Source organism: Oncorhynchus keta, chromosome 9 (assembly GCF_023373465.1).
Source record: "Oncorhynchus keta strain PuntledgeMale-10-30-2019 chromosome 9, Oket_V2, whole genome shotgun sequence".
Classification (NCBI taxonomy): Eukaryota; Metazoa; Chordata; class Actinopteri; order Salmoniformes; family Salmonidae; genus Oncorhynchus; species Oncorhynchus keta.
Genome location: NC_068429.1, coordinates 36,543,695 through 36,686,684, shown reverse-complemented (window position 1 = coordinate 36,686,684; position 142,990 = coordinate 36,543,695). Strand labels below are relative to the sequence as shown.

Below are 142,990 nucleotides of genomic sequence, written 5' to 3'. Positions count from 1 at the left end.
GGTCTCTCCTATCATTGCTATGCAGACGACACACAATTAATCTTCTCCTTTCCCCTTCTGATGACCAGGTGGCTAATCGCATCTCTGCATGTCTGGCAGACATATCAGTGTGGATGACGGATCACCACCTCAAGCTGAACCTCGGCAAGACGGAGCTGCTCTTCCTCCCGGGGAAGGACTGCCCGTTCCATGATCTCGCCATCACGGTTGACAACTCCATTGTGTCCTCCACCCAGAGCGCTAAGAACCTTGGCGTGATCCTGGACAACACCCTGTCGTTCTCAACTAACATCAAGGCGGTGGCCCGTTCCTGTAGGTTCATGCTCTACAACATCCGCAGAGTACGACCCTGCCTCACACAGGAAGCGGCGCAGGTCCTAATCCAGGCACTTGTCATCTCCCGTCTGGATTACTGCAACTCGCTGTTGGCTGGGCTCCCTGCCTGTGCCATTAAACCCCTACAACTCATCCAGAACGCCGCAGCCCGTCTGGTGTTCAACCTTCCCAAGTTCTCTCACGTCACCCCGCTCCTCCGCTCTCTCCACTGGCTTCCAGTTGAAGCTCGCATCCGCTACAAGACCATGGTGCTTGCCTACGGAGCTGTGAGGGGAACGGCACCTCAGTACCTCCAGGCTCTGATCAGGCCCTACACCCAAACAAGGGCACTGCGTTCATCCACCTCTGGCCTGCTCGCCTCCCTACCACTGAGGAAGTACAGTTCCCGCTCAGCCCAGTCAAAACTGTTCGCTGCTCTGGCCCCCAATGGTGGAACAAACTCCTCACGACGCCAGGACAGCGGAGTCAATCACCACCTTCCGGAGACACCTGAAACCCCACCTCTTTAAGGAATACCTAGGATAGGATAAAGTAATCCTTCTCACCCCCCCCCCCCTTAAAAGATTTAGATGCACTATTGTAAAGTGGCTGTTCCACTGGATGTCATAAGGTGAATGCACCAATTTGTAAGTCGCTCTGGATAAGAGCGTCTGCTAAATGACTTAAATGTAATGTAATGTAAATGTAATTACATGCTTTCTCAAAACTTGACACAACTGTGGCATTGTATTGTGTGACAAAACTGCACATTTTAGAGTGACCTTGTATTGTCCCCAGCACAAGGTGCACCTGTTTAACGATCATGCTGTTTAATCAGCTTCTTCATATACTACACCTGTCACGTTCTGACCATCGTTCGTGTGTGTGTTTTCCTTGTTTTAGTGTTGGTCAGGGCGTGAGCTGGGTGGGCATTCCATGTTGTGTGTCTGGTTTGTCTATTTCTATGTTTGGCCTGATATGGTTCTCAATCAGAGGCAGGTGTTAGTCATTGTCTCTGATTGGGAACCATATTTAGGTAGCCTGTTTTGTGTTGGGTTTTGTGGGTGATTGTTCCTGTCTTTGTGTTTGTGGCAGTAAATAGGACTGTTTTGGTTTTTTCACGGTTCTTGTTTTGTAGATTGTTGTATTTTCATCTTTATTAAAGATGCACAAAACTAACCACGCTGCATTTTGGTCCGCCTCTCTTTCCCCAGAAGAAAACCATTACAGAATCACCCACCAACCAAGGACCAAGCGGTGTGGTGAACAGAGGCAACAGCAGCAGCAGGAGAAGCGACAGGTGCAGCAGGAGCAACAGCAGCAGCAGCAAAGACAGCAGCAGGAGAAGCAACAGAGGCAGCAGCAGCAGCAGCAGCAGTGGGAGAGGCTGCACTATTTGGAGAAATGGACTTGGGAGGAGATCCTTGACGGGAAAGGACCCTGGGCAGAGCCAGGGGAATATTGCTGCCCCAAAGCCGAGCTGGAGGCAGCGAAAGCAGAGAGGCGGCATTATGAGGAGCTAGCACAGCAGAGCGGCTGGAAGCCCGAGAGGCACCCCCAAAATTGTCTTGGGGGGGGCACAGGGAGAGTGTGGCAGAGTCAGGAGCCAGACCTGAGCCAACTCCCCCTGTTTACCGTAAGGAGCCATGGATGTTATCGGAGCTATCGGCGAAGCTGAGGGCTGAGTCTGAGAGGGTCGAGGAGTTATTGGACAGAATGGAGGAGAGTGAACGGATGGGAGATGAGGAGACACTCGAGGAGGTGTTAATAGAATTGGGGGAGTGTGAAGAGCGAGAGCAGTTGATTTGGCGTAGTATGCAAGGCATTCGCCCTGAGGTTTGTGTCCCCAGCCCGGTACCACCAGTGCCGGCACCCCGCACCAGGCTGTCACTCCGTCCCATCAACAAAGGTGCTCCCGCCTGTCCGGCGCTACCAGAGTTTCCGCCCCTCAGTCCAGAGACACCAGAGCTTCTTTGTCCAGCGCAGCCGGAGTCTCCCGCCTGTCCGGCGCTGCCAGAGCTCCCGCCCCTCATTCCAGAGGTGTCAGAGCCCCTCATTCCAGAAGCGCCAGAGCTCCTCAGTCCAGCACTGCCAGAGCCTTCCTCTCCAGCGCCGCCTGAGCTACCCGTCTGCCCAGCGCCGCCTGAGCTACCCGTCTGCCCAGCGCCACCTGAGCTACCCGTCTGCCCAGCGCCGCATGAGCGCATCAGCCAGGAGCCGCCAGTCAGCCAGGAGCCGCCAGTCAGCCAGGAGCCGCCAGGTGCCGCCAGTCAGCCAGGAGCCGCCAGTGCCGCCAGTCAGCCAGGATCAGTTAGATCCGCCAGTCAGCCAAGATCTGCCAGTCAGCCAGGATCCGCCAGAACTGCCAGGATCTGCCAGAGCCGTCAGTCTGCCAGGATCCGCCAGAACTGCCAGTCAGCCAGGATCCGCCAGTCTGCCAGGATCTTCCAGATACGCCAGTCAGCCATGACCCGCCATTCAACCAGGTTCCGCCAGTCAGCCAGGATCTGCCAGAACCGCCAGTCAGCCAGGATCTGCCGGAACCGCCAGCCAGACAGGATCTGCTAGATTCATCAACCGTCCCGAGCTTCCCCTCAGTCCCGAGCTGCCCCTCAGTCCAGTGGGGCCTGTTGTTAGGGTTCCTAGGCCAAGGTTAGCGGCGAGGGTCGCCACTCAAGGGACGCTAAGGAGGTGGACTAAGACAATTATGGAGTGGGGTCCACGTCCAGCGCCAGAGCCGCCACCGCGGACAGATGCCCACCCAGACCCTCCCCTATAGGTTTAGGTTGTGCGTTCGGAGTCCGCACCTTGGGGGGCTGTCACGTTCTGACCATCGTTCGTGTGTGTTTTCCTTGTTTTAGTGTTGGTCAGGACGTGAGCTGGGTGGTCATTCCATGTTATGTGTCTGGTTTGTCTATTTCTATGTTTGGCCTGATATGGTTCTCAATCAGAGGCAGGTGTTAGTCATTGTCTCTGATTGGGAACCATATTTAGGTAGCCTGTTTTGTGTTGGGTTTTGTGGGTGATTGTTCCTGTCTTTGTGTTTGTGGCACCAGATAGGACTGTTTTTGTTTTTTTCATGTTTCTTGTTTTGTAGATTGTTGTACTTTCATCTTTATTAAAGATGCACAAAACTAACCACGCTGCATTTTGGTCCGCCTCTCTTTCCCCAGAAAACCATAACAACACCTGTCAGTTGGATGGATTATCTTGGCAAAGGAGAAAAGCTCACTTACATGAATATAAACATTTGGGTGTGTGTAAAGAAAGGGTGAGAGTCACCAAAGTGGGCCAGGAAACAACCGCACCACACCCTGTAGTGTCTGTCTTGTCCCAACACCAAACCAAGACACACCTCAAAGCTCTTGAAACCCACAAGTTGATTTTCTCAGGAAACTCCTGTTTGGTACATCTGTGTTTCAGAGAAGCCCACTTTCAGCATATGATGACGGTCCAACTATGATGTTGTTTATAACTAATAAACCGGCGACTCCATTTTTGATTGAACCAACCATGACCAAAACAATGATGAATGATCAGTGATGACATGTGTGAAATTAATTACCAAGGTGGAGCCAAATCAAATCAAATGGTATTTGTCACATGCTTTGTAAACAACAAGTACAGACTAAAAGTGAAATACTTACTTACGGGCCATTCCCAACAATGCAGAATAAAATGAAATAATGTAAAAACAGTAAAAAGAAAAATGAATAGAAAAATAAAATAAATAATAAGGAATAAATACTCAATGAGTAACGATAACTTAGCTATATACACAGGGTACCAGTACCGAGTCTATGTGCAGGTATATGAGGTAATTGAGGTAGATATGTACAGTTGAAGTCAGTTTACATACACCTAAGCCAAATAACTTTAAACTCAGTTTTCAGTTTTCTCATTTTTTTTCATCCTAGTAAAAATGACCTGTTTCAGCTCAGTTAGGATCACCACTTTATTTTAAGAACGTGAAATGTCAATAATAGTAGAGAGTGATTTATTTCAGCTTTTATTTCTTTCATCACATTCCCAGTGGGTCAGAAGTTTACATACACTCACTTAGTATTTGGTAGCATTGCCTTTAAACTGTTTGACTTGGCTCAAACGTTTCGGGTAGCATTCCACAAGCTTCGCACAATAAGTTGGGTGAATTTTGGCCCATTCCTCCTGACAGAGCTGGTGTGAGTAAGGTTTGTAAAGCCTCCTTGCTCACACATGCTTTTTCAGTTCGGCCTACAAATTTTCAAATTGAGGCCAGGGCTTTGTGATGCCCACTCCAATACCTTGACTTTGTTGTCCTTAAGCCGTTTTGCCACAACTTTGGAATTTGCGACCAAGCTTTAACTTCCTGTCTGATGTCTTGAGATGTTGCTTCAATATATCCACATCATTTTCCTCCTCATGATGCCATCTATTTTGTGAAGTGCACCAGTCCCTCTTGCAGCAAAGCACCCCCACAACATGATGCTGCCACCCCCGTGCTTCACGGTTGGGATGGTGTTCTTCGGCTTGCAAGTGTCCCACTTTTTCCTCCAAACATAATGATGGTCATTATGGCCAAGCAGTTCTATTTGTGTTTCATCAGATCATAGGACATTTCTCCAAAAAGTTCGATCTTTGTCCCCATGTGCAGTCGCAAACTGTAGTCTGGCTTTTTTTATGGCGGTTATGAGGCAGTGGCTTCTTCCTTGCTGTGCGGCCTTTCAGGTTATGTCGATATAGGACTATTTTTACTGTGGATATAGGTACTTTTGTACCCGTTTCCTCCAGCATCCTCACAAGGTCCTTTGCTGTTGTTCTGTGATTGATTTGCACTTTTCGCACCAAGGTACGTTCATCTCTAGGAGACAGAACTTGTCTCCTTCCTGATCGGTATGACAGCTGCGTGGTGCCATGGTGTTTATACTTGCGTATTATTGTTTGTACAAATGAACGTGGTACCTTCAGGCATTTGGAAATTGCTCCCAAGGATGAACCAGACTTGTGGAGTTCTACAATTTTTTTCTGAGCTCTTGGCTGATTTCTTTTGATTTTCCCATGATGTCAAGCAAAGAGGCATTGAGTTTGAAGGTAGGCCTTGACATACATCCACAGGTACACCTCCAATTGACTCAAATTATGTCAATTAGCCTATCAGAAGCTTCTAAAGCCATGACATAATTTTCTGGAATTTTCCAAGCTGTTTAAAGGCACAGTCAACTTAGAATATGTATAGAACATGTATAGAATATGTATAGAACAGGGCTCCGGGCAGCCGAGCGGAAATGGAGGAAAACTCGCCTCCCTGCGGACCTGGCATCCTTTCACTCCCTCCTCTCTACATTTTCCTCCTCTGTCTCTGCTGCTAAAGCCACTTTCTACCACTCTAAATTCCAAGCATCTGCCTCTAACCCTAGGAAGCTCTTTGCCACCTTCTCCTCCCTCCTGAATCCCCCCCCCCCTCCTCCCTCTCTGCAGATGACTTCGTCAACCATTTTGAAAAGAAGGTCGACGACATCCGATCCTCGTTTGCTAAGTCAAACGACACCGCTGGTTCTGCTCACACTGCCCTACCCTGTGCTCTGACCTCTTTCTCCCATCTCTCTCCAGATGAAATCTCGCGTCTTGTGATGGCCGGCCGCCCAACAACCTGCCCGCTTGACCCTATCCCCTCCTCTCTTCTCCAGACCATTTCCGGAGACCTTCTCCCTTACCTCACCTCGCTCATCAACTCATCCCTGACCGCTGGCTACGTCCCTTCCATCCTCAAGAGAGCGAGAGTTGCACCCCTTCTGAAAAAACCTACACTCGATCCCTCCGATGTCAACAACTACAGACCAGTATCCCTTCTTTCTTTTTCTCCAAAACTCTTGAACGTGCCGTCCTTGGCCAGCTCTACCGCTATCTCTCTCAGAATGACCTTCTTGATCCAAATCAGTCAGGTTTCAAGACTAGTCATTCAACTGAGACTGCTCTTCTCTGCATCACGGAGGCGCTCCGCACTGCTAAAGCTAACTCTCTCTCCTCTGCTCTCATCCTTCTAGACCTATCGGCTGCCTTCGATACTGTGAACCATCAGATCCTCCTCTCCACCCTCTCCGAGTTGGGCATCTCCGGCGCGGCCCACGCTTGGATTGCGTCCTACCTGACAGGTCGCTCCTACCAGGTGGCGTGGCGAGAATCTGTCTCCTCACCACGCGCTCTCACCACTGGTGTCCCCCAGGGCTCTGTTCTAGGCCCTCTCCTATTCTCGCTATACACCAAGTCACTTGGCTCTGTCATAACCTCACATGGTCTCTCCTATCATTGCTATGCAGACGACACACAATTAATCTTCTCCTTTCCCCCTTCTGATGACCAGGTGGCGAATCGCATCTCTGCATGTCTGGCAGACATATCAGTGTGGATGACGGATCACCACCTCAAGCTGAACCTCGGCAAGACGGAGCTGCTCTTCCTCCCGGGGAAGGACTGCCCGTTCCATGATCTCGCCATCACGGTTGACAACTCCATTGTGTCCTCCTCCCAGAGCGCTAAGAACCTTGGCGTGATCCTGGACAACACCCTGTCGTTCTCAACTAACATCAAGGCGGTGGCCCGTTCCTGTAGGTTCATGCTCTACAACATCCGCAGAGTACGACCCTGCCTCACACAGGAAGCGGCGCAGGTCCTAATCCAGGCACTTGTCATCTCCCGTCTGGATTACTGCAACTCGCTGTTGGCTGGGCTCCCTGCCTGTGCCATTAAACCCCTACAACTCATCCAGAACGCCGCAGCCCGTCTGGTGTTCAACCTTCCCAAGTTCTCTCACGTCACCCCGCTCCTCCGCTCTCTCCACTGGCTTCCAGTTGAAGCTCGCATCCGCTACAAGACCATGGTGCTTGCCTACGGAGCTGTGAGGGGAACGGCACCTCAGTACCTCCAGGCTCTGATCAGGCCCTACACCCAAACAAGGGCACTGCGTTCATCCACCTCTGGCCTGCTCGCCTCCCTACCACTGAGGAAGTACAGTTCCCGCTCAGCCCAGTCAAAACTGTTCGCTGCTCTGGCCCCCAATGGTGGAACAAACTCCTCACGACGCCAGGACAGCGGAGTCAATCACCACCTTCCGGAGACACCTGAAACCCCACCTCTTTAAGGAATACCTAGGATAGGATAAGTAATCCTTCTCACCCCCCCTAGAAGATTTAGATGCACTATTGTAAAGTGGCTGTTCCACTGGATGTCATAAGGTGAATGCACCAATTTGTAAGTCGCTCTGGATAAGAGCGTCTGCTAAATGACTTAAATGTAAATGTAAATGTAAACGTCTGATCCACTGGAATTGTGATACAATTCATTAGAAGTGAAATAATCTGTCTGTTAACAATTGTTGGAAAAATCACTTGTGACATATACAAAGTAGATGTCCTAACTGACTTGCCAAAAATATAGTTTGTTAACAAGAAATTTGTGGAGTGGTTGAAAAACGAGTTTTAATGACTCCAACCTACGTGTATGTAAACTTCTGACTTCAACTGTACATATACAGTGGGTAGAGATAAAGTGACTAGGCAAAAGGATAGATAAACAGTAGCAGCAGCGTATGTGATGAGTGTGTAAGTGTGTGTGTGTTGGAGTGTCAGGGTAAGTATGTGTGAGTGTGTGGGTAGAGTCTAGTGTGTGTGCATGGAGTCAAAAAGAGTTAGTGCAAAAAAGGTCATTGCAGATAGTCCATGGAGCTATTTGGTTAACTATTTAGCAGTCTTATGGCTTGGGGGTAGAAGCTGTTCAGAGTCCTGCTGGTGCCAGACGTCGATGCCGCTTGTTAGCAGAGAGAACAATCAATGACTTGGGTGGCTGGAGTCTTTGACAATTTTTAGGGCCTGCCTCTGACACCGCCTGGTATAGAGGTCCTGGATGGCAGAGAGCTCAGTCCCAGTGATGTACTGGGCAGTACGGACTGGGGACCCTCGTAGCGGGCCCCTTGACTGAAGGACGTCTCTGGAGGCTCCGGACTGAAGGACGTCTCTGGAGGCTCCGGACTGGAGACCGTCTCTGGAGGCTCCGGACTGGGGACCGTCTCTGGAGGTTCCGGACTGAAGGACATCTCTGGAGGCTCCGGACTGGAGACCGTCTCTGGAGGCTCCGGACTGGAGACCGTCTCTGGAGGCTCCGGACTGAAGGACGTCTCTGGAGGCTCCGGACTGGAGACCGTCTCTGGAGGCTCCGGACTGAAGGACGTCTCTGGAGGCTCCGGACTGGAGACCGTCTCTGGAGGCTCCGGACTGAAGGACGTCTCTGGAGGCTCCGGACTGGAGACCGTCTCTGGAGGCTCCGGACTGAAGGACGTCTCTGGAGGCTCCGGACTGGAGACCATCTCTGAAGGCTCCGGGCTGAAGGACGTCTCTGGAGGCTCCGGGCTGAAGGACATCTCTGAAGGCTCCAGGCTGAAGGATGTCTCTGGAGGCTCCGGGCTGGGGACTGTCGCTGGAGGCTTCGTGCCATGGATCACCACTGGAGGCTTCGTGCCATGGATCATCACTGGAGGCTTCTTGCCATGGATCATCACTGGAGGAAGGAGACATATGGGCAGTCTGGTACGTTGAGCTGCCACAGGGCTCACCAGGCTGGGGAGACATACAGGAGGCCCTGTCCTTCTGGGGACAGGCACAGGATACACTGGGCCGTGGAGGCGCACTGGAGGTCTTGAGTGTCCTGCACAACCCGTCCTGGCTGGATGGTTATTTTCGCCCTGCAGATGCGGGGCGGGGGCACAGAAGGCACAGCTGGCGCAGGATATCCCGGGCTGTAGAGCCGTACTGGCGTCCAGATGCGCTGAGCCGGCATTCTCCGACCTGGCTGGATGCCCACTCTAGCCCGGCCGATTCGGGGAGCTGGAAGGTAGCACACCGGGCTGTGCACGCGCACTGGAGACGCCTTGCGCTCCACCGCATAACACGGTGCCTGACCAGTACGACGCTCACCACGGTAAGCACGGGGAGTTGGCTCAGGACTCCAACCTGACTCAGCCACACTTCCCGTGACCCCCAAAAAAAAAAAAAAAAATTGGGAGCTGCCTCTCGAGCTTCCTTGCTAGCCGAGTCCCTTCGTTGCGCTGCCGCTCTGCTCTTGCTGCCTCCAGTTACTCCCGTGGACGGCGATACTCCCTAGCCTGCCTCCAGGGTCTCTTACCGTCCAGGATCTCCTCCCAAGTCCATGAATCCTGGACACGCTGCTCCTCCTTACCAAGGACCAAGGTGCAGCTTGGTGAGCATACTTATTCTTTATTTAAGATGACGGCGAGCAAAACAATAAACACTACAAACTGTGAAGCTAAAGGCTATGTGCCCTAAACAAAGTCAACTTCCCACACAGGTGGGAGAAAGGGCAGCCTAAGTATAGTTCTCAATCAGAGACAACGATAGACAGCTGTCCCTGATTGAGAACCCTACCCGGCCAAAACATAGAACTACACAACATAGAACATAGAATACCCACCCCAACTCACGCCCTGACCAAACCAAAATAGAGACATAAAAAGGATCTCTAAGGTCAGGGTATGACAGCAAGAGCTTTTCTGTCTTAAAGAGACAGTGTTGTATTTTGAGACAGGCTTGAATAAGCTAAATTGACAATCGGCGGAGGGTAGCATAATTTGTTTAATTCTCTGTAATAATGGTATGGGAATAATAATGCATTTTATTTTGTGAAGTGGTTTCTTCCATCAAACAACACTAAAACATTTTCAGTCACCTCTTTGTCTGAAGGACATGTGGTTAATGTCAAGCCCTGCATGTTTTTTTCAAAAGTCTCATGGAATGTAGGCCAACATTGAACACCACACATTGGCTGCTACTGGCTGAATGATAAAACAGCTATTTCCATGTTAAAGTGTTATGGGATGCATTTTCCCCACTGTTTTTAATATTTGGCCACTCTGGTAGGCCTAAATTATGATCAAATAGCCACAGTAGGCTAATTGACCACTGTCTGAAACTGTAACTTCAAGCGGGTACAGCCTCAGGGTTCACAGTAAACGCAAGCTGGAAGTTGAACAGGCTTTTCACATTGTTGAAATTTGCGCTCAGCAGACCCAAAAATGTCTTAGTGCTGAATTTTTTGGGGGGAAACTTTGGCGGTATGAGAATTGGAGTGGGTCCAGAATGTCTGGGATAATGGTGTTGATGTGAGCCATGATGAGCCATGATGAGCCATGATGAGCAATGATGAGCCTTTCAAAGCATTTCACTGCTACGGGGCGATAATCATTTAGACAGGTTACCTTGGCGTTCTTCGGTACAGGGACTATGGTGGTCTGCTTGAAACATGTAGGTATTACAGACTGGGTCAGGGAGAGGTTAAAAATTTCAGTCAAGACACTTGCCAGCTGGTTAGAGCATTCTCTGATTACGTGTCCTGGTAATCTGTCTGGCACCGTGGCCTTGTGAATGTTAACCACATGAGGTTGGTGCCACCTTAATTGTGGAGAACGGGCTCGTGGTAATTACTGGAGCGGAATCAGTGGAATGGTATCAAATACATCAAACACATGGTTTCCTGGTGTTTGATGCCATTCCATTTGCGCCGTTCCAGCCATTATTATGAGCCGTTCTCCCCTCACCAGCCTCCACTGATGTTAACCGGTTTTAAGGTCTTACATCACCCACGGAGAGTGAGATCACACAGTCATCCGGAACAGCCAATACTGAAAAAAGTTATTTTTAACAGAAACATTTTGCCAACCTAAGACGTGATGTATAATTATGTATGATGGTCCATTTCTGCTTGTCTCGGACTTTGATGTGTGGACTTACTCCCTTGACCTCCCTGTAGGTGTCATAATCACCTACACATCATTGCTTTACTCAATATGAATAACATGAATCCTGGTTAGGTTCCTGTCTAGTCATTGTGCTCTGTGATAATACATGCACGTATATATAAAGAGTACACTCATTTCACTGTACATGATTATGACCCACATTTCCTCCTTTCAACTCAGAAGTGTTTCATGTCAGGGGGAACTCACTCGACCACATCCCTGTCAGCACAACTCAGGTGAGGGTAGACCACTCTTGCCACAACCCCTCTACCATATGAGAATGTCCTTACCCAACAGCCAGATCAAACAGATACACAGTCTGCATTGTAAGATGGTAGACCACAGGGCATCGAGGAAACAGGAAGCACTGCAGGGGTAACTTCCCTCACCACCGGTTCACACACACAGCACTGTGGGGAATATGGACTGTCACTTCTAGTGAATCTAATATGCTGTAACTATTTGTGTATTTCTTACATAATTGTCAGGGTGTATACTTTACGTAAGGCATGTACGGTAATAATACAGGAAATAAGAAAATAATTGCACATTCATTCATGGGAGCACTGACATTGGATGCAGGATGTTGATGCAGACCTCTTGTTTCGAGAGAATCTCTTTTATTTCATCTCTGTACCACACAGGAAACGCTGTGTGGCTTAGTTTAGGGAAGTCCCCTTTCTTGATAACATAAGTCCACATAAACAAGTTTGGTTCATAACAGGTTTGAACCAGTCTCAAGTTAAACCAACCCAAAGAAAATAGCATATGGATCTACACCATTTGTCAAGAAAACGTACATTCTCCAAAACCTTCCAACCTCAAAATATGCCCCATTCCATGGAGTCATTTACACCAAATAATTCCCAAACTGAAGCCTACTGTATAACTTTGGCACTTGAAGTCATGAGTCTAGAGGTATCAATAATGCCATTACATTGAAAGTATTAGTTGTTTATTAATGTATTTTGAAGTTCATAGTTTTGTTGCATTTATGTGTCAGATATTTTAACATTCTTAATGTCACTTGCCCAGCCCACCAACTAGGAAGGGCTTGATTTCCATCACTTAAATGATATCAATGTGTGAGGAACAGGACTAGGGAGTGTGTTTGGAGGCAACTGTCAAAATATCAGTGTTGCATTAAAGATCTCAACTTAAAACAATCTTTCAAAACTGTTAAACCTGGACATGTTGAAATAGTTGTAACATCCATAGACAGGCATTCAATCCGGTATTCTGTCTGTGTCAAAGGCTGATGGTGATATTAGAAATCAAGCACCAAACAATTTCCTTCCCAGTCACTGTAATGGACACATTTTGCAAACGTATGTGCAATAACAACAATGAACATTGCAAAACATTGTACATCTGGTTACTAAACAGCTACGACTTGAATGCAACCCAGAACAAAGCAACCACCCGCCTGGTTAACTATTACCAGACAGCTTCTTTTTTTTAATCGATGCATTTACAGTAATTCTGTGATACCATTTAACTGTGTTTTTTTTAAATACAATCTGATAAACGTCTTCAGTGATTCGAGTTTTCAGTATGTTTGACCTACCGCATTACCAAGGAAAAAAAACATATTTCTAAGTATAATGTGAAGTTCCGTCATTAGTAATCGACCAATGCTTCTGTATCTCCTACTTATGTCCTCAAATACAAATATTTATATCAAAAGTTATACAGCACAATTCTCACCATTGTCCTTGACAAGACCTTTGATTGGTGAACGTTAAATGATTCCCAAATTTGGATGGAACAATCAATGGTATTGGCCGTGCTAAACAAACATGAAAGGACAACAACGACAAATCAAAACCGCTTCATAGGCACAACTTAAATAAAGGCATTTGTGACATTTTCACATCAAATATGGCGCTTGTCAATAGGGATTCAAACAAAAAATGCAATGACCACTTTTATTTACAAACGGCTAAAATCTCTGGACAGAGTCATGCATCACTTCACAACCTGAATGTGTCTTTAAAGTGCATGCAATAATAACCAGTTTGACGGAGTTGAATCATTCTGATAAAATACACAGCTTGATCAAACTGATGCCAATAAATCCGAAATACTGAACAACAAAAAATAAAGTACCGGGATTGTTTTAAAAAGTGAAGGACCATATGCTTTAGCACATTATGGAATGAAGTAAAATCTCTCTTTAAAACTGTTTTACATATAAGATCTGACACTGTCCCAATACCTTCTTTTAGCTTACAGTATTCACATACAGTATTATTCACATTCTGTGAGAAAAAAAGAGAGAAGAAGCAGCTAAACACCACGGTGTAGTCCGCAGCTCACATTCCACAATCGCAATGCCCCTCCATGTGACATACGCATTAAGCATCATATGAACATGATGGGTTAATACCTAAACATATCAAAGTGCTAATTTTTACTAAAATTTCCTGAATTTCCTGAATTCATACCAAAAGGAGGATGATGGCATGGAGGAAAGAGTCAGTTCTTTTTTATATTTTTATAAGTATTCTATTCTTGTAATCTCCAACGCAAGACTTTTGAGTTACACACACTTGGTTGAACTTGTGATGTGAATTCATCTTGTTTAATTTTCCTCTTTTTCTAAAGTTTAACAAAAGTAGTTCCCATGGCAAATGACCGCTCTATGCTGTGATGTGGTATCTAAAAGACTCTAGAGAGGAAGAGAGAAAGAGGGTTATCCAGCGTTATCACTGTAGAGATGGCCATGGTGAAGTTGACCGTGAGAATGCAGGCACATGCCTACACCATACACCAGAAGGAAAGAGTCTAGTCCTCCACAACCACATCCATTTTCATCTGTCGTCCTCCTTGGGGAAGTCCAGCGATCCTAAGCTCCCAAACCCCAGCCTAGCGCTCTCTGCATCGAAAGCGTCCATCTCCCTCTCCTGCCGTTCAAAAAGCTGCTTGATCCTTTCAGTGCGTTCCTTCTGAAGTGAGGCCAGCTCCTCTTCAATCTGAAAACACAATAGTGATAATCAAATAAGGGACGTGGTCAGTTTAAAGAGGTGAGACTGTGTTACCACATACCCAAAACATACCTTCTGTTCTAGGTGGGCCCTGCGTAAGGAGACCTTCTGCCCCAGCATCTGCAGCTCCCTCTCATGTTGGGCTTCTGTCTGGGCCTTGGTCTTGCTCTGGTAGGCATCCAGGAGCTCCATCTCCTGCTGCAGCTGCTGCTTCAACGCCTGGCACTCCCTTTCCTGCTCCTCCTCCAGACGCATCTGGGGGACCACAGAGACAAGGGAAAGAGAGGGTTAAAAAATACATGTAGCAGTAAGCATTGTGTGCCTGTTTGGAGGTTAAGGGTGAGTAGTGCCCTTACCGCTTGTGAGGCCATCATCTCGTTGATGCTCTGCTCGTACTGCTCGGCCAGCACAGCGAGCTTGCGTGTCTGCTCCTCCTTCAGTGACTTTAGGATGGCCTTGTGCTCGCTCTTAGGAGAGACCTCAAGCTGATGGTTCCTCAGGGCTTTGTACTGCTTGTTCTGCACCTTACACGTGTCCTGGAACTGTTTCTTGATCTGCATCTCCAACATCTCCAAATAGAAAGAAAGAAACAATCGTAAGAAACAAACAGTAAGAAACTATCATTATGCCGGTTATTACTACCGGCTGAGCTTCAGTCTGATCTGGGGTGCGACTTTAATTCAAGGATCTTTGCCTTGATGTGCAGACACACAATGATTTATCATTGGCTCTTACTAAACCAAATGTACAGTGCAACAGCTGTAGTATAGATTCTATGCACCTTGAGGTTCCGGGGCTGCTGCCGCTGCTCCAGGGCGTGCTTCCTGTGCAGCTCTCTCTGCCGCCGGCCGTTGTACTCCTCCTGGTTCTCCAACTCGGTCTGGTGCTGCAGGAAGATCAGCTCAACACGGAGCCTCTGCAGTGTCTGCAGCTGCCTGCGCTCCAGCTCCTGAGTGGACTCGTCCTGTCGAATCATCAGGGCCTGCTCCATCTCCTTCTGGGTCTTCTTCTTATTCAGCTCCTGGGGTGGGACATATTCCTCATCTCCTCATTTCATTTTGAATATACAGTACTTCAGATTTCTACAATGCAAATTAGGCCATTTAACAAAAGAGGTTGGGGTGACAATTCTAGAGGCAATTCTATCAGCATCATTGGCAAGCTAAATATCAGAGAGGAACTGTACCTCTCTCATTTGCTCCTGTTCGAACTCGTGCCTCTTGACCAGTGTCCTGCGTTTCAGAGCACGGCAGCTCCTGTCATAGACCAGCCTCTGCTGGTCCAGAAGGTGGGCCTCATCCTCAGCCTGTGAGCGCTGCACCGTCTCCTTGTGCCTGGAAAGACGCTCCTGCTTCTCCTCCTTGGGCGTACTGGGCTCCTCATTCATCTCCTGCAACATCCAGATAAGAACCAGGGCATAATGGGTATTGCATGGAATCCATGGAAAAATCAAACAGTATAATCACAGACCAAGGGGGAAAAAATTGTAAATGATTTATGCATTTACCTCTTTGATCTTGTCTTTATAGAGCCTGTACTCTTTTTTCTGGTTGTCTACGAAGGTGGTCAGCTCCTTCTTTTGCTGGGCAATGATCTGTTGCTGGATCCTCTTCTCCTCTGCTGTAGCTGCCTTTATCTGTACGGGAACATTCAAAATGTCCAAGATTTATTTTGTTGATTTCCTCCCTTCGATGTGCTTTTTAAAATTCTTACATTATGCTGAAAGGACAAAATGCTATGGATGCAATCTAATCAAGGGGCGGGAACATCTTCAGTTTACATATTCATTCACAGCAACCAAGACCTACTGTCCTACCATGCAACAACCTCATTCACCTCTTTGTCTGTGTGAACGGTGTGCCGTTTAGCCAGTCTCTCCAGTTCAATGTAAGTGTTGTTGGCATGGGTCTCTACTTCCTTCTGCAACCGGAGCCTATGCTCGTCCATCTCCGCCTTCAGCCTGTTCTCCAGGGCGATCAGCTGCTTCTGGTGCTGCCGCCGCATGCGCTTATAACCAGACATCTGCTCCCGCAGCTCAGAGTCCTGCTCATGCTCCTGGATCTACCTGGTGACCTGGACACAGGGTTCAGGGGGTCAGAGGGCGCAGAGAGAACAGTCAGGTGTGAAAAGCAAGAGGCCTGAGATACCTACTGTACAATTAAAATGTACTGAACTATATTGTTAAATATGGACTTACAAAGGAGAAACACGAGTACCCTAGTCGCACTGAGTAATAGACTGTAGAATACAGTAGAACAATATCCTTTGTGAATATGACACATAACTTGACATATTTTATTATCTTTGCAAGAATACCTTCAGTGAAATAGAGAAGAGAGACCTCACAAAGACTATATACAGTACACCTAAGGGTAACTGCAGTATTCATTTGGTTCTATGTAGTTGCGCATACTCTAGATCACTGTCTCTGAATATCACCCTTGATGTAGTATAACTACAGTAAATTCATTCCAGAATTTACTAAATATATTCTCATTAGCCTTTTAGTCCAACGTGTAAAGTCCAATCAATTATAACTAAGGATGGCCTCTATGGCCACCTGTCACAAATTCTTTCATAACTTTCACACATATAAACATGCACACATACACACACACACAAACACACAAACACGCACAGTTGTTAATTGGTGTACATTCTTGAGGATTATTAAGTACAGTATCTGTGGATAGTATTAGCCAGGGCAGGAAATAATGCACACTGCTCCTCTTCACTAAATGATCATGGCTGCTCAGCTCAGATTTCATGCTAGTAGCATAGCACATGCATCATCAATTATAAGAGCTACATACATGAACATAAGAAGGGTGTCTTGAATGTCAATGTGGTGTTCTTCATGCTAATACATCTGTCACGTCCATAGTGTATGTAGCCACAAATGGAGAGCTCAATAGGTGTGAGCCTGTTTTGCAGGCCTACTATTCTGGGATGAAAATGCTAAAGGTACGTCCACACATAGCCTGTAAATCAATAACCAAAAACACATCACGATAAACAGATATAGAAAGAGATGTGATATCAATCCAAACGATTACACACACATGAAAGCAGAGGGGGGAACCTGAGGATGGAAAAAAACAACACTTATTAACGGGATCCGGTTGCCATGGCTACAGATGTACTGCTGAGAGGATGGAGAGAGAGACCCTCCCAGCGGGAGAGGGAGCCTGCCTACCAAAGATGCTGATTTGATGGTGGCAAAGCGTTCACAGATCTTGCAGTCGAGAGCCCGGCTCTTGTGAGAAGAAGTAGGCCGCAGCTCTGGCCTGGCGTCCCTGTGCACAGCTTCATCCCTCACGCAAGCATGGTCCTGCAGGGGGGGAGGAAAAGGAGGAGAGAGAGGGGGTGGGCGCTTCCCAGGCCCTCCGTGCTTGCTGCTGCTGCTGCTATCGCTGCCGTGTCTCCCAGCATCCAGCACACATCCTGCTTTAAATGCATCCTTCCCCTGCGTGGTCTCTCGCTACTGCCTGCAGCTCCTCGCTAGAAATGAACAGGGCATCGCAGAGCGATCGCAGGCACCGTCAGAAAGGCAGAAGCTGAAGGCAGTCCTTGTCTCTGGCGTCTCCACTTCCTGAGGAGGAGGAACCAAATGGATCCGGTGGGAAGGGTGAATTATGCCATGCCTATCACAGACAATCAAGACAAGAAGAAGAGGAGGAAAATGTCAAAGATAGATGGTTGCACTCCTTCTCTCCTACCTCCAAATAAAATAAAATGATTAGAAGCGGTGTTCATTTTCCTGTATTCCCATGAGGACATTACGAAAATATGCAAATCAAACACTGATCCATCCAAGGCATTGTTCTCCTATGACAATACTAATCAGCTCGATAATTTGTGTATATTTCAATTAATTGTTTCTGGTGTCTTCCATTCATCTCTCACACATTACAACGTTTCAAATACTGGATGGATGCTATACAATGATACCAATCCTGAACATTACATTCATTATCTGGTGTGGCCTCCTTAAATTAATCAATTTGCTCGATTCTTGTTGATTCTAGATACAGATTTGTAAAAATGTTACCAATTACTCTACATACTGCAATTTCATATTGTGTTTCTTACGGACTCAGTTTGTCTTATAAATGGGCAATTAAATTACTACCGGTGTCACGACTTCTGCCGAAGTCGTTGCCTCTCCTTGTTCGGGCGGTGCTCGGCGTTCGACGTCGCCGGTCTTCTAGCCATCATTGATCCTTTTTTCATTTTCCATTGGTTTTGTCTTGTCTTCCCACACACCTGTTTTCAATCCCATTCATTACCTGTTGTGTATTTAACCCTCTGTTTCCCCTCATGTCTTTGTCAGAGATTGATTTGTTGTCAGTGTAGTGTTATTGTTTGTATAGGTGCGCGTCGGGTCTTCGTACCCATGTTTTGTTTGTTTGTACATTTATTGTTATGGAGCATACTTGTGGAACTTTATTAAAAGACTCCATATTTACACTCCATTTGACTCTCCTGCGCCTTACTTCCCTGCCACCTATTACACCTATGCTTGACAACCGGAAGCATGTAAAGGCCCCAAGTAACAAAGCTTGTCTCAACAAACCACTGGATGGGTCAAAAGTGTAGGATAACAGTTTCTAAAAGGGCGTTTCAGTGACCCACAATCATAGCACTGATCAAAGAGAATACATTTCAAGTCAACATCCTCAGCCAACTGCAGTAGAGCTAAGAACCAAGCAAACAGTCCTCTAATTCTCTATCTAAATGGGTAACCTATTACTATGTCAGAATAAGGTATGCTCCTGAAAAAGCCCATGATAGGAACTGCAAGGAGAACAGTATGTGGTCACCTAGCTATCTTAAGGTGAATGCACTAGTTAAATGTAAGTCACTCTGGAAAGGAGCGTCTGCTAAATGATAGAAATGTAAAATGTAATCCTTACCTCAAACACTATTTATTTTTACTGTCATGTTCATGTTTGTGTTCCCTTACCAGATCTTTAGATCTTCTTTAAGTCAGTCCTTTCCTCTTCCATGGCAATAACTTGTTACCTGACATCAGGCTTGAGCTTATTCAACCACCCCTGAAGAACCTGCCACACTGCTGGTATTACTTTCTATGACCTATATGTTTAACAGAGTCCAATACTTTAATATTGTGAAACATTCTGTATATAACATGTGCATGAATAGGCTGAGCAAGCTTAGTCAAAAATGTAGTTTTTCTTAATTTTTTACTATTTTCTACATTGTGGAATAGTAGTGAAGACATCAACTATGAAATAACACATAATGGAATCATGTAGTAACCAAAAAAGTGTAAAACAAATCAAAATATATTTAATAGTTGAGATTCTTCATAGTAGCCACCATTTGCCTTGATGACAGCTTTGCACACTCTTTAGTGTTGTTTACATTGTTCCAAATGGTCAGAAAAATTATATTGTAATCTGATAGCACCTGTTTGGCACACATAATATGCACGCAGTGCTTGCTCCATAACTTATTTTTCTTGACCTCCAGTATTTTCCACAACTAGTCAAATGTATTCCACATATCTGACTTCCCCTTTACCTCCTGAGGAACCAGTAAACATTCCCCATTTTGTTTATTTGTCACGTCCTCTGCATCCATTTTGCTGTCACATGTGTTGTGGTGTTCACAGTTTGTTATAACCAATTTGTTGATGTGATAATGATAGGCTATAGGTCAGGCCCTATTGGTCACGTGCATGTGATGCATACATGTTTCACCTAAAGAGAGCAGGGGTTGAGGGAATTGGGAATGTTTTTCCTAAACAAATCAGGGATTTTGGTAACAGAACTTTTCAGTCATAAATGGCTTTAATTAAATACTGTTGATGTTCTGTGGTGGTCGCTGCAGCAAAGAGAGGTGCTAGGCACACCGTCACTCGCTGTCAATTTTTTCAGCAAGTCGAACTCACTCTAGTCATTTGTGTGTCTTAATTATTTAATCAAACAGTGGGCTCAGTGCATATAGTTTATTTGATTAAAACACATAGGATGTGTCTATATATGGAAAAAACACGTTTTCAAATTTCGACCAATCGATTGGTCTACGCATTAATCCGAAGCATAACTTCTTCATTTTTTTTATATGATTGGCCCACCTAACATGTATTTCACTTTATGGATGCATCCACATCGCCAATTCTCTTCATTTGGGGTGCATTTGTTTCGCTAATCTCATGCTATTTTACACCTTTTGCCATGAGGCTGAGAGAATTGTTGCTGTTTTCGAGTGTTGCTGTTTTAGAGTGAAATATTTGTAATTTTTATTTGTGTTTACTATTTCTTTTTTAATTTGGAAATAGATTAGACCTGAGACATTTAAAATAATTTTAACTAGCATAAATGGGTATTAGCATCAGTGCATAATTTAGTCTAATCATATAGCTATCAACATAAAATTATAGCCTAAAATCTAATCAAATCAAAGTTTATTTGTCACATGCGCCGAATAAAACAGGTGTAGACCTTACAGTGCAATACTTACTTACAGGCTCTAACCAATAGTGCAAAAAAATGTGTTAGGTTAACAATAGGTAAGTAAAGAAATAAAACAACAGCAAACAGAAAGGCTATATACAGTAGCCAGGCTTTAAAAGTAGCGAGGCTACATACTGACACCGGTTAGTCAGGCTGATTGAGGTAGTATGTACATGTAGATATGGTTAAAGTGACTATGAATATATGATGAACAGAGAGTAGCATTAACGTAAAAGAGGGGTTGGCGGGTGGTGGGTGGCGGGTGGTGGGTGGCGGGTGGCGGGTGGCGGGTGGCGGGTGGCGGGTGGCGGGACACAATGCAGATTGCCCGGTTAGCCAATGTGCCGGAGCACTGGTTGGTCGGCCCAATTGAGGTAGAATGTACATGAATGTATAGTTAAATTGACTATGCATATATGATAAACAGAGAGTAGCAGCAGCGTAAAAAGAGGGTTTGGGGGAGGCACACAATGCAAACAGTCATTTGATTACCTGTTCAGGAGTTTTATGACTTGGGGGTAAAAACTGTTGAGAAGCCCTTTTGTTAACGTTAGGGTTATGTTTATGAGTTAGGTTAAATGGTTAAGGTTAGGGGAAGGGTTAGCTAAAAGGGTTAAGGTTAGGGTTAGGAGAAGGGTTAGCTAACATGCTAAGTAGTTGCAAAGTAGATCAAAAGTACTAAGTAGTTGAAATCTTTGGGTTGCTAAACGTTCACTACACTCATCCACCGTGACCAACCACCCTACTTCAGTTTTTGCCTAAGGTAACCATCTGTCTCATGTAACCATATGTTTACTATGTTACATCTAGTGTATGAGACCAGCCTGTATTTGCAGGTGACAATGTTGGATCTCTGTTGCCGTGTTCTTTCCCTTAAAAAAAAGCCATATAATAAGATATAAATGCCTTTCAAATATAACTTTACTAAATAATTAATGGTTGTAGTAGTTCTCAGGTCTACGTAAGCTATGTAAAATATTGTAACCTGTAATATTGTCAATTTAACTAGAACTAATTCCGTAAGAAAAACAACAGTTTATTCTGCCTGGTCAAAGTGTGCTGTTAATTTAGTTGTCAACCCTTCCTTACTTGCTGAGCTTTATCCTTATTATATACCCAACATCACTCATCTGCCACATCAGTCCTTTGTTTTTGGCAGCCCTCATTGTCCATGATGAAAATCCCTGTCAGGAACACTGGCCTGGGTATTTAAATTGTATAACTTCTCATTAAACAGTAATCAGCAAGCTTCTCTCATTTCAAATCCCAAACCAAGGAACACTATAACTCCCAGACCAGGAAAATAGGTCACGGTCCATCTAATTTAAATCACTTATACACACATGATACTGTATATCAAGCCTTGTGGCATTACATAAGTCATGTTAAAAACAATCAAGGAGTGACTGGAAATCTTACAAATTGTGGCTCGTACAGATGTATCCATTCAATTGAGGAAAGCATGCCTCACTGTCAACCATATTTGGCCTTTCCCATTTGAATATCATGCCACCACTTTTTGTCACATAGTATGGTATGACGGGTGGGGTAAATGACTAGCTTATTTAGTTCTATAACTGATAAGATCTTGACATTTCTACTGCAAGGGATCAGTTATATATCTGTGAGACATGAGGGTTAGAATTTAGAGAGGGTAACACAAGGCAACCCATGCCTCTGATATTTACTCCTACTACCAGTAGTGCCGCACCAAATGTCAACACCATTAGCCCCACTTAAAACATCTCTCACACCACAACTCCAAAAGGATGCATGGACATTTAAACATTTGATATTAGTTTTATTGACTGGGATCACAGTAAGTAAAGTCATTGAAAGTTGGGTTACCCTGGCTTTAGTCCATCAAAAGAGGCCTGCATTTGTCTACTTACAGTAACTTGACACTGGGGAAATCACCTGGAAAATCAGCTGCCGAACATGTCCAAAAGGAAATGTATTTTTGTTTAATAAAACATGTGCTTGCATACATATGTTTATAACAAATGTAGTAAGCCTAGTCTTGTCGAGCAGAGAGAATGTACATATTTATTTTTCATTCATAAAATAGGCCTAATGCAAGTTAATATCAAATCAAATCAAGCTTTATTTATACAGCACATTTCACACAGGAACACAATGTAATTCATTGCAACAAAATAATAAAAACAATGAAAATAAAAACTGAAATATTTACTACACAACACACATAAGAGGATAAAAAAACAAAAGAAAAACAATAAGAAACTGAACGACTAAAAAGCACCCTAAGGAAAAGCAAGCTAAAAAGGTGTGTTTTAAGATCTCTTTTAAAAATGTCAACAGTTTTGCTTTGGGATAGTTAAAGGCCAGTGCCAGAATACCTGAGGGACCTACTGGGCACATAACTTTAAAAGCATGTCTGGCATCTATTGGGGTGCACAATCATGGATTGATTTACAACCAATAGAATAATCTGAAAATGAATTCTAAAACTCACAGGCAGAGATCTTAAAACTGGTGTAATGTGTGCTCTCTGTCTGGTCTTGGTCAGTACCCGTGCTGCACCATTCTCTATGTTTTGCAGTTGACCAATGGCTTTCTTAGGTAGACCAGACAGGAGAGCCTTACATTAGTCAAACTTGCTTGTAATAAAAGCATGGATGAGTCTCTCAGCCTGAGAGAGAAACGGCCACACCGTGGCAATGTTCCAAAGGTCTTATGGATTCTTACACTGACAGAAATAGTCAATCATATTTGGAAAGGATAACTAATGCAAACATGATATTTGGCTGACACAGACTGCACTCCTGGTGCTTCCAGTGGTTTATGGGTGTTAATCCCTATTTGTTGATTTCACTGCACATTCTATCAGTAGCAGAACACCTATGGAGCTGAAGGCACTATGAAGAGTTTCCTTTGATACAAACATAGGATCGTCTGGGTCAAGCCCCACTCCTCTTCTGCTCTTCTGGACACAAGTCTTGTAGCCATACATCATTTTCTTTCTTCCAGTAACTGAGGTAAATCGTCACATTTACATTAGGCCTAATGTATAGAACCACAATTAACATGTGACTTAACAGTGGGCCAGTGTCTATGATAACTGACATCAAAAGGCAGAAAAAGTATCTGTGTCACCTTGCTTTGAGTGAAGTCGTCACATTCCCTCAGTGTAAGTACTAAACCATTCATCTGCACTTCAGGTTCTTCTGAATTGCAGTGATATCAGACAACAGAACATTACCTGACAGGCCAATGACAGGTTGTGGCACCTAGTACAAGTACAGGACAGATTACATTTAAATATTTTGGTTTGCAGACCACTGTAAAACTGTCATGTCAAAGTTCTAAGAGTAGATTACTTGCATTGTCTTTAACATTAATATATTAATACAATAGAAAAAATAAAATGGTGTCATAATCAACACATTTCACGGCCTCAGCTGAAATCGGAGGTTTTACAGTACCATTAGATGTTTTCAGGCTGGAGGTATCCATCGATGTTGCTCACTGTCTCTTCTGACCAAATGCTTTCTACGTGATTTGTCACAGTGTACCAGCTGAGAGGGTTTCAACTCCTGTTCATGGACGACTGGACGTTGTAGCCTCTGACATGGGTCAACACGCCCACACCAAGGAATATAAGATTTTGGAGCACACATCAAGTATATCTCTAATGTATTTAAACAGGGTTCTTAGCATATGCCTGTCAAACTTCAAGGCTTAAGGCAAATGCAGGGCAACAGTGCCACCATCAGGATCATTTGTGATGTCCTTTGGGGTCAATTTGGGTCAAGTAGGCAAGAGTTTGAGGGAAATGAGAGAAGAGAATGGGGGGGAGGACCCACACCCTAGCGTTGTACTTACCTTTCTTGCACTAACACTTGTCTGCTTTATTGAGGAAGTTTGCTTACTTTGACTTATGTGGTTGTTGTACCTAGTGCATTCAGTTAGCGAATGCAATAACAGTAAGTTACTCTGGATAAGAGTGTCTGATAAATAACTAAACTGGAAATTACTTCACTTTATACTGTATTTACACAGTAGTTATTTTGGTTTGGACTCATTTAAAACGTTCTACTACTTCCAGGTCTAATTTAGAGTAAGTAATGTGTTCAAGGCAGCAGTTCAAGTACAAAGACAGACACCGCATACATAAGAGCCCCCAGCCCTCCTCAATATGTGTCATTTTGCCATGGATTGTTTATTGCTTTGATTCAAAGGAGATTCAATTCATAGAAAAAGATCACGTTGAAATGTATGCCTTGGAAAACTGTTTTATTAACAGTTATGCACATCTTTATTAAGAACAGCTTTATTAAGCATGGTCATGTTGACTCCCAGATGATCTATCATTTGACAAATGAGAAAGTACATTTCAACAGTCTTGATTTTTCACTTTATCTTGGTTTTGCTAGTCTTTGCGGGAAATGATTTAACATAATACATAGAAAAACATGCCACACGTGTAGTTTGAGTGAGAGTAAGTAAAGTGATGGTGTTTCAATAGCAATAGAAGCCACTATGTTTGTCATCATAAATGACCAAGGCTTAATTCAAAAGAATGTTGTCAAAAGTTGTCAACGCCGACATCAGCTTTAAAGCTCTACCCCAAGCTTTACATCTAGTTGTAATGGATCACTGGATTCACTCTTTCCCCTCACACTCGTGCTTGATCTGAATGGGGATGACCATGTCACTGGGGAGGATGGTGGTGGTTAAGCCTGGGAGGGGTGCTTCTACCAAGAGAATCCCTTCACCAGACAGAGATGAGCTGACGTGCTGCAAGTCCACACCAGGGGGCAGCCTTCAACAAACCCACAACAACAATCCGCTTACAACACAGACAGGCAAGGACTTGTTTACTGTGATTCAATAGACTGCTTGTCATCTGTTTTTACAAATGTAATTAATCCGAGGGAAACCATTTAGAATGCCTTCCTATAGCAATCAACAGCACAGACGTTGAATTCTTTTGAATTCTTACTTTCATTACCGGTATGTCTTTGTCACAGCATTGTGAGGGACTTTATTTTCTATTAGAACTTACTTGTATTTTCTTGTAAAGCACCTTGAGACTGATCCATGTTCGTCCTCCCTTTCTTCGTGTTGACCTGAAAATATAAGTTGAGAGAATAATTGAAGGAGCATGTGGACGTGTGGACATGAGACCTCTATAACAATTTTCATCAGTTAATTGTCCAACATTTTTAGTAACAATGAATGTTCAAACTGCCACCATATTCTGGTTTCTCCGATCAGAGAAATAATGTTAGTACCTGTAATCTCCAGGAAGCCCCCCTTGGTTTTGATTGATATCTCCTCTGGTGAAAAGTGATTGACATCCAGTGTGATCCTCCAGCTGTCCTGTCCTGTCCTGATCTCTGACACTCCTCCAGACAGTTGTCTCTGAAGTCTGGCTGCAGTCTGGGGTGCCACTGCAGCAGGGGGAGCAGTGCTGGGGGTGAAGAGGGGATGGCGTGTGTACCCTGGCCAGGAGGATGATGCCAGTCTCCTCCTAGCCCAGTCTATCCAGCTCACATCGCCTGGATCCAGGAAAGGAGGGAGGCCAAAGTCCTGCTCCATGATCATGCAGCTAGGCTGTGTCCACTCACGGAAAGGATCCCAGTTTACATCTCGGCGGAAAAGAGGACGCGGTAATACCTTGTTGTGGTCAGCCATGACTTCGGAACGGCCTGAGAGTGGTACTAGGAGGAAAAAAATGTTTCCTCTCTTGGTTTTCCCCTGGCTAGCTAATGTAATTTAATCTTTGACTAATTGCAATGACTAAGTCAGGTTTAATGACTTACTTAACACACAAAAGGGCAGCAATATTTCCCCCCCGACAGTTCAGGAAGGCTGGCTCATAGTGGGAAGGACTGCCCTGGACAATCAGACTTTGTTCAGCTGTGGAGCATCACTCACACCCTTTATATACCCAGTTGATCCATTCTAGAACATATCAAAGAGTAAGTCTTATCCATGGCATGACAATGAGTTGATTGGCATGGTTGGGGCAGTGGTGTTGCTCCTCTGTTGCCCTGGGACCTGGAGAGAATAAATCTTAAGTATGTGTATTTATAGCTCCAAGGCGTAAATGGCAAGTAGTTGGTGGATGACTCAGGGTGCAGCAACGATGGGGTTTCTTCAGCACTTGGCCTCTGCAGTCTTGTCACATACTGGTGCTCTTTGTCTTCTCCATAGTAATCACACCATTCAGCTATGTCCAGGAACAGCATGTCCATTCAGCGCAGAAGCTGCTAAGCAACTCGTCAGCTACTGTAGGAACGAGGGGAAAACTTTTAGTTCCAGCCCCAAACTCCTAAACATGACTTCTCTGGTTAACCCACTGTCGGAGCCATGGTTTACTGACACCTAATAGGTTATTTTGCAGTGACTTCAACATCTATGGGCATGTAACATTCACTTACATGTTGACACTGTTGCTCCTGCATCTGAGGGGAGTGATGGAGTTCTAATGGAAAGACTGACGCAATAGAGAGGTAGTGAGGAATTTTGATATGAAGAGCCTGTAGGCCTTTCCTCTGGTTTGCCCTGCTTTACCCCTGGGTGCGACTCTCTGTCCCCTCACTTACTGTCAGAGGGGAATGGACCTAATAAGCCTGCGCCAGTGTGTTTTAGGAGGGTCATGAAAGGGATTATCTACATAATGTCAACAACTCAGGCTCTCTCCATTCAACAACTCCCTGGGGTGAAGTCCCACTTTAGTGTTCTCTCTCTCTCCCATACATAATTGATAACTCTCCTTGGTTAGCTTTAGAGTCCACAAACCAAGTTTTCAAGGCCCCAATATGTCTATCAGGCAAGGATGGAAACTAGAATTGGTGTACCCTCTATTGCAACCTCTGGGCCAATTGCTGTTTGTAAGGGGTGCGTAACTGGTGGCAGGGAAGTCAAACGCAGGAGAGCAGAACTTGGTGAATAGCGGGAGCAGTTTAATATATAAAACTAACGACATATAAAACAACAAACACAACGGGGTACAAAACCCGTAGTGCACCAGTAACACATGGCACGAGTACTTACAATAAACATTTCTTGACAAGGACATGGGGGAAACAGAGGGAAAATATACAACATGTAATTATGGAATTGAAACCAGGTGAGTGTGAAAACAAGACGAGACAAATGGAACATGAAAAATGGATCGGCGATGGCTAGAAGACAGTTGACGTCGACCGCCGAACACCACCCGAACAAGGAGAGGAACCGACTTCGGTAGAAGTCGTGACACTGTTGGATAATTATTTTGTTGCTGTAGTTTCGTAGTGTTCGTATATTTGTGTATTGTCTTTCAGATATTAGTAATACAACGTAACAACAATTGTATTCTACAGGTGGGGGATGAGAGGGGGTGGTGGTGTGACATAAATTCTCAAATAAATGTGCTTTCAAACTGCAATCTGCTATACACACGTTGGCCCTTTTCCAAAAATCTGTTTTGCCAACTACTTACTAAAACTACATACTGTGTACTAATCTTACTACATGCTATTTTGAATGTACTGTTCCGTAAAAACGAATGCAGTAAGCAACAGGTCAACATACTAGACTCACCCATCCTGAAAATGAATCATCTAATGCGCAATTGCATTGATTCCCGCAATTCGTTCATTATCAGCGGTTGTGAAAAACACGGTGAGCCTGGAATTCTTCAAAAGTGTGCAGTAAATTCTACTAAATGAAAATGCGAAATTAGTATGACGTCCTGGCATTTAAAGCATACATGATTTTCGAAATTTCACATACTGTATAACGTTCTATTTTCGCAAACCTAAAATGCCTACTATTTAGAATGCAGGTATGAGTATTTGGACATTGATTGTACATTGGTTTTCAAAAACGAAATAATAGGAAATACAATAAATTAAGCACAAATAAATGATGTATGTGTGGTCAAATACAAAGACGTCCACACATATTCATCTCATACGTCAACATTGATCGCACTGGGCTCTCAAGAGACCAGTGAGAGACACACTCCCACGGGCGCGCCCCCACCACCGCTCCCAACCCAGATAGTGAAGACGTCAATAAATATATTTTTGTTGTTAGTTGCACTAGGTGAAGGCTGGAAAGAGAGCCGCATTATGATACTTATTTTCCACCATAATTTGCAAATAAATTCATTAAAAATCCTACAATGTGATTTTCTGATTTTTTTTCTTCTAATTTTGTCCTTCATAGTTGAAGTGTACCTATGATGAAAATTACAGGCCTCTCTCATCTTTTTAAGTGGGAGAACTTGCACAATTGGTGGCTGACTAAATACCTTTTTGCCCCACTGTACATCCACAGGTACACCTCCAATTGACTCAAATTATGTTAATTAGCCTATCAGAATCTTCTAAAGCTATGATGACATTTTGTGGAACTTTCCAAGCTGTTTAAAGGCACAGTCAACTTAGTGCATGTAAACTTCTGACCCACTGGAATTGTGAGACAGTGAATTATAAGTGAAATAATCTGTCTGTAAACAATTGTTTGAAAAATCACTTGTGTCATGCACAAAGTAGATGTCCTAACCGACTTGCCAAAACTATAGTTTGTTTAACAAGTAATTTGTGGAGTGGTTGAAAAACGAGTTTTAATGACTCCAACCTAAGTGTATGTATACTACCGACTTCAACTGTAGTATAAAACGTGTATTTTTCAGAGGCAGTGTGAAAAGGAGAAGGAACTGCATGACGATCACTTTACCGTACCTTTCAATTTTCCTGCTGTTGACTGAGTGTTACTATCATTAAGTTTAATAATATTGCTCCAATAACTGAACACATTACAATTCCCACGAGATTATCTGAAAAACAAAGAGCATGTACTGTAACGTCAGTGTGGTTTAAGAGGGAAAGATAAATCATTTTGTTCAAGGGAGTTGTGAATGCTTTGAAATCCTTCCCTTTTTGATTTAAGGGACCCATTTGGCACACACTGGCTGAATGGTTGAATTGATGTCTGTGCCCAGTGGGATGAAACCGTGGTGTAGTAACGCACTTTAAAGATTTGGGAAAATTAAGAGAAGACATGACAGCCAGTACATAGTAAAGCAACTAATTTCAGGAGGATAAGCAGGATAAAGTAGAAGTGACCCCACTGGCAATATGCCCATGATATCAATCCTCAGCATTACTGAGTTCATTTTGCAGTAACAACTGTCTGTCTCAAGGCTTTCACCTGAATTCACCTGTAAAGTCTATGTCATGAAAAGAGCGGTGTATACTCTGTATATACAGTACCAGTCAAAAGTTTGGACACACCTACTCATTCCATGATTTTTTTAAAAAAGTGTACTATTTTCTACATTGTAGAATGATATTGAAGACATCAAAACTACGAAATAACAAATATGGAATCATGTAGTAACCAAAATGAGTTAAACAAATCAAAATATATATTTTTATGATTACAGCTTTGCACACTCTTGGCATTCTCTCAACCAGATTCATGAGGTAGTCACCTGGAATGCATTTTAATGAACAGGTGTGCCTTGTTAAAAGTTAATTTGTGGAATTTCTTTCCTTCTTAATGCGTTTGAGCCAATCAGTTGTGTTGTGACAAGGTAGGGTATACAGAAGATAGCCCTATTTGGTAAAAGACCAAGCCATATTATGGCAAGAATAGCTCAAATAAGCAAAGAGAAACAACAGTCCATCATTACATTAAGAGATGAAGGTCAGTCAATACAGAGCATTTCAAGAACTTTGAAAGTTTCTTCAAGTGCAGTCGCAACAACCATCAAGCGTTATAACGAATCACCACAGGAAAGGAAGACCCAGGTACCTCTGCTGCAGAGGATAAGTTCATTAGAGTTACCAGCCTCAGAAATCGCAACCCAAATGCTTCACAGAGTTCAAGTAACAGCCACATCTCAACATCACAACTGTTCAGAGGAGACTTCATGGTCGAATTGCTTCAAATAAACCACTACTAAAGGACACCAATAAGAAGAAGAGACTTGCTTGGGCCAAGAAACATGAGCAATGGACATGAGACCGGTGGAAATCTGTCCTTTGGTTTGATGAGTCCAAATTTGAGATTTTTAGATCCAACTGCCGTGTCATTATGAGACGCAGAGTAGTTGAACGGATGATCTCCCCATGTGTGGTTCTCACCGTGAAGCATGGAGGAGGAGGTGTGATGGGGTGGGGGTACTTTGCTGGTGACACTGTCTGTGATTTATTTTGAATTCAAAGCACACTTAACCAGCATGGCAACCACAGCATTTAAGGAAAAGCAGGCAACAAGTGCTCAGCATATGTGGGAACTCCTTCAAGACTGTTGGAAAAGCATTCCAGGTGAAACTCGTTGAGAGAATGCCAAGAGTGTACAAAGCTGTCAGCAAGGTAAAGGGTGGCTACTTTGAAGAATCTCAAATATAAAATATATTTTGATTTGTTTAACACTTTTTTGGTTACTACATGATTACATATGTGTCACTTCATAGTTTTGATGTCTTCACTATTATTCTACAATGTAGAAAATTGTCAAAATAAAGGAAAAACCCTGAAATTAGTAGATGTGTGCTAACTTTTGACAGGTACTATAAATATAAGGGCAAATGTAATGTTTCATCAAATCTTTTTTTTTGTGCTCAACAGTCCAATGTCCCATAACCTTTCATTCACTAACATTCCAGGCATCTCTGTTGAGTAATGGCAGCAAAAGTCATTGCGTTAACACATTTCTTTAAGCTTGTCCTCTGCTGACTAATTCACTCATCAGTGCCTGTTTATTTATTTGGACCCTATTTTTACCATTGAGGAATAAGACTGTAGTGTGAAAGCTTTGCCTGCAGATGGCTCTAACTGCCATACATATGAAATACCTCACAAAACATTAGACCCTTCATCAACACCCTGAACTGTGAGTGAGCTGATAAGGAACATCATTACATTACGAGCCGTGTGTGATGCATTAACGACACACAACAGTGAGAATATAATACATTATTCTGTTGGCCTGTGCTACAACCCGTAAAATGTAACTCACGTTATTCAAATGTTCTCATTTTAAATCCCTATATGGTTGATTCCTAACTGCTGTGATGTTAAGCCATCTGTCTCCTTTGTGATTGAAGGTTCCCTCGATGAACCCCACCTCCTCTGGGGTTCTTGGAAGATCCTTTTGGGGGCCATTTGTAGTGCCATGAACCCTAAGGTTCTTCAAAGAACCCCATAGAAGGTGGGGTTCATCGAGGGAACCTCCTTAGTTGGTGGGGGTTCTAGCAGGAACATAACTGCCCAACTGAAATATTTGAATTTGAAAGGGCAGCATTCACCTCAAATACCAAGGTATGAATTCTGTCGTTTGCATTTGTTTAATTACTATTTTTGGGATTCACAGATTTCAACCCTCCCTACAGCTCTGATGAATATAACAGGAAACCTGTTAGATCACCATGCACTGCAAAATCATTCTAGCTATGGATACGGAGAACATCAACATTAACATCAACACGACCCATTATACTTGGGTCTCTGTTTTGAGTTGACATCATATTTGGATTTTTCTTTTCTGCTTTGACACTAAAATCATGATAAGCACTGAGAACTAAAATATTGTGTTACTGTTATGCCTATTATTATTCATAATAATAATAATGGTAGGGCAGGAGGGGTAGTTCAAAAACGTACCCCAAAAGGTTCTTCAAAAGGTTCATTGAGGATGCATTAAAAGGGGTTCTTTGAAGAACCATTCTAAAGGGTTCTTCGAAGAACTTATAGGGGTTCCCCCACACTTTCAATTTGAACAACCCCTAAAGGATACTCCAGGAACCTTTTATTTTTAGAGTGTAGGTTACACACAAAATTGAATTATGCAGTGGTCTGTCTGATACGCGATCATGCCTCACATAAAACAAATCCTCCAACTCAAATATTTTGTAAACAGAAATAAGGAAAGCCTCATATTATGCACCATCAAACTATAGGGATGCCATTATATAAATACATATATAGACCACAAATCCATTATTTTAGATACAACAGAAAATGCGCTCGTGAAACTTCACTGCCAGACTACATATTTCGGGCTTGCGCTGCAATGAAGCTGCATTTAAAATGTTGCGGATCCATTTGGGTCCAAGACAAACCCGACCCAACTTGGATCCATCCGGGTCTCTCTCATTTTGGACATGTTCCGGGCGGATCTGTTCCACCTAGGATCCAATTTGGGTCAGGTATTGTTTTCAAAAATGACCAGGTCGGTTCAGTTGTGCATTTCGCAGGTACAGTTCGGTTCGGGTCTCATTTCCGGACCCGAGAAGACCTTTAGTCCATAGCTGAGTTAGCAAAGATGATCTATTCTGACCAGGGAAGGCCTCATTCTGTTATAGACAGAAGCCTGTGACATGACTGACCAATCAGGACTCATCTCTTGGCACATCCAGTCCCTTCATTATCTCAGCCAATCGTGGCAAACCAGAAAGGATCCTGTCTTTCTCCTTATATAGCGCAGTGCTTTCTCCTTGGCTAAACTAGGCTCATAATTAAATATTTGTATTCATATTTAGGCCTACAGATAACACACCCATTTGTTGTTTAAAACAAAAATTCAAACCACCCTACTAAGTAGGAACTAGCATCAATTGCCCACCTTCCTGAATCCAGTCACATTTTGTCTCCCAGACCCTAGATTTATGTACAATATCCATTCTGATCATAACAATGTCAACTGGGAGTCAGTTAGTTGCCTTGGTAACCTCCGGAGGCAGAGAGCCCCCTTGAGACAGACCTGGTGCGAAGTATTGTTCTCAGACTCAAAAACCGGACTCTGAATTAAGACACAATGATGATGAACTCCCACTTAGAAAATCTGAGAGACTTGAAGATATGTTTGCGTGATAATTATTGCTTGTATTAATCACTTTGAAAGTCTGATTTGAAAGAGGCATGGCTGAAGATGCACTACAGCCAACTCCGTAAGTACGACCCTCCACTGCTCTAGTAAAGAGGGATACAGAGTACAAAACACTTATGCCAAATTGCTCTGCTCACTTACACAAATGAAATAATATGCAGTTACACTACACTGGCAAATCACATTGAGTCATTGTCCAAATGAGTCCAAATGTAGCTGAAAATATGATGATATATTCAATCAGGTTTTGACGATTTAGACAAGATTTGCATGTGAATATGTCATTTATTCAATATCTTATCTAAGGAAATACAGAAAGATCATTGAGCACAGCTAATGCAATCAAATCCGCTACATTCCATTTTTTCCCACAGACTTTATTATCAGATACCTCCACATTCGTAGAAACATGGCAATATTGCAGTGACACTAACAGTGACAGCCCATCCTTCAGATTATGAATTCCATCTATTCAAGGGGAACTGTTGCCTTCAGCAAGGAAATCTCATTAATACTGATCATGTGGAAATAAACATGATTTTGATATTGTAATGGAATAAGCACATTCACCAAGTGCAAGCTGTTCTGACAAGCTTGTCATTCAAATGAGTCCATACTCTTCATAGCCTCCAGCAGTAATATAGAGCAGAGGCCATTCAATTTGATGAACAGCCCGAACCATAATACTGTGATTTACCGAAGATGTAGGTACTCACTAACAGGGCGAAATAGGAGAAGATTTTCTCTCGAGCATATGATGTGCTGAAACGTTTCAGAAATTGAACAGGTAACACACCATCATAAAGATGGGAGCATCATTCCATCATAAAGATGGGAGCATCATTCCATCATAAAGATGGGAGCATCATTCCATCATAAAGATGGGAGCATCACTTCATCAGGGTAATGTGTGACATAGCTCCAGCCTAGTGTCTAAACCCATATATCTGTTGATTCAAGAGGGATGGGATGATGCTATCCTAACATCAATCCAGCCCAGTAAATGGCTGGCTGTCTTCTGTTGACTCATGCAGGAGCTGTGATGCTACTGGGTGACTGGCTGGAGGCTGATAAATGCCATGTTGAATCACACATACTGTAGTAGCCATGAAGTGTAATGCACAGCTCACTGCTCTGGAGAATGGGGATACATTTTTACATTTGAGTAATTTAGCAGATGCTTTTATCCAGAGCAACTGAGTTTGTGCATTCATCTTAAGGTAACAAAGTAAGACAACCACATGACAGGTTTAGGCAGTAGTTGTCATCTCCCGTCTGGACTACTGCAACTCTCTGTTGGCTGTGGAGCGAAACAATAAATGTTAAAAAAAAATCTCATCCAGGACGCTGCAACCCGCTTAGTGTTCAACCTTCTCAAGTTCTCCTATGTCACCGCACACTCCACTGCCTTACTGGCTTCAAAGCATCCACTTCAACATCCTGGTGCTTGCCTATGAAGCAGCAAGGGGAACTGCCCGTCCCGACCTTCAGGCTTAAATCCTACACCCCAAACCACCGCTGGTCGCTTGGCCCTCCCACCTCTATGGTGGGTCAGCTCCTGCTCAGCTCAGTCAAATCTCTTCTCTGTCCTACCACCCTAAACGGTGGAACGAGCTTTCCCCTGATGTTAGGACAGCAGGGTCCCTGCCCATCTCCCGAAAACTTCTGAAACCCTACCTCTTCAAAGAGTATCTTAAATAATCCCACCCTTGCCTTTTGTGAACTAACACTCGCACTTGACTTTTTCCCACTAGCACTGACTTTGCTGATAGCTGCTTTGAGGAAAAATGTACTTACTATGAGATATGTGTTGTCTCACCTGCGTATCTCAAGATGAACTCACTACTGTCAGTCACTCTGGATAATAGAGTCTGCTAAATTACTAAAATGCATGTGTTGTTTTTGGTAGCTCTACAGCTCACATGAATCTCTAAGGATGGCATGGCATTCTCCCTAAAAGACCTGGGAGAGACACCCTCCTTAGCCTTCAGCATTTCTATGCTAGAGGCATTGTACATGTAAAAAGTGTTCCATGTCCCATGTTATTTGCTGTGTTATTTTACTAGAGTCAGCTTTCCTGCAAGAGGATGATATTAAAGCCGATATCTCCGCATATAGGGTACTAAACTTTCACCCTCTGGTATTGCACATACTGTGGCATCCTACTTAACAACGTAATTGCATTTGCATTGATGTAAATGTAAAATCCTTTGACACTGCCCGTGTTTTATTGATGATGGGTGAGGTACACATGAAACAGGGATTGCATTGTATCTCAGGGAAGGTGTGCCATATTCAACTGAAATGGATGGATGAGTGCTTTGATGGTCGCTCCCTCCCTCTGCTCATGCCTTCAACCAATATAATTATCAGACACTACAAAGAAAAAAGGAACAAACCAAACATCAAAAGAAGCTGAGCATGACAGCTGTATTATTGTGAGACATAATTTCAAAGCATTTACAGTTTGATAAAGAGGCATTGATGTTTTAGGTAAGGTACATTCTTCAGCCTTCAGATATGTGGTAGTAGATATTATGTGGTTGTAGAATAGGGGCTTGAGGGCACACACTTAATATGCTGTGGAATCTGTTGTGAAAGATTTGTAATGTTTTTAAAATTGTATAACTGCCTTAATTTTGCTGGATCCCAGGAAGAGTAGCTGCTGTTTTGGATAATGGGGATCCATAATAAATACAAATAGAAATACTGTACTTAATGGGATTATTTTCAAGGAGACACTTATTTTGATTTATTCCCTGCATTGTTGATTGCTTTTTTCATCCGATAGAGAACAAACAAGCATCAATCTTAGAGGATGGGAAATGCAATTTTAGGCAACGAGCATTTCTACCAAATATCTTTTGACAAAAACAATACTCTTGTGCTTTGTGAGTTTTGTTGCACTCTTGATTTACACTGAACAAAAATATAAACTCAACATGTAAAGTGTTGGTCTTATGTTTCATGAGCTGAAATAAAAGATCCCAGAAATGTTCCATAAGCACGAAAAGATTATTCTCTCAGATTTTGAGCACAAATTTGTTTACATCCCTGTTTATGAGCATTTCTCCTTTGCCAAGATAATCCATCACATGTGGCATATCAAGAAGCTGATTAAACAGCATGATCCTTACACAGGTGCACCTTGTGCTGGGAGGGCAATAAAAGGCCACTAAATTGCACAGTTTTGTCACACAACATGCAATTGGCATGTTGACTGCAGGAATGTCCACCAGAGCTGTTGCCAGATAATTTCATGTTAATTTATCTTCCATAAGCCGCCTCCAATGTTGTTTTAGAGAATTTGTACATCCAACCAGCCTCACAACCGCAGACCACGTATATGGCGTCATGTGGGCGAGAGGTTTGCTGATGTCAACGTTGTGAACAGAGTGCCCTATGGTGGTGGTGGGGCTATGGTATGGGCAGGCATAAATTAAGGACAGCGAACGCAATTTAATTTTATCAATGGCAATTTTAATGCACAAAATTACCGTAACAGGATCCTGAGGCTCTTTGTGAGGCCCATTGTCTTTAAGGTATCTGTGACCAACAGATCTGTATTCCCAGTCGTGTGAAATCAATAGATTATGGCCTAATGAATTAATTGACTAATTTCATCATATGAGCTGTAACTCAGTAAAATCAATGAAATTGTTGCATGTTGCATTTATATTTTTGTTCAGTATAGATATGCTGTTGTATTAGATTTCCAGTAAATTCATACACTGTCACAGAAACATACTGTATGTAATTGTTTTAAAAATTATGAAATTATTCAAACGGTTTCAGCAGTCATTTATGGAGATGCCAATTCTCTCTCACACACACACACACACACACACACACACACACACACACACACACACACACACACACACACACACACACACATTGGGCTCAGATGGCTGGAGTTTTTTTTGGATGTGGCTCCAGGCTGTGCTGGCAGGCTGTAGCCAAGTGGAAGTGTGTCACAGTACTCTGAGTACTGTAACACTGTCTGCTGGGCTCTGATTAGTCTTCTCCAGCCTCCTAGCTGTTTCACCCAAGCTATGTCCCATGGAGAATGATTCCAGGATTTGGACATCAATAACTCTGATCAGTGTGGGACTTACTTCAGAGGTGAAGAACTTTCCCAGGGTTATCTCCAACTGCTCCAACCAAACCACTTGTATCATGTATCACTTTTAACATTTCAGATAACATTTATCTCTTGTAGACTTTGGAGATCTAGAATTATTTCAAGTTCAAATCATATCTGGCATTTATGATGGGCACCATAAGAAATGGAATCCTTTTTCCAAAGCTTTTAATACACATATTATATGCATGGGTCTACAACTTGACTATGAACATATCCATTATGTTTCTGAATGAAATATATAGTTTCTGGGAAAAACCTGTCACAGCAGCAAAGCTTTAATAACAGGTATTGTCACATTTAAAGCCTAGCAGGGAACTGTGCTGGCTTTCATCATAGTGTAAAGATATCCACCACCAATTTAATTAGACATTTTATATTCCAGCAGTCTCCTCCTGGAAGGGATATTGAGGTCCCTTCTGCATTCTGCCACCTACTTATCCTCTCTCCCCCTGAGCTAAACCTACTATTTTATTACAGAGGGGAAGTGGAGTTAGGCCCGTATCTTCTGGTGTAGCATGATGAGGGAACAAGCGATTCAGTCTGAGGTAGTCTCTACGCAAGATTAAAACAAGCACAGCTATCACCCTCTGCATCTCATGATACTCATGCATTTGTCATCAACATGTCATCTTCGCTCTACTTGTCTTGACCTTGAATTGAAATTGTTTTGCACAGGTTGCACATGCTCTATTTCAGTATCTCAAATATTGCAATGGTAGTGGATACCAAACAGCAAAAACTTGTCATAACTAAGTTCTACACAGGGATGTACCGATACAGGAGACGCAGGTCCTGGGTGCCTTGTTAGAATTCGTAGGCGAGTGAGTAACCCACCTCTACCATCCGTCCTATTGGCCAATGTGCAATCATTGGAGAATAAACTGGATGAGCTCCGTTCAAGACTATCCTTCCAACGGGACATTAAAAACTGTAATATCTTATGTTTCACCGAGTTGTGACTGACCGACGGCATGGATAATATACAGTTGGCTGGTTTTTCCGTGCATCAGCAAGACAGAACAGCAGCCTCAGACAAGACAAGGGGTGGCGGTCTGTGTCTATTTGTCAATAACAGCTGGTGAGCAAAATCAAAATTAAGTCTCAAGGTTATGCTCTCCTGAGGTGGAGTATCTCATGATAAACTGTAGACCACACTATTTACCGAGAGAGTTTTCATCGATATTTTTCGGAGCTGTCTATTTACCACCAAAAACCGATGCTGGCACTAAGACCATACTCAATGAGACGTATAAAGCTATAAGCAAACAATAAAATGCTCATCCGTAGTCGGCGCTCCTAGTGACCGAGGACTTTAATGCAGGGAAACTTAAATCCGTTTTAACTCATTTCTACCAGCATTTTACATGTGCAACCAGAGCCAAAAAAAACTCAAGACCACCTTTACTCCACACACAGAGACGCGTGAAAAGCTCTATTTCACCCTCCATTTGGTAAATCTGACGATAATTCTATCCCCCTGATTCCTGCTTACAAGCAAAAACTAAAGCAGGAAGTACCAGTGACTCGCTCAATACGGAAGTGGTCAGATGACGCAGATGCTAAGCTACAGGACTGTTTTGCTAGCACAGACTGGAATATGTTCCGGGACTCATCCGATGGCATTGAGGAGTGTACCATATCCGTCCACGGCTTCATCAATAAGTGCATCGATGACGTTATCCCCACAGTGACCATACTCACATACTCCAACCAGAAGCCATGGATTACATCCGCATCCGCGCTGCTTTCAATGAGCAGGACTCTAACCGGGACGCAAGCAACACTGAAGCATGCATGAATGCACCAGCTGTACCGGACGACTGTGTGATCACGCTCGCCTTAGCCGATGTGAGTAAGACATTTAAACAGGTCAACATTCACAGACAAACTGGCAAGTTTCTTCAATGACATTTTCAACCTGTCCCTGGCCGAGTCTGCAATACATACATGTTTCAAGCAGACCACCATAGTCTAATCTGTCACCCTGATCCTCAACACTGATCCTCAAGCCTCAAGGGTTCGTGCTTAGTCCTCTCCTGTACTCCCTGTTCACCCATGACTGTGTGGCCAAGCACGACTCCAACACCATCATTAAGTTCGCCGACGACACAACGGTGGTAGGCCTGATCACCGACAACAATGAGACAGCCTATAGGGAGGAGGTCAGAGACCTGGCAGTGTGGTGTAAGGACAACAATCTCTCCCTCAACGTGATCAAGACAAAGGAGATGATCGTGGACTACAGGAAATGGAGGGCTGAAAACACCCCCATTCTAATCGATGGGGCTGTAGTGGAGCAAGTTGAGAGCTTCAAGTTCCTTTGTGTCCACATCACCAACAAACTATCATGGTCCAAACACACCAGGACAGTCGTGATGAGGGCACAACAATGCCTATTCCCCCTCAGGAGACTGAAAAGTTTTGGCATGGGTCCTCATATCCTCAAAAAGTTATACAGTTGCACCATCGAGAGCATCCTGACAGGTTCCATCACCGCCTGGTATGGCAACAGCTTGGCCTCCGATTGCAAGGTGCTACAGAGGGTAGTGCGTATGGCCCAGTACATCACTGGGGCCAAGCTTCCTGCCATCCAGGACCTCTGTACCAGGCAGTGTCAGAGGAAGGCCTTAAAAATTGCCAAAGACTCCAGGCACCCTAGTCACAGACTGTTCTCTCTGCTACCCCACAGCAAGCGGTACCAGAGGGTCAAGTCTAGGTCCAAAAGGCTTATTAACAGCTTCTACCCCCTAAGCCATAAGACAAATGGCTACCTGGATGCCTCCCCTGTGCTTGATCACAGAGATTACAGTTCACATGTTGTCTGAGTGAAACACTTACATATAATTAGAGAGCCTTGATACTCAAGGTCAGGGCTTTGCATAAATGTATATGGAACCAGCTGTAGAGGTGAGAAAACAATACTTTTCATGATTAAGAATAGTAAAAAGAAATCAGCTCTCATACAAAATCACTCGTCAAGAAGGAACACATATGTCATAATGTTTCATGTCATATTATCATTCGATTCAAGTTGTTGTGTGCAATTTGTGTTGTTCTGTCCTTTTGTCCATGAACGTGAGATAATGTAGCCCTCCAGATGACAGACATGATTGAATGATTGAAGGAACATAATTGTGTTCAGGGATTATGGCGTGAAATCTGAAATCAGAAACAAAACACACTCAAAATGAACTGGTTCGTCAACATGTGCCAATTCGCTTGTATTACCTCCTTAAGTATCGCAGACTGCAACTATCATTGTCATAGACAACCTCTGTATGGTACATCCTCTGGTTCTTCGCAGGGATATGTATCCTCCATCCTTTGTGATGACTTGTTGTTAAGATGCTTGAGTTGTGGAAGGTTGGTGTTGAGATGCTTTGAAATCCCTTGACTTTTCCTTGAGCAGACAAAGGAGTCTATAGCCTCAATCCAAAGGTACACAATATTTGTAAAGAGGAAGTCCAAGTGCTACATGGTAGGAGTCCCATGTTTTTTTTGTAGACATCAGCTGGCCTGTATATTGTGCCCTCAGTGTCGTGGTGGTTTGATCCAGTTCCTAATAGTCCACCTCTGACCAGAGCACCTCTGGACCACCAGGCGCAGGCCGAAGCTGGCCTCTCTAGACATCTCCACCTCCAAACAACGACCAGTGTCTCTGCTGATTATTGGGCCATTCTACAGAGGGAAGAGGAACAATCGGTGGTTATAATTGCAGTATTAAAAAGCAATACAGTTTTGGCAGGAGTCCTTTTTCCCCCACAAGTCATGACATTTTGAAGTTTTACCTGACTGAAGTCCCAAAGCCTTTGTGATGAGTGTGACGCTCCATCAAATTTTTTGAGACTTGGCGTCCGCCCTCGTCCCTCGTCCACCAGACACTTGGTGTTGGGCAAGAACGTAGTGGAACCCAGAGGACCAAGCTGCAAAAGCCCTTCTGAGGTGTAACGGGCCAGCTAAAAAAAAACATGTCAATGCCAAGTAAACGTCAACTTCTGAAAAAATATATGAACGGTTATACACAAATACTATCTTTACAGACACCTACATAAAGTAGTCTTAGGACAATACAAAACGTTTTAAATACTCCGCATGCATAGGAATGGTACATGTTATTGTGTAATCCTTGAGCTGTCTCATGAGAAAGATGGTTCTTGATACCTTGAGTACAAAAGGTCATAGTGCCTCTTGAGCTGAACAAGAGCTGTCAAACCAGTGCCTGCTCTTTCAACAGCTGAACCACAACTACCCAGTGGAAAGGCCATCTTGAAACGAAAGATCAATGAAATCCAATGCAAGGCCTGTCCTTAGTTAGTGTTGAGATGTCCAACGAACATTTGCTGTGTAATTGACTTAAATACTAATGACAATGTAGACTTGATAGATACCACAGGGATACGTGCATTTATGTATGTTCCATGCCGATGAAAGCCAAATTGTTTATGAGCGTAATGGACCATACAGATGTGAGTACATGTTGTTATAAATGAGACCCAGTGATCCTCTCTGAAGAGTTCATTGTCATTTGACATTATGAGCTTGATCTCTATTCCATTTCACACGCCAAACGCAGCTTCAAACCAGTGAATGTCACAAGTAAGGGCACAGACGATGACAAAATCCAGGGTTGAATTATTCACGGTGAACAACACTCAGAGAGGATGTTGGAGCCCATCACAGGTGCTGCTGCACCGTTCTGAGTCGAGGTAACCTTGTCAAATTGCCCTGTGCCAAGCCAATTCATTTGGAATTCACTGAATTACCATGCTAAAGCAAGCTAAATGAAAGCACAAACAACCACTGTAAAGATGAACAATGGAAGGGGTTCAACGCAAATGGGTGGGGATGCATAAGATATTGTTGACGTCTGCAGGGGCCAGAGTGTATGGGATATTATACATCGTTTCCTGAACTAACATAAGAGCCTGTGTAAGAGGATTACATTTCTATGCATTCAAGCATATAAGGTTTTAAGAACTTTTCCTGACCTGTGATGTCATGCCATGACACGGGTAGAGAGTCGCGCTGTTGTCCTCATTAGGTCCTTGGTCTAAGCAATAGCCACTGGCCTTGCTGTTTCGTACCTCACCATAGGTGATGGTGTCATTGTACACTCGCATCTCTGGATACACATTCTGCAAATACCACTGGAAACTATGACATTGCAATTTTTTCCTCAAGGCGATTCTCTCAGAAACATCTCCAAAATCAACTCCGGGGTTCTGTTGAGTTAGAAAACAATTCACAGCACCAAAATCAATGACCAGTTAACACGCAATTGAGCTGTAGAATATTGGGGAACTACACTCGACTCACGTTGATGGGGATATTCCAGGCCATGTAGACGTGCGATTTGTAGTCATCCATCCACACCTCGGCTGCCCTCAAGGCATTGCGCTTTGCATAGTAATCAATGTCGTCGTTGTAGGGTTTCTTGGTGCGTTCAATGTGTGCCACCCGAGCACACGGTAACACCTCCATACTCCCCCCGCACTGCCATACCTGAGACATAACATAGACAGTTCAAGAAAGAGAAAGACAGAAAGAAGCCTTACCACAATAGTAATAGTAACATTGTACTCTAAAAATAAATCTTGTTGAGAGAGGTGCCGCCGAGGCAATTGCCCACAGGCATATGGAAAGCTGTTAACACCTTTCAATTGCCCAGTTGCTAGGACATTTTTCAGGCAAAGGGCCACTTCATTGTGTGTATGATTATACTGTACTGGTGGTGTTGCCAGATTTTTTTTTTAGAGTACCTCTTCATACTCCCGTGCATTGAGCACAGCACAGAGAGGTGTGGTAGGGTTAACAAAAATATCATTTGGCTTAGATCTCTTTTGATACAATCAGCTGTCTCTTATTGGGTTTCTGTTGTTGTGCTGTCTCCCTTTCCCATTGTCTCCATTACCTGAACCAAATGTTTTGTACTTTATTCCCCTCTCAGCGTAATAGGTGCAAACCTGACCTCTTCTTCTCTTCCTGTCCCCACCCCTCTCTCTCTCTCCCCCCTTCCGTCTCTGTCCTGCTGTCCCCTGTCGCTTCCTGCACACTGCTGCTCACGTCATAACGATCATGTCGGCAGTGTGAAATAAGTCTGTGTGTCAGTGGGACGCTAGTAGGTGACTGCAGAGTTCTGGAACACATTCAGTTCTCACACTGGGACACAACTTCCGCACCAACGTCACTACAGACTTTTTTACAGTCAACTACAGTGGGGCAAAAAAAGTATTTAGTCAGCCACCATTTGTGCAAGTTCTCCCACTTAAAAAGATGAGAGGCCTGTAATTTTCATCATAGGTACACTTCAACTATGACAGACAAAATGAGGGAGAAAAATCCAGAAAATCACATTGTAGGATTTTTAATGAATTTATTTGCAAATTATGGTGGAAAATAAGTATTTGGTCAATAACAAAAGTTTCTCAACACTTTGTTATATACCCTTTGTTGGCAATGACAGAGGTCAAATGTTTTCTGTAAGTCTTCACAAGGTTTTCACATACTTGTTGCTGGTATTTTGGCCCATTCCTCCATGCAGATCTCCTCTAGAGCAGTGATGTTTTGGGGCTGTTGCTGGGCAACACGGACTTTCAACTCCCTCCAAAGATTTTCTATGGGGTTGAGATCTGGAGACTGGCTAGGCCACTCCAGGACCTTGAAATGCTTCTTACGAAGCCACTCCTTCCTTGCCCGGGCGGTGTGTTTGGGATCATTGTCATGCTGAAAGACCCAGCCACGTTTCATCTTCAATGCTCTTGCTGATGGAAGGAGGTTTTCACTCAAAATCTCACGATGCATGGCCCCATTCATTCTTTCCTTTACACGGATCAGTCGTCCTGGTCCCTTTGCAGAAAAACAGCCCCAAAGCATGATGTTTCCAACCCCATGCTTCACAGTAGGTATGGTGTTCTTTGGATGCAACTCAGCATTCTTTGTCCTCCAAACACGACGAGTTGAGTTTTTACCAAAAAGTTATATTTTGGTTTCATCTGACCATATGACATTCTCCCAATCTTCTTCTGGATCATCCAAATGCTCTCTAGCAAACTTCAGATGGGCCTGGACATGTACTGGCTTAAACTGGCGGACATGTCTGGCACTGCAGGATTTGAGTCCCTGGTGGCGTAGTGTGTTACTGATGGTAGGCTTTGTTACTTTGGTCCCCGCTCTCTGCAGGTCATTCACTAGGTCCACCCGTGAGGTTCTGGGATTTTTGCTCACCGTTCTTGTAATCATTTTGACCCCACGGGGTGAGACTTTGCGTGGAGCCCCAGATCGAGGGAGATTATCAGTGGTCTTGTATGTCTTCTATTTCCTAATAATTGCTCCCACAGTTGATTTCTTCAAACCAAGCTGCTTACCTATTGCAGATTCAGTCTTCCCAGCCTGGTGCAGGTCTACAATTTTGTTTCTGGTGTCCATAATTTATAAAAAATCCTACAATGTGAATTTCGGGATTTTTTTTATCATTTTGTCTGTCATCGTTGAAGTGTACCTATGATGAAAATTACAGACCTCTCTCATATTTTTAAGTGGGAGAACTTGCACAATTGGTGGCTGACTAAATACTTTTTTGCACCTCTGTATCTCAGTTATAGTATTAGAAAGAAAGGGAATTCAAATGGGTCCAGGCTTTTGGGAAATAACTGATGGACAAATCACCTGACACAGACCATTTTTTGGTGCACTATAAAGGCATGGGTTTGTTATTCAGCAGTATACCAGGTGGTGTGGTGCAGGATAACTTCCATCCATATTCATGCAAACTGGTCTCCCTGTATGCTTAGAGCCTAATGATTCCTTAATGATCTCAGCAGAGCCAAACAAAACATGTAGGGAGAGAATTTAGTCAGAACAGACCCATAAGTTTTAATAACAAGCCATTGATGCCAAGTCACACATTTTTTTAGGACCTAAGTTAAATGATCGGATTGAATATTCCATTCTGTTTGATAGTAAAACTGACCCTGTATATGGTGTGCTTACTTTGTTGTGTTCTTCTTATTTATTATTTTTATTACTAGTGTGTTTTTGTTCTGCCTTTTGTTATGTTTAGTACTACATTGATATAGATTACTTAATTGTTGGGTTTAGAGCTGGCAAGAAAGGCATTTCACTGTACTTGTGCACGAGACTTAAAACTTTAAACTAAACTTGTTTTGAATCATACTTCAGATAATGGCAGCCTATCCCTTTTTAAAAGATATTGAAATCTATTTGGATCAGGGCCAAAATATATAGAAACATTTGCTGCCATTACATTCATATTAAATCCCACCCACATTCGTTTTACTGTGACAGAGCTTAATTGAACTTCATGCTCCTCTTACAGCACACAAACACTTGAACTCTCCAGTCACAATTACATAATGATTTTCTTGCTTTATAATCACATTGTCACGCCCTGACCTTAGAGAGCTTTTTATGTCTCTATTTTGGTTTGGTCAGGGTGTGATCTGAGTGGGCATTCTATGTTAATTTTTCTATGTTTTGGTATTTCTTTGTTTTGGCCAGGTATGGTTCTCAATAAGGGACAGCTGTCTATCGTTGTCTCTGATTGGGAACTATAATTAGGTAGCATTTTCCCACCTGTGTTTTGTGGGTAGTTGTTTTCTGTTTAGTGTTCTGCACATGATAGGACTGTTTCGGTTTCCTTTCTCACCTTGTTATTTTGTTCAGTGTTAATCAAAATCATGAACACTTGCTGCGCTTTGGTCCGATCCTTCATGCACCGACGACCGTTACACACATTGTAATGGCTAACACATAATGGACCACAGAACATACTGTATTGATTTGTTCTTAGTTTAAGCATGTACCACTTAGAAACTTACCCTCATGCCCAATTCAATGTTCTCTCCTCCATACACCTCCATGCCTGGGTCTAGAAGGCCAATCTCTTCAAAGTATTCTCTGTTCACCACAAAGGAGCAGCCAATCATGGCAGGGGTTCTGAACGGAGAAAGAACAGATTAAGGCCTAACGGCCTACCCTGTAGAAGCGAGTTGGAACATCTTGTATATTTTAAGAACATGTTTTTCAAGCCCACGTTTTCTGTTTACAGAAAGCCTAAACACCCATGGATTTCTTCACTGTTTATTCTGTTGCAAAGTGGGATTCAAATGGATTTCATTGTAATTTCTTTGTCAACGATCAACACAAAATACTCTAATGTCAAAGTTGAAGATAAATTCGAACACTTTTTTTGAGTAATGAAAAATAAAACACTAATATACACTATTATATAAAACACTAACATGTTGGAAACACCTTTGGTAGTGATTACAGCTGAGTCTTCTTGGGTAAATCTCATAAGAGCTTTGCACACCTGGATTGTGCAATATTTACACATTATTTTTTTCAAAATACTTCAAGCTCTGTCAAGGTGTTGGGGATCATTGCTAGACAGAAATTTAAGAGGGTCAGTTCCTCAGTGATGTGTTGTGTTGGATTTCCCCCAAACATTTAGGCCAAAAGGTGTATTCCTCTGCTATATTGTTTTAAGTATTACTTCAGTGCCTCGTTGGATACATTGCATGTGTGATGGAAATGTTCTCTGTGTGTATCAAATCAAATCAAATTGTATTTATCACATGCGCCGAATACAACAGTGAAATGCTGACTTACAAGCCCTAACCAACAATGCAGTTTTAAGAAAATACAAAAAAAAAAGTAACAAATAAAAGTAACAAATAATTGTAAAAAGCGAGGCTATATACAGGGGGTACGAGCACAGAGTCAATGTGCGGGGGCACCGGTTAGTCAAGGTAATTGAGGTAACATGTACAGTTCATGTAGGTACAGTTATTAAAGTGACTATGCATAGATAGTAACAGAGTAGCAGCAGTGTAAAAGTGGGGGGCAGGCAATGGAAATAGTCTGGGGAGCCATTTGATTAGATGTTCAGGAGTCTTATGGCTTTGGGGTAGAAGCTGTTTAGAAGCCTCTTCTAGACTTGGACCTAGACTTGGCGCTCCTGTACCACTTGCCATGCGGTAACAGAGAGAACAGTCTATGACTAGGGTGGCTGGAGTCTTTGACAATTTTTAGGGCCTTCTTCTGACACCGCCTGGTATAAAGGTCCTAGATGGCAGGAATCTTGGCCCCAGTGATGTACTGGGCCATACGCACTACCATCTGTAGTGCCCTGCGGTCGAAGGCCGAGCAGTTGCCATACCAGGCAGGGATGCAACCCGGATGTTGAACCTTCTGAGGACCCATGCCAAATCTTTTCAGTCTCCTGAGGGGGAATAGGTCTTGGTGTGCTTGGACCATGTTAGTTTGTTGGTAATGTGGACATCAAGGAACTTGACGCTCTCAACCTGCTCCACTGCAGCTCGTCGATGAGAATGGGGGTGTGCTCTGTCATCCTTTTCCTGTAGTCCACAATCATCTCCTTTGTCTTGATCACGTTGAGGGAGAGGATGTTCTTGCACCACAAGGCCACCACATGACCTCCTCCCTATAGGCTGTCTCATCGTTGTCGGTGATCAGGTCTACCACTGTTGTGTCATCAGCAAACTTAATGATGGTCGGATGTGACGGATTGACTACACACAGGAGTAAACCATAATATCACTGATAAGCAATTTGGCAGTAAGCCCAGAACATTGCTCTGGTAACCAAAAGGAGTATCTCAGTTTCAAGGTCCCAGCTATGAAAGAAAAAGCCTTGTGAGGTATCAGTCAGTCACATGCAGGAACCAACGATATAAATGAATAATGAAACATGTAAATCATGCTTATATGATTTGCTTGTGTAGCATCAAGATGGATTGAGTTGGTGAACCTCTCCGGCCGTGACAGTAAAGAGGGATTCATTTAATTCTGACTTCAGGTGTCCCTGGTGTTGAATTTCCACCACACATGTTTTGGAATATTCTGTATATTTGTATTATTCTTTTCACTCTGTTATTTAGGTCATTATTGTGGAGTCACTACAATGTTGTTGATCCATCCTCAGTTCTCTCCCATCACAGTCATAGAACCTTGTAGCTGTTTTAAAATCACTAATGGCCTCATGGTGGCAGCCCTAATAGTGATAGGGGAAAAAACTATACAGTTACATATCGGGATATTATGTCTGATCAGGATATATCGGGATATTAAGTGGTATGTTGACACCTGCTCGTCGAACATCTCTTTCCAAAATCCCCCCTTTGCTGCTATAACAGCCACCACTCATCTGGGAAGGTTTTCCACTAGATGTTGGAACATTGCTGCAGGGATTTGGTTCCATTCATTTGGTTCCATTCAGCCACAAAAGCCTTAGTGGGGTCGGTCACTGATGTTGGGTGATTAGGCCTGGCTCTTATTCATCCCAAAGGAGGTTGATAGGGTTGAGGTCAGGGCTCTGTGCAGGCCAGTCAAGTTATTCCACACCGATCTCAACAAACCAGTTCTGTATGGACCTCACTCTGTGCACGCATTGTAATGCTGAAACTATCATGACACAAGGCGAGACCCAGATGCAGACACAGGAGCCAGATGGTTGGAGTCTTACAGTATTTATTAATCCAATAGGTTAAGTCAAGAGAATGGTCGTGGACAGGCAAAAGGGTCAAAACCAGTTCAGAGTCCAAAAGGTACCGAAGGGCAGGCAGATTCAAGGTCATGGCAGGCAGGATGATCAGGCAGGCAGGAAAGTAGTCCAGAGACATGCAGGGCTCAAAACCGGGCAGACTATCAAAAAGAGAATAGCAAAAGGAGTACGGGAAAAATCATGCTGGTTGACTTGAGCTTCAAGTTCCTTGGTGTCCACATCAACAACAAACTAGAATGGTCCAAACACACCAAGACAGTCGTGAAGAGGGAACGGTCAAGTCTAGTCCCCCTCAGGAAACTAAAAAGATTTGGCATGGGCCCTGAGATCCTCAAAAGGTTCTACAGCTGCAACATCGAGAGCATCCTGACGGGTTGTATCACTGCCTGGTACAGCAATTGCTCGGTCAGTCAATAACACAATAGAAAAATCTATGTTCAGTGTGTGCAAATGTAGAAGATTAGGGAGGTAAGGCAATAAATAAAATATATAATATTTAGTAAAATAATTACAATTTAGCATTAACACTGTAGTGATAGATGTGCAGATGATGATGTGCAAGTACATATACTGGGGTGCAAAAGAACAGGAAGATAAATAACAATATGGGGATGAGGTAGTTGGCTGTGCTATTTACAGATTGGCTGTGTACAGGTAGAGTGATCGGATGTTGTAGTTGGGGATGGAAATTTCAGGATTTTTGATGGCCTTCCTAAGCCAGGATTCAGACATGGCTAGGACATCAGGGTTGGTGGAGTGTGCTAAAGCAGTGAATAAAACAAACTTAGTTAGGAGGCTTCTGATGTTAACATGCATGAAACCAAGGCTTTTACGGTTACATAAGTCAACAAATGAGAGTGCCCGGGGACTAGGAGTGGTGCTGGGGGCTGCATGGCCTGGGTTAACCTCTACATCGCCAGAGGAACAGAGGAGGAGTAGGATAAGGATAAGGATAAGGGTACGGCTAAAGGCTATAAGAACTTGTCGTCTAGTGCATTCAGAAAGGAACATATTTCTGGGTGTGGAAGAATAGATTCAAGGCATAATGTACAGACAAGGGTATGGTAGGATGTGAGTACAGTGGAGGTAAACCTAGGCATTGAGGGACGATGAGAGAGGTTTTGTCTCTAGAGGCACCAGTTCAGCCAGGTGAGGTCACCGCATGTGTGAGGGGTGGGACAAAAGGGCTATCTAAGGCATATTGGGCAGAGCTGGGGGCTCTACAGTGAAATAAGGCAATAATCACTAATCAAAACAGCAATAGACAAAGGCATATTGACATTAGGGAGAGGCATGTGTAGCCAAGTGATCATACCGTCCAATGAGTAACATTAGGTGAATCAGGGAGCCGATTCAGTGGTCGCTACTATGTTAGGCGAGCTGGAGACTATTCAGACAGGTAGCGGGCCGGGCCGGGGCTTGCAGATGGGCCTTTGGCGATGTCGGAACGGAAGGCCCTGTTGAAACCACCTCGGACGATTACGTCAGCAGACCAGTCATGATGGATTGGCGGGGCTCTGTGTCGGCAGTAAAGGGTCCAGTCCAATTGGCAAAAGAGGCAAAAGAGGCCTTGTAGCCCAAGAATTAGCTGGTGGACCTCTTCTGCAATCCGCGTAATGGGCCTAGCTCGAGTCTAGCTCAAGGCTAACTGGTGCTTGCTTCGGGACAGAGACGTTTGCCAGGGGTAGCCACTCAGATTGAAGCTAGCTAGCTGTGATGATCTGGTGTAAAGGTTCAGAGCTTGCGGTAGGAATCCTGGTAGAGAAAAAGCAGTCCAATATGCTCTGGGTTGATATCGCACTGTACAGACTGGCAGGTATTGACCGAGCTGAGGCTGGCTGGTGTCCGAGTTAACGGTGAAGACCGCTAGCAGTGGCTAACTGACTACTAGCTAGTAGCTAGTTAGCTGGCTAGCTTCTGATGGGGGTTCCGGTTCTAAAGTATAAAAATAGCAGATCCGTACCACATTGGGTGAGGCGGGTTGCAGGAGAGTATATTCAGTCCGTAGATGGAAAGTGAGATTAAAATGTAAACGAAAAAAAACAAGGAAAACGATATATAAAACGATATTTACACGGGACACAAGACAAAACACACGTCCGACTGCTACGCCATCTTGGAACTAGTACAATGGCGGCGAGCTTTACACCACTCCAGCCGACATTGTATATCATATCATATAATTTTGACAATATCGCAATATAATTTTGCACCATTTGGCTGTACCTGCACCAAAACTCCAGTATTTGTCCTTCATAGCTTGATCATCTTCTTTTTAAATGGGGAGCCAATTTGTTTTCAGCACTTTTATTTCAGCAAACTCATTTTCTCATGGCTCTCTCTTGTGCTATACCTTTACAGCAGGCATATGGTGAGCAGTATGTTTGAAACATCGAATCGCAATAAAATCACAGTATGAAATCGCAATACATAGAACCGTGAGAATCTCAACATATCATATCAGCACATAAGTTTTGTAGTATTATTGTGAGGTCCCTGGCTATTCCCAGCCTTAATCCCTAAGTATACCTTCCTGTGATAGAGCTCAATTCAGAAGGACGACTACATCTTTGTGTCTGGGTGCTTTAATACGTCATCCAGAGCATAATTATTAACTTGGCCATGCTTAAAGAGATATTCAGTGTCTGATTTGTTATTGTTACCCATCTACTAATCATTGCCCTTCTTTATGTAGCTTTCGAAAAGCTTGTTGGTCTTTGTAGTTGAATCTGTGCTTGAAATTCAATACTTGACTGAGGGACGGACCTTACAGTTGTTGATGTATGGGGGACAGAGGAAGGGGTAGACATTCAAAAATCACATCAGCCCCTATTATTTCACACAGAGTGAGTCCATATTACATATTATGTGATTTGTTGAGCCAGATTTTACTTCTGAATTCATTTAGGCTTGCCTAAAAGGGGGGCAAATACTTATTTAATCTGTATTAATTTCAAAGAATGTGTAGAATTTTCTTTTCACTTTGACATTATGGAATATTTTGTGTAGATCAATGACAAAAAATACAATTAAATCTATTTCAATCCATTTTTGTAATGCAAGAAAATGTGAATAGAAGGGGTGTAGATTATCGATAGGCAATGTATTGCAGAATATTGCATCAGACAACCGGCCCAATAATGTCCTAGAAACATACTGTACTTTTCCCATACCTGATGGGGGCCGTCTCATCTCCTCTGTCCTGCCAGGCCTGGGGGGGGGTGATGTACATACACCAAAGGCCCCAGTTGTAGCCATGGGCCACGTTGTCATACCGCTGCACCTCAAACGTGTTGTACTTGATGTTGTCGATCGACGGTAGAATAATACGCGTTCGATCCTCCCTGATTCTGGTTAGGATTGGCTCTGCCCTGTCAAAGGAGGAAAGGAAACGCATTTTAGTCAAATATTTTATCTCTATAAATATTCTAAAGGTGCTTGAGATGTTTACTGGTAACTTCATGCTGTTCGTGCTGGCATGTTAGGAAAAGCATGACAGTAAATCATGTTTCTGTCATATCATCTGTTCCCAGGGGGAAAATGGGGCCACCACAGTCTCTTCAAGCGTTTAATCATCTTCATCAAAACATCCTGAATCCTCACTGCTAGCAGAGGAAGGTACTGTACAGTTCTCATCTTCCCTTACAGTTGACAGTTTATTTTCCATTTCACATCCGTTCCAGAGAACAAAACCAAATAAATAGTCATTTATGTACTGTAGCTAGCAGTTCTATGTGTTACAACTGTAGTGAAACACTGATGGCCTCACATGTGGGTCGTTCCACCTCAAAAAGCACAAGAAAGAGGATTTCGAGACCCACCGTCTCAAAATGCTCTGAAATTGTTTCTGTTTTTAGAAACAGATAAGATTAGCATTTCTGAAACATTATTTTGTTGAAATATAATTTGATCTCTGAGAAATTAAGCTAATTGATTGCATCCAAATTGTCCATTTTATACTTGTTTTGGGATTAGGATTGGCATGGGGTGCGTGGGGGGCTTTTGTTCATGTCTTTGGATTCTTCATGTCTTACTCATTGTTTGAAAAATGTTTGGACCAAATTGGATGTTAAGTACTATACTTAGTTAATATTATATGAATCCTATAAATTAAAATAGACCAGGAATGCTAATCTTATCTGTTTCTAACTACAGAAACAATTTCAGATGGTGGGTGTCATGGCTCACTGAAATGACATGGAACGACCCATGGGTGTGTTCAATAGTTTTTCTGTGTAAAACTTGACTGATGCAATCAGATATCATTTCCATTGTGGATATAGCTTTTGCAATATGAGTGCAGTTAAGGAGTCAACCTTTCACCGCTGCAATATCATCTTTAGAACAAATAGGGTTCACTTCTGAGAGAGTGTCACCTTGCCTGAATGAATTCCTATTAAAGTGGTGTGGTGAAGATGGATTGTGGTGACTATTGTACCTCCTTGTCTTTCCATTACTGAGAGAAAGGAATAACTCTGATTTGCAAATAAAAATGCTCTTCTTGTCAGATGCACAAACACTGTGAGCAGATCTCGGTGTAATGCATTCCAGGTTTAAAATAGTACAATATATAGCTAGATATGTCAGGAAAAATGGCACCTCAGTGTTGGGAGGAATCTGCATCTGATTGATGATAATGCATGAGACTATTTTAAACTCCTTTTCAAGTGTCAATCTGAGGGGAAATAAGAAGCTGTTCCTCACCATGCTGTGTTGAACTCAACATGTGCGTCAAAGAAGCCAACAACTGGTGCAGTGGCAGCTTTCCAGCCAAGGATTCTGGCCCGTATAAGTCCCTCCCGTCTGCTATTTCTCACCATCTTCACTAGGCCTGGGTACTGCTTATTCACATACTGATCCAGATTCAGCTTTAGCTCCACTACAACAACAAGAATAATAAAGTGTTGGAGCTCAAACTAGAAAACCATAATTTCAAGTCTCTCTCTCTCTCACACACACACACACACACACTGTAAAAGCCCTCGTCTTACCACTGTCACTGTTGTCATCCACCAGGATGATCTCCTTGAGGATGTGTGCAGGTGTGTGATTGACCAGGCTGTGGACTGACCGTAGGATCACTGACAAAGCCTCGTTTACAAAGATGAACACCACCGTCATCTGAGGGAGGTCATCTGGGTAAGTCATCAGCTTGCACCTGTCAACACAACTTAGTGAGAAGCTATCACATCAGTACCCTAAACTCATAATGCTTTCTGGTTTTCAAGCTGTGAGGGCAGGGTTTAGGACCTACTTTTTCGGCCTGTAGTCAGGAATGGATCTATCTAGTGGGATTTGATTGCTCAGCTGTGCGTTGTAGCCATACTCTTCGTACTTTCCCCCATCTGGGTCGCGGACAGGGTTTCTCAGAGTTGCAGGGGTCCTGGCCTGCCCCTGTCCCTGGCCCACTCGTCTCTCCAGTACCCCAACCGTCTTTCCCAGACCTGTGGAAAGTCAGAGGAAAATGACAGACTCATTTTGCAAACTGTCTGAGGTGCCTCTGGATCACAAAAGCAAGCAAGCTGTTACACTTTTCATCTCAATGTGTCAGTCATTTGAGCTGTCTCTTTTCCCTCAAGAACGTAAACAATAGTGAGCATCTAGATTCATTACAGAGTTGGCAATTGAAGTTTAGACAAGATACATAATTGACACGTCTACTGTCTGCAGCACCTTGTCTGTGAAATTAAAATAGTTCACCTTAATAAACTCCCAGTCTGACTGACAAACAGGAGAGCCAGGGATAAAGGAAACTGAAGGCTATTATTATTCACCTAGACTTTACTGGTGGGAAGTAATAGACAGGGGGACAGAATGATTGACTTGTAATGTGAGAAGAATGTCTTATACTGTCAGTATTACAGCAGGACCTGGCATCTTGCTAATCCAACTTCTGAACTGATTATGCATTTAAACACTGAATTATGAGTGTCATAGTCCAAACATTGGGAATGGAGGGGGGGGGGGTTATAAAGCAAATGCATCAGACAACACCACATTGGATAAGGAAGAGGAATTAGTAAATGTGATATAACCGTCAAACCTGCTGCAGATATGTCCCCAACTGGCTTTTATTATATCACTGACCTCCTGATATATAACCTCAGGATCATGGGGTATAGAGATTTCTTCTTGGGACTACTTGTTTTGTGCAGAAAAAAAAGGTGATATTTCAGGATAACTAGTTTGTGGTGGAGTCCAATTAAGCTCCTCAATGAGAATGTTGTTAACTATTTTAGGTGCTAAAAAGATGGGCCATGGACCCTTCTCTTTAACCCTTCTCATGGAGAGCTACTGGATGTGCAGGATTTTGCTCCAGACAGTCCTCTAAAACAAATCTGATTCAACACCTTATTAGTGTCTCTCCAGTAAGAGTGTTGGCCACCTCTACGTGAGAATGATGTTCATTGACTACAGCTTAGCATTCAACACCATAGTGCCCTCCAAGCTCATCACTAAGCTAAGGACCCTGGGACTGAACACCTCCATCTGCAACTAGATCCTGGACTTCCTGATGGGCTGCCCCCAGGTGATGAGGGTAGGCAACAACATATCCACCACGCTGACCCTCAACATGGGGGCCCTTCAGGGGTGCATGCTTAGTCCCCTCCTGTACTCCCTGTTCACCCATGACAGTGTGGCCACACACGACTCCAACACCATCATGATGTGTGCCGATGACACGTCGGTGGTAGGCCTGATCGCCGACGACGATGAGACAGCCTATAGGGAGGAGGTCAGATGCCTGGCAGTGTGGAGCCGGAACAACAACCTCTCCCTCAACGTGAGCAAGACAAAGTGGCTGATCGTGGACTACAAAAAGGATGGGGCTATAGTGGAGCAGGTTGAGAGCTTCAAGTTCATTGGTGTCCACATCACTAAGGACCTATCATGGTCCAAACACACCAAGACAGTCGTAAAGAGGGCACGACAATGCCTATTCCCCCTGAGGATGCTGAAAAATTTGGCATGGGACCTCAGATCCTCAAGAAGTTCTACAGCTGCACAATCGAGAGCATCCTGACTGGTTGCATCAATGTTTGGTATGGCAACTGCTCCATATCCGATTGCAAGGCGCTACAGAGGGTAGTGTGTATGGCCCAGTACATCACTGGGGCCCGAGCTTCCTGCCATCTAGGACCTCTATTTTTTATTTATTTTTATTTTACCTTTATTTAACCAGGCAAGTCAGTTAAGAACAAATTCTTATTTTCAATGACGGCCTAGGAACAGTGGGTTAACTGCCTGTTCAGGGGCAGAACGACAGATTTGTACCTTGTCAGCTCGGGGGTTTGAACTTGCAACCTTCCGGTTACTAGTCCAACGCTCTAACCACTAGGCTACCCTGCCGCCCTGCCGCCCTATACCAGGCGGTGTCAGAGGGAGGCCTTAAAAATGTTCAAAGACTCCAGCCACCCGAGTCATAGAATGTTCTCTCTGGTACCGCAAGGCAAGCGGTACGGGACCGCCAAGTCTGGGACCAAAAGGCTCCTTAACAGCTTTAACCCCCAAGCCATGAGACTTCTGAACAGTTAATCAAATGACTAACCTGACTATTTGAATTGACCCCCTTATTTTATTTGTCTTTTTTTTCTGCACTGACTCCCTTGCACTGGCTCTATGTCACACACACACATACGTTTACATTCCTTCAGACTCTTCACATACTCTGCTGCTACTCTCTGTTTATTATCTATTCATTGTCACTTTATCCCTACGTACATGCATATATTACCTAAATTACTTTGACTAACCCGTACCCCTGCACATTGACTTGGTACCGGTACCCCTTGTATATAGCCCCATTATTGTTATTTTATTGTGTTACTATTTTATCCTTTAGTTTATTTAGCAAATTTGCATTGTTGGTTAAGGGCTGGCAAATAAGTCTTTCACCGTAAGGTCAACTACACATGTTGTATTCGAATCATGTGACAAATAATATTTTATTTGATTTGTTCTAGTAACAAACAAACAAATGTCTGGCCAATCACATATTGATTATACAATAATAAGTGTTAATTATCTGGAATGTAATTTTATATAAAACATAAAGTATAACTCTCCATATGGATTCAACTAGGGATCATCAACTCAATTTTTTTTTTGAGTGAATGGTCTGGGGGCCAGAAAATAATTACAAATCATTTATAGACTGCACATTGACCGCAGGAAGCCCAAACAGATATCATATTTGACTAAAACAGAATCATTTCAGACCTTGCTTACGATCACATATCTCTCTCTGTATTATGCGTGGGAATTAGGGTTGCAATGGGTCGGAAAAGTTCCGGTATATTTCCATCATTTTTCTGGACATTTTCTAAGGGAAGTTAAGCCCGGAAATTTGGGGAATTTTGCTTAAATTCATCAAAAAAAGTTAGCTTATAACAGTGAACCTTTTTGTGGGATATACATAAGGCAATTCTAGGTCTTGTGGCATATTTTGGTAAAACTATCCCCAACTCAATTGAATAGCAACCCTCTGCATGCACAGTACATACTTCCGTCACATGTACAGCTGATTCTCAAGATCTTGCACACTAATGAGATGTTATTGAGCCCACATTACTACACTGTCTGAGCCAAGGACTACATGCTTTCTGGTATGTTTTGATTACAATAGTGGGTGGGGTGAATATATTTGATATGACATACATTAGTTTTTTGTTAACTAGTAAATAGTAGCCTAAAACAAAGTGTGTTTTTAAATCATTTCTAACTTGTTAACAATTTCTACTAATTAGTTTTTGCTACCATGTGAGTTTTAGCTTGCTTGAGCCTGCTAACTGAGCCTGCTAACTGAGCCTGCTAACTGTGTAAATCACCCTGTTTCCATACATGTTTCATTTTAAAACATTTATCTTACAAATTAGTTGTTTAATCTAACTGCTTAACTCTTATTTTATCTGTACATGGTATTGTACTTGGATTTTTTTTACTCATCTTTTTCCACTGCTGATTGGTCTAAAGTGGAGGAGTCCTACCCTCACATCACACCCATTGGCTGTGCTGCTCATGCATTGAATCTGCTCCTCAAGGACATCATGGCACTGAAAACAATGGATACATTCTACAAGAGAGCCAAGGAAATGATTAGGTATGTGAAGGGTCATCAAGTTATAGCAGCAATCTACCTCACCAAGCAAAGTGAGAAGAATAAGAGCACCACATTGAAGCTGCCCAGCAACACCAGTCTTGGGTGGTGTTGTCATCATGTTTGACAGTCTCCTGGAGGTGAAGGAGTCTCTCCAAGAAATGGCCATATCACAGTCTGCTGATATGGACAGCCCCATCAAGAGGATACTCCTGGATGATGTATTTTGGGAGAGAGTGGTAAGCAGCCTGAAACTCCTGAAACCTATAGTAGTAGCCATTGCACGGATTGAGGGAGACAATGCCATCCTGTCTGATGTTCAGACTCTGCTTGCAGATGTAAGAGAAGAAATCTGTACTGCCCTGCCCACATCACGGTTTCTCCAAGCAGAGGAAACTGCAGTTCTGAAGTACATCAAAAAGCGTGAAGACTTCTGCCTGAAGCCCATACACGTCGCAACGTACATGTTGGATCCCAAAAATGCTGGCAAGAGCATCCTGTCTGGTGTAGAGATCAACAAGGCCTATGGTGCCATCACTTCCGTGTCTCAAAACCTTGGCCTGGATGAGGCCACGGTTCTTGGCAGACTGGCGAAGTATACTTCCAAGCAAGGGCTTTGGGATGGAGATGCAATATAGCAGTTGTGCCAACATATCTCATCAGCCACCTGGTGGAAGGGACTAAGGGATCTAAGGCTGTTTCCCCTGTTGCCTCCATCATCCTCCAAATCCCACCAACATCAGCCATCTCAGAGCGCAACTGGTCCTTGTTTGGGAACACACACACCAAAGCACACAACAGGCTGACCAATACAAGGGTGGAAAAATTGGTGGCCATCTGGGCAAATTTGAGGCTTTTTGAGCCTGACAACGAGCCATCCTCAACAAGGTTGGAAAGTGACAGTGAAGATGAGGCCTTGGAGTCTGATGTTCAAGAGGTGGACATTGAGAAGGTCCAGGAAGAAGATATTGAGGCCTCAGAGGAAGATATCCAAAGCTTTAGTTTCTAGACTATCATTTTACAGATGTATGTTAAAAACGTTTTTGGGAGATGTGATGGATCATTGGGGATCATTCAATATTTCCTTTCTTTTGTTGTTCAGTGAAATCATCCCATGTGAAGTCAACTTATTTAATTCATGTTCAATTTATAACTAAATTGTTTTTTAAAATTTCTATTGGAAGGATTTAATTATTTTAACTACTTATGCAAAGGTAAAATGTTTATGTTTCTGTCTCCATATTATATGGTAAATATATCCAATGCAAAAAACATCTACTGTTAAATGGTATTAATATAAATGTGCATATATTTCCGTTAATTCCAATATATTCCCGTTAATTCCCATATATTCCCGTTAAATCCCACGGAAAGTTTCCATCTCTGAATATTCCCCAAAATGTGCAACCCTAGTGGGAATACTTGGGAACATATTTCCAAAATGAAAATCACTTGGAGCTGATTTGCTGGTGTTTTTACAGTCGTTTATGTCAAACAATAAAACATTTGACAAATAAAATCACCTGAGGGCTGCCAGTTGGGGCACCCTGAATTAGACTTTTATAATGCTGTTCTTTTGGAGAAAAACAGAGCCCTTTGTCTGGGTTATTTTTGAATTATGTAAAAGCAGATTAGACATTTCGGCTGAAAGCGATGCTAGGAGTGGATCTATAATGGATGAGGTGGATGTGGGCCAGGTTGATCGGTTATTCCAATTTAAGAGAATGACAATACCCATGGGTTGTACAACAGCTGAGATGTGGCAAATCAAAGAAACACTGTCAAATGCATGATTTACGCACTATAAAAGTCATTCATAAAGCACTGATGTGGAGTGAAATAAAGTTGCACCAAGCTGACTTGATGTTCATGATCAGATGGATCAATCATTTACCGTTCAATTGATGGTAGACCATGTCCTCAAGATGCTCAAGCCTCTGTAGAATAGCTTGCTTCTCCACAAAGTTATTAACTTTCCCATTTCTGCGATTAGATATTTGCATAGTGGTCCTACCGTTCTTCAGGAGTTCCTCTGGGCGATCCTGAATTCTGCAGTAAACCGAGAACAGTATAATACCCACAAACATGCAGATGTTTAAAGTTAACAAAGTTTTTATCTGCCGTGCGCCAGCCATGAAACCGAAGGGAAACCGACAACACCTACTACCCGTGATAGAAAAACATGCCCAATCCAAGTTTGGTGACCGATCTTTGCTTATGTGTATAAGGCACGTATCGTCATCATAGCCACCTCAGTGCTCCCGCGCAGAAAATTAGATATCCTGTCATCAGCACCAGTTTCGCCGCAGAGATTATAATAGGCAAGAAGACTGTATATAAAGACAATCAACCCAAAATGAATATCATTGCCATTCCATTGCACAGGTTATCCTCTCCAAAGTGGTCCCCCCCCTCCAACCAACTGCTTACACTTACACCCCCAACCAACTGCCACATCGTTAGAACGACAGAATCTCTCTCTCAATTGAGCGAAGGTGGGACTTGTTTTCCACTTGCCAGTAGTAGGCTAAAATTGATGACAAAAGAAGCGAGAGTAGGTATTATCCCTTCAGGTTTCACTCAGTCACCCTTCTTGACGATTTTTAAAAAAAATCACGAAACAAAAAAAATACCAAGGAGTTACTGATGAGACATGAATGTAATCCTTACTCGCAGTTTCTCATGGTCGCTTGATGAAGACTGTTTAGAAGCTATAGATAAAAGGGCCAAGGTATGTCAGATATCGCGCGGATGCTCTCTGCGTCTGTACAGAGAGATAAAAGCATTCCTGTTACTGGTCTCTCTCTCAAATCAAATTGTATTAGTCACATGCACCGAATACAACAGTTGTAGGTAGACTTTAGCGTGAAATGCTTACTTACAAGCCCCTAACCAACAATGTAGTTTCAAAAATACGAATAAGAATATCCCTCTCTCTCTCTCTCTCTCTCTCTCTTTCTCTCTCTCATGGAGAGCCCTGTTACAGTCAGTGTTGAAAGCTGATCAATAGTTGTTTTAATCGTTTTAATCAGTTGAGGTAACAATTGGTTTAATAGTTTTAACCAGTTGAGGTAACAATTGGTTTAATAGTTTTAACCAGTTGAGGTAAAAAATAATAATAATCTGGTGCAATTTGTCACCAAATACTTTCAGCAGCTCTGACTTTATATAAAATTCCAATTGTATTTAAATGTTTATTAGTTTGTCATCTATTGTGAACCCTTGTGATCTAAACCTATTTCCTTTATTGATTAAGCAAGGTAACATTACTTGGCCTACTTCCATCATCAAGAAACTAAGGCACCAAGGTCAGTCAAGGATGTTTGGTGTGCTTTCTAGGAAACACCATGAATAATGCCAGGAAGGTACACAATGTCATTCTGTGGAGTTTTGCTGATGTGGTTTTTCCCTGCACAGTTATTTCCCAGGGCACCCCACATAAAGCAGGCGGGTGCTGAATGTGCGTTGCTATAATTACACAATCCACCCCGGAGTCCCAAACTGTTCCTCAGGGCAACGGTCAACAGTCTAGACCAGGTGGGAGGGTTTGTGGGGCCTCAAATCATATAGAATAAATAAAGCTTGTCCCAGAACATCCAACGATAATAAACACCTATGGAGAGAGAATAAATATCCCCACCCACACATAATCATTATCACATGATGTGTACAATTGCATAATTCCTTGAATAATAAAATACATATCATCAAGACCTAAATTATATTGCCGTAATAAAGGACTGAAGCCAGCTGTTAAATAATGCTACAGTAGCATTATGCATTGAAGAAGCTGCAAAAGAAAATCAAGAATGAAGACATGCATGTTTTCCAGGGCCCAATACTTGCAACACTTCTATTTACTTGGTCAAAGTGATCCATGAACTGTCATGGTCTGAGCACATTCATTTAATCTTTTCAATCTGATATGTGGATCTGCCAAATCCCTTATTTGCATCTAACAACATGAGCAAAACTGTTATTTGCTTGGTGAAATTGATTATGCAGACAAACCAAATCATCCATAGAGAATTATTAATGTACAGCTTTACATCCATCAGCATAAACCTGACTTCGTAAGATGTTTTATATTCTGGGTAAAAAGTGCTGAGGGCAGGTTAAAATGTTTCTAACAAATGTTGATTTGTGACCAAAACACTATTTCTTTTCAGCAAAGTGACAGGAATGAAAATGTCTGCACAGAACAGAAATGCCAACTGATAATATTTTCTTACTTGATCATGCGTTAAAGGGCACAGGACAATAGGTCAAATCAGGTATCATCAACTAGATTCAGCCATAATTATAAATGATTTGTAGACTGCAAATGAAACACAAGAAGCCCCAACAGATTGTTTTCCTGCCAGTTGGAGTACCCTTGGCGAAGGCCACTAATATTCCATTAAACTTGTTATGTCAGGAAAATAACCTCACACTCAACGTCAACAAAACTAAGGAGATGATTGTGGACTTCAGGAAACAGCATAGGGAACACCCCCCTATCCACATCGATGGAACAGTAGTGGTGAGGGTAGTAAGTTTTAAGTTCCTCGGCATACACATCACAGACAAACTGAATTGGTCCACTCACACAGACAGCATCGTGAAGAAGGCGCACCAGCACCTCTTCAACCTCAGGAGGCTGAAGAAATTCGGCTTGTCACCAAAAGCACTTACAAATTTCTACAGATGCACAATCGAGAGCATCCTGGCGGGCTGTATCACCGCCTGGTACGGCAACTGCTCCGCCCACAACCGTAAGGCTCTTCAGAGGGTAGTGAGGTCTGCACAACGCATCACCGGGGGCAAACTACCTGCCCTCCAGGACACCTACACCACCCGATGTTACAGGAAAGCCATAAAGATCATCAAGGACAACAACCACCCGAGCCACTGCCTGTTCACCCCGCTATCATCCAGAAGGCGAGGTCAGTACAGGTGCATCAAAGCTGGGACCGAGAGACTGAAAAACAGCTTCTATCTCAAGGCCATCAGACTGTTAAACAGCCACCACTAACATTGAGTGGCTGCTGCCAACACACTGACACTGACTCAACTCCAGCCACTTTAATAATGGGAATTGATGGGAAATTATGTAAAATATATCACTAGCCACTTTAAACAATGCTACCTAATATAATGTTTACATACCCTACATTATTCATCTCATATGCATACGTATATACTGTACTCTATATCATCTACTGCATCCTTATGTAATACATGTATCACTAGCCACTTTAACTATGCCACTTTGTTTACATACTCATCTCATATGTATATACTGTACTCGATACCATCTACTGTATCTTGCCTATGCTGCTCTGTACCATCACTCATTCATATATCTTTATGTACATATTCTTTATCCCCTTACACTGTGTATAAGACAGTCGTTTTGGAATTGTTAGTTAGATTACTTGTTGGTTATTACTGCATTGTCGGAACTAGAAGCACAAGCATTTCGCTACACTCGCATTAACATCTGCTAACCATGTGTATGTGACAAATAAAATTTGATTGATGTGATTTGATTTATTGATTGAAAAACCCACTGACCTTTAGCCACATAAAGTGTTTGTTAAGATATATTTGACACTAGCAAAAGCCAGCCTGTCTGCACATTTTAAAGTTGGTTTTCCATTTCTACCTTAAACCATTCGAGAGCAATAGCCCAGCCCTTCCATCTAGTAGCTATTCTGTGAACCAACACTACACATCATTGCTGAAGAATAACCCCATTAAAAATCCACAACACCCAGAATATATTGCTTAAAAAGATACAGCAGAGGTGGCAACGGGGATGACTGCCTGATTCTCTCTCTATCTAATTGGCCTACCCAGTGAATCAATCCAAACACATTTCCCAGGCAATCCTGCGTCTGTATTAGCAACTGTCTAAAGCCATCTCATCCAACTGAGAGCCTGGGGCTGCCTCGGTGTCAGACACCCTCTCTTAGCCAGATTAACCTCACAACTTCATGAGCGCCATCAGGCTCCAGCTGCTGTGGTCACTGCTTCAGTAAATGGATTATACAGCACATCACAAGCAGAAGAAAGATGGTGAGAATAACAATAATAAAGATTCTTGCCTCATTGCAATATGTAGTCTACCTAACATGTTTCAATGGCATTTGTTTCTTTGAAATCTGAGATGGAGGGGAGAGACAAGACACCATAGAGATCCTACTAAATTACTGTTCTAATTTCTAATTCTATGCAAGCTGCAGTTCTATCTTGTTGTCCTTGATCAGAGTTTTGTAATTTTGTATTGTACGTTTGCTTAGCTATTATGTCTACCATACTATGACATTGAAAAGATTCAATATCAACATTAGCTAAAGATGACAAAATGATTTTACTGAGAATGTTTCTGTTAGGTATTTCTGTTAGATGATGTGTAATGTGCACACAGAGATTTTTTTTTACAGGTGAATGTGGAAGCTGTGGATAAACCATTCATCCCATAGTAGAAGGTACAATATAAATGTTGGAGAACTGGATCCAACAGCACAGTGAGTGACCTGGGATCCTAGAGATAGATAGAGGACTCATCTTTATATGTGTGCCATTATAGGATATGTGACAGCATGGGTAGAGCCATTGAGGCTACAACCTATAGGAATACCCACCCAGTTGACAACTTTGACAACTTTAAAATGAGGGAAGCATGGTGGAGGCCCTCAATGGCGCTGCCCGTGCTAAAATAGCATTTTGTCAACTAGAGGCCTCTATCATTCTCTGTGCTTGAATAGACCTGTGCTGCCCTCTACTTGACAGGCATGTTTCTGATTTCTCAAGCGGTTTTCAAAGAGCCAGGCATTACACCAGCAGAGGGCAGTGTAACACAAAAGTAAATGGCTATGGTGAATGCCTGGGCCTATCTAGTATTGAATAACATTGAACAATTGCATTACACAATACTGATTAGTCTTGCAAATTTGCCCTGTGATCTCTCAGATCTTTGCGTGACTGAAATAACAGTGTATATTTAGTATTTTTGGTATTTTATTCAGATCCCCATTAGCTGTTGCTGAAGCAGCAGCTACTTTTCCTGGGGTCCACACAAAACATGAAACATGACATAATACAGAAGAACATCAATACACTAGAAGTGCTCAAGGACTAAACAACACAAATCTAAAATAAGAACAATAGAACACATTGCTGACAGTTACCCACATGACTGACAGTTACCCACATGACCGACAGTTACCCACGACTGAGTTACCGACATGAGTGACAGTTACCCACGACTGAGTTACCGACATGAGTGACAGTTACCCACATGAGTGACAGTTACCCACGACTGAGTTACCGACATGAGTGACAGTTACCCACATGACTGACAGTTACCCACATTACTGACAGTTACCCACGACTGAGTAACCGACATGACTGACAGTTACCCACATTACTGACAGTTACCCACATTACTGACAGTTAAATGAGGGTTTCAGTGAGGATTTCCTACACTGGACAACTTGTTACAGCTGTTGATGTCGTTGATAACAATCTGCTATTTTCTTTCATGTCATTACATTAAGATAAAAGGGGGGGGGTCATAGCTATAATTCAATAAAAGTCACGAGTTGATTTAAACCTGTTTAACCCTTTATCATGGTGGGTGTCTTGATGGATTTGTCCAAAAAAGTGTGGCAGAAAACCTTACTTTTCTGTCCTTGCATTTATGTCAGTGTAAGTTGTCATTATATATATTAAGCATTAATCAGTTAAATTAGACATTGAACTTGAACCCTGTAAGAATCCTGGATCTAGCTGTCGGATCGTTTTTTGGTTTAGAGATCTCAAAAATGCAGTGTATTTATGTAACATTTTGTGTCTTCTTCTGTCACGGGGTGAAAGCACATTTCATGGGCATACAAATCCCAAATTATGTATGCATTTCAAAATGTTATTATTCCTATGAATTATTCTGGATATTATGACAACAAATTACATAACCTAGTGGGCTTATTCACAATATGTTCAGGTAATGAAATAACATGACAAATATATATTTCCCCCCCATATGTTACTGTTACGCAGAGTGGAACCCAAGAGCAGACTCAGATGAGGAGACTGGGATGAAATAACCAAGGTATTTTTATTCAAACACAGGGGAGAGATGGAGTGCAGGTCAGGGGAAGCTCGGGCGGATTGCTGGAAATCAGGTGCGGAGGCTGATGATGGAGCAAGAGGGGGTAAGCAGGTCCGGGGGGGAATCCAAGAGAGTAGTAGAGTGGGGAATCCAGGACAGAGTACCAGGAATACGATACGTGGGACTAGAGACAGGGACCAGAGTCAGAGTGGGCAGAACTGTAGCCGAGAGGAAAACAGCATCATGCAAGGAAAACAGTGACAACAGGAGCTGAATAGTAACAAACGGCTAGAAACGTAGACTGACAGAGCAGAGATTACAATCTGGCAGCGTGGAAGTGGCAGGGCTGAGTATTTGTAGAGGTCTTGATTATGCAACATGTTGCAGCTGGTGGGGATCTGCTCTGACTCCAGCACACCTGTCTCCGCCCACACAATCACGCCCATACAGAGAGAGGGAGAGAGTACTGGGGGAGTGGCGGCAGGTCAAGGAGACACAGGATGAGCAGCAGAGGGCGTTGCAGGAGCAGATGTGACAGTTACACCTGCAATTAAAAAATATATAAGGGACTTGAAGTAGCCTACTTAAACTTGAATTTGGAGCTCAGAAATGCAAGTACTGGAATAGGCCTACCTTGAAGATCAGACATTTCCTTGATTTGGTGCTTGAAAATGTATTATTATTATTGGAACCAATTTATAAGTTCTCCTGCTCTCTTATAATTATCAGTGATTTCACTTTTTATCCGTTTTGGGGGAGATGTGGCCACTATTATTTGTTTCCCACCGCTTCAATTGAAGTGGTGTTATAAATGCTGAGCATCTCATTAGAACAGACAGACCTCTGCTCATCTTTACAATAATCGAATCAATATGCCTTGACCATGACAATTTAGAGTCTAAGGTGACACCAACCAGTTTAGTATCCTCAACTTGCTCAACAGAGACATCATTCATTACCAGATTTAGCTGAGGTCTAGAACTTAGGGAATGATTAATACCAAATGTAATGCTTTAACTTTTAGATATGTTCAGGACTAGTTTATTACAAGCCACCTATTCCAAAACTGTGATAAGTGCAACATATGTTCCTGTTTCTCACAAAATATGCTTTCAGTTCTGTCCCTCCACTGTTCTGTGTTTCATATAATTTCACTGCAACTCATCAGTCAGATTTCATTACAAAGTAAACCATTGCACTCATAACAAAGGTTCGTCTGAATGCTTTGACATCTGGGAATGGCAACAAGAATAGAAGACGCAGTCATAACCTTACCTTAAGTCAAGATGAATATTTGGTCTGCCAGCAAGCATCACCATTGCATCCAATGTAATAGGAGAGAAGTGGGAGCACAATGAAGCAAATGAACATGAATGAGTATTGAATGTTTCAGAGCATACATGTCCCATTTGTAAATGGTCCCCAGCAGCCTAGTGGAGCAATTCTGTACAAATTCAACCTACAGGACCTTTCTAAATGGAGCACTTAATTAGGGTAAACCCACAGTCTGTCAGTGCACCTCTAGAGACATGAGGCACATGGGGAATGTGGTAACTACTGCAGCACAGCTCTCACTATGCAAGGATTGTAAATCAAAGAAGTTTAAAATCAACAGAGTTTGGAGACTGTTAAATGATAATAGAGCCAAATGTAGAACTGCAGTGATAAAGCCTTTATCAGATCAACTTTGTTCAGAAACCCAGAGGACAACAGAGAGGATGATATGAGCATCTTCATGCGTCATGCATATTTTAACATTCTGCTAAGGTTCCTCTGGGAGAGACTCAAATCATGGGCAGGCTCAATAAAGGCTGGATGTTACTGGTAATGGCAACCTGTGCATTAAGGAAGCTTTTCTACTATGTCCTGTTCCTGAGGCAATTGTAGCAGGACACTTTGAGCACTAACGTGAATCAATGTAGGTCCTACAGCTATGGAGGTTTATTTGTTTTCTCGACACAGGAATGCCGATGCCGAGCATGCCTGTGGATCAGGATTAGACCTACAACTTTTGAATAATTTTCTGGCCTAGGCGGCACCGGGCCCTCCTTCCACTACAGCCAAAGGTCCCAAAGCTATTGTGCATGTGCCTGATTCCCTACTTTACGCACAGTCTTTGCTCTGCTCGTTCGGCTGCACAGAGAACACGACAGGCCTACACTGGCGAATGCTGCTAGTTTCATAAAGTTAGATCAAAGCTGAATCAATGTCTGCAAGATCACATTACGATCTGCATTATGTACACATTTCTGTGGCCTCCCTTCACATTTATCACTGCCAGTTTTTAATGGACAAAAATGAGCTTTTCTTTAAAAAACAAGGGCTTTTCTTTAAAAAACAAGGGCATTTCTAAGTGGTCCCAAACTGTTGAGTGGTAGTGTACCTGTGTTTTGTTTCAATCAAAGCACATATTTTGCCTTGTGCCACGCACTGTTAAGTTTTGGCCACATAAGAGAGAAAGATATGACCATTCGCACAATCATCCTAAAATCTCGTAAGAAATTATGTGGTGTTTTTTTGTATTACAGTAACGTCATACTATGCTATTTTATTCCGTTCTGTTATTTAGAATACTATCATTATGTGATCTTGCAGACATTGACTCGGCTTTGATCTAACCATATAATGACAGCCATTTGCCAGAGTAGCCTGTTCTCTGAGCAGCCGAACAAGTAGAGCAAAGAATGTTGGGAAGAAGGGTCCGGAAAAGTTGGATCTGTGGCCACTCCGATTAATTTAACACTGCCTTTAGTGTAACACATCTTAGGCAACATTTTCCCATTAGTAATAGGTTATTATGCAAAAGAGAAAATCCATGTAGAAAAACTGTTTTGCTTGTAATTTATTCATGACTAATGGGGAAATAAATGAATCACATTCCCTCAAAACCCTTTATTTCACCATCACTAACTCTTTTTTGTTGTTGTTTGTTTAAAGGGTCAATAAGATCTGCCTATTCTCAACCTAGGCTACTCAGTGTTGTAATAAACTTCAAACCTATAATAATGCAGTATAAAGAACAGAACTAAAACCAACCCTTTCAAGCAGCACATAGGGTCATGAAAGGGTACATCGTTCACCTCCTCCCCTCAGCGTTAAATCGCTGATCATTTCAGGCACTTCCGTGCAGAAGTGGCGGAAATACGTCAGTTGTTCGCGGTACTGGGATTTACTGTACAACCGAAAATGCAATGTAGGGCGAAGTGGGGAAGTGGGCTTTAAATCTAACGTGTTTTTTTTATTTTTTTTTACACAATTTACCCAACGTTTTACTCAAGATCAACCTGCCATTCGAACCAACCATATCAACCAAGGAAAGAAGAATTCGAGGCTGGATTTATTTAGAAACAATACCGACTCAGGAAAGGCAAATCGTTTTCTGGCTGGGGTTTGCTTACTTTGTCGTGAAGATTGACAAGCTTTGAACAAATAGCCTGAGAATGGATGATTCTACAAATCACGGAATTTGTTGAATTGAGTGGATTATTCATGTGTCTCGCTTTTGCATATCTAAGGCCAGAGTAACAATTAATCAATCGGCCAAACACCATCAAAGTGAAGTGTTGTTTAGGCTATTTTACTTAAATAAACGGGTTCCCTCTAGCCAAGCACAATCGTTCATGACTATAGATTTGGCCGGGCGGTGATGGAAGAAGAACAGTCCGACATGATACAGCGTTGTAGCCTCGTCTGACAGCTCGCTCTGTCGCAGCCAGACAACAATTGCAAGCAACAAAAAAAAGTTGCAAAGCAAGTTAATATTATAGTAAGAGTTACAATTTAGAGTTCTCCCACTCTCTAGGCGCAACAAAGTAACAATCTGCTGTTGTGGTGGTCCAACTAGAAAGGCAGCCACGGTTCGCATTCAAGTCGAAACCAACCTTCGAAAATGTTCTTGTCTGTTATTGTTGGATCAAGGATTCTCTCAGATTGTTTTTTAAATTTGTAAAACAAAGCAAGTGCTGTTCTGCACACTTCTACTTCACATGGACAAAGAACGAATCGCGCTCTGTCGTGTGGCGATCGCGTCGACTCTGAGTTCTAAAATGGACGGGAAAATAAAGCGCAGTCGGAGGTCAAGATCTCAACGAGACCGCGTGCGAAGAAAGGATGCGATTGACAGGAATGACCAAAACCGGAGTCCATCATCTGGCTCCGAACTAGGGCAAAGCCCGGTCAGGAATAAGGCCCTGTGTAATTATGGAAAAATTACCAACTTGCATTATGTCCGGCCCCCGCGTCCCTCTCGGAAAAAGAGACGAGGGTCAGTGTCACAGGAGGAGGACATTATTGATGGATTTGCCATAGCCAGCTTTCTCAGTCTGGAATCTTTAGAGGTAAGAACGTTGGCCTATGTTGTTGTTGTTTTTGACAGACGGTTGTATGTTTAGACATGATACACATTAGTCGATTACATCTTCCTGCGTGGCTCACATCGCTCAAGATCTCTGCCAGGGTCATGTGCAGTTGACGCAGTTCTCTTGTGAGTGAATTAGCACATTTATTGTAAAAGTTATATAACAGCCTATACAGTGTTACATAAAATGGTTATCTACACTGTAATTACACTGTACCTGCCTTGTGACAAGGTTTTCAGGACCCAGGATATTGCTGTAAACACACACTGGTTGGTTTGCAGGGTCAATATGCCAAGAGGCTGGTGGCTGAACATATACTGTTAGGTTACTATTGATTTATCCCAACAACAACCATTATGATGCTTTGAGGTGTCACTCAGTCCAAATGTCAGATTTACTTCCATTCCAGAATATGTGTTTCTGGAATACAGATTATTATTGATGCACTACTGCACACTGGCTGGTTTGGTCAATGTCATGATAATTCCTGGGGTTTGGCAGAGAGAACTGGTAGATGTCACACATTTTGAATATGTTCTGATTTGCTGATGGTCCAGAAATGGAAAATCAAAAGTTGTAAACTGTACGCCTATGCTTGAACCATTTTATAGAAAGCTCCTCTCTTGCGCTTAAACGCTTCCAGGTGCAGGGATCATCAGCTGGAGTATTAGTGTATGTGATTTTTCCACCTTGCCGGCTCGGGGATTCAAACCAGCGACCTTTCGGGTTACAGACCCAACGCTCTTAACCCGCAAGGTCACCACAGGGACATGTGTCAAAAGAGATACAAAATAGACAATAATAAAGGCATTGGAGACGTCTATGTGCCTGAAATGCTTGAAGAGGACATTTTTCTCTTAATGCTTCCCGCCAGATGGTGACTAACAGTACACTTGATAAATGGTATCTAAGTGACACACTGTGTGAAAGACAACCCGGCAGTAAAAAGCCAGAGCCTACTCAGTGATTGGTGCATAAGGCCCTGACAGAATACTCATCATCATTCTGATTCATTCTCTGTCTAGGAAGAGAAACGTATTGTTATACCAAATGTCAGGCGTGAAAAACAAGACAGGACTCGACACGATCTTCGGTCATCGATAATGACGGTCCTTCTCTATTCCTGTCAAACCTTGCTTCTCAGAGGAGTAGCTCATGGAATTGCTTTGCTATATGACTACGCACGATGTACCGGCTAACTGTACACAAATCACTGCAGAAACAGCTGCTGCATACAGCTGTTGCATATTGTCAACATGATTTCCACTATATCCCGGACGAGGATGACTGTAGACTGATGAAGGCTCCAGCTCAAAATGACCCTAGGCCTGGATTCTAATACGAGGCCTGTGTAGTTGGGTAATGATTGTTGTAGTGAGTGCTGTAACCTAGACGGTGTAACTCCCCAGGGCGTGACTCTGGGATGTTCTGGCCCACTGTATGTTTGTTTACACAGGGTTAGTTTCATTAGCTCTGTAACCAGCTAGTCTGGCTTTGGCACTAGTCTAGATGTGGATGTTTGGGTGACGCCTGCAGCAGCTCGACCCTTTAAACGGTGAAACGCTTCTCTGTCATACGACCTGTTCTCTTCTCTAGCTCTGCTCTGGCAGCAGGGAGAATCTCTCCCTGCTCTCCCTCTTTTAGGATGACTGAGCTCCTAGGATTTCACCAGATAGAATTTCATAAATACTAAATCTAGGATTAGTCATTTGTAAAGCGAGCTGTCAGACTGTTACAAGTGTTTAATATCCTACTGCAGTAGGGCCCCCAAGCAGACATTCCAACACCCTATTTGCCGAAATAAATTGATATGTTTGATGTATTCTCGGAGTCCGTCCTCCTGGTCAGGTGTGTACTGTACTGTACACCCCAGAGGAGATGCCATGTAAGTAACTGTTTGATAAACACTACCAGTGTGTCAAAAGCTAAATGTTAATTTAATAGGCTGCTCTCTGTTTATTTTTGTGTTGCTAGATTCAAGATAATTGCTGTGGTGGAACTTGTACAGGTAGTGGGTACAGTGGTCTTATTTGATCAAGAAGCATGTCATTTAATTATTCCATCTATTGATTGGTAAATCTTTCTAGAGGTTCTTTATTACAGCCAAGGCCCTGCTGCATAGTTAACGTGCACCAGCCCTCCGGACCTCTGGCCCATCTGTCCAGCTGAAAGCTCTCCAGGCAGTCAAGAGGGGGAAAGGCTGCTGCTCCACAGCTCCTTGTCTCTTTGTGGTGTTTGTCTGCCTGTTCGGATGACGCTCTTTACAAACTCCTTGTGTGGACAAGATTGAGGAAGTGCTTGGCTTTCAGGGGACCTGCAAGGGTTTTTAAACAAGCAGGTGTCACTTGTCTGTGTATGTAACAGTGTTCACTGACAGCTGATAATATGGTGTGCTGACAGGAAAGCCGTGCGTTTGCTTTCAGCCCCTTTTTTCAGTAGAATCAATCTTCTAGTTCTAGGAACACTGAAAATACCTCTCTGTGGCCTGTTCAGTTTGACTGAATGTAGTCCCACAACCAGGTTAGTGTGTTACTCCCTCAGGCACTCATTGATTTACCCTCCTCTGTGTTATCTGTCCTTGCCATCCCCCTTAGTCTCCAGCTAGACTGTCATGTCCAAGGATTACATTCCCCTCTCTTCAGCATTGTGGAAGCACAATGACTTCACTCAGCCAAATAATGCTGAACGTTTCATGTTTTACCCTTGTTCGTCGCAGTTCCACATAATGGACAACTTGCAGGGCCGTAGGCCGCAGTTGTAAAAGTGTGTGTGTGTGTCCATCTCTCCCTGGGCCCACTGCCCAGCCAGGCTGTGAGACAGGAAACAGGCTGACTCCCCCTGCCATAAACCCCCTCTGTGATTTCCTATCCTTTGTTCTGCTGCTTGTCGGCTCATGCTGTAAATAAACCATCAGTCGTCCTGAACGGCCTGGAACTGACACTGAACACCATTATGTCTGTCTGTTGCAGTGACAGACTGACAGACAGAGAGAGACAGTGAGTTTTATTTAGAAAATTAATATGTAGAATGTGCTGCTACTGCATGACCTCAATCCACTGGCTTAATAATGACTGTTGGCCCCATTTAGCGGATAGGTACTATTTAGCCCTGATAAGTAGGGCTATCTGTCGAATATGGTACAGTTCCAAATTTAGAGTTCCAGGGCGCAGTGCAACCACTCTCTTGTTTAAAACTCGCTCTCTCGCTCTCATTAATGGTCTGCCTGTGTTGGGTTTTCAGTTAGGTCAGGGTTCCACTACAATGTCACTGTGAATAGGTTCTCTGAGGAAAAGTCCTCGTTAGGTACTGATGGTGTCATCTAATTGTCTCAGTACCTGGCAGAAGAGGGGAGGCATTCATCAAGCCGTTATAAACAGTCGTCAAGGAGAGTAGTCATGTTTTACTCTAGCCTATGTCTGTATTGCCTAAACATACACTGAGTGTACAATACATTAAGAATACCTTCCTAATATTGAGTTGCACCCCCCCTTTTTTTGCCCTCGGAACAGCCTCAATTTGTCAGGGTATGGACTCGACAAGGTGTTGAAAGCGCTCCACAGGAATGCTGGCCCATGTTGAATCCAATACTTCCCACAGTTGTGTCAAGTTGGCTGGATGTCCTTTGGGTGGTGGACCATTCTTGATACACAAGGGAAAATGTTGAGTATGAAAAACAGTTCATGAAACAAACTTGTGCGCCTGGCACCTACTACCATACCCCGTTCAAGGCACTGAAATCTTTTGTCTTGCCCATTCACCCTCTGAATGGCACATATACACAATCCATGTCTCAATTGTCTCAAGGCTTAAAACTCATTCTTTAACCTGTCACCTTCCCTTCATCTACACTGATTGAAGTGGATTTAACAAGTGACATCAATAAGGGATCATAGCTTTCATCTGGATTCACCTTGTCAGTCTACAGTTGAAGTCGGAAGTTTACATACACTTAGGTTGGAGTCATTAAAACTCGTTTTTCAACCACTCCACAAATTTATTGTTAACAAACTATAGTTTTGGCAAGTCGGCTAGCACATCTATCCACTTTGTGCATGACACAAGTGATTTTTCCAACAATTGTTTACAGACAGATTGTTTCACTTATAATTCACTGTATCACAATTCCAGTGGGTCAGAAGTTTACATACACTAAGTTGACTGTGCCTTTAAACAGCTTGGAAAATTCCAGAAAATGATGTCATGGCTTCAGAACCTTTAGAACCTGATAGGCTAATTGACATCATTTGAGTCAATTGGAGGTGTACATGTAGATGTATTTCAAGGCCTACCTTCAAACTCAGTGCTTCTTTGCTTGACATCATGGGAAAATCAAAAGAAATCAGCCAAGACCTCAGAAATAAAATTGTAGACCTCCACAAGTCTGGTTCATCCTTGGGAGCAATTTCCAAACGCCTGAAAGTACCACGTTCATCTGTACAAACAATAGTACACAAGTATAAACACCATGGGAACACGCAGCCGTCATACCACTCAGGAAGGAGATGTGTTCTGTCTCCTAGAGATGAACTTTGGTGCTTTGGTGCGAAAAGTGCAAATCAATCCCAGAAAAACAGCAAAGGACCTTGTGAAGATGCAATGGGGGAAAAGGTACAAAAGTATCTATATTCACAGTAAAACGAGTCGTATATCGACCTATTCGGAAAGGCGGCTCAGCAAGGAAGAAGCCACTACTCAGAATTGCCATAAAAAAGCCAGACTACATTTTGCAACTGCACATGGGGACAAAGATTGTACTTTTTGGAGAAATGTCCTCTGGTCTGATGAAACAAAAATAGAACTGTTTGGCCATAATGACCATTGTTATGTTTGGAGGATAAAGGGGAGGCTTGCGAGCTGAAGAATACCTTGCCAACCGTTAGGGCATGGGAGTGGCAGCATCATGTTGTGTGGGTGCTTTGTTGCAGGATGGACTGGTGCACTTGAGGGAGGAAAATTACGTGGATATATTGATGCAACGTTTCAAGACATCAGTCAGGAAGTTAAAGCTTGGTCGCAAATGGGTCTTCCAAATGGACAATGATCCCAAGCATACTTCCAAAGTTGTGGCAAAATGGCTTAAGGACAACAAAGTCAAGGTATTGGAGTAGCCATCACAATGCCCTGATCTCAATCCTATAGAAGATTTGTGGGCAGAGCTGAAAAAGTGTGTGCAAGCAAGGAGGCCTACAAACCTGACTCTGTTACACCAGCTCTGTCAGGAGGAATGAGACAAAATTCGCCCAATTTATTGAGGGAAGCTTGTGGAAGGCTACCTGAAACATTTGACCCAAGTTTTTAAAAAATAAAAGCAATGCTACCAAATACTAATTGGTGTGTATGTAAACTTCTGAGGAATGTGATGAAAGAAATAAATGCTGAAATAAATCATTCTCTCAACTATTGAGATTTCACATTCTGAGATTTCACATTCTTAAAATAAAGTGGTGATCTAACTGACTTAAGACAGGGAATTTTTACTCAGAGTAAATGTCAGGAATTGTGAAAAACTGAGTTTAACCTCTCTAGGGTATGTGGGACGCTGGCCAACATCCAGTGAGATTGCAGAGCGCCAAAATCAAATACAGAAATACTCTTTATAAAATTTCAGAAAACATACAACTATTTTACATAGGTTTAAAGATGAACTTCTTGTGAATCCAACCACGGTGTCAGATTTAAAAAATACTTTACTGCGAAAGCATACCTTACAATTATTTGAGAACATAGCCCAGCAGACAAATCATTACAAAGAGTAATCAGCCAAGTAGAAGAGTTACACAAGTCAGAAATTGAGAAAAAATTAATCACTTACCTTTTGATGATCTTCATATGTTTGCACTCAGAAGACATTCATTTATTCAATAAATGTTCCTTTTGTTCAATAAAGACTCTCTTTATATCTGAAAACCTCTGTTTTGTTCAGGCGTTTTCTTCAGTAATCCACAGGCTCAAACGCAGTCACAACAGGCAGACAAAAAAATCCAAATTGTATCTGTAAAGTTCATAGAAACATGTCAAATGATGTTTATATTCAATCCTCAGGTTGTTTTTAGCCTAAATAATCGATAATATTTCAACCGGACAATAACGTCGTCAATATAAAAGGTAAACAAGAAAGGCACTCTCTCGGTCACGCGCATGAAAAAGCTCTGTGACACGGCAGGGTCCACTCATTCAGACTGCTCTTACTCCCTCATTTTTCAGAATACAAGCCTGAAACAATTTCTAAAGATCTTTGACATCTAGTGGAAGGCATAGGAACTGCAATTTGAGTTCTAAGTCAATGGATACTGTAATGGCATTGAATAGAAAACTACAACAAATACATCTTACTTCCTGGATGGATTTTTCTCAGGTTATGTTATACTCACAGACATTATTTTAACAGTTTGGGATACTTTAGTGTGTTTTCTATCCAAATCTACCAATTATATGCATATCCTATCTTCCGGGCCGGAGTATAAGGCAGTTTAATTTGGGCATGTTCTTCATCCAAAATTCCAAATGCTGCCCCCTACCCTAGAGAAGTTAAATGTATTTGGCTAAGGTGTATGTAAACTTCTGACTTCAACTGTATGCCATGTGTGTTTTGCACACTCAGTGTATATTGTGGAGTCATGATCTAACCTCTTACACAGTAACTTGTGATCACTACTTAAGCAATATGGCCAGAGGGGGTGTGGTAAATGGCCAGTATACCACGGCTAAGCGCTGTTCTTATGAACAACGCAACGCAGAGTGCCTCGATACAGCCCTTAGCCCTGGTATATTGGTCATATACCACAAACCCCCAATGGTGCCTTATTGCTATTATAAACTGGTTACCAACGTAATTAGAGCAGTAAAAATAAATGTTTTGTCATAGCTGTGGTATATGGTCTGATATTCCACGGCTGTCAGACAATCAGCATTCAGGACTTGAACCATCCAGTTTATAATTTGAGATAAATTCCTCTAAATAATCTCGCTGTAAAAAGAGTGATTGTAGTAATGTGGGTCTTGAGGAGTGATCATGTTTGTTGTCTGTATGCTTGTGTCAGCGGTTCAAAATTCTGATTAGGATCACTTGTCAGTGTCTGTATTTTATCTGATTCACCTGGGCTGACAGTGCAGATAATGTATTGAGTCGATGAACAGTAAGTCAGACAGGATTCTGAATGATACTGACATCGCTCTTATGCATGACAAGATCTGTCTATAAAAGCACGGAATGTCCTTGATCGGATCTGTACTGGGCAGAAGAAACAATCACTCATTGTTTCACACAGTTCTGATAAAAAATGTATTTTATTTAACCTTTATTTAACTAGGCAAGTCAGTTAAGAACAAATTCTTATTTACAATGACGGCCTACCCCGGCCAAACCCTAACGACACTGGGCCAATTGTGTGCTGCCCTATGGGACTCCAATCACGGCCGGTTGTGGTTTAGCCTGAAATCAAACCAGGGTCTGCAGTGACGCCTCTAGCACTGAGATGCAGTGCCTTAGACCACTGAGCCACTCGGGTTTCTCCACCTTCCTGGACTGTTACCAAGCACTTCTGATCAAAACAATCACTGCTAGCTTGGCTCTGAATAGCATCAGGCACACACATCTGTTGAGAGGCACAGGGAGAGAAACTACTCCAACCCAAAGACCAAACAAGGGCTGAATGAGAGAGAGTGGGTGAAAATAATCTGGGGTAGATTTCCAGCTACACTGAATACAATAGGCATGTGACCTCTAAGAATGAAGACAACAGGGACTGTAGATAGTCTATATTCTGTGATATATGGACAGAATATACAGTCGTGGTTGCATATGGATCTAGGTGATAATAAACTTGCTCCATTTTCCGCCCTCGTGTTTATCATTACTGTAGGTTTTGACACATTTTAGATTAACTAACTTCAAAGTAATCACTCGGGACGTCGGGTTTGATATGAAAGCTTCTTTTAGTAATAATACTTGTTCACGTTACAAATAACAACTTTAGATAGCATCTTAACTGCATTGCTCGGTACTATCGTAAAGTCAGCTTAATCACTTAATCACCTTGCACCTGCACATAACTGGCGCGTTATCTCTCTCATTCCTGTCGCAAGGCATTCTGGAACTTGCAGTCAAAAAGCGTAATTCAATACAAACCAATACAATTACATATGTAAATAACCGTAAAGAAATATCTTTAGATACGGCTCAATTAATTAACTTAAACATTAACTCTGTAACACATTAAAGTTACAACATCCCCCCCCCGATGAACAACTGTTCATCTAGATCTCTAGGCAGTATATCAACTGAATAGGTCTCCTCAACAAAGTTCCTGAAGCAGTACGAACTGAACATGATCTAACTAGGCCATCTCTGCCTGGAAACAGTTCCTCAATCTTTCCACGTTTCCAGGTTTGTCTGGGTGTGTTATCTTCTCCAATGAGTACAACGTCACCCGCTTTCAGTGGGGTAGGCTGTGGTGTGTCACAGCGGTGTGCTGACTTTAGATCCAGCAAGTAGTCTCTTCGCCAACTGTTCCAGAAACTGGTCAGTCTCTGCGTATACTTCCATCTGCGTGTAATTTCCCGCTTGTTTAACGTTGGGTGCTGAGTGTCAGCTGGAAATGGCTTTGGAGGCAAAGAGGTTAGTCTTTTACCCACCAGGAAGTGTGCTGGGGTCAGGTGTTGTGGTTCATCCACCTCATTGTGCACGAAGGTCAGAGGCCTAGAATTTAGGATAGCTTCAACCTCTGTCAGGACTGTGCACATCTCTTCAAAATTAAGCTCTCCCAAGAACCTTTCGCAGGCATGTTTTTACTGACCTGACGAGTCTTTCCCAGAATCCGCCCCACCAGGCTGCTCGCTCTGCAATGAACCTCCAGATGATGCCCCTTTCTGAGAAGAACGCTAAGAGTTGGGGCTCTTTGATTGCCTTCCACAGCTCTTTCAAGTCCTGATCAGCTCTCTTGAACGTTTTTGCATTGTCTGAGTAGATTACCTTGCATAATCCTCTCCTTGAGATGCATCTTTTTAGAGCTAACAGGAATGTCTCTGTTGACTGATCTGAGACCAGTTCCAAATGCACTGCTCTGCTTACAGCACAAGTGAACAGTGCAATGTATGACTTCTTCACAGAACCATTTTCTTTCACATAGAGCGGTCCTGCAAAATCCACACCTGTGACTTCGAATGGTGGGGATTCAGTTATTCTGTCTTTTGCTAAAGGCGCAGTGACCTGCTGTCCGGCCCTTGCCTTGAATCTCTTGCACACTATACATCTTGCCACTGTACTCTTGACTAGCTGCCTAGCACTCAAGATCCAGTATGGCTCTCTGATTTGTACTAGAGTGTCTCTTGCTCCAGAATGCATCACCTTCTCATGCATGGTACTGTATCAGCATTTCTGAGTATCTGGACTTATTGGGCAGAACCCATGGGTGCTGCTCTCTGAATGTGAAGTTGGACTGTTGCAGTCTTCCTCCTACACTGAGTAGTTCGTGTTCGTCCAGGAAAGGTTTCAGTTCTCTGATTATACAGTCATTGTTTAGGCTTTTTCCTGCCGTCAGTATTTTGATATCCTGTCCAAAACTCTGTTGTTGTGTTACCTTAATCCAGTACTTTTCTGCATCGAACAGTTCGTCAGCAGTCAGTTCACCTTGCATCTTTATGGTTGTACGAGCATTGGCTATGAATCTCTTCATCCAGGCGGTGACTCTGAACACTCTTTTCAGTTTGCTGTACCTTTCAAGCTCCAACACAGGTTCAGTGCTGTCTGTGCTGTTTGCTGCGAGTTGTACAGTAACCTGGCAACTGGACTTGAGTTCTATATTCACCTCTTCCGGAACCTTGTTATCATCAGTCTCTTCGGACTGATTGGGTGATGTCAGAATTCTGGGTCCATTCCACCATAGCTCGCTCTGTGTCAAGTTTCAAACAGTTTGTCCTCTTGTAGGGAGGTCAGCTGGATTAGTTTCCCCTTCAATATGTGACCATGACTCTGGATTGGTCAAGGACTGGATCTCCGTCACTCTGTTCGCAACAAACTGTTTCCATTTCTGAGCTGAGCTGCAAATCCAATGCAGCACGATCATCGAGTCTGTCCACATTTTTATCTGTTTTTCTACCATTTTCAGTGTGGTCATCAAGTTGTTTGCTAGTCTCGCTCCAATCACAGCTCCCATGAGCTCCAGGCGTGGCAGCGTCATTTTCTTAAGTGGGGCTACCCTGGACTTGGATGCGACTAGACTTGTTGTTTCCCTGTCTTGTGACTCACCTTGCAAGTAAGTTACTGCACTGTAAGCCCTTTCACTTGCATCACAGAACACGTGTAGTTTCAGGGTGTGGTTATTCTGTGGCCGCATGTCTGTTCTGTACCACCTTGGTATGGTGAGCTGGTGTAACTGGGGTAGTTCTGAACACCACTGTTGCCATTCTCGTGTCAGATCAGATGGTAATTCTTCGTCCCAGCTGAGTCCCCTCTCCCACATTTCCTGGAACATGCACTTGATCCCGATGGTGAAAGGAGTTAAGAAACCAAGAGGGTCGAAGATACGTGCAGACGACTGCAGAACACTTCTCTTTGTGTTTTGCTTTTGCTTTAGAATGCTCAGTAGCGGCCTGAGGTCAAACACAAAGTCATCCGTTTCCGGCCTCCATACTAAACCTAAAACCTTCAGCACTAATCCTTGTGTTTGTAACGTCAACGGGTGGTCAGTTGTCGTACTCTCCTCCCATTTTGTTTTCAATTCAGGAGAATTGGTCATCCATTTGCAGAAGTCCATGCCTGCAATCGACAGCATTCGCTTTGCAGTTGTTGTCACAAGGTAAGCCTCTTCAACATTGCGTGAACTTGCAATTAAGTCATCGACGTAGAGTGACTCTCTCAGTATCTCTACAACTTCTGGTTGTTCTGTTTCATATTATCAGGTGCTTCCTGATTGTAGCTGCCAGCAAAAATAGACTTGGGGAAGCTCCAAATACCACTCTTTTCATCCTCAGCACACGCAGCTCCTCTTCATTTTCTCTCCTTGCTGGGCCAGTGAGCCATAGAAATCTCACGGTGTCTCTGTCTCTCTCTGCTAGGGATATCTGCAGGAAAGCTTTCTTGATGTCTGCCATGAATGCGATCTCATGTAGTCTGAACTTTATCAGAACGCTGAGCAGATCCGGATTCAGGTTCGGTCCTGTGAGTAGACAGTCATTGAGGGATGGACAGCCATCTTCATGGGACGAGGCATCAAACACCACTCTCAGTTTTGTTGTCACCTTATCTTCTTGGAGTACTGCATGGTGAGGTAAGTAGTATTTTACGTTGTCTGCACTTGATGCGTTGTCCTTGGGCACGTCCTCTGCCATATCTTGTTGTAAGTAGTCCTCTACTACTTCATTGTATCTGCTGTACAACGTCACATCCTTCTTCAGTCTTTTCTTCAGACCTTCAAACCGTTTCTTGGCGATTCTATAGTTGTCTTGGAGTTCTGGCATTTCTCGTTTCCATGGAAACTCTGCATGGTATCGCCCATCTTTGAAGGTGGTTGTTTCCTCAAACCTTTGTAGAGCCTCGGTTTCCTCTGGGTTCTGTGTTTTCTCGCTTAGAATACCCAGAGACTCAAGCTCCAGTTCAAGTTGCAACTCCAGCTCAAGTTGCTTGGAGACTAGTGTGTCTTCATCAAGTGGGATGAACATGCAGGTTGCCTCGGCGACACTTGACATGGACACGGGTCCCTGCACCGACCATCCAAAGGTGCTCTCTAAAGCAACTAGCGTCTCCGTCAGTCGCTCCACTCTGCCTGATACTATCTGCCAGTAGTAGTCTGCTCCTATCAGGACAGAGAGTTCAGGATCATTGTCATCTCCTGGAAAGTCTGCGAGCTGCAGTCCCCTTTTACTGAGCTCATACTGAATCCGTTCACCAGGAACCTTCATCACAGCTGTGCACACTTGTGGGGTTTCAATTGCCTCTATCTCTATTCTCTGCTGTTTATCCCAGACATTCTCCAAGATGACTTTCACTGTGTTGCGTTGGGATGTTGCTGGGGCAGAGGAGCCAAACGTGTGAAGAGTGAGTGCCTCTTGTCTGATTACTGGTAGCTTCAAGCCCTTCACAAGGTTTTCATGTATGAAGCTTCCCTGACTGCCTCCATCTAGTAAGCAACGAGCTATCTTCCTGCCCGATGGGCCTTCTACCCATGTCTTTGCCATTTGTAGCAACACAGTGTTCTGTCCATCTGGTTTCATCCTCACTGAATGGGGAATAACTGAGGAAACAACAGCATCTACAGAAACAGTAGGGGGTTGCACCTCACTCCTCTTACTGGTACACACAGCAATGTGATGTCTGCTTCCACATGTTGCACATGACACATCTTTGACCTTACAGAATTTTGCGATGTGTCTCTGTCCTAAACATACAAAGCATCTTCCCATGTTCTTTAGTTTCTCTTTGCGTGTAGCAATATTGTAGTCAGGGCAGTTTTCTGATTTGTGGTCTGCACTGTCACAGAATAGACACGTTTGTTGTTCCTTCTGGCTGGCTGTATGCAGTGCTGCAGCAGAGGGCATGTTGGGTCTTTTTGTTTTCATTCCATTGGAGAAGCATGACTTGTTCCATGGTTTACTCTCTTTCTGTTGGTTGTATGATCTTGTCATTTGTAGCGCTCTCTCCCTGCTCTGAACCTCTTTCTGTAGGAAACTGATAATCTCAGACACTTTCCATTCATCATCTACTCCCCTCTGACGACTATAGTCAAGAGCTATGTCCTCTGGAATCATCTGCAGTAAGATGGGGCATAGTAGGCTTCCATAGGTTTCTGACACTACACCCAGTGATTCCAAGCTCCTAATCTGAATTTCACATTCATCATATAGCTGCCTCAATGCATTTAGATCAGAGGATTTCTTCACAGGTGTGAGATTCAGCAGCTTTGACATATGAGCACTAATCACAATATATTTCCTTCCAAATCTGCTCTTGAGTAGAGCGATTGCATTATCATAGTTACTGTCTGTTAACATCAGTCCTGCTACTGCCTTTGCAGCTGGTCCAGTGAGATATGTTTTCAGATAGGTAAACTTCTCTTTATTATACAGTGAATCATTGTTGTGAATAGCAGTCTCATACTGCCTCCAAAACTCCTGCCACATACTGACATCTCCATAGAATTTCCCAATAATCAACTTTGGTAGCCTTACTGATTGTCTCTGTGATCTGTTTGAGTTAGCATCACTCACCCGTGCTGGTAGTGGATTGACGTCCTGTTTCTTCTTTATCACTCTTTGTGCACGACTCTTCAGCATGATAATGCGCTCTTTATAATCATCCGTGCATGCAATCACTGCCTCCAATCCGTCCAATGGCGTTAACTGTTCAATTCCACGATCGAGTTCAAACAAACTGTCCTCCTTAGTTGATAACATTTCGAACAATGTACTCAAGTGATTGGTATCCGGATTTGACTGGGCTATTTCAACGTCAATCTGATTCAAAATCCGTGTTGTGGCGCCTCGAATGGTACCCCGCTTTCGTCTCATTCTTTCTGCTTCATGCCGACGTTCCTCCTCAGCCATTTCAGCCACTTCTTCGTCGCAGCTCATGTCCCGGGTTTCGGCACCAAATTTTAGATTAACTAACTTCAAAGTAATCACTCGGGACGACGGGTTTGATATGAAAGCTTCTTTTAGTAATAATACTTGTTCACGTTACATTTAACAACTTTAGATAGCATCTTAACTGCATTGCTCTGTACTATCGGAAAGTCAGCTTAATCACTTAATCACCTTGCACCTGCACATAACTGGCGCGTTATCTCTCTCATTCCTGTCGCAAGGCATTCTGGAACTTGCAGTCAAAAAGCGTAATTCAATACAAACCAATACAATTACATATGTAAATAACTGTAAAGAAATATCTTTAGATACAGCTCAATGAATGAACTTAAACATTAACTCTGTAACACATTAAAGTTACAACAACACAAGAAAGTGACATTATGTTCTATTGCAATTTCAGCAATAGCAGCATACCTCCCTGCATACCACTGCTGGCTTGCTTCTGAAGCTAAGCAGGGTTTGTCCTGGTCAGTTCCTGGATGGGAGACCAGATGCTGCTGGAAGTGGTGTTGGAGGGCCAGTAGGAGGCACTCTTTCCTCTGGTCTAAAAGAATATCCCAATACCCAAGGGCAGTGATTGGGGTGCTGTCTTTTGGATGGGATGATAAACGGGTGTCCTGACTCTCTGAGGTCATTAAAGATCCCATGGCACTTATTGTAAGAGTAGGGGTGTTAACCCTGGTGTCCTGGCTAAATTCCCAATCTGGCCATCAAACCATCATGGTCACCTAATAATCCCCAGTTTACAATTGGCTCATTCATCCCCCTCTCCCCTGTAACTATTCCCCAGGTCATTGCTGCAAATGAGAATGTGTTCTCAGTCAACTTACCTGGTAAAATAACAGATCAATAAAAGAAAAATGTTTATTTTTTTGGCCACCATTACCTCCTTTAAATATGTTTGACAGTTATGTGACAAAGTAGCCTACACATTTAGACTTGTAAGGCAAAGCCATGGCAGTGTCAGAATATTTATGACTCGTCTTCAGTCCATTACTGGTGCATAAATTGCTCGACTGATTGCCCAGTCAGTGCAGGTCCAGTAATTCAGTGGCAGGACCCGTGACCTCAGGCTGCTGGACGTGTCATGGGAAATAGAGAGTGTAATGCTGACCACACAGCTCGCGTTCCATAATAAATTTACACATGCATGTTATTAAATCTTGTGAGTAAACGAGCATCTGCGTTGGCAGGCGTTAAAATAGAACTTGGTTCTATTTGTGATGCTTGACACACTGCAAGTCCTGCCTCTCCCATCTCCTCGTTGGTTTTTAGGAGCAAATACCCACATGTGAGATTGAAAGATGACCTGAGGTCCACGCTCCAGTCCAGTTGGTGGTGGTAATGCACCTTAAAGTTGGTTGCCAACTGGCATATAAAGTCCAAAGAAGAAGAAGCCTGAAGGAAGAGAGATTACGAGAAATGAACTCTGTTTACCCATTTATCTGTGGATTAATTGTCGTAGTGAGTAGAGGACCTTGTGCATTTCAGATAAAATAACAACCCAATGTTTATTTCCCAGGACAAATGAGCTAGCAACAGCAAGCTAGCTCGCTAAATTGCCATAAATGTTCAGTGGTTTTTGACCTGTCCCCAAATTAAAATAGTTGGTTCAGAGTTGGTTTTGATATTTCAGCCTGTGTGTCTTGATCGTGTCTGGTGTGGGTGGACAAAATCAACATGTCTGGTCAGCATGTTAAGTGTCTAATTACCACTTAATTATGTGTCACAAGTACTGTGGGAAATAACACACAAACTCCATTTCAGCATTCAAATAAAGTGATTATGAACCTAGTAACCTAGTAAGTAAAAATACTTTAAGTACTACTTAAGTTGTTTTTTGGGGTATCTGTACTTTATTATTTATTTTTTTGACTACTTTTACTTTTACTTCATCACTACATTCCTAAAGAAAATAATGTACTTTTGACTCCATACATTTTCCCTGACACCCAAAAGTACTCGTTACATTTTGAAAGCTTAGCAGGACAGGACATTGTCTAATTCACACACTTATCAAGAGAACATCCCTGGTCATCCCTACTGCCTCTGACCTGGTGAAACACATGCTTCATTAGTAAATGATGTCTGAGCGTTAGCTCATGGCCCTGGCTATCCGTACATTTTAAAAAACAAGAAAATGGTTCCATCTTGTTTGCTTTCTATAAGGAATTTGAAAAGATGTATACATTTAAGTGTATTTAAAACCAAATACTTATAAAGTTTTACTCAAGTAAGAATTAACTGGGCAACTTTTTACTCAAGTCATTTTCTATTAAGGTATCTTTACTTTTATTCAATAATGACAATTGGGTACTTTTTCCACCACTGGCCACTCTACAGATGGCATCTGTAAAAGTCAGGGGCATTTAAAGTGAACCTTGTACCAGAAGATGTTGGCCTATAGTGCCATGTGATCGAACAGTTCCTAATGACAGAAAGCGGTCTAGCTGGGGATGTATGGATAAATGGAGTGCTTGACCTATGGACAGGCTGTTGCCAGTATTATCTCTGTCGTGGTCAGGAGGATAAAGACAAATCATCTGTAGACCTGTAGCTTTACACACAGTTTAGGAATCCATCATGAATCTAATGCCCAGGAACATCAAGATCTGCTGGGTCTTCTCTCCTACAGTGCAGTGCTTGAATCAATGAACATAGGAAGGCACAACTGTAGGCATATATTTCACTGTAACAGATCTCTCTGGATCTCTAGAAGGAACTGTGCGCCACTGTCTTGTACGATATCTTGTCATGGGAAAATAGCTCTCTGAAATTAGCCATCTATTACTCTGATAAAAAGGCATGTTAGCGGATGCTATTAGCTTTATACAATTAACCGACCGACTCTCTGTTGTACACCTGCTTGCGTTGCGTCTTTGAAATCTATGTCACATCAATAGATTTAATGATTTACAGAGCAGTTAATGGAGGCTGAAGCAGCGCTTCCTGTGCCATTGGATGCAAATTGGATTTGAACAGCCTACTGTAACAAGCCACCTTGTTTCCCTGGCCTCTTGTATCCCATGTCCTTTGTGGAACGTTTGCAGGCCAGGTTATGTTCAGCTACCTGGTGAGAGCTGATATGTGAGGTCTGATTGCAGAAGCTGTGGCACGTGAGCTGTTAATAGCTTGATGTCCATGTCTTCTGTCCACCGAGGAGAGACCGTGTTAGAACATGCATGTTACTGCCATTTACTTTTGGCTCCATGGGTGGTGAGAGTGACTGGATAGAGGTACGAATGTGACAGTGGAACTTGATGAGAGCCCATCCACTGAATCCTTTGTAAGCCGCTGGGCTTTACCTGGGATTTAGGGCCAATGTTCATTTTCAAAGCCATTCTCACTGCAAACCCTAACCTGGATTTAGCTGGTTTCACCCTATTGTATTCAGTGTAGCTGGCAAAACGGATCTACTACCCAAGGTTATTTTCACCCACTCTCTCTCACTCAGCCCTTGTTTTTTTGGGGGGGTTAGTTGAGTTACTCCCCCCTGCGTCTCCACAGCTGTGTGTGCCTGATGCTATTCAGAGCCAAGCTCAGTGATTGTTTTTATCAGACATGCTTGGTAACTGTCCAGGGAGGTGGAGAAACACAGTGACACATCATTTACCACACGCCGCTAGTCTTTTAGCAGTGCCATGAATATTAATATCACTATGGCAATGGTTCTGGAGATTACACTTGTGCCATTAGGTCACTTGTTTTCGTGGATAGCTGAAGCTGTAGGCAGGGGGGGACGCTGAGCTGGGAATGCTCACAGTTCACACTCGTTGGCTAAGTGAGATTAGTTGTGCTTGCATTGAACAATACCCCCAAAAGCCACCGGGGGAGGGGAGCATGTATTAAATTGCTCCTTTCCAAGTTCTCACAGACTTCTGTGTTTTAGATGACCTGTAACTGATTCTTGTTCATGTCCATTGCTCCACTGTGCTTGGTAGTATGTATATCAACACCACTGACAACCCACTCACAGGCCACTGGCATGGTTAGTCCAGGCGCATTTAGCTCAGACTGCCAAACGCCACAGCCTGACAATGGGTAGCAGCTGGCCGCCAATATTCTAGTCTCACAGGCCTGCCTCATAGGATATGACCTCAATACACAACCATGCCCAGAAGCATCATGAGCTTTGGCTCTTCTTCAATTCCCTATTTCTTTATGATGGGTTTTTATTTATGTACTAGAGGTTTTGGAAGGATTTCCTTGCCGCCTTGTCATATTGACTCAGTGTAAGCATTATCATCATTCATACTGAGGTGGCTCTCCTGTGCTGTACATATTAAGCCTCTTTTGGGTTTGCTCTTTCGTAGGTGGCTCTGAGGAAGAGCACAAAGAGCCTGAGGTCGCAGGGGGGCAAGGAGAAGTGGGAGAGCCAGGTGCTGAAGAAACGGAAGACTGAACAGACTGCTGAGGGGCATGTGATTCCTGTGAATGGATTCACTGACAATGGAGCTGACTTTGATCATGAGCAGGATGGAGAGAAGGAGCAAGGGAAGGTGAAAAACAGATCAAAGAAGACCAAGCAGGTAGTCTATGGATCAATTAACCTTCCTTCTATTTGAATGACTATGCTCTCCTACAAACTAAAACCTGTCTAACCTCGTAATGTGTGTGGGCATTTTGCCCAGTGAGGTAAAAGAGATCGTACAGTTTGTTTTCGTTTTTGTTTCTTTACCTAGCTAAGCAGTTATATGTTTATCTGGACTTCTTCCTTTTCTTTTTCTAATGGTGATACGGCTTTTGTCCTGTAAAACAAAATGGCTCCATCGTGAGGTGTTAATTGTCAGCACCAGCCAGTCAATGAACTGTGTTATCAGGTTCATTTCCGAATCTTCCCATCCTGATCTAGTAATTGCTTCACACAAGCGTGTCTGCTTTGCAGGAAGTTAGGAGAGTGCCACACAGGAAACAAGGGCCAATAAAGAGACGAGATAAGGTGCTTTGTGAAGAGCTTCCTCCTCAGCGCAGGATGTGTCTGTGTTTGTAGCAGAGAGCACACCAGGCACTCACAAACTTATGTCCACTTCCATATCAGTCCCTGACCTAGCCAATTCCCGCACCCTAATCTGTATGTGTCGACCAGATACTACTTGTTTTAAGGTATCGCCTAGATTACCCCCTGTGGATCTCTCTTGTTCTGAACAGTATGCAAAACAGTATGTTGGGTGGTAGCCTCCTATGCAAAACAGGACAGAGCTATTATCAGGTTTCTTTCGGTGTATTTTGTTCCTTGAATTTACTGTTTTACTGTAGGTAAATGGGATCTACTCTACGAAATGGATGACACCTACTCCCACTTGATCAATCAAGCAGTTTAATTGTGTCACTGAAGCAACATCCGGAGTGCTGTAGGAAGTAGAAGGACCTCAGATAACATCCTTTCTCAGATAACATGTACTTTGCTAAAGCGCATTGACACAGGACATTCACTGTGTCAAATCAAGTCATGAGACTAGCTGGAAGATGGCTGGATGACATGTTCACTGCCACTGTTAAATCCCACCTATACTATTTAAGTAAATCATTTTTACACGAACACACACACTCACTCACGCTCACACACAGAAATAGACATACAGTGTTCTGGGCCTGCCTGTCAAAGCAGTGAAGTGTAGCAGCCAAATGAACACTGCAGCATGGGCTGAACATTATGGAACGGTAGCTTTAAACCATGAAACCCCAGATCAACACCACATTATTGTACTGTTCCTGTTGAATCACCACATGCTGAGTTTCCAGTCAATATGATTTCTCTGTTTTGTCCTGAAACAACTTGTGATCTCCTGAATCAATATCTGTATAAAATCTGCATTATGCTGCATGGATCATTCAAGGTCTCCATTCCAACCCAATGTTGGTATGTGTGTGTGCCCATTTATGCATGCACTGCATTCATCTTGCCTTTAAAGAAAAGCCAGCTCTGGCTCGGAGTTGAGCCAGGGCCAGGGCTAATTGCCCATCACGGTCAGTGAATGAGTCTGGACATGAACTCTGCTTATTTTAAATCGGGTTAACTGTGTCATTGAAATGGATGTCCTCACTGATGTGTAATCACTCATTCCTGTAATACACCAGTGCCCTCTGGTGGGCCAGATTCTCATCTGGGCAGAGGGGCTATGGCCTGGTAAATTCACTGTCTACCAACTCAATGTTATGTAGATAACTCAAAGACATGGTGATAATTAGTTACATTGGAAGCCTTTGAGTGTGTGATTGATCTGTCCTCTGGGTCTGTCCTGTCCCTCAGGTGAAGCGGCTTCTGGGAAGGCAAAGCGGAGCTGAGGTCACCAGAACGCAGGGCACGCCTCAGAGAAGCAACTCTAAAGAACACCACAGTGGGGTATGAACAGTATTGTCTGGATAAAGGGATTTTTTGTGTGTGCCAACAACAACCTATTGACTGATTACAGAAGGCATTTATCAGAATCTGTTATAAGCCCTTGCTCATGAACATTATAATTTCTTTCCACAGAGTTCATTCTCTGGTCGTGGCTATTCGGTGAGTGACTTCAATCCTTTCTGACAGAATGAATGTCGCCTATGTTACCTATGGTACTGCTCAAAGTATGAGGACAAAACTGGGTCAGTGATTAGCTAATGCATACTGAGAAGAACAGTCCGTAACTACAATGTCCTCAGAAGCTGGAACAAAATGTCCTCAGAAGCTAACAGGCTGATATTTAGTAACGTCGCTAAACAGGTGTCATGTCAACACGGATTAGTGATTTGTATATCTGAGTGACACTTTGACAGTGAGCAGGACTTGAGGGAGGGACTGACACATGATTTATCAGTGGTTTCAGTAGAAATTGACCTGCTGATATGTAGTAACTCACAACTGTGTTGCTCCGTCGCCTGGCATGATGATTCCTTTCGAGCAAACTGTTCAGTACACACAGCAGTTAAACACACGTCGATGACTTGGAACGAGGTAACAGACCTAATGCATAATAATGTCCCCTTTCTCCCGCTCGGTTTCATTCTCTCGCACACTCTCTCTCTCTCTCTCTCTCTCTCTCTCTCTCTCTCTCTCTGACTTGATATGTAAACAGACTCTTACTTCTAGGCATAAACACATTTCTTACTAATCTAACAATAATACGTTTCTCAACGGATCTCCATGTTTTTTTTATATGCATTATTTACAGTTACATTTCTAGAGTTTCAGTTTGAGTGTTGGTGATGGATGAAGCCGTTCTCGTGAATTAATGCAGCGCTTCACATCCTTTCTCCCGCAGTGTGACAGTGAGAGTGACATCGATGACAAGGTCAGATAAACATTCCCACTTCTCAGAACTATTAACTTATCAGTCCTCTACATGTTATGTATTGGTGTATTCCCATCGGGGCTGTCAGCTGGCCAGGCTGTATTGTAGAGGGAGGGGGGTCCTCCAAATGGCAGACAGGGTTGTGATGGGGTCAGGTTTTTTGGCTGACCTTTTTATTTAATAGGTCAGGGCAGCGTAAACAGTGTGTGGGGTGTCTTTGGTCTCAGTGGTGGTCCTCCTCCATCCTGAGCAGGCTATTTTTGGGACATAGTTGACGTCAAGGAGGGTAAATGGCCACACACTCTAACTTTTGTTTTGGTACTGGTTTGTGAGTGTGAGGTTCAGTCTGTGTGCCTTACGGACATTATACTCATTTAACTCTTTTTAAAAAAAATGTCTACATGTTAATAATGCCAGGTCTCTTTGATTGCATTATTGGATTTTGATCTAAGGAATGCGCTGAAGCTAACCGGATTACACTGTGAATATCATTAGGGCTACTTACGAAAGTAAGGACTTTCTGATTATCATAACAAGTCTCTGTTATTTCCTCTATATGATCTATTTATTTTTGTCAGCAACCTCCTATTAAATATGGAGGCTCCAAAACTTAAATTAAACTCATGACAGAGGTCATATGAACCAGATTATGGTAATGTAGCATTTTGCAAGGTTGTTAATCAACTGATGGATTCCAGGAATATCTGGAAATAAGGTACTTACATTTGCAACACGAAAGGAACCTCATGATAGTTTACCACAGCTGAATTTCCGCTGAGTTCAACAATTTGATTTAGCAATTGAATCTGGTCAGTTTGATGTATTTTTGATGTCATTAGTGTATAACCATGCGCTTTCCCAGCATCTGTATGATTGACACTTTACAAAGGACAGAATGCTTAAAGATGAGGAATACAGAGGAGCACATAAAATATAATATCACTACATAGCTTATTTAAGTGAAAATGGTTGAATGTTTTAGGCTGTGTGTGCGCGTGTGTGTGTGGACTCTGCTGCCTGGTATGAGAATCTGGCCAATATTCAGCAATGTAATTAGAAACATACTGTTTTAAATGTAATTTATGGATTAGAATAAGATACTTAGCTACTAAGTTAATTTGTGTCATCCACTTTCTAATTTGTTTTTCACAAGGTAAATGTCATGGGCATTTACGTAACATGAAAGAAATGACTGATTACATTAATTGCCTCTTAATGTGTAATCTATGTTGTGATGCTTTTTATTATACTGTCAAAAAGATGCATTCATTGAGCTGTCACATACTACATGAAGTTAGAATGGTTTCGATTGAATCTCATTCAGTTTCATTTAGAAAACGTTCCCTCTCATGTCATTGGACAAGGTTAGTGAGTTATGTCTCACCTTTTTTTCCCTCTGATCTCATTTTCAGTCCTTTTACATTTCCATTTTAGTCATTTAGCAAACGCTCTCATCCAGAGCGATTTACAGTGGTAGTGAGTGGATACTTTTTCACACGGGTCCCCCATAGGAATAGAATCCACAAATCTGGCGTTGCAAGTGCCATGCTGTACCAACTGAGCCCCACGGGACCATACATTCATTGGGAACTTGAACACACCCCCCTGAGTGTGGCGCTGACGTCGAGTCTGGGAGTGGAGCAAGAGCCAGCATACCGGATGGTCCTGTTGATCGAGTGCTGTTAAAGATTACCATGGAAAAGCAATCACTTTTGGCGACAGTTCCAGCACCAGACTCAAAATCTTAACCTTTTTATTTTCTCATCTTTACTCAGGTTTCAGGGATTGAGTCTGAAAAGCTCTTCACACTAAGGCCAACTAATGGTAAGAATATTTTCACTCTCAATTTTCTTTGCACTTGACTTCTCTGTCCTTGCTTAGCTGTTGCTAAACAGAATAGATATATTTGTCTCAGTGACATGCTCTTATATGCTTTTTCTGACATTCCATTTCTGTTCACTTGAATAAGGGCAACATCCCTTATTCAAACCACACAATTATCAATAATTACCTAATTGTTGTCAAGGTGTTGTGGCCATTGTAGTTTAAGGATACCCACACACTCTTAATTGCACAACGTGGTTTGACACTGAATGCCACTCTACCCTGTGGAAAGTCTCTGAGCTAGAGGGATTTATGTTGAAGTAAAACAGAATAATGACACAAGTGTTTTGACAGAGATGTGTGTGCATTTGAATGTGTTGAGTTGTGTGAAATAGTTGATAAATGCCTTCTACACAATCTTTTAGCTATGAATTGGATTGATCCTCCACTTTCAGTGGCTTAGCTGCTTCATTTGGGGCTAGGAAGAAGTGATGTTTGGAGTCACACGTCATTCTCAATGACACTACTGGCTCAAGCAAGTTTGTAAGCTACTGCAATATTCCCTATTATCATCCTTAGCATCTCTTAGCAATACCATATTGTGATCTAACTATAGCTTAAATTCAACAATTAAGTGCAATTTTCACCCAAGAGAATGCCTCTCAAAGCAACATCACTGAATGGTATTTTTCCCATTCAGTATTCTTTACCCGACTGAGTTGTTGTTACCTTATATGGGCAGCTTGATTGATTGTGTTCTTTTCACAACCCACGATTTCTCAAACTCAAAGCTCATTAGAACTAACGTGGTCACATTTGGCCTCATTTGGCCTGAAAGAGCCAAGCGGAGACTCGTATCCAGGGCCAGGCAGCATAAAGCATGCTCTAATCTCACTGGCTGGCGGTGAGAACCTTTTAGAGCTGAGCCCAGGGGTTTAATATGCCTTGTGAAAGCGATTAGAAGGTCTCTATTTAACTCTCCCTACCTCCAAGCTGCCTGTGGTGGGCTTTGGAGAGGGCATTTGTTGTTAGCTTTGGAGGTATCTCATTGAGTCTTCCAATGAGCCGTCTGGACTTCAGCCTATTGAATGTTATGATCACAAAGAATGCTAAACACACCACTAGTCTCTCCCCAGAGCCCTCGGTTTTTGTCAGAGCTCAAAGACTGCAGGGAGTAGAGACTAGTGTTGTTTGGTGCTGGGAAAATAGGCTTTGTTGAATTATTTAATGGTCATTACACTGTCTGTCTGGCTGTGAATGGAAAATATAATGGTGCAACTAACAAATTGTGAGCACTTTGTAATATGAACATGCTCATTTGCCCAAGACATGAACCCAATGGCTGTTATGAAGCTGCTCATTAGTAGCCTCATTGTTGTTTCTAGATGTAGGCCTAGTATTCAGTCATGGAGGCCACAGGACTACGGCTTTTATCACCAGACAACAGAGATTAGGAGCTATTCACCACAATGAATGAAGGTTGTTTTAGCTAAACATGAACACATACACCACATGACCAAAAGTATGTGGACACCTGCTCGTCAAACATCTCATTACAAAATCATGGGCATTATGGAGTTGGTTCCCTCTTTGCTACTATAACAGCCTCCACACTTCTGGGAAGGCGTTTCACTAGATGTTGGAACATTGCTGCAGGGACTTGCCTCCATTCAGCCACAAGAGAATTAGTGAGCACGGGGGCATTGTCATGCTGAAACAGGAAAGGGCCTTCCCCAAACTGTTGCCACAAAGTTGAAGCACATCTAGAAAGTTGGAAGCACAGAATCGTCTAGAATGCCTTTTGCATGCTGTAGCGTTAAGATTTCCCTTTAATGGAACTAAGGGACAGCGGAGTCAATCACCACCTTCCGGAGACACCTGAAACCCCACCTCTTTAAGGAATATCTAGGATAGGATAAGTAATCCTTCTCACCCCCCTTTTAAGATTTAGATGCACTATTGTAAAGTGACTGTTCCACTGGATGTCATAAGGTGAATGCACCAATTTGTAAGTCGCTCTGGATAAGAGCGTCTGCTAAATGACTTAAATGTAATGTAAATGTAAGGGATTTAGCCCAAACCATGGAAAATCTAATGTTATTTGTCACATGCGCCAAATACAACAGGTGTAGTAGACCTTAGAGTGAAATGCTTACTTACAAGCCCTAACCAACAATGCAGTGGTGAGGAGACAAAAAAATGTATATATATATATATAAGAAATAAAAATAACAAATAATTAAAGAGCAGCAGTAAAATAACAATATCGACCTTCTTTTTCAAAGTCATCTGGATTCAGGAGGGAGAGAAGGTGGCAAAGAGCTTCCCTAGGGTTAGAGGCAGATGCAGTGGCTTTAGCAGCAGAGACAGAGGAGGAAAATGTAGAGAGGAGGGAGCGAAGGATGCCAGGTCCGCAGGGGAGGCGAGTTTTCCTCCATTTCCCGCTCGGGGAGGTCAAAGGATGCAGAAAGGGAGGAGGAGGGTTGAGAGGCAGGAATCAGGAATGAGTTGGAGAAGGTTTGAGCTGCGGGGGGGGAGAGAGGCAGTTATATACAGGGGTACCAGTACAGAGTCAATGTGCGGGGGCACTGGTTAGTCGATGTAATTAAGGTAATATGTACATGTAGGTAGAGTTATTAAGGTGACTATGCATAGATAATAACAGAGTAGCAGCAGTGTAAAAGTGGGGGGCAGGCAATGCAAATAGTCTGGGGAGCCATTTGATTAGATGTTCAGGAGTCTTATGGCTTTGGGGTAGAAGCTGTTTAGAAGCCTCTTGGACCTAGACTTGGCGCTCCTGTACCACTTGCCATGCGGTAACAGAGAGAACAGTCTATGACTAGGGTGGCTGGAGTCTTTGACAATTTTTAGGGCCTTCTTCTGACACCGCCTGGTATAAAGGTCCTAGATGGCAGGAAGCTTGGCCCCAGTGATGTACTGGGCCGTACGCACTACCATCTGTAGTGCCCTGCGGTCGAAGGCCGAGCAGTTGCCATACCAGGCAGGGATGCAACCCGGATGTTGAACCTTCTGAGGACCCATGCCAAATCTTTTCAGTCTCCTGAGGGGGAATAGGTTTTGTTGTGCCCTCTTCACGACTGTCTTGGTGTGCTTGGACCATGTTAGTTTGTTGGTAATGTGGACATCAAGGAACTTGACGCTCTCAACCTGCTCCACTGCAGCTCGTCGATGAGAATGGGGGTGTTCTCTGTCATCCTTTTCCTGTAGTCCACAATCATTTCCTTTGTCTTGATCACGTTGTCGTGGCACCACATGGCCAGGTCACTGACCTCCCTATAGGCTGTGTCGTCGTTCTCAGTGATCAGGCCTACCACTGTTGTGTCATCGGCAAACTTAATGATGGCCTTATTGATGAAGCCAGTGACTGATGTGGTGTACTCCTCAATGCCATCGGAAGAATCCCGGAACATATTCCAGTCTGTGCTAGCAAAACAGTCCTGTAGCTTAGCATCTGCTACATCTGACCACTTTTATATTGACCGAGTCACTGGGGCTTCCTGCTTGAATTCTTACTGGATGAGCGTTTTCATGTTTGCCTATACAGCTCATTGAGTGTGGTATTAGTGCCAGCGTCGGTCTGTGGTGGTATGTAGACAGCTATGAAAAATACAGATGAAAACTCTCTAGGTAAATAGTGTAGTGTCGCTATCTACAGCCCCAGATCATTATTCCACCTCCACCAAACTTTACAGTTGGCACTATGCATTGGGGCAGGTAGCGTTCTCCTGGCATCTGCAAAACCCAGATTCGTCCGTCGGACTGCCAGATGGTGAAGCGTGATTCATCACTCCTGAGAAAGCGTTTCCACTGCTCTAGAGTCCAATGACGGCAAGCTTTACACCACTCCAGCCGACGCTTGGCATTGCACACGGTGATCTCAGGCTTGTGTGCGGCTGCTCGGCCATGAAAACCCATTTCATGAAGCTGCCGAAGAACAGTTCTTTTGATGACAATGCTTCAAGAGGCAGTTTGGAACTTGGTAGTCAGTGTTGCAACCGAGGACAGAAGATTTTTACGCACTTCAGCATTTGGCGGTCCCGTTCTGTGAGCTTGTGTGACCTACCACTCTGCGGCGGAGCCGTTGTTGCTTCTAGACGTTTCCACTTAACAGTTGACTGGGACAGCAACAGGTCAGCAACAGGTGTGGCTGAAATAGCCAAATCCACTAAGCTGAAGGGGTGTCCACATACTTTTGTATATATAGTGTATATTAAGTTTCAGTATTTATCTGATGTGAGAAAGAATATTAAAGATGCACTATGCAGAAATCAGTTTACCATTTCCTGGTTTCTAACATTTTTATAGTTTGCCTAATTTCAGTTTATGTGACAAAACAAACAAGCAAGAATATAACCAAGAATATTGTATTTTCAGCTGTTTGAAGAAGAAAAAACTACTACCAGAGTACAAAACCGAATGTAAAAGACACAAAAATGAAACTTAAGAACCGGAAGCATAGAAATAGCGAACATAGACTTTCTTTCAATGAGAATGACAGATCTATAACAACATTTCTATGTGAATTTGGTCGTTTCGCCCAAAAAAGTTACATATTGCAGCTTTAAATGATTCCGTCAGCTCTGTCAAACTGTGGTTGGTAACAAAGGCTCTCTGGTTGCTCATAGACATAGGCGTTGATGAGAGGGACGAGACGAAGGTGTGCAGCTCTGCCACAGTGTCAGGTCTACAACGCAGCCAGGAGCAGAGCAGCGACACACCCCTCGATCTGCCTGCTGCCAGTCCCGCCCCTGGCTCTCAGCCTGCTGGCAGCCCTGCCCCTGCAGCCCCTCTCACCAGCACCCGTACCACCAGCCCACTTCCTGCTGTATGTGTGAAGAAGGAGAGGACGTCCCCTCGCAACACGACCACCCCAACTCTGCCAGGGTCAGGCCTATCCCAGGTCAAGAGAGAACCATTGTCACATCACCAGGGTCATCCCCTGTACATTGGTCTCCACAACAGGTAGGACATGGCATTGACTGTACTTGTTCAAACCATTTCATAATACTGATATCCTAGATGAGGTGATATTTATTTACAACCTTGCCTTTCTCCCTACAGCAGCAGCATAGAGAGATCCCACAAGCGAACCCTCCCGCCATCCCTCCACCTCGGGCGCCATTCTTCTCCCTTGCCGGTCCTCCCCCTGTCCGTCTCGGAGTTGCCCGCACCCCACTTCTTCCTGCCAGTTCACGGGCATCGCCGCCCGGCCATGTTCACAAGCCCTCTGGGATTACCAACCAATGGCATCGTAGGACACTCCACTGAAGCAGGCTACTCAGGTAAGAGGCTTGAACAGTACAGGAGATGGATATTGAAGGAGCCGTATAGGAGATAGATTGGTGTTTAGTGTACAACAGGTGTTGCTGGGGATACGGGTTGTGGGTGAGAAAGAGCAGTTTTTGTCATAGAGTATGACCTTTAACCTCTCACCCACAACAGAGCACGACCTGCTTCGCCAAGAACTGAACAACCGTTTCCTGGCGCAGACTGCAGAGAGAGGGACTGGCTCGAGGCCACCTCTGCTGAGGACAGAGTTCCACCAGCACACACACCAGCACCAACATCAACACCAGCACCAACTCACCTTCTTATCCTACCCCAGTGGTTTGCCTCCTCCACCAGGCATCCTCTCTACAACCCCAAATATGGGTCGCACAGCTGACCTAAATGTAAGTCCAGTACATGGCCACCACAAACGGCTTCATGTGAGGTTAAAGGGTAACTCTCAACCCCAATTTCAGCTTTTGCCCAAAAAATATGCATTCAGGTGAGAAGTTGTGGGTGGGGGGAATTGCTCATAATTATTCATTTTGGGGGTCGGTGAACATAGTTGTACCTGATCCCAACACTTTTTCACTAATGCATACTTACCAGAAGTCCGCTAGCACACTCTGATAATAAAATGATGTGCATCATGAGCAAATACGACTTTGGACAGTTGGCTTACAGTGGTAAGGCGCCAAGTTCCTGACATCTATTGCCACTTTCCGTGTAAATTCTAATCCCCCATGGGGTGCAAAAGAAAATAGTTGAAATGTAGACTGACATTTATTGCGTTATTCTGTTGGGAAGAATAGTGCAATCATCACCTTTAAATTGAAGATTAGGTGCTCAATTCAATCCAACCTGCATTGCAGTGTTTACGCAGTAGCTCTTTTTCCAATGGTCAAATGAACTCAGATTGGTCTTGGGTACTGTATAAAAACCTACAACTACTACCAGGGGGACCCTTCTCACAGGTATGCTTTCACTTTTCGGAATTAGAAGTGTGTGGGCACGGGATGAAAATAGTAAATAGAAGATTTGATTCATGTGGGATAAGAAATCGCAGTAATTGAGTCTACTGTCTTAGTGGACTGCGCCACCAATCATTCATAGCAGCTGGGGAAAAACACAACGAGTTGACATGACCACCATTGTCATCTATTTCTTGTTATGATGGATGTAGCTACGAATATAAACATATAATCCTCATAGCCTACTTGTGTTTTTTTCCTTCGTAAAAGGAGGAATGGAACTGTGAAGCACAACACTTTGAATTTGGTCATATGCGGAAAAGTGCATTATTGCCTTTTGAATTTTGTATAACGTCAGTAGGGAGCATCTTGCTTTTCCAGTAAACCTTGAGGTGGTACCACCCAGCACATCTAGAAGGGAGTGTATTTCATACCGAACCCCTCCCTTGAGATGACGTAGAGGAACCTTCTCGAGGTGCTTCTACATCACCGTTTGAATGGTGGAGTTGAACCTCTAGTGGACAAAAATAGCTAGATTTACTACAACGAACTGTCAAAATGAAGACCAGAATTGACGTGTTTCACTATAACTAAGCCTAAAACATCTGGTATGGTTTTCACCAACAGTTTTACTCTTTAATGTTATCAAAATCCATATTCATTGTGAGGAACATTTTAGGTCACCCAGAAACGAGAGAGAGATAACGCTGTGCTTTGTTTTTGCTGTTTTCTGAACTCAATCTCCTTAATAGTGTAGCCTCAGGCTCAGCAGCCGCCTCCTTTACTCTGGGGAAAACCTTGTGTTAGTTTCACATCTCAAATATCAAACTCTTTATTACAGTATCTCAACATAACAGAAATATCAGATACAGTCCCTGAGAGACACATTTTAGCTTTCAGCCGTTTAAAACTTTTTTCCACCCACCAGGGAACATTTTGAAATATTTCATCATACTGGAAAAAAATGTACGAGCCCTGAAATGGCTGGCTGTTCCACTGACAGCTCAGTAAAGCCAGTGGAAATGGATCTCATGGCTGTTTTGACACACTCAAAGCCCTGCTGTCAGGATAAATGACTGTGCCGCAGCAGAAGGAATGAGGTCATTAGAGTGCTTTTGATCGTGGGTAATTGCTCATGGACGCTTTTGCCAGCATTGGCAGGGTTTCAGTTGGGTTTAAGCAGCCGAGATATGGAAACTCTGAACATAGCCATCCGAAGTGTGTACATGCATCTGTTAACCAGTCAATGAGCTGGTTTAGCTGCGTAGATGTCAGCACTAGATCAGGACTTGAAGATGAAAAAATGCTCAAAAACAATCATTTGTAGCATTTTTACATTGATGTTTCTTCTTTGTCTAATATTGTTAATGTTACTTACAATATTTTTTGTCTTTCAGTTGGAAAAGTACCCAGCTAAACTGGAAAACCCCTACATAAGACATAAAAATGTAAGTGAAAGTACTGCTTTCAGAAAGATGGGGATATGTTATTTTGGATTACTTTTCAAATGAATTATGTTTTATTATAATGTGATTCTCAGTTATTTGATTTACTCCATACTACCTCAGCAGTACAGTCACAGATCTTCTCTGAGCGTACAAAGTTATTTTGTTTACCCTAAAGTCATACTTCATTTATTCTCACCTTAACCTGTGTGGTCTTGCCCAGTTCTTCCCCCCCTACCCCCCAGCGATGCCTGGCATGTCAGCCCTGCACCCCCACTCAGGACCCCCAGGGCCCTTCAGCTCTCTGCAAGGAGCCTTCCAGCCCAAGGTCCATAACACATCACTGACTCCCTCAGTCTGTCTGTCTCTCTTTCATTACCCAGTGTTAACCCCCCACACACACATGCTGTTCTCAGTCTAAACACGTGACTTCCCATCTCTCCCTAGTCTAATCCTATGGAAGTGGTGACACGGCCAGGAGAAGTTCCTCACAATCTCCTACCAAAGGGCCTACGGGTATATGCCATTCGCCAGCCTTATGTAAGCTTGTTGACAGAATTCTAGCCCTCAGGTTTAAGACTAATCAAATTATTTTCCTTTTATTTATTCTAGCAGAAGGCTGGAAAATGGTGTGCAATGCATGCCCAGATCGCCTGGCAGATTCAACACCACCAGCAGAGGATGAAGGTACTTCAGATGTGTTCCTTTATTTCACTCAGTGGAGCGAAAGTTTCAAATAGCGGTACAAATCAAATCCAAATCAGATCAAACTTTATTTGTGACATGCACCGGATGCAACAAGTGGAGACCTTGCCGTGAAATTCTAACTTACAATAATCAGTGAAGTTATGCTTTCTGTATCCTCCTCAGTCTCAGCAACTCACCTCTCAATCTCTATTGAGCTTTTAATCTTCTCTCTCTCACCTCCTCTGTCAATCTCTCTCCTCCCCATTTTATCTGTCTATCTTTAACAGCACATGCGCTTTGATCCACATAAGCTGAATATGAGCGGGGTGAAGCTGGACCTGTTTAGTCGGCCAGCTGCTCCGGGTCTTCCTCCTGGACTGTCCTATGGCCATGACCTGGCCCGACCTCTCCTGTCCTCCTCAGGTTAGCCAGCCCATTTTCATATTCATTATTGTGGGTGTTAAATGAGGATCTACGTGCAGTTATGATGATTTTGTACGGCCTTGGGAGCAACTGTGTTGGTTGCTTACTGTAGAGATGACATGTTTACTTTATATCCCTTTATGTCAATGTGACTGTGGTTGATTCATAGAAAAATAAATTGGCGTGCAACTCAAGTCTATAGACTAACAGTCTTTGGTGCTGAGTAAAAGAATGCATAGTGAAAAGAAGGAAAACAGCTATTTTTTTTGCAGTTTTACTGTATTTTAGCAGCAGCAGAGGTCAACAAAAAGACTCATTTTGGCAACAGCCTTCGTCAGTGTGGTTGATTCACTCACTACTGTACCTTCACCCCCTACAGGTCATTTGTCTGCATCACCATTCAGCGCCGCCACTCATCACGTCCACTATTTACCTGCTAGCCACCTCACTGGTAAGTGCCATAGGCTGCTGGTGCAACGTCTAAATAATTATGTTTAAAGTCCAAGACAATTAAGCAATAAGGCACAAGAGGCAGTGCTGTATTATGAATACAGTCACAGGTAAACGGCATTGTTCGGCCCGACATGATAGCATCAGCATCCAGGATCCAAACAACCAGTTTTAGAATAGACATTAAGAGGAGCCATTCTTGTGATGTTCCTCAGATCCATTTGGACGAGCCAGTCACTATGGAAACCTTAGACAACTGGCAACTAATGCATTTGGCGGCCTGGGTGCCTCTTCTATTGGTAAGTTTTCGCTCTTAAATAATTGACCTCAACCAAAGACAACCTACTGTTTTAACTAAATTAGAAAATTGATTGATTTGATTGAATATACATCAACCCTTCCTCTCTCAGGCCCAGGCAGCCTGTTTGGTGGAAGGCAGAGCCATGGGTTGTCAGGTTTTGTCAACCCCCCTCAGGAATCCTGTAACCGCCTGCACCGAACGCCCCCCTCCTTCCCCACACCTCCAGCACTGTCCAGGCCTGCTGATTTGGACCGCAAGCCCACGGTCCATAGCAGCGAGAGGGAAAGGGAAGCTAAGAAAAGGGATCACTCTGCTACCAAGGAGGAGTCGGAGAGAGACGGGTCAGTGACAGCCTTACTGTGGAAATCACATTTCCTATCCATAAAGGTCTTCAAAAGTTGTGATATAATAATATTATGTCCTCTCTATAGGAATACTCTGGAAAGAAGCCATCAGTCCACCCACACATCCTCAGGCTTTCAGATTAGTAACCTGATTGGCAGCGGCAGCCCAGGGAGGAAGAGGAGCAGCCCAGATCAGGGACCCCAGGCTGAGAGGGAGGGCAGCTCTCTTGGGAGAGTCCAGGTGAAGCAGAGCTCCTCTCCAGCGCTGGAGGTGCAGGATAGAGGATCTTCAACCCCATACATCACAGTGAAGAACCACCAATCCAACGAGAACACACAAACTCTGAAGGGACTTTTAAAGATAAAGCAGGAGCGCAGAGATGAGCCAGAGGTTATGGCTGGGCCACCGGAGTGTACCCTCTTACTCCCACCAGGCCACTCTCAGGCTCCATACCCCTCAAGGCACAACCACTTCCCCACCGCAGGCATGCTTCAGAGCAGTCATCTACCTCACTCTCTACCCCTCTCCATGAGTCCCGTGCACCCAGTGAGTAGCCTCAGTGCAATGGAGCGAGCCCGTATCCAGCCCTTCATGGGGGTCAGTACACTAGCCGCAGGTCGAAACCACCATTTGTCCCCTCACCTTTCAGGCCACTGGGACCCACTTCGAGACCCCTACAGAGGGCTGTACCTGCAGAGCCAGCAGGTACATTTGACCTATGACCCTGAGAGAGGCCACAGACAGCGGGAGCAACACCCCCACCCACAGCAGTACTTACAGGACAGGCACCGGCAGGCAGAGGAGAGGGCAAGGCTGCACCAGCTCCAGGGCTCTCCCATGGAGGGCCACCTAGCCCACACACCCACCTTTGTGTCCTCTCTAGGTGGGGTGATGTACCCTAGGCTCAGCCCCTCAGCTCCACACAGTGGCCATCTGAACAGGACTCCACAGACTGTCACTCTTAGTGCCCCACCCCCTCTGGTGCCCACCTCCACCACCACCACAACCCCTGGCAGACCTGCCACTCCTCGAAAGACCACGCCCACTAGTGCCCCACCATCTGAGGACCCCACCCCATCCTGCAAAGCCAAAGAGGTGGAGGTGGAGGCACAGTAGCATGGAAGTCTCTTAGAAAAAAGCGACAAGACTGGGATCCTTTTAAATAAACATTACACACTCAACTTGATGAAATGTCTCGCTTTTTAAAATGAAAAAGCTCTAAGTCAAAATTGTATATTGTAGATTATTTGTTAATAAATCAGAAGTTTAAGTAGTGAGTCAGCATAGGAACTGTTGAATAAGTTGAATAACTGATGTTGGATAATGTTATTTGATAGTAATATATGATGTTTTTTCATGTTTGTAAGATTTCCCTGTACAGACGTAGAATTTATGAATTTGTATATTTTTTATGTTGTGTAATGCATTACATTGTTCTTTATTACACATTTATCAACAGGTAAAACAGAAAATAGATGTTCTCCTTTTGATAGTTCGTCTTAGATGTAACCATGTTTCCTACCTGAAAATGTTATTGACTTTTACCTTCTGTAAATATTCACATAACCTGTCATTTGTTTCTATAAAGAATGTCTATTTAAACAAAAAACAAAATTACTTTATAATTCATTCTTATTTTCACTTGCATCAGCAGTGCTCCCTCTTGTGGCAGACTTGGAACAAAATACAGAATGCTGTCCACTTGGAATTGATGGCACAGGGTTCAATAGTTAAAATAAATGCTGAATCTAAACACGAATTTGATTTAATTCCTTTTAGATTATCAAGTGTCGTAGGTCACCAGATTTGTGTAGCTTTCAGTAAACAAATAGCCTACATGACCATAAAGCTACCTTTTATGAAATCCTCATGTTGTATCAGACAAGCACATACAACCGGTGCACCAAAGAGGAGAGTATATTTATCAAATTCCATTGTCTGAGGAAAAGACAGCAGCATGTTCATGTTTATTTTTGTGTTGTGGATATTTTTGGGCTCATTTGCTCCAAGCCTTACAGTGTGCTTTTCAACTAATCTATTTGTGTTTAAAAGTAATAAATAGTAATTGAAAGTATATGTTGCCGGATGTAACATGTTTATGTATTTTACATTTTCAAATCAAATCTAAATAAACCGGGTTAGGGTTAAAAGTAAAATGTTCCTCAATAAAGCAGAAATGATTAGCCTACAAATAAGTATTCACCCTCTTGGATTAAAAAAAAATAAAAAAAATAATTCCCCTCGGACCATCAGGGTGGCACGAATAATAATGGTACGGAACCCGAATTTAGAATAATCTTCAATCACATCCACGTTCATGTTTTATTTTAGAAATTAAAAAAGAGCATTCCATTTCAGTCCTGCTCAAGTTAAGGAATGCTGATTCAATCTATAATGAATTATGTCATTTTAATCTATCATAATTGTTATAGGTTTTAATAGTATAATTTATCATAGCATGTGCGATGTGTATGCGACTTGTGCCCACTGAGGTAGCGCGTAATTCATTATTTTCCATGGACGTCATCTGCTAAACCGGAAGTCTTTGTGCATAAAATCTAGCTTGTGGTTTGGTGCCATTGACATAGATAGAGGACTCACAGACGTGCCATTTCCACGCCTGTGACAGCATGGGCAGCGCCATTGAGCTATCTCCATTTTGAAGTAGACCATGTTCTTCTTCACGATTGGCTGATCTCTCCTGATGACCCGATTGGACATGACTCTAACAGTGTTACCAGGAGAGATCAGCCAATTAAGTTGGAAGTCCACCAAATGGTCGAAGCTGGCCATGCTTATTCAGCCTTTTGGCCACTAGAGGCCTCTATCATTCTCTATGTTAGTGCTAAACTTTGTTCTTCAAGGCTGACTGAACAAGGATTCTATGGTAAAAAATATATATATATATATGTTATCTAGCTAGGAACGAATCCAGTCGACAATGTAGCTAATGTTATAGTACACATACTACTAGATATGTAACGTTATATCGACAGGATGCCAGCTAGCGGAATGCATGCCAACCTGTAACTATGGTTGTTATAGTGCCACAATAACGACGTAGCTAGCAAGCTAGTATCTCTCTTAAACAATGGCTTTGCTAACGGTAGCGGAGGTTCTTTAGCATGTTAGCGTTTGTGGCTACAGTAGCATTCATATGAAGCCCGTTAGCTTGCCAGATCAGAGTTAGAAACTTCCATAACTACGGTAACGTTAAATTGCTATTATGTATCTACTACAGCTAGAAAGTTACCATTATTATAGCTAAGAAATTATTTAATTGCAGGATCGACATATTTTAAGGTGGTAGCGTTATGCATACGATTTTTTTGCACTCTTTCAGAAAATGTCCACAATATATCTGGCACTAATAGTGGAATGATAGTGTTTCACAGTATTACCAAAGTTGTGGTATACTAGCTACTGTGATATTCGTATATTGGTTTCTCCCGACGTAGCGGCATCTGATGTCAGAACAGGAAAGCTTTTCTGACTTTGGCGGTGTTGTCTAGTGGAAATATCTCTGTCATTTCCTGGTTGCTAAAATTCTACACTATCATTCATCATTGTGGAACGATTTGACACCTTGCGGAGTCTATGCCCCCGACGAATTGAGGCTGTTCTGAGAGCAAAAGGGGGTGCGACTCAATATTAGGAAGGTTCTCCAAATGTTTTGTACACTGAGTCTATGTTGAGCCTGGTGTTAAGTCCCTTAGCTAGCTACTATACCTATTGCTTCCTGTGATTAGCTAGCTAATGAAATGTTGATGACTAACGTTAGCTAGTACAGACTTGTCACATTGGCCCCATTCTGAGAACCCAATATAACGAACTATTTAGCATAGAACAGAACCTGTTCTTAAACTATGTGCTTTTCTGCTAGTTATAAACAATGATATAAACAACAAACTAGCTCGATCGTTATTATGCTATTTCTTTGGGGTGCCTGATTTATATCAGCTGTGAACACCATTGCATTGTCACGACTTCCATATGGACTGTTTGGACCCACAGGAAGAGATGTCAGGAATAAGTGCGGTGAGCTCGGCGTTGCCAGCGGCTACAACCCGTACCACCTCCTTCAAGGGCTCCTGCCCCAGCTCGAAGTATGTGAAGCTGAATGTGGGCGGGGTGCTCTACTACACCACCATGCAGACCCTTACCAAGCAGGACACCATGCTCAAGGCCATGTTCAGTGGCAGGATGGAGGTCCTCACAGACAGTGAAGGCAAAGATATTTATAACTAAACCAAGATAGTTTATCTATGTCCTTTTCAATGGGAGCAAATTAAGCATAATGGGCAAAACAAGCAAGGAGGTGGGCACAGCCAAGCGTGAGATCATAGTGGCACATTCTAGCATGTATTTGCATATTTCCATTAGGGAACACCTTCTCTAAAGTGCGCATGTGCAGTAATTAAATTTGGCCTTGCACTTCTTGTAAACAACGCAATTTGAAAATGTAAGCTTTGGCAAAGGGTCACTCCTAAAACACTAAGTGCACTCTGTTTGTAACAGATTCTAGTTTTGGGAACTGAAAACTGTATTGAGATCAGGCTTTTTTTAGATGAGAAAATAAGCAGAATGTCGGCCCAGTTCCATCTCGCTCCATACTCTCCCACTGCTGGCCACTGGGCTTCCTCCTTGCCATATTTGATGGGTAGTGGAAATTCCAACTGGATGCTTCAGATTTATACAGTTCCTTGTTCTATCTGTGGAGAAGGCATTGGTGATGACATGGGTTGACTGCAGCCAGGGTTTCCCAAACCTTATGTCCACTGCAAAGTCTTTAGTCCTGCAAAGTACATGCTCCTTGATGCTGCATAGTATATGATTCTATTTTACAGACTAGCTCCCTTTGCATGCCTTCCATCTGATATGGCTCTAAATGAAGATACACACACACAGTCAACTATCTCCACTATGTTGTCTCTGCCACTTTTCAATGTAATGAGTCCTGTCCTCTCCTGCAGGCTGGATCCTTATTGACAGGTGTGGGAAGCACTTTGGGACCATTCTGAACTACCTGCGTGATGGTGCTGTACCTTTGCCTGAGATCCGGAGAGAGGTCGAAGAGCTCCTGGCAGAGGCCAAGTACTACCTGGTGCAGGGGCTAGCTGACGAGTGCCACGCTGCCTTGGAGGTATTGTATCAGTGGAGGTTGGTGGGAAGAGCTATAGGAGGACAGGCTCATTGTAATGGCTGGAATGGAATAAATGGACGGCATCAAACAAATGGAAACCGCATGTTTGACTCGACTCCATTCCATTTATTCAATTCCATCTATTACAATGAGCCTGTCCTATAGCTCCTCCCACCAGTCTCCAGTGTATTGTGTACTACCTTAACATACTGTAAACACTTACCTGTAATCAATCTCTATCTTGGTATCTCTCTTTCTCTGCATGCTGGTGTAGCCACAGTCCCCATTTAATTATTTGGGTCCTGTTTCCTCCATGCTTTCAGAACAAAGATATGTATGAGCCCTTCTGTAAAGTGCCTTTGGTCACATCCTCAAAGGAAGAACAGAGACTCATCTCTACCTCCAAGGTAAAAAATATTTTTTAAATCATAATTGACATGTATGATTAGACAGACAGCATGGAGTTGTATTCTATTTGTTTCTCAACACTGACTACCTATGTTCCTTTTAATTTTGGATTACAGCCCACAGTCAAGCTGTTATACAACAGGAGCAACAACAAGTACTCTTACACCAGGTAGGCTAAACATTACATATGATTGTGGTAAAATACTTAATGAGCTTATACTGTATTTCTTACATGTACGTGTGAAGTGGATTGTATCATGGATAGGGCTGTGGCGGTCCCAAAATTTCGTCAGCCAGTGATTGTCAAGCAAATAACTGCCGGTCTCGCTGTAATTGACCGTTGATTAACAGAAACACATTTAGCATCTCCTGGCTCCCACACATAGCCTAGAAGGCACTGGTGCAGACCTTTGGAACCTCTACATTTTAAAAAGTATAGTAAATCCATGTAATACAGCCTACACCTTCACAATAAATCCATTATTTATTTTAGACAGGTCTAAGAAGCATGATACAGTGGGGCAAAAAAGTATTTAGTCAGCCACCAATTATGCAAGTTCTCCCACTTAAAAAGATGAGAGGCCTGTAATTTTCATCATAGGTACACTTCAACTATGACAGACAAAATGAGAAAGAAAAATCCAGAAAATCACATTGTAGGATTTTTAATGAATTTATTTGCATATTATGGTGGAAAATAAGTATTTGGTCACATACAAACAAACAAAGAGGACCGAGCACGTCCCTATTCTCATCGACGGGGGTGCAGTGGAGTAGGTTGAGAGCTTCAAGTTCATTGGTGTCCACATCACCAACAAACTAACATGGTCCAAGCACACCAAGACAGTTGTGAAGAGGGCACAACAAAACCTATTCCCCCTCAGGAGACTGAAAAGATTTGGCATGGGTCTTCAGACCCTCAAAAGGTTCTACAGCTGCACTATCGAGAGCATCCTGACTAGTTGCATCACTGCCTGGTATGGCAACTGCTCTGCCTCCGGCCACAAGGCACTACAGAGGGTAGTGCGAATAGCCCAGTACATCACTGGAGCCAAGCTCCCTGCCATCCAGGACCTCTATACCAGGCAGTGTGTCAAATGGCTACCCAGACTATTTGCATTTCCTTAACCCCCCACCCTTTACACCGCTGCTACTCTCTGTTGTTATTATCTATGCACAGTCACTTTAATAACTCTACCCACATGTACATATTACCTCAACTAACCAGTGCAGCACATTGACTCTGTACCAGTACCCCCGGTATATAATCTCGCTATTGTTATTTTACTGCTGTTCTTTTTCCTGTAGTCCACAATCATCACCACACGGTCAGGTCTCTGACCTCCTCCCTATAGGCTGTCTCGCTCTTGTCGTTGATCAGGCCTACCACTGTTGTGTCATCGGCAAACTTAACGATGGTGTTGGAGTCGTGCCTAGCCATGCAGTCATGAGTGAACAGGGAGTACAGGAGGGGACTGAGCACGCACCCCTGAGGGGCCCCTGTGTTGAGGATCAGCGTGACGGATGTGTTGTTACCTACCCTTACCACCTGGGGGCAGCCTGTCAGGAAGTCCAGGATCCAGTTGCAGAGGGTGGTGTTTACTCCCAGGGTCCTTAGCTTACTGATGAGCTTTGAGGGCACTATGGTGTTGAAGGCAGAGCTTTAGTCTATGAATAGCATTCTCACGTAGGTGTTCCTTTTGTCCAGATGGGAAAGGTCAGTGTGAAGTGCAATAGAGATTTCATGATCTGTTGGGGTGGTATGCAAATTGGAGTCAGCCTAGGGTTTCTGGGATAATGGTGTTAATGTGAACCATGACCATTCTTTCAAAGCGCTTCATGGCTACAGATGTGAGTGCTGCGGGTCGGTAGTCATTTAGGCAGGTTACCTTAGTGTTCTTGGGCACAGGCACTATGTTGGTATTACAGACTCGGACAGTGAGAAGTTGAAAATGTCAGTGAATACACTTGCCAGTTTGTCAGCGCATGCTCGGAGTACACGTCCTGAAACTCTGTCTGGCCCTGCGGCCTTGTGAATGTTGACCTGTTTTAAAGGTTTTACTCACATTGGCAGAGGAGAGCGTGATCGCACAGTCTACCGGAACAGCTGGTGCTCTCATGCATGTTTCAGTGCCATTTGCCTCGAAGCGAGCATAGAAGTAGTTTAGCTCGTCTGGTAGGCTCGTGTCACTGGGCAGCTCTCGGCTGTGCTTCCCTTTGTAGTCTGTAATGGTTTGCAAACCCTGCCACATCCGACGAGCGTCAGAGCCGGTGTAGTACGATTCTATCTTAGTCCTGTATTGACGCTTTGCCTGTTTGATGGTTCGTTGGAGGGCATAGCAGGATTTCTTATGAGCTTCCGGGTTAGAGTCCTGCTTCTAGAAAGCGGCAGCTCTAGCCTTTAGCTCTGTGCGAATGTTGCCTGTAATCCATGGCTTCTGGTTGGGATATGTATGTACAGTCACTGTGGGACGACGTCATCGATGCACTTATTGATGAAGCCAATGACTGATGTGGTGTGCTCCTCAATGCCATCGGAGGAATCCCGGAACAGATTCCAGTCTGTGCTAGCAAAACACTACCAGAGTGCTGCGCGCTCCATCACATGATCAGGTCTTTCTCACAGGCTACAAGTGAAGACAGACATATCGGGGATGCAACTGCTCACGTCCTTATCCAATTCTGAGGTGCATATTGAAGAACTGTCCATATTTACTTTTCATCAGCCAACAAGATGAGTTGGCCTAACAAACAGCAAAAGCACTAGCCTATGTCAATCTACTGTCACCCATAGTACAAAGATCAACCTATTATATTCTGTGTGAGAAATAAGTATTCCAAACATAGTCTGGGACAGTTGTGAGATGGGATAGATCTCAAAGTAATACAACCACTATCATCAAAAAAACATTTTATGTAATATGGCTAACGCAACAGATCAGAGCGTTTAGCTTAAAATGTTGATAAACTATTAGGCTATTTCTTCACATTGTAAGTGCATCAATGCGCACATGGTAGTACGCTATAAGTGCAAATGTGTCATTTGCAAAAAACATGTAGGTCTATGGGCTAGGCTACATGAGGTGTGCGACTATGATTCTAAAACGTTGCACAGGCATTGTTTCTTATGCTGGGCATCATTCACAAGTGAAAGGCTAATATTGTCACCTATCAGACTATTCTTGATTTAATCTTGTCTTTACATATACTAAATAATATATGTGTGAAATTTGTTTTGATTTAGAATGGACCATTATCATGCACCTGTATTGAAACTGGTTTATTTTCATGCCAGCCAGGTAGGCTGTTGTAAATATAAGCAATGTGCTTAATATTAGGAAAGTTGACTAATAAATATAGTAGGCCGAGCCAATAGAAAGCTGATCCTCCTCTTTGTAGTAGAGGCCATCACTCTGTTTTCTCGCGCAATTGCATAGCCTATAGGAATGTTGCGCAACATGAGCTCATGGGCTCTCATGAAGTGTTTGATTCGATTTCCCAATACATTTGCATTGATGTCAGAGTGATTAGGGGGACAATAGAGTGCTGAGTACCAGGCAGTTATCAAGTTTGGTAGGCTACTAATGACCATCAGCAGCATCAGAGCTTGGAGAAGCCTAATTACCGTGACTAAATGGTCACGTGGAATTTGACTGCTTTCATGAATCGTGACCTTCGGTGTGGCGGTAATACTGTCACCGCAACAGCCCTAATCATGGGTAGACTGATGTACATGTGTATGGCGATTTGAACAGATTGACAACTAGACATTAACATCTGGTGCCTTTTCACAGCAACTCCGATGACAACATGCTGAAGAACATTGAGCTGTTTGACAAGCTCTCTCTGCGGTTCAACGGCCGTGTGCTCTTCATCAAGGACGTGATCGGGGATGAGATCTGCTGCTGGTCGTTCTATGGGCAGGGCCGTAAGATCGCTGAGGTGTGCTGCACCTCCATAGTCTACGCCACAGAGAAGAAACAAACCAAGGTTTGCAGTTTCCCACAGCACAACCACAGAAAAGGAAGATATGAATGTTTCTTGCTTTGACCAAATCATAGACTAGCCTGGTTGTCAGTGAGTTTTCTTGTCTTTTGACCTTGGGGCAATGATCTAAGTAGCAGTATTCTCTTTCCTTAGGTGGAGTTCCCAGAGGCTCGTATATATGAGGAGACCCTTAACATCCTGCTTTATGAGTCTCAGGATGGGCGTGGTCCAGACAACGCTCTACTGGAGGCTACAGGAGGCGCTGCAGGCCGATCCCATCATCTGGACGAGGACGAGGAACGGGAACGCATTGAGAGGGTGCGCCGCATCCACATCAAACGTCCCGATGACCGCACCCACCACCACCAGTAACTATACCAGCCAACCAGCATTATCAGGATCCGCAGACCTCACCAGTGACCATTACCCATCACTGAGATCACACTACCGGTATACCCATAGGTAATCTCACATCCTTGACCACAAGCGACTTCTGTGCTTCTGCACCACAGCCACTAATGAACTGTTGCTTGTCTGATATCATTCTAAGTAGAACATGATTAGGGATGTTCTGTCCCAAATGACCATATCAGTATTTTCTAAACCGTCAACTTTTTTTCAGTGGTCAGAATGTATTTTACCGCCTTTATTTCCATATGTTTTGTCTTTGTATGTATGTAGACATATTACTTGTGCCCAGTAGAGATATTGTGCCTTAAGTCTGTGGGTGTACGTGCTGCTTACAATCTTTATCATGTCACTACAACATTGCTTTGAAGTTCAGGTATGTGTCACAGTATAGCTAGTTCAGGTCAATTGCATTTAAAGGATTCTATACATTATGTACAATGTGGAACAATACATTTTCCTACCACAGCAGTTTTAGATAAAAAAATATAAAGTGATATGTAAACTGTATAACAGCATTTTATCTTGTGTTTAGAAATTGGGTGCTTCTATTTTCTGTATGTACTCATTTCGTCCAGCAGAGGGTGTTGTGTACAAAAACACTGAAAGGTGTGATATATTAGGTTGACGTTACCTCGAGATGGTGATCTTCGGTCAGTTTTGTAGTTCCCCCACTAATGATTAAGGATGTTTGGAGGGGAAGCTGATCCTAGATGTTTGCCTACGGGAACCCTGAAGCGATACGTTTACAACACACCTCTTAATTGTAAGTGGTATGAATAAAGCCACCGTTTCTTCCGTAGTCAAGGATTAATGATCTTTTGACATCATGTATAAAATCTGGTTTTGTTCTGTGTGATAAAAATGGATGTCATTGCTGCCTGTTACAAAAAATGATTGGCGGGTGACATGGTTACAAGACGAAACTTGTTTGGAAGATGGATCACAGCTGAAGAGACAAAGCAACTCCAGACATTGCGTAAAATTGTGACATTCTTTGAGATCATTTCACATGTACAAGTGTCTTTTGCACTGTATTTAACACATTTTTCTTACAATAAAGATGTTTATGAATACTTAGTTGGTTTTAATGTAAATATGGTACAGCATCTTTGTGAGAAAGTATAAAAAGTATGGCTTCAAAATCACAAAATGTTTGAATGATTTAACCATGTTGCTTATATCGCTACAAAATGGGACATCTAGGGAAAATATACCTAAAGCAAAACCATATTTTACAAATGAGCCCTATTATAATGACCGCTTTGCTTGATAAGTCACAACTGAGCCCATGCATGTGATGTATAGCTTAATAACCGGTTAAGTTTTCATCCGAGTAGAGCATCAGTAGTCATTCCTTTGGAGTTTCCTCCACAGTACGAACCGTTTGTTGAGATTTCAATTAATTTCATTATGTCCAACCCTTACTGAGAGGATGCAGGTTCTCATTCATGATTTAAGTCCCAAGATGCCTAAAACCTTGTAGAATCTGATTATTGGATCCAGTTCAATTTTGTATCATTGCCCGGGACTTTGTTCGAGTTGATTCCTGGGTAAATATAAGAGAAGTGTTTATGTCCTAGCCTACTGTTTAATAATAGTTTAGAAAATGTATTTGTTCATTTTGAGAATTGAATGGCCACACAGTCTTTAGTTTCATACTCACCACCATCAAATGGCCATTCTTTGCTCTGTAAATCATGGTCTCCTGGCCACTCTTGAAGTCAACAAACCCCTCTCTGCCAGGCTGGATGTCAAACTTTACACTGCAAATGAGCACAGACATAATATATAACATTACCTTAATACTTTTGGTGACAGTTGTTTTTTTTAAGACCAGTTACAAGTTGAACACAGGTCTTACCTGCCCTGGACTACTTTGATAAAATTGTGCTTGTTGGCCACCAGACACAACTTGGTCAAGGCCTCAAACAGGTAGTCACACTGCAGCACCAGGTCCCCCTGAGCAAATAGAAAATGCAACAATGCACATTTTATACTTCTATATACCATTCAGAAAATAACTGGTGCAAAGCATAATAAGACACTTAAATACATTTGTGCACATCAATGAAAATATTTTTGGGCAGCCAACCTTTTGCTTGATATCCTCACATTGGACATGGAGGATCAGGAAGTTGTCACTCAGGGTGCTGACTGACACACCTGGAAGAACACACACACCACCCAGATACTTTAGAACAGTGGTTGAATTAACACAGTATACACACACGGACTATTCCATTGAGAGAGAAAAAACTTGACACTTGCACACACACGTTCCACTCAGTGGTGCTAACCTTTGAGGTTGTTGAACTCCACCCGTTGTTTGATCTTGGCCTCCTCCACCAGGTAGGCTGCACTTCCAGTGTAGATCAGCTGTCTGAAACGTGGCCTGAAGCCATTCCTGTCGTACTTCACCACAGGAACACTGTACTGTGGGAAGGTATGGGGCTTACTTTCATTTGAACATTAAAGTTGATTTGAACTCTGACATAGCTTATTTCCCTCCGTGTGTTTACCTTGATGCGTTCTTGCCTAATCATCTGGTAGACTTTAATGTGGATGTCTTCCTCACCTGACCAGATAACAATGCAACTGGTCAAATGACATAAATCATTTTCATTATCACTGTTGCTTTGTGAGAGGTGCACAATGGGGCACATAATTAATCAGCACAAGGCCTATGCCTTACTTATCCTGGTGTCCACGAATGGTATTCCCACACTGTGAGGGTAGTTCTCTTTTGTTCCTTTGAATATGGAACTGGTCAATCCTTTGATTTGCAACTGTACATGGGGTAAGCAAACACAGTAGCGATATATTAAGTGATCAGTGAGGCTATCCCTATAGTCAAATGCAGTTCAAATATGCATTAAAGCACCCTGGCTTGTAGGGTAGGCCTACCTGTGCTTTCCGCTCTGTCATGATTCCTTGTACATACCTCCGTACCATGTGCCGGGTGTAAAGTTTCCTCAACATCTGTGAGGCCTACAAGTACAAATGTATGTAATAAGTGTACAGCATACTCATACCATGACGCACAGGCGTGCAGAATGAGGTTAGGGCAAGTATTCAAGTAAAGTCAATTCCCTACTGCGACTCACCTCCTGCATAATGGGAGGTGGGGTTAGCCAGGTGTTCTTGTCCACAACTGTTTTGGGTAGATTCTCCTTGAGCCGTGTGAGGTAGTTTTGCCTGACAAATGCCAGGTACTCTGTGTTGTCAACACAGGCTGGCTGATTTCTAGTCATGAAGCCCTTGATGAACCTACAAAATATAAGTACAAGAGATTTGATTGGTGAGCGTTATGTCGTTTCATTGTGCGTGGTAGATGTTGGACCTTTGTCTTTGGTGATATCTTCAGATGTTTGTCTCTTACTTCTTAATGACCTTAACAGCCCAGGCTCTCTTCTCCCTCTCTCTCCTGGCCTTCATGCCTCTCCAGCATGTCTCAATCTTTGTAGCTAACAAGACAACACAAGCTGATAAACGTATCGGCTTATACGTCATATTTGTTATACGAGTTCCAAGGCAGTCAAAAGTAGAGGCCTGTTGTGTCTCATTCAGCAGTTACCTGCTTGTCTCTGTCTGATGTAGTCTCCCTTCACTCTGTAGCCTTTGTACTTTGCTTGGATCCTTGTAGCTGTAACATAAAGAGACACACGTAGAACCTAACTTCATAGGCAAATAGGTGCATTTTCTTTGAAATAATCCCAACACCATATAACAATCCAATTCCTGAATTTTTGTAGTGGTCTGTGATCCGTTGTTTGAAAGACTTAAGCTAGAGCCAGGACCCACCCAGCTCATGCTTGCAGACCTCAAAGGCGTCTTCGGTGGCAAACAGAGTCCTGGGATGGCGGATGAAGATCTTGGTCCTTTTTTGTATCATGAAAGACAAGCCAGTGAGAAACAGCCAGACTGTGTGTTGACAGGTGAACCCAAATGTATAATCCTGGAGAGCACCTCACCTTCCCATCTTGTACTCATCAGGCTTGTAGCCCAGGTGCTTGACCAGGCACTCCACCCCCTCTGCGGCTGTACCTTTCCAGTTAGGCCAGGTGTCTGGACACAGGGGCTTGTACCTGGCAGGGACAATAGGAAACACCCGTGTTAAATATATTGTTTAGAGAGCATCAGATCTACATACTGTAAGGCAGCCATGTATCAGAGCAGGGTGTGCTGGACAGAGCAATTGCACACTATCTACAGAACTTTGAAGTGCAGGTTGTATTTACCTCTGCAGGAAGATCTCATATCTCCGGCGGTAAGCGAAGCCGGCCCGTCTGACCCTCAGGTGCTCCATCAGCCCCAGGTACTTCACCTGGTGTCTCACCAACACATCGTCAAAGAGCCCTGCGCGAGGTCACAAAGCTACAGGCATCAGGTCATGCACTGTTTAATGAATGCGCCAAGTAATACTTTGTAGGGCATGCATAGGTCAAGTCTATTAGGGAAGGTTCCTTTTGGTGTAATGGCTATACTGAGTATACAGGTGTGTGGTGCTTAGTCAAATAGACTACCATAGATGTAAGTTACGGTTTATAGATGAGGCCTCACCTGGCTGCTTGCCTTCATTAGGCTTCATACAGCGGACGTACCAGGGCTCTTTAGACATGAGGATCTCAGTCAGGCCTACCAGACTGCTCTTAAACTGAGTGGCCACCTGAGAAGACAGGGGATTAACATGCAAGCTTATGGCAAGGTCAGAACACCATACACACAACAGTAAAGGATGGGTATGTTTCTAATTCACTTTGGTGGATCATGTGTCAACAGAACGTCTCTTTACTGTTTCAGGTCTCTTCTTGCTGTCCGGCTCAGTGCTGGGAAAGCAGTGTTTAACAATGGCATTCTTAGACTGGCGCATAACCTGAAGGTGGAAAATCTCTCCGTTAAATCTCTCAGGATGAAAGATAAAGAACCGGCTTCTTTTCAAAACCAAGAGGCAGTCAAACAAACACTCCCTCTTAACAGTCCTGTCAGTCTATCCCAAAACAATGCTTAACAATCACCTCCTCTATAATTCACAGGTGTGCTTAACAATGAATAATACAGCAGTTGGCACGATGTAAATTCCGGACCACAACAGTGCCAGCGAGAGCCCTGGGCACACTTACCTCTTTAATGTTCCTGTACAGGAGATCATTATTTTTGTCCAGGAATCCTGGAAAACAGAAAGGTATAGTTGAGAGTAAATAACAGATAAAGACTGGTAACACTTTCTGTCAGTGAGACAGAAAGTGAGGTGAACTGGGGGGCGACTCTTGGGGCATATTCGGCTTACTGAAACCATATCAAAGAGACACATTAGAGAGACAAATATGGAGAGCGGTGTACAGAAACAGTGAGAGGAAGGGCGGAGTGCTTGGGTATATTACGTTGTGGAACTCATCTCTCACCGACCACACTGTATGTGACTTCCCCTGCGTAGTGTAAGAGGCGGAAGTCTCCTCGTTCCAGAGTCTTCCGGGTCTTCTGGTCAGCCAGCTTGTGTCTGCAGGATGTGGACAGAGAGAGAAGAGGATGTTCTAGTCAGGTGTTACAGAGGCAGACCGTGACCCCTCCATCCTCAGCTGTCAGTTGGGGGAGCTCAGCTTTATCTAATAGTTCTTGTTAGAAATGTATTACTGTGCTGCAGTATCCCAACGCTGCCTCACTCACGTGACAAAATGGGGGTGACCTCCCATCTTCTCCTCCAGCTTCTCCAGGAAGGTCATGTCTGTGGCCTCTCCCGGACGTAGACACTCCTCGTCCTAGTGGAAAGGAGACAGAACATGAGCACAAACCCAATCTAAAGCTATCGTGTCTGTCTGACGACATTTCAGTCTGACTGCTGAGTCTGTCAGTCATCCAGTCAAGTCTACAGTATCTACATACTAGCACTGAAATGATGCCTTTGAATTTCTCCTCCACCAGGTCACAGATGATCTTGTTGTTGAAGTATGGCACTGACTCCCACTGAAAAACAACAATACAAAACATGAAGCTGTGTAGCCCATTACATCAGTTTTGTAGCTAAGTCCAAACATAGATTTGAGTAGAGGAGGAGCGTTTACCTCAATCCCCTCCATCTCGTACTCCTCCTGCTCTGACTTCAGGGTCAGCTGGATAAAGAGCTGCTGCAGTTTCTCATTACAGTAGTTGATGCAGAACTGCTCAAAGCTTAAACATATAGAGACAAGTCATTAGGCTCATCCTTTCACACTCTAAAATTCACTATCGGGTCAAATTGCTTTTGTCACATGCGCCGAATACAACAGGTGCTGACCCACATGTCTTCCCTCACCTGTTCACACTGAAGACCTCAAACCCATAGATGTCAAGCAGACCAATCACGGTCTTCCTGGAGGAATCCTACATGGATGCACAATACCAGTCAGCCTCCTATATTACTGTCTTACTACTTACTGTATATCCTATACTTGTTAGCAGTGTCATGATTGGTTAGATGTCGTTTTGGACTGGGACGACATCACTCTTATTGGTGGACCACTTAAAAAGGTCACTCACCTTGTTTGCTAAAGACTCATTGAGCTCGTTGACCAGCCAGGTGAAGGTGCGGCCATAGATGGCTTTGGCTAGAGCGTCCTTGGCATATACTGCCTGGTCAACGGTGAAGGGACTGAGCACCTGACCAGCACAACAGACAAACCACAGAGATTGATTTTCAAGAGACAGGTTGCACATTTACTGTGATGGCATGAAGTTCTATGAATGAGCCCAAAACAGTAGCATCCTCCTCACCTCTTCTGATCGGGCCTCAATCTTCCTGTGTGTCAAACCCACCTGTATCACCTGTGCAGGAATGCCCAGCAACTACACAGCAGAGAAACAACCAATCACACATCACCAAATACTCTAATTGAAAAGGGATTTCAATTCATCTGAAAAGTTGCCATAATGTCTGAAAAGGGAGAGTGCTTCGATAGTTTTCTGTGGTATGAGTACCGCTAAATAGAGTGACTGTCCATTAGTTTGTAGTTTGCCGTCAGAAGTGTCTCACCTTGGACAGCCAATGTATCTCCGGACTGTTGTTGAGAGTGGCGTATCCCTGTGAGTCAGCCACAAACGTAACATTTCCCAGGTGAAGTACGCTAGCAATGATTGCAAACAGGCTCTACATCATGGGCAAGAGAAGACGCTGGTCATAACTGATATGTTTTTTTTTATGACAAATGATATGTTCTGTTCACCTTTCAGTATCTGATGGTAGTGTTTTCGTAGTGTAGAGCGATTAGGACTCACCTCTATATTGCTCTCACTGAACTCTATGACACTGAGGGCTTTCCGTACCGTCTTCCAGTCACTCTTGTCGTTGACTGAGCTGACTTTGGCACATTCCCCCTGGGTGAGAAGGGAGATAATATCCAGATGATGATAGACCACTCCATGGAATCACTGATTCTTTGTCTCTTTAATACCTGTAGTGTTGATAGGTTACCTCTCCCACCTGTACCAGGTAACTGTAGTGTTGATAGGTTACCTCTCCCACCTGTACCAGGTAACTGTAGTGTTGATAGGTTACCTCTCCCACCTGTACCAGGTAACTGTAGTGTTGATAGGTTACCTCTCCCACCTGTACCAGGTAACTGTAGTGTTGATAGGTTACCTCTCCCACCTGTACCAGGTAACTGTAGTGTTGATAGGTTACCTCTCCCACCTGTACCAGGTAACTGTAGTGTTGATAGGTTACCTCTCCCACCTGTACCAGGTAACTGTAGTGTTGATAGGTTACCTCTCCCACCTGTACCAGGTAACTGTAGCGCTGACAGTTCCTCTCCAGACCCAGCCAGCGTAGCAGGTCCTCCTCTCCTCCCTCCACTAGCTGGTAGAAGATGTGGAAGCTTCTCTCTCCATGGTTCTGATGCACCACGCGGGACTTCTCCAGTAGATAACTGAGGATGTGGCCACCAACAGCTCCCCCCTAGATCATTAAAGATATAACAGTGATCGACGTGCTGATGTTTGATGTTCCTCTGATGTTTTAATATGGGAATGCTGTGCTCAACGTCTTGACTCTTACCATGTGATCAAACTGAATATCCATGTACTTCCCAAAGCGGCTTGAGTTGTCATTCTTCAGGGTTTTGGCATTTCCGAAAGCCTTAGAGAGGTATAGACTGTATTATCAGTCATTGTATTTGTAAATGGCAGTGTGCAAACAATGTTAATTTCTCGTGTCATATGTGCTTCACTGTGGTATTCACCTCGAGCACAGGGTTGGACAGCAGCAGTCGGTCTCGGACGTTGTCCAGCAGTTTGGTACTGGGGCAGCTCACAGCGTAGAACTGCAGGATCTTCTTGGAGGCCTCCGTCTTTCCTGCTCCACTCTCCCCTGAGATCAAGATGAAGTGGTTGTTGGTCTCTGTTAACATGGTGCGGTAGACATTGTCTGCCAGGGCGTAGCTGAAAGGGAGGGCAATGTAGAGGTTCAGTAATACTGCTGGTGGATATAGATGGGCAGCACTCTATTTCATATCGTGTGGTTCACACATACAAGCACACAGCCACGTTACACACGTACAAAAATGCAACTTACATGTGGGGTGGAAGCTCAAAAAAGTTGACGCCCATGTAAATATCCATCTGCTTCTTGGTGTAGATTCCCAGCTCTTTGTAGGGGTTCACTGACACTAAGAGCGTACCAATGTAGGTCTGTGGGAAATGTATTAGAATCGAAAGAGAGATGGATGCCTCACTGCATGGTTGCAACGAGAATGTGCTGTGCTTGTTATCCACAGTATGAGTAATTATCAGACCTGACCTTACAGAAAGTAAGGTAGCTCACCCTGTGGCTGTAGTTACAGCACGGTAGCTGCTGTTTCAGCAGAGCAAAGTGCCAGTTCAATTAGAGGAGGAACACTGTGTTCTCCCTGGCATCTTGAGGTAGGGTGGCTTTCTGGCTGAAAGGAAGGCTATGTGATACCTCTGGACTGTGTAGGTGATAGACTCACGTAAATGAGGTTCTCGTTGAAGCGTTTCCTCAAGTTGTCCAGGACGGCACTCTCACTTGTGTAGGCGTCCAGCAAAACGAAATCCTGGATGCCCACCCGATCCCGGGCCGTAAGGGAGCCCTCCATGTCCCGGAGGATCCGGTTACAGCGCTCCTCCAGGCTCTGACCAATCAAAGAAAGGGTCCAGGATGGTTACATTGATATCTTATAGCTGTGCAAATGCCCCGGAAGCACAACCCAACAACACTGTCACAAATCTCATCAAGACATGACAGCTGTAAACGTTTATTTACGACAAACCAGTTGAGATGTTCCACATCTTACAACATAACGTATCGGCTGTATTATTTTCAGATACACACCACATGTTTAAGGGTTTTCATGTGTCCTGTTCCACTGTGTCCTGTTTTCCCTGTAGTTATCTGCATCCGTCAGGTATGACGCCGTGCCATGCGGTGCTCACTGTCACACACAGACAATCTCGCCCTACACCAGTTATTTTACTGTCAATCTGTCCTCATCTCTGGCCCTCCATCCACTTCCACTCAGTGTGTGGTGGCCTTGACCACATCCTCTCAGCACAGATAGCAGGTCAGTTTAGGGATCCCTATCTAATCTACTTCCATGTTCCTCAAGGAGCAATCAGTCTCTTGTCACTGTTTAAGATACACACGTCCCCCTCCCCACACAACTATAGGGCAGACTCCGCCCTGTAATTTACCCCAACAGCAGGGTCAAAACACACATACCAACTCCAAAGATGTTGCACTGTAATCAACTCCTAGAAATGCAAATAATGCTATCCCTTTGACAGCTTAGAACATGAGTGTGTCATGTACAATGCTATTGTGCTTCCATAATGTACATACTAAACAGAAGGCAAAGGTTTACCGGCATGGAATGCAATTGTTGCTGAAGTTTTGTGTCCCAAACAAATGAGCTCTAGGGCCGCAATATGCATCAGGTAACATTATCAGTCAGATCTGTGCTCCTTAATTACAGTGCTATGAAAGTACTGTCCAGAATATTTCAACGCTCCACCGGTTTGGCATACAAACAGTGCCAAGTTAACCTGGTCCCATGGTGTCGTAATCGATACCCACAACAATCCACCCTCATGGTGACGGCAATTTTTAAATGTACAACTCAAACACTGCCATACACAAAATGTAGCTTAATATGTATTTTTCTTTACAAAGATTTTCAAAGTAAGTCCCTACCTTGAGTGAAAGAAAGTCTTCTGTATCAGACTGCTGTGAGCATTCAATCCCTTTTTATAGTGAACATCTGGGTTTATTTAGGGACAGAACAGTATGGCAGGAAACATTGACATATTGCCCCCTCCATTTCCACCAATAGGAAGCCATCAATAATGGCTAAAAGTGAGCGAGAAAGGAAGCAGAAGTGATAGTGTGTGTGTGTGTGTGTGTGTGTGTGTGTGTGTGTGTGTGTGTGTGTGTGTGTGTGTGTGTGTGTGTCACATGTATACCTTTATTACTTACTAAGTCTTGAATAAAACTGTTAGCTTACTTACAGTATTTATGACATAAAGGTGGGAAAGACAGTTGTATGTATGTACAGTGATGACTGAACTGTTCTAAAGCTACTCTCTCTCTCCAAATCCCTTTCCACCAAATGACCCCCTTGTCCTGCTCAGCAAAGCACTGGATAGCAATCTCCCCCCGGACTCTTATTTATAGGGGAAACAGGGCTATTTTCAGCCCGTCTTACAGGAAAGCAAACACTACCAATCCCAGTTACAAGGTGGAAGATGGGCCAAGGGCACCAACACATAAGGTGATTCATCACTTTTTTAATTGTTTTCATTGTGGTTTCCTGATGCCATTTCCCTAGGGAAGGCCTTCTCAGTCTACGGAATGGAACCCCATTGAAAACCTGTGGTGTGAATTGAAAAGGGCAATCCATAAGCACAGACGAAGGATATCAAGGATCTGATATGAAGGAATGGTCTAAGATCCCTCCTCCAATCCCATAAAATATTTTAGAAAAAGACTCAGTGCCGTTATCCTCACAAGGGGAAGGTGCAGGAGTATTGAAAACACGGGTGCCAATAATTCTGACCCCTATCTTTTTGAGAGAAACAAATATTACGAGTTAAACACAATCTCTTTGAGCAATTGTATTAGTATAAAATAGTATAATTTTCTTTTTTTCTTAGAATACAACATATCTCAGTATTTGTATGATTTCCTTTACACAGTTTTTTTTTGCTCATCTTTATCAAGAGTGCCAATCATTTCGGAGATGACTGTACTTCATGCCTATCTTCTAAGCTTCAGTGAGCTACAGTGAATCGTTTACTAGGAGCCGTTTGGTAAATGTCCGGACATGAGTTAAAAGTTAATTTGAGATCCAGAGGCTCACACCCAGGCCCACACCATGCTACCTGAAGACATATCCCACCGTCTAGTTTTGATTTACTTTTGGTTGACAACAACGAACGTGAATTCAACGTGAAATCAACCAAAAATATCACCATGCCATTGGATTTAGGTTAAAAGGTGGGTGAAGAAAATTCCCTTCCACTGATTACTTTATGAAAATCCAGTCAGTTTTCCACATGTATTCAACATCATCACATTGATTTATTTTGTTGAAATTACGTGGAAACAACGTTGATTCAACCAGTTTATGCCCAGTGGGATATCGCTAAAGCTGCCTAAAACTAGGCACAGGAGTGCTAAAAACATCTTCAATCCACTCCTCTGATTAAAAAAACACCCTCCTCTTCCAACCCCCATTCTCCCACCCTGTCCCAAGCCTGGCAGAGCAACCCGGCAGAGCATCCCGGCACAGCAACAGGCCACAGCTTACATGGTTGCCAGCCCTGCAACACTGAAAACCTATAGTACTTTTTCCCTGAACTGCAAAAAAAAAGGCTTTTTCAATTTTCTGTGAAGTTGAGAAAACATCCATAAAAAGATAATAATTTGTATAAAATTATCACACAATGCCCCTCCTCTCTCTTGCATTTTTGGTCGTGTGAATAAAACGTTGGTGGAACATGTTTTAAAGAGCAGTCTACAATCCATTACACACATTCAGCCAGTATATCTACTCAGTAATTATTCATTAGAACACATTCAACGTCATAGTCAATTTCACACTCGGCAGTCAAAACACAAAAGGGATTTGGCCTATTTAATGCAAGGGGGGCAATGCTGGGGGCAACGATGGAGCAATAGAGAGAGCAACAGGGGATGTGGGTGAGGGTTGGTGGAGGTGGGAGGTGTATTAGTCTAATCTGTGAACCCCCAAAACAAGTCCTTCATAAGACAAGGAGCAGACTTTAAGGAGAAGTAAGGTCTCAGACTTGTGTTGGACTATGACACCTATAGTTATCATGAGGGGGAAAAAACATGGAAACTCATTTTAAGTCTGATTTTATTACTATTGAATTGTTATTCCGATCCTCAAGGAAAGAGGATAACTGGGTAATGGATGTGGACAGGGTGGGGGCTTGATTTCTCCCACCTCCAAGACACTCTTTATTTTGCACTCTCTTCCACTCCACCATCCCTCCTTCCAGATCTGTCCAATCTCCTCCCAGCCCATCATCAAGTTAAACCAATGAGACAAGTGAACAATATCATTGAAGGCGCCCTATTTGAGATGTCAGAATCAATCTGACAATACAGAAGAGGCCGATGAGGATCAACCCTCCCTTTCTCCCCTTCTTAGCACCAACATGGGAACTGGAGCCTTCTTATCCACACTGAAAGGGAAAATGTCTTGACATTCCATTCTGTGCGTGAGCGAGAAAGAGTTTGTGTTTGACACACTCTAAATCACTGACAATGGAAAAAACATCAAATTATAAGCATTAAATTCACTATTTCGTATTATTTCCTCTAATGCCAAGGTTCCTTCCAATGTGACATCAAGGTTGCACATTGCCTGCTTACACCTGACCACCCTGTACCAGGCCTAAAATACTGAACAGAGACAATGGCTCAGAGTGGTCAGGTTGCATACCAGGCCTGATTCTGGCACTCTGCCCATTGTTGATGCTCTGTTGGCATCAGGCTGGGCAGGCCGGTGGTACGCCTCAGAGAGCAAGGCAGAGATTACAGCCATTCAGGGGGAATCTGAGCTGAAAAACGGAGAACACTTGGCAGATGAGAAGATAACACCAGGTCGTCATGAGATGGCCAACCAGTATGGCCCAAGGACACAATCCATGTAAATGCATACATAATAATACACACACACACACACACACACACACACACACACACACACACACACACACACACACACACACACACACACACACACACACACACAGAGATAGATACACTTGCACAACACAGTTCTACTGTAATCTAGGAAACAGTGGCATCTCGTGGTAATGGTACATAGGACTCTTTTTAAAGGAGAGGTTGATGGGAGTAGAAAGGAGACTGAAACAGGTGATAACACACACAAAGAATGCAAAAGGATGTGGAGAGAAAAGGATGACACTTGCAAAAGCGGAAAATGAGCAACAAGATACCTAAATTTGATGGCAGGCTAAAACGGAACAGGAAAGCCTATCTGACCCGGCGGCCATCACCCGAGAGGCCGGCCCATTGTCCCAGGCTCTCCACTATGGCACAGGATCCTGTTACTCTGTCACAAAGTGGCCGTTAGGCTCCTGAAACAGATAGCACTGCTCGTGCGTGGGCCACTGACTGACACCACACATCACATCACTCAGGGAAACAAACACACATTTAGGGGGCTCCAGGTGTCTAGAGAAACCCGAGTGTCACGGTTCTGTATCTCTTCATACAATGCTGCCTTTATATAGCTTCAATTATAGATATTGGATAAAACAATATGAATACTGTATATGTATTGCTATTATATATTTCTTTCAAAGTCTGGCAAAGGTAGACGCTTTAGGTGGTGGTCTTCATAGCATTGGGGAAAAATCTATTTTGCATATAAGACCTTATCAATATGTTGTTCTAAACAGAGGATAAACAAAAGCCTCGTTTATACCTTGTGCTAACATGGGTCCTTTTTCCTGATCTTGTCTACATTCCGACTGTGCCACCTTTCCAGAAATGTGTCTGCACTATGTTTGCATTGATACCAGAATTCCTGGTCCCTTTCCTTTATGCAAATTATTTCACAGCTATTCTTTCAAAATAATACTTTTTTATTTATTGTGAATGATTTTCGAAGGTGGAAAAATAATGATTTAAATGGTTTCTCTGTCCAGATCTGTCTACACACAATGTGTGTCTGACTACCTCTGGAGGTGGGCAGGATGATCTGATCACAATGTGTCTTTAGATTGTCTACACCTGCCAAACAAACAAATGTGGGCACAATCAGAATGTGGACAAGATCAGGACAAAGGACGCAAGTTAGAACCAGGGCTCCACAGACACACAAAGAAAAACACACCGCAGTATTACCTCACTCATCTCCAAAGCCATGTGAGTCATGGTTGAATCGGTCTTGTAATGGATCAGATAGAATCCAAATCAAGTACGCAGTAGAGGTGGACTCTCGTCCTGGGGCTAGCAACCGAGAAGCACTCACATTCTAGAGTCACTTTTAGCCTCTGACGACTCAGATGCAGGTATTTTCCTTTGACCGTATCACTTCACCGTCACAGTGCTCTACCTCCGCTTTCCACTGTCCCTCTGACAGAACTGGCCAGATTCTGGGGACCAAGGGAGGGGTTCAGTTGGGAGTGCCTCTGTGTGGACTAGTACTTTCTGCTAAAGCGTCATTCCTGTCCGGTCCATAATGATCTCGTTGGCTCTGAGAGCTCTAAGATAGTTAATCATTCATTAAGCCTAGGGAGGTCTCATTCAGCACTTCACCTGAGTGTCCAAAGACCCAGTGTGTGTGTGTGTGTGTGTGTGTGTGTGTGTGTGTGTGCGTGCGTGCGTGCGTGCGTGCGTGCACGTGTAACACAATGATGCGGAAACTATCTGCTTCAAGCTCCTCATCCTCCTCCTCGCACAAAATTACAGTACAGGTATTGTGTTACTGATCTTTGATTAGGCAGATACAATTCTGACTAATTACAAACCACTCATCACTGCCATGGTGAAGCAACAGTATCGGGCCTGTTGGGATGAGACTATTGTCCTTTCAGTGCATATTACTGCTGCTGTCAACACCAGCCTGTGCTGCAGTAAGAGGGACATACCATACTATGATGGCTTTCCTGCTTAACCTTCATGTGTCAGAGAGACTCATATTATGTATTCTAGTGGCTCTTATGTCATCTACAAATATATATTTAAAGTTATGTTTGAATGAAAAAGAGAACAATCATACATGATTTACCTTACCATAAATTAGTAATTGATCGACATTGCTATCCAAAATGATTATTTAAGAAACAACAATAGTAGAGATGTATGTCCCACCTTCTCTATTGGCTCAGTACTAAGTGATGTGTTGGATTGTGACAGATTTGTAGGAAGCGTAACATTGCCCTCTCATTCCAACTGTTTAAAATTTAAAGTCGAGCATCCTGTAAACACTAACGAAGGCATCTTGCATTACAGCCACACTGATTAAACAGAGAGGAGACATTCACAGCAAAGAAGTTATATTTTAAAGCCACATAGCTTTTAAAAGCAACCACTGCTACAAATCAGAACAGAAGGGATTATTACCTTTCCAGTCAACGTTACAGACGCTTACATTCCCAGAGACTATTGAACAGTTTATTTTCTCTTTGTTGCAGCCCCCTACCAAACACACCCACCCATATACTTACAATCACACCACATGTCCTATCACCACACATCCTGCCCCTTTAGCCTGCGGTATGGCTTGTCTAGCCCAAGCAAGCTTTGTGCTACCTACCCACAGCTCTCTGAATTAGCACGAGTCCCTGTAAAATCCAATTACACCAGAGTCAGCGGGTTGATTTTCCCATTACAGATTTCATGCTGAGTTTGAGGACTACGATTTTTAAACCCACACATCAGCCCCCCGCGCCCCTCTCTCACACATAAACACTCCTTTTCTCTTCCCCCTGACACTTTATGTCTCTGTAATGCGAGGAACAAGAGGTATCCCTTAGTCATCAAAGTCCACTCCAGTCATGCGGTAAGGTCATCATCCTCATCCAACCTCTCTGACCTTACTCTCTTTCTATCATTCAATGAAATGGGATATCCGATCCCATACACAGCAATTTCACTGTTCTACCTTAACACCATCAATAGTGGTGGCAGTAGTCTCAAGGTTAGAGAAGCTGGCCTATAACCAAAGGGTTGCCAGTTTAATTACCAGGACTGTATGGCATTGTTCCCTTGAGCAAGGCACTTAACTACCAACTTTCTCCAAACAATACAAACACACAAAACCAGCTAGATCAGCCAATTAGGTAACATGTGCCTGGGGGAAAACAGTGACCCCTTAACCTCTCAGAACATCATGGGTAAACAATCTGACCAATTACAGCACAACTCTGCCTCCAGAGGGCATCACAGGATAGACAAATAAATACGCACAGGCTCAATTTGTCTTACACAACTCAACATTCAATTCATATTTTATTTATAGGAGCAAATAGATAACTGAGGACGGAGCTGGACACTGAAGGTCAACACTAGACAGGTTGCTGTAGTAGCCTTCTGTATCTCTGCCATGTTCTTTGAGCGAGAGACGTTCTGCTAGGACACCATGACCAAATGCATGCGATAGCAATAAAATAAAAGTATTCTAAAACGCAATCCCTTAGGTCAACAGATATTTGACTGAGCTACAATATGATAATGCTGATAGAGCTGGTAACACTTAAATGTACAGATAGTGGAGGTTATTGTTGTAGATATGGAAAAATAGTTTAGTTAAATAGTTAAATGACAAAAATCTTACCTTTGAGAACATGTACATGGTGTAATGTGCATAAAAAGGAGAATTCTTCTGGTCGGGCCGTTCTGACAAGTCCAGTCCAGGTCAATAGACGCTGAATCTGATCTGGATAGGACAGAGAAGGAGGAACCCAGCTCATCTGTGTGTTGAGGAATGCTTGCTGAGAAGTGGGACATTGATACAAGGGTAAGAGCAGCTCTATGAACATGATCTATAGCACCTGGATTTATGGACAACCCATAATGCAACAGCCCCTGCAAACTTGCTGTGATGGTGTCCTAATTTCCTTCTTCTGTTTTTTTTAAGGTTGGCCTCATTCCCTGTTCAGTTAAACAGAGACCACTAGACACAATGCCACTAGACCTAGACAAATGGCAATGTGAGAAAATATTATTGCAATATACAGAGAATCATACTCTGTGTCGTAAAATTGCACAGACAACTGTAATGTCAACACTTTTCTGTCTGGAACTCTTGATAGCAACTAGCTGACTAAACTCAACGCAACAATTCTAACTAATTACAAACCACTCATCACTGCCATGGTGAATCTACTGTATCTGGCATGTTGGGATTAAACGATTGTCCTTTCAGTGCATATTACTGCTGCTGTCAACACCAGCCTGTGCTGCAGTAAGAGGGACATACCATATACTATGATGGCTTTCCTGCTTAACCTTCATGTGTCAGAGAGACTCATATTATGTATTCTAGTGGCTCTTATGTCATCTACAAATATATATTTAAAGTTATGTTTGAATGAAAATGAGAACAATCATACATGATTTACCTTACCATAAATTAGTCATTGATCGACATTGCTATCCAGAATGATTATTTAAGAAACAACGAAGTAGAGATGTTTGTCCCACTTTCTCTGTTTCTTGTGGCTCAGTACTAAATGATGTGTTGGATTGTGACAGATTTGCGGGAAGTGTAACATTGCCCTCTCATTCCGACTGTTTAAAATGAACTCAACTCAGAAATGTCCTTCACCATGGCGTTAAGTTTAGTCAGCTAGATATAAACTAGTATAGCCTACAACATACTGATTACGATTCAAACAATATATAGTAATACTTTTCTGCTTGCTGCTGTTGATAACATACCATACCTTCCAACTCTATAGATAGAGTGTGTTCGGATTATTAAATTCTGGGAACGAAGCTATGTGCAACAGTTCTGATTATTGCGGGGGAAATACATTTCAAGAGCAACTAGGACGATAAACTTGCGCACTCCATTGGGACGGCTAAAAACTATTCAAAAAGTATACATTAATTTGGGAGGTTGGCCTAGCCCTAGGCTCCCCAAGTCATTGTTTAGCAGGGTCATTAGTCCCATTTGACCAAAATATGATAACGATGTTTTATACAAGCAATATCAATATTTGCACGCTTTTGAATTCCCTCCCCTTTTAAATAGCATCATCCCAACCTGTCAATGTTGTTTGCTGCTTTCACTGGTGTTTATACCACTGCTGTTATTGAGCCTGAAAACAGACACTTACTGCCCCTCCTCTCCGCACCTCATCGACCACCTCCCAAACGGCGCGGGCAAGCGAGCGGGGTCGGGATTCGAACCAGACCAGTGGTGCTGATGAACAGCTCCTCGACAGAGAGGAGTCGACACTGGACAGTCGGTGACAGAAGAGGGAGTTTTAAAAACGGTTTGAAAGGTGAATGAATGGACTCAAACTTAAAGTTGAAAAGAACACCTTTGGATTCGTTCAGAAACAGGTTAGCAAGGTGTTGTTTACACAGTTGTTTGCATTTCATGTAACGCAGCTAGCTATCTCTGATATCTAGCTAGCACAGTGACGTAACGTTAACTACATGTCCCACACTAGTGTTGTTGTGGCGTTGGGAGCTAGCTTGCAACGTTAATTTACCGAACTAACTAGACAGTCAGGTATGGGTCAGGTAACTACGCGGGATAGCTCAATGTAAAACTAGCTGTATCTCTGTGGTTAGCTAGCTGTAAGTATGCCATGTTTATCAACTAACCATAAATAGAACAATGAACATCTTTGAACTAACGTTAGCTAGCTACAGTAACGGTGGCTATTTATCTTTCAGGAGATGATACCACCCCCAGAATGACAGCGATTCTCAGAAATTCTGGGAGTAACATTAACGTTAATCATCACACCTCATCACGTGATTTCAGGTACAGACAGCTAATCACATCATCAGGCTTTCACTTGTCTGAACTAGCTAACTCTGAAAAGCTTGGCAGGCAAACCTGATGGTTCATGTTAACGTTATGGTTTGCTAAGAGCCCCCCCCTCTCTCTCTTACACCCCCGTGTGTGTGAAAATATGCACACAAAAAACATTACAATGAATACATCAGCTCTGTTTTCAGTCCTGCTGTTTGGGGCAATGGAGGAGAGCGGGAGATATATCCCTGGGTGTCTGGTTGTGGGGACTTTGAAGGGCTGGCCTCAAAAATAGAAAACAAGGGGACACTGCTTGTAGTTACCCCTGGGGGGGACTTGCTTCACTGCCTTTCTCATTTGTACTGGTAATCGAAGGGGGTGGACACATCGAACACCCTTTTTACAAGTTCGAGTACAAGCTTTTTTCCTGGTCAATCAGAGTTCACTTCAACTAGGTTATTGTTCAGTGCACTGGACCTGCTTGTCTCTAGCCTTCACATTGTGTTTGTTTGGAGTTCCCCTAGCGACATTGTTGTTGAGTGAAGGGAGTTTAACCTCAGAAGGAATCATTATTTTGTGCTAAGCTCAATTGAGTGGTATTAAATTGAGTGGTATTATTTGTGGCACAGTTACATGGATGTTTCCCTCAAAAAGGTTGGTGTTTTTTCTGATTTTATGTTGTGTGACTTTTCAAGCAATCAAGTTTGGAGATTGTTTGCAGTCAAATTGTCATCGAATGAACTCCAGTCACTTTTATCATGCTGGATATTCTGTTCCCACATTAATGTGACTTTATTGTAATGTTCTCACTGTAGTCTAATTTCTTATGCTTATTACCTAGTTTCTTAACTCATAGCCTATGGCCCATTGATTGAAACCCAGATCAGCTATTTTATAATTAGCCTACTTTCAATGGAGTTAATTCAACACATTGACCAAACCCTAACTGTCAAATTAACCACAATCAAACTTCAATGGCCAGTTTGTAGACAGGGTTTTCACATTATATTACTTATAGTTATTAACCATTCCCTTGTTGGCTTGTTGGTATGAAACAGCCCACACAGAGTCTCCAAGCAACACGTTATTTTTATCATGTGACTAAAAATAAGTTTACCTACTGATAGCAGTGTGTGGGTGGAGCTGTAAAGCCAGACTTATGTCATTTTGTATGCAATATGCATGTTATTGTAATGTCGGTTTAGAAGAGTCAACAGCATTAAGCCTGCCTTCCAGGCTATTGCTCCCCTCAGGGAGTCCCCTTCACTAGGGAGTGGTTGGTTGTAGTGCAGAGGGTCTGGTGGTGACAGAGAGGCAGATGGCTCTCCTTTAACTCGCTTGTCAATTAGCTGTCACTCAACCAGATGAATGCAGGCTTTGGTCATCATGGGGGTGGAGTGGGTTGGGACAATCCGGGAACAGCCCTCTGGAAACAATAGAGGCACGTGCCGCTGGGCTGGGGACTGTCGTTTGGGACACAATAACTAATCATTATTCAATGGCCAGACCAACTGTTGCAGACCATGTGCACACAGTGTACCCGACCCTACTCCACATTTTCAATACCGTGTGTGTGCCCCTGTGTATTGTGATTCAGCCAATGGAGCACTAGGATCAGTGGTCATCAGATGTTACATCACCTTGTTTTTCAGTGTCTGGAAATGCTCATTAAAATAAAGAAAATGTCCTTTATGCAAATTAGTTTACAAAAATTATTCTGAACAAAAATATAAACGCAACATGTGAAGTGTTGGTCCCATGTTTCATAAGGTGAAATAAAATATCCCAGAAATGTTCCATATGCACAAAAAGCTTATTCCTGTTAGTGAGCATTTCTCCTTTGCCAAGATAATCCATCCACCTGACAGATGTGGCATATCAAGAAGCTGATGATCATTACACAGGTGCACCTTTTGCTGGGGGCAATAAAAGGCCACTCTAAAATGTGCAGTTTTGTCATGTGACACAGATGTCTCAACTTTTTAAGGAGCATGCAATTGTCATGCTGACTGCAGGAATGTCCACCAGAGCTGTTCCCAGAGAATTGAATGTTCATTTCTCTACCATAATTTGCCTCCGTCATTTTAGAGAATTTGGCAGTACATCCAGCCAGCCTCACAACCGCAGACCACGTATAATTGCATTGTTTGGACGAGCGGTTTACTGGCGTCAACGTTGTGAACAGAGTAGAGGTCGACCGATTATGATTTTTCACCGCCGATACCGATTATTGGAGGCCCCAAAAAGCCGATACCGATTAATCAGACAATTTTTTTCCCCCTATTTATTTGTAATAATGACAATTACAACAATACTGAATGAACACTTATTTGAACTTATTATAATACATCAATAAAATCGATTTAGCCTCAAATAAATAATGAAACATGTTCAATTTGGTTTAAATAATGTAAAAACAAACGTAAAAGTGCAATATGTGCCATGTAAGAAAGCTAACGTTTAAGTTCCTTGCTCAGAACATGAGTACATATGAAAGCTGGTGGTTCCTTTGAACATGAGTCGTCAATATTCCCAGGTAAGAAGTTTTAGGTTGTAGTTATTATAGGAATTATAGGACTATTTCTCTCTATACCATTTGTATTTCATTAACCTTTGACTATTGGATGTTCTTATAGGCACTTTAGTATTGCCAGTGTAACAGTATAGCTTCCATCCCTTTCCTCGCTTCTACCTGGGCTCGAAGCAGCGTTACCCATGCAGAGCAAGGGGAACAACCACTCCAAGTCTCAGAGCGAGTGACGTTTTAAACCCTATTAGCGCGCACCCCACTAACTAGTTAGCCATTTCACATCGGTTACACCAGTCTAATCTCAGGAGTTGATAGGCTTGAAGTCATAAACAGCTGCTGACAAACACACGAAAGTGCTGTTTGAATGAATGCTTACGAGCCTGCTGGTGCCTACCATCGCTCAGTCAGACTGCTCTATCAAATCATAGACTTAATTATAACATAATAACACACAGAAATACGAGCCTTAGGTCATTAACATGGTAGGATCCGGAAACTATCATCTCGAGAAAAAAAAACATTTATTCTTTCAGTGAAATACGAAACCATTACGTATTTTATCTAACGGGTGGCATCCAAAAGTCTAAATATTGCTGTTACATTGCACAACCTTCAATGTTATGTCATAATTACGTAAAATTCTGGCAAATTAGGCTGCCCAAACTGTTGCATATACACTGACTCTGTGTGCAATGAACGCAAGAGAAGTGACACAATTTCACCTGGTTAATATTGCCTGCTAACCTGGATTTATTTTAGCTAAATATGCAGGTTTAAAAATATATACTTCTGTGTATTGATTTTAAGAAAGGCATTGATGTTTATGGTTAGGTACACATTGGAGCAACGATACACACCGCATCGATTATATGCAACACAGGACACGCTAGATAAACTAGTAATATTATCAACCATGTGTAGTTAACTAGTGATTATGATTGATTGATTGATTGTTTTTCATAAGTTTAATGTTAGCGAGCAACTTACCTTGGCTTACTGCATTTGCGTAACAGGCAGGCTCCTCGTGGAGTGCAATGAGAGGCAGGTGGTTAGAGCGTTGGACTAGTTAACTGGTTACAAGATTGAATCCCTGGGCTGACAAGGTAAAAATCTGTCGTTCTGCCCCTGAACAAGGCATTTAAAAACTTAACCCACCGTTCCTAGGCCGTCATTGAAAATAAGAATGCGTTCTTTACCGACTTGCCTAGTTAAATAAAGGTTAAATAAAGGTGTAACAAAACAATAAATAACTAAAAATTGGCCAAATCGGTGTCCAAAAATACCGATTTCCGATTGTTATGAAAACTTGAAATCGGCCCTAATTAATCGGCTATTCCGATTAATCGGTCGACCTCTAGAACAGAGTGCCCCATGATGGCGGTAGGGTTACTTTATGGGCAGGCATAATAAAGAGATATACCGTTGTCGTGCCGTATGCAGGCCCATTGTCGTGCCATTCATCCGCCGCCATCACCTCATATGCATGGTACCATGATCTTTAAACAATTCCTGGAAGCTTGAAAAATGTCCCAGTTCTTCAATGGCCTGCATACTCACCAGGCATGTCACCCATTGAGCACGTTTGGGATGCTCTGGATCAACGTGTACGACAGCGTGTCTAGTTCCCGCCAATGTCCAGCAACTTTGCACAGCCATTGAAGAGGAGTGGGACAACATTCCAAAGGACACCGTCAACAGCCTGACCAACTCTATGCGAAGGAGATGTGTCCCGCTGCATGAGGCAAATGGTGGTCATATCAGATACAGACTGGTTTTCTGATCCACGCCCCTACTTTGTTTTTAAGGCATCTGTGACCAACAGATACATATCTGTATTCCCAGTCATGTGAAATCATTAGATTAGGGCCTAATGAATTTATTTTAAATGACTGATTCCCTTAAATGAACTGTAACTCGGTCAAATCTTTCAAATTGTTGCATGTTTTGTTTATAGTTTTGTTCAGTTTATTTTACATTTCAACTCAATATAATCGGGGAAAAAAGAAGAATAGCACGTTAGCAAAAGTTTCAGTGACCTCTTGTCTCGATAAGCTGAGGGCAGTGGCAATATACATTATAAGGAATATGTTTATCCCGTAGCTCCCTTACAGTAGATGTAACCAGCTCATTGTGTGTGTCTGTCAGGCTACTGACCACTGAGCCGCCCCAACAGAGTGAGGAGCTGGGGGACCTGCAGTCTCTGTCCTGGCTAACCACCGTGGATGTACCCAGGCTGCAGCAGATGGCCACAGGCAGACTGGCCTTCAACAACGCAGGACCCCAGGGCAGCATACTGGAACTACACACAGGTGAGACACAATACAGACACACACACACACACACACACAAGCCAAAAAACACGTATACACACCTGGCCTGAAACAAACTCTTTTTTTTCAGACCAGCAAAGCAACATGAGTTCAGCACTAGGACATAATACCATGGCCCCTCCACATAGCAATATGCTAAACACTTATATTGGAATGAACTACCTCAACAATCAAAATGGAAATGTAAGTATTTCTTGGGGTCTTATTATTGTAGTTATTTTTTAAATCAACACTGTTCTTCCCCTCCTACTGTGTGTCTTTGTCTTTCAGATGGCAGGATTGCCAGGAAGTGCTGTGCCTGCCTCAGAATACCAGTCCTCCCCAGCCCACTACTTCCACTCCCCCCAGCAGGCCTACAGCCCAGCTCAGGCTGTGCAACAGGTAACACATCCACTGACTGTTTCAGAAGTGTTTCTGAACTCTCATGAATTATAAGACTGTATGTCAGAGAGATGCAGAGGATTTCTAGCACTTGTAATTGATTCAAAGACAGCCTAATAGGTCTCTTGTTTTGCTTTTTCCCAGCACTCCCCCAGCAGCCTGTACAACAGCACCTCCTACCATAACCAGAACCTGTATGATCAGCAAGCAGCAGTCACGAGCTTCACCAACCCCCACAGCAACCAGGATCTGCTACAACAACCCAAGGCCTTCCCTAAACCTATCTACTCCTACAGGTAGGATACACTAACACACTGACCCCTCCTTTTTCCATTGACATTTAATTGGTGCAGTTTTAATACAGTGTGTAAAGCAGACTAGTGGTCAGAACAATTGAAAGTGAGCGAAAATGCATGATATTTGACGGTTTTTGCCAGCTGCCTGATTGCTATGGCCTTGAAGAACAGCCGGACAGGCAGCCTTCCTGTCAGTGAGATCTACGGCTTCATGAAGGAGCACTTCCCTTACTTCAAGGTGAGGAGCGGGGAGATACTGCTTTACACACCTGAGATTGTCAGGGTTCGTGGAAGTTTGGGAACATCAGCAACATTGTATATGATCAGTATAATGTGTCTTACTGATGTATGGTTCTCCACCCTACAGACGGCGCCTGATGGCTGGAAGAACTCTGTGAGACACAACCTGTCTCTGAACAAGTGCTTTGAGAAGGAGGAGAACAAGCAGGGAGGCTCCTCCTCTACCTCTCGTAAGGGCTGTCTGTGGGCCCTCAACCCAGCCAAGATCAACAAGATGGAGGAGGAGATGCAGAAGTGGAAACGCAAGGACCTGACTGCCATCCGCCACAGCATGGCCAACCCAGGTGAGACCTGGCAGGGGATGATGGGAATGGAAACATGACAATAATTGCAACATTCTGATTCATTATATAATATTGCTTGATGAGTGTTTATAGCTAATGCTCTTGTATTGGCTCTCAGATGAGCTGGATAGGCTGATCACAGACCGACCGGACGGCTGCCAGAGAAAGGCCTGTGAACCCAGGAAGACATGTGTCCTGTCCATGCCCTGTGGTCCCCCGCTATCTGGACATCTGCAGTCCTCCCTCCCCTTCCACCTCCAGGCCCAGAATCACACCCTCCTAGGAGAACCCAGCTCCCCTGTACACGCCCGGACCCCTCCCCTCCATGCTGTCCCAGACTACTCCCACAGCCCCTTCCCCCAGCAGCAGCCCTACAGACACCCCTTTAGCCACAGCTTGTACAGCCTCCACCCAGACGTCACAGCCGAGGTGGACACTCTGGACTCCTGTGTCATGGAGTTTGCCGGTGGGTTCTGATGAGGATAGGAGGGATGTTACCGTATGTTTAAAATCAAAATGCCATATTTGTTGATCACGTTTATCAAAACAGATAGTTTAAAACAGACAGTAATGGTGTTGACTGGTGATAATGTGTTTGTTTCTGTCTTTCAGGGAGCCTATGGGAGGAGATGAGGGAGGAGGGCTTCAGCCTGGAGTCTCTGGGTACCTTTAACCACTCTGACTGTGAGCTGACTGGCCCCAGCACTGGACAGACCCTGGTGGACCGACAGGTGTCCCCTCCCAGTACATCACAACCACAAAGGCCAGGGGCCAGGCCATCACCCAGCTCTGACTTTGACTGTGAAACACTGATATACAGTGTATTAAACACTGAAATACACCAGGACAGACTATGGGAAGATCATTACTGTTGAAACTGAAAGTCCCTGCACCAACTGTATGAGAATCCTGAACTTTTCTGCACCTGACAGGATGTCTCGCCCCTTTTATGTCTGGTTTTTTTTGTGTGTTTTCTTTTCCTGATTCCTGTTTAAACACCAAAGCGCGTAAGAAGCAGCCAAAATCAACAAGCATGGGCATGTTTGATTGCGTCTGTCAGCTTTTTGGAGTGATGAGAATGAAGTGTTTTTGTGTGTGTGGATCTTCGGCGGTAAAATGCAATGCCACTTTATTTCTACGAGAGCCGGAGTCGATGTTTGTTTCTGTGAAGATATGTAGACGTTGTCGGGGAAACTAATCTGTTATCTAGGCTATTCCTTATGGAGGAAAAGTCTTACTGATTTACTAGCTTGTGCAAACAATATTTTTTATTTTACGGGATTTCACTGTGGTACTGTAGCTTGATAGGTTATGTTTGTAGTACTATAGTACTACTAGGTAGGCATTATCTCTGCATTTTCTGTGTATTTATTTTGGTTCATTTGTATTTATATTTACTATGCTCTGAGTAAATGCTCCAAATGACTCTTGATGCCGTGCCTTACAATTATTTGTATATTTGTAATATAGAGGACTATTATTTCAGAAATACTAAAAACATTTAACTAAAGATTGTTAACGGAACGGTATTAAAGCCTTAGCATATTCACCGGCTTTAACCTGACAATAGACTCCTGTGCCTACTATGGATTTGTCTAACCGTAAATATTTACCGATGCCATTTGCTATTGTTACTAAAGACTTCAGTCTTGAGATGAATCTGACAGACCGCTATACCCCTCTGATGGCCGTGACCCCACTCCGATGGTGTCAACATTGTGAACAGCGTGCCCAATGGTGGCACTGGGGTTATGGTATGGACAGGCATAAATTATGGACAACAAACACAATTGCATTTTATCGATTGGCAATTGGAATGCACAAACGACGAGTTCCTGAGGGCCCACTGTGAGGCACATTTGTTAAAAAGGTATCTGTAACCAACAGATGCATATCTGTATTTGGAGTCAGGACAGGCGGGGGTCAAAACCAGGAGGGTGAGAAAAGCGAGACTGGGAAAAAGCAGGCGCTGAGACACAAAGCACTGGCAGGCTTGAACAAGCAAGACAATCTGTCACAGACAGACAGAAAACACAGGTATAAATACCATGGGATAAGTGGTGAAGGTGTGTGACACCTGGAGAGGGGTGGAGACAAGGACAAGTACAGGTGAAGCAGATCAAGGCGTGGCAGCTAACGCCACCAAATTCTGCATTAAGATTTAACCCACTTAAACCCGAAATGTCTCCCAAGTTTTCACCACTATTGTAAAGCCCTATTTATTAAGTTGGTTTGACAAAGTAATTTCTAAATAAGTATTATTTATTTCATGTGTGATTCATTAGTGATTCATGAACATCTGTCCCACATTGTAAGATCAACCCTGTTACTTGAACTCTTGTTTTAATGTGGTGAAAACTAGTCCTTTAAAAAAATATATTAAAAACAAGAATACATTTGAATATATCTATTTTAATCAAACCATAGTGTAAAAGCAGGTGAGCTGGTTCTACTTTTTTCGGCCATGTTCTGTTATTTTGTGGTGGAAAAGTGAGTGGGTTGGAGATAACATGTCAACCGTGTTACCCATAGATAGGCTAGACATGTAGGATTTTTTTTTTTTTTTTAATTGTGAAGCTTACTTTCAATTGCGCTTCCGTGTTGCACACAATAAACGTCTCGTCACATGGGGATTTATGACTGTTGTCTGATGAAATATTAAACCTGTTACAGTCAACCCTGTTACTTTATTTGGCACTTAATAGGCACTTACCTCTTGAGATGGGAAAACATGTTTTTCTATTTAGTTGAACATGTGCTCTTTATGACAGAATGTTAAAATGAGGTGAAATCAAATGTTGTTTTTTTTAACCAAGTTACACTACTCAAAAGGCACCCAATTGCTGGAATGACCCAGGTACTCTGGGCTTGCCATGTTATCAGTAGATTGATTCCAGTTGCTGTCATTTATATTTGTATTTATTAAGGATCCCCATTGGCTGCTTCTGATTCTACTGCAGTTAGCTGATGTGGAATAGAGTTCCATGTAGCCATGGTTTTACGTAGTACTGTTGCGAAGAGACCTCTGGTGTCATGTCTTGTGGGGTATGCATGGGTGTCTGAGCTGTGTGCTAGTAGTTTAAACAGACACCTCGGTGCATTCAGCATGTCAACACTTCTTACAAAAACAAGTAGTGATGAAGTCAATCTCTCCTCCACTTTGAGCCATGAGAGAATTACATGCATATTATTAATGTTAGTTCTCCATGTACATTTAAGTGCCAGCCGTGCTGCCCTGTTCTGAACCAATTGTAATTTTCAGAGATCCCTCTGTGGTATCTGACCACACGACTGGTGCGAACAAACTAGAACCCGTAGGATCTGCCCTGTTGATAGTGTTGTTAAAAAGGCAGAGCAGCGCTTTATTATGGACATACTTCTCCCCATCTTAGCTACTGTTGTATCAATATGTTTTGACCATGACAGTTTACAATCCAGAGTTAGTCCATGCAGTTTAGTAACCTCAGCTTGCTCAATTTCCACATTATTTATTACAAGATTTAGTTGAGGTTTAGGGTATAGTGAATGATTTGTCCCAAATCATAGTTTTTGAAATATGTAGGACTAACTTATTCCTTGCCACCCATTCTGAAACTAACTGCTGCTCTTTGTTAAGTCTTGCAGTGATTAGACTCTCTGTCGTAGCTGATGTGTATAGTGTTGAGTCATTCGCATACATAGACACTGGCTTTACTTAAAGCCAGTGGCATGTCATTAGTAAAGATTGAAAAAAGTAATGGGCCTAGACAGCTGCCCTGGGGAATTCCTAGTTCTACCTGGATTATGTTGGAGAGGCTTCCATTAAAGAACACCCTCTGTGTTCTGTTATAGCAGGGGTGTCAAGCCATAACACATACGTTTTTCCAGCAGTAGACTATGATCAATAATGTCAAAAGCTGCACTAAAGTCAAACAAAACAGCTCACACAATCTTTTTATCATCAATTTCTCTCAGCCAATGATCAGTCATTTACAGTGGTGTAAAGTACTTAAGTAAAAATACTTTTGAGTACTTTTAAGTCGCTTTTGGGGGTATCTCTACTTTACTTTACTATTTATATTTTTGACAACTTTTACTCCACTACATTCCTAAAGAAAATAATGTTATCCTTATATTTTCGATGACACCCAAAGCACTCGTTGCATTTTGAATGCTTAGCAGGAAAGGAAAATTGTCTAATTCACACACTTATCAAGAGAACATCTGGTGGACTCACTCAACACAAATGCTTCGTAAATTATGTCTGTGTGTTGAGCTGTGCCCCTGGCTATCCGTAAATTTAAAAAACAAGAAAATCATGTTGTCTGGTAAGACATTTGAAATGATTTATACTTTTACTTTGATACTTAAGTACATTTAAAACTCAATACTTTTAGACTTTTAATCAAGTAGTATTTTACTGGGTGACTTTCACTTTTACTCAAGTATGAAGATTGGGTACTTTTTCCACCACTGGTAATTTGTGTAAGTGCCGTGCTTGTTGAATGTCCTTCCCTATAAGCATGCTGAGAGTATGTTGTCAATTTGTTTACAGTAAAATGGCATTGTATCTGGTCAAACACAATTATTTCCAAAAGTTTACTAAGGCTGATTGATCGGCTGTTTGAGCCAGTAAAGTTGGATTTACTATTCTTGTGTAGCGTAATTACTTTTGCTTCCCTCAGGCCTGAGGGCACAAACATTCTAG

At 43.1% G+C, this 142,990-nt stretch overlaps 7 protein-coding genes across 16 annotated transcripts; 3 read left to right on the top strand and 4 right to left on the bottom strand.

Moving 5' to 3' along the window:
• Positions 1–11,682: 11,682 nt before the first annotated feature.
• LOC118387679 (serine/threonine-protein kinase TAO3-like) lies at positions 11,683–18,565 on the bottom strand. The gene is made up of 9 exons (XM_035776293.2): positions 18,218–18,565; positions 17,282–17,729; positions 15,922–16,158; positions 15,593–15,721; positions 15,272–15,475; positions 14,867–15,106; positions 14,442–14,654; positions 14,158–14,340; positions 11,683–14,073 (listed from the first exon to the last, which is right to left on the bottom strand). The coding sequence occupies exons 3-9, from the start codon at positions 16,105–16,107 to the stop codon at positions 13,912–13,914; spliced, it is 1,317 nt and encodes a 438-aa protein (XP_035632186.1). The 5' UTR covers positions 16,108–16,158; positions 17,282–17,729; positions 18,218–18,565; the 3' UTR covers positions 11,683–13,911.
• Positions 18,566–24,807: 6,242 nt separating this feature from the next.
• On the bottom strand, positions 24,808–26,594 carry LOC118387685 (heat shock protein beta-1-like). Its single transcript, XM_035776303.2, has 3 exons — positions 25,826–26,594; positions 25,597–25,660; positions 24,808–25,353 (listed from the first exon to the last, which is right to left on the bottom strand). Exons 1-3 carry the CDS (start codon positions 26,226–26,228, stop codon positions 25,194–25,196), a joined length of 627 nt encoding a protein of 208 aa, XP_035632196.1. The 5' UTR covers positions 26,229–26,594; the 3' UTR covers positions 24,808–25,193.
• Positions 26,595–41,081: 14,487 nt separating this feature from the next.
• LOC118388110 (polypeptide N-acetylgalactosaminyltransferase 9-like) lies at positions 41,082–60,608 on the bottom strand. Its single transcript, XM_052525786.1, has 10 exons — positions 60,108–60,608; positions 54,371–54,560; positions 54,108–54,274; positions 53,821–53,995; positions 52,290–52,487; positions 46,410–46,527; positions 42,889–43,074; positions 42,561–42,794; positions 41,361–41,528; positions 41,082–41,250 (listed from the first exon to the last, which is right to left on the bottom strand). The coding sequence occupies exons 1-10, from the start codon at positions 60,346–60,348 to the stop codon at positions 41,104–41,106; spliced, it is 1,824 nt and encodes a 607-aa protein (XP_052381746.1). The 5' UTR covers positions 60,349–60,608; the 3' UTR covers positions 41,082–41,103.
• Positions 60,609–69,452: 8,844 nt separating this feature from the next.
• On the top strand, positions 69,453–105,330 carry LOC118387675 (autism susceptibility gene 2 protein-like). 3 transcript variants are annotated; one of them, XM_052525782.1, is made up of 18 exons: positions 69,453–70,648; positions 88,564–88,779; positions 90,501–90,593; positions 90,726–90,752; positions 91,492–91,521; positions 93,297–93,345; positions 97,992–98,328; positions 98,431–98,648; positions 98,809–99,038; positions 101,003–101,053; positions 101,274–101,378; positions 101,498–101,566; positions 101,663–101,737; positions 102,025–102,160; positions 102,540–102,611; positions 102,826–102,909; positions 103,021–103,252; positions 103,343–105,330. In XM_052525782.1, the coding sequence occupies exons 1-18, from the start codon at positions 70,298–70,300 to the stop codon at positions 104,370–104,372; spliced, it is 3,405 nt and encodes a 1,134-aa protein (XP_052381742.1). In that variant the 5' UTR covers positions 69,453–70,297; the 3' UTR covers positions 104,373–105,330. The 3 variants fall into 3 exon arrangements, with proteins under 3 accessions (XP_052381742.1, XP_052381741.1, XP_052381740.1); XM_052525781.1 differs by having other exon boundaries at positions 98,428–98,648; positions 101,666–101,737; XM_052525780.1 differs by having other exon boundaries at positions 98,428–98,648.
• Positions 105,331–105,898: 568 nt separating this feature from the next.
• Positions 105,899–114,278, top strand: LOC118387682 (BTB/POZ domain-containing adapter for CUL3-mediated RhoA degradation protein 3-like). Of its 3 annotated transcripts, none has more exons than XM_035776297.2 (7): positions 105,977–106,143; positions 107,271–107,484; positions 108,230–108,399; positions 108,723–108,806; positions 108,924–108,976; positions 112,602–112,797; positions 112,948–114,278. In XM_035776297.2, exons 1-7 carry the CDS (start codon positions 106,141–106,143, stop codon positions 113,164–113,166), a joined length of 939 nt encoding a protein of 312 aa, XP_035632190.1. In that variant the 5' UTR covers positions 105,977–106,140; the 3' UTR covers positions 113,167–114,278. The 3 variants fall into 3 exon arrangements, with proteins under 3 accessions (XP_035632192.1, XP_035632190.1, XP_035632191.1); XM_035776298.2 differs by lacking the exon at positions 105,977–106,143 and adding an exon at positions 106,171–106,463; XM_035776299.2 differs by lacking the exon at positions 107,271–107,484 and having other exon boundaries at positions 105,899–106,143.
• Positions 114,269–130,163, bottom strand: LOC118387672 (unconventional myosin-Ih-like). Of its 3 annotated transcripts, none has more exons than XM_035776276.1 (32): positions 130,026–130,163; positions 122,163–122,324; positions 121,748–121,863; positions 121,416–121,614; positions 121,232–121,312; positions 120,944–121,132; positions 120,454–120,552; positions 120,212–120,325; positions 119,953–120,024; positions 119,719–119,838; positions 119,495–119,562; positions 119,265–119,370; positions 119,086–119,166; positions 118,870–118,961; positions 118,608–118,702; positions 118,326–118,372; positions 117,998–118,078; positions 117,766–117,871; positions 117,444–117,561; positions 117,177–117,290; positions 117,007–117,083; positions 116,780–116,848; positions 116,585–116,669; positions 116,310–116,472; positions 116,110–116,193; positions 115,898–115,991; positions 115,725–115,780; positions 115,503–115,638; positions 115,298–115,368; positions 115,067–115,164; positions 114,869–114,968; positions 114,269–114,751 (listed from the first exon to the last, which is right to left on the bottom strand). In XM_035776276.1, exons 1-32 carry the CDS (start codon positions 130,041–130,043, stop codon positions 114,710–114,712), a joined length of 3,153 nt encoding a protein of 1,050 aa, XP_035632169.1. In that variant the 5' UTR covers positions 130,044–130,163; the 3' UTR covers positions 114,269–114,709. The 3 variants fall into 3 exon arrangements, with proteins under 3 accessions (XP_035632169.1, XP_035632170.1, XP_035632171.1); XM_035776277.1 differs by having other exon boundaries at positions 120,953–121,132; XM_035776278.2 differs by lacking the exon at positions 130,026–130,163 and adding an exon at positions 123,383–123,440.
• A 1,044-nt stretch (positions 130,164–131,207) lies between these two features.
• Positions 131,208–139,735, top strand: LOC118387676 (forkhead box protein N4-like). 4 transcript variants are annotated; one of them, XM_035776284.2, is made up of 10 exons: positions 131,208–131,700; positions 132,101–132,191; positions 136,858–137,021; positions 137,113–137,225; positions 137,313–137,423; positions 137,568–137,719; positions 137,861–137,957; positions 138,087–138,303; positions 138,422–138,769; positions 138,916–139,735. In XM_035776284.2, exons 1-10 carry the CDS (start codon positions 131,466–131,468, stop codon positions 139,176–139,178), a joined length of 1,791 nt encoding a protein of 596 aa, XP_035632177.1. In that variant the 5' UTR covers positions 131,208–131,465; the 3' UTR covers positions 139,179–139,735. The 4 variants fall into 4 exon arrangements, with proteins under 4 accessions (XP_035632177.1, XP_035632179.1, XP_035632180.1 ...); XM_035776286.2 differs by having other exon boundaries at positions 131,211–131,761; XM_035776287.1 differs by lacking the exon at positions 131,208–131,700 and adding an exon at positions 131,872–132,001.
• The last annotated feature ends 3,255 nt before the right edge of the window (positions 139,736–142,990 follow it).

Bases quoted from the DNA above. Each gene is read 5' to 3' on its own strand.
- LOC118387682 (XM_035776297.2), top strand. The intron at 107,485-108,229 runs GCAAAGATATTT...CCTCTCCTGCAG, and splicing joins GGTCCTCACAGACAGTGAAG to GCTGGATCCTTATTGACAGG. The intron at 112,798-112,947 runs GTTTGCAGTTTC...CTCTTTCCTTAG, and splicing joins CAGAGAAGAAACAAACCAAG to GTGGAGTTCCCAGAGGCTCG.
- LOC118387675 (XM_052525780.1), top strand. From the start codon at position 70,298: ATGGACAAAGAACGAATCGCGCTCTGTCGTGTGGCGATCGCGTCGACT. The intron at 70,649-88,563 runs GTAAGAACGTTG...GCTCTTTCGTAG, and splicing joins TCAGTCTGGAATCTTTAGAG to GTGGCTCTGAGGAAGAGCAC. The intron at 102,910-103,020 runs GTAAGTTTTCGC...TTCCTCTCTCAG, and splicing joins CCTGGGTGCCTCTTCTATTG to GCCCAGGCAGCCTGTTTGGT.
- LOC118388110 (XM_052525786.1), bottom strand. From the start codon at position 60,348: ATGGCTGGCGCACGGCAGATAAAAACTTTGTTAACTTTAAACATCTGC. The intron at 52,488-53,820 runs GTGAGGAACAGC...CTCCTTTGACAG, and splicing joins GTTGAGTTCAACACAGCATG to GGCAGAGCCAATCCTAACCA. The intron at 46,528-52,289 runs GTATGGGAAAAG...TTCTCCGTTCAG, and splicing joins GATGAGACGGCCCCCATCAG to AACCCCTGCCATGATTGGCT.
- LOC118387685 (XM_035776303.2), bottom strand. From the start codon at position 26,228: ATGGCTGACCACAACAAGGTATTACCGCGTCCTCTTTTCCGCCGAGAT. The intron at 25,661-25,825 runs GTACTAACATTA...TTATATTTTCAG, and splicing joins GGGCTTCCTGGAGATTACAG to GTCAACACGAAGAAAGGGAG. The intron at 25,354-25,596 runs GTAAGTTCTAAT...GGTTTGTTGAAG, and splicing joins TGCTTTACAAGAAAATACAA to GCTGCCCCCTGGTGTGGACT.
- LOC118387672 (XM_035776276.1), bottom strand. The intron at 120,025-120,211 runs GTGAGACACTTC...TCTGCTGTGTAG, and splicing joins AGATACATTGGCTGTCCAAG to TTGCTGGGCATTCCTGCACA. The intron at 115,639-115,724 runs GTAAACACACGG...ACCTTCCCACAG, and splicing joins TTAGGCAAGAACGCATCAAG to TACAGTGTTCCTGTGGTGAA.
- LOC118387679 (XM_035776293.2), bottom strand. From the start codon at position 16,107: ATGTCTGGTTATAAGCGCATGCGGCGGCAGCACCAGAAGCAGCTGATC. The intron at 15,107-15,271 runs GTACAGTTCCTC...GTCCCACCCCAG, and splicing joins AACAGGAGCAAATGAGAGAG to GAGCTGAATAAGAAGAAGAC. The intron at 14,074-14,157 runs GTATGTTTTGGG...TTGTGTTTTCAG, and splicing joins GGGCCCACCTAGAACAGAAG to ATTGAAGAGGAGCTGGCCTC.
- LOC118387676 (XM_035776284.2), top strand. From the start codon at position 131,466: ATGTTGTTTGCTGCTTTCACTGGTGTTTATACCACTGCTGTTATTGAG. The intron at 138,304-138,421 runs GTGAGACCTGGC...ATTGGCTCTCAG, and splicing joins CCACAGCATGGCCAACCCAG to ATGAGCTGGATAGGCTGATC. The intron at 138,770-138,915 runs GTGGGTTCTGAT...TCTGTCTTTCAG, and splicing joins CTGTGTCATGGAGTTTGCCG to GGAGCCTATGGGAGGAGATG.